This window comes from Palaemon carinicauda, chromosome 44, assembly GCF_036898095.1.
Source record: "Palaemon carinicauda isolate YSFRI2023 chromosome 44, ASM3689809v2, whole genome shotgun sequence".
NCBI classification, from domain to species: domain Eukaryota; kingdom Metazoa; phylum Arthropoda; class Malacostraca; order Decapoda; family Palaemonidae; genus Palaemon; species Palaemon carinicauda.
Window position 1 is genome coordinate 50349467 of NC_090768.1, and position 144179 is coordinate 50493645.

Consider the following 144179-nt stretch of genomic DNA (forward strand, 5'->3'; position numbering starts at 1 on the left):
GAGCTCTAACAGGGCATAAGACTCTTTCTAGTTCATTGCCTACGATCTCCGATAAGCTGGGGATATCAAAAGATTTAGGCCAAGGCCGAGAAGGCAGCTCATTTTTGGCTAGAAAACCAAGTTGTGGCGAACAAGTGGCTTTTTCTGACGAAAATCCTATGTTCTTGCTGAAGGCATGAATCTCACTGACTCTTTTAGTCGAGGCTAAGCATACCAGGAAAAGAGTCTTAAGAGTGAGATCTTTCAGGGAGGCTGATTGTAACGGCTCCAACCTGTCTGATATGAAGAATCTTAGTACCACGTCTAAATTCCATCCAGGGGTAGCCAAACGACGCTCCTTGGTGGTCTCAAAAGACTTAAGGAGGTCTTGCAGATCTTTATGTTTGGAAAGATCTAAGCCTCTATGCCGGAAGACCGATGCCAACATGCTTCTGTAGCCCTTGATAGTGGGAGCTGAAAGGGATCGTCCTTTTCTCAGGTATAAGAGAAAAACAGCTATTTGAGCTACAGAGGTACTGGTCGAGGATACAGAAACTGACTTGCACCAGTCTCGGAAGACTTCCCACTTCGATTGGTAGACTCTAATGGAAAAAGCTCTCCTTGCTCTAGCAATCGCACTGGCTGCTTCCTTCGAAAAGCCTCTATCTCTCGAGAGTCTTTCGATAGACTGAAGGCAGTCAGACGAAGAGCGTGGAGGCTTTGGAGTACCTTCTTTACGTGTGGCTGACGTAGAAGGTCTACCCTTAGAGGAAGACTATTGGGAACGTCTACTAACCATCGAAGTATCTCGGTGAACCATTCTCTCGCGGGCCAGAGGGAAGCAACTAACGTCAACCTTATGCCTTCGTGAGAGGCGAACTTCTGCAGTACCTTGTTGACAATCTTGAACGGTGGGAATGCGTAGAGATCCAGATGTGACCAATCTAGGAGGAAAGCATCTATATGTATTGCTGCTGGGTCCAGGACTGGAGAGCAATAGATTGGAAGCCTCTTGGTCAGCGAGGTTGCAAAGAGATCTATGGATGGTTTTACCCCAAGTGGCCCAAAGTCTCTTGCACACATCCTTGTGGAGGGTCCATTCGGTTGGAATTACTTGCCCTTTCCGACTGAGACAATCTGCTATGACGTTCAAGTCGCCTTGGATGAACCTCGTTACTAGGGAGATGTCTTGACCTTTTGACCAGATGAGCAGGTCCCTTGTGATCTCGTACAACGTCAGTGAGTGGGTACCTCCTTGTTTGGAGATGTACGCCAAGGCCGTGGTGATGTCCGAGTTAACTTCCACCACTTTGCCTCGAAGGAGAGACTTGAAGCTTTTCAAGGCCAGATGTACTGCCAACAGCTCCTTGCAGTTGATATGCATGCTCCTCTGACTCGAGTTCCACAGTCCTGAGCATTCCCGACCGTCTAGTGTCGCGCCCCAGCCCACGTCCGATGCGTCCGAGAAGAGAACGTGGTTGGGAGTCTGAACAGCCAGGGGAAGACCCTCTCTTAGGTTGATATTGTCCTTCCACCAAGTCAGACAAGACTTTATCTTTTCGGAAACCGGGATCGAGACCGCTTCTAGCGTCTTGTCCTTTTTCCAGTGAAAAGCTAGATGGTATTGAAGAGGACGGAGGTGTAGTCTTCCTAGTGACACAAATTGTTCCACGGATGACAGCGTCCCTACCACACTCATCCACAGCCTGACTGAGCAGCGTTCCTTCTTCAGCATCTTCTGGATGGATAGATGGATAGCAGGGCTTGATCTATTCTGGGGGCTGATCGTCTTGTTGTTCAGCAACGTCCTCATCAGAGGGTTCCTCATCCGAAAACTGATGAGGAAACGGCAACGGAGTGGGCAACGTCTGGCTCGCTGAGTCCGGTCGCACTGGTGCATGCGTGACGGAGCCGGACGCAATATCATGGAACTGCTGCACAGTCTGTGAACTGTCAACAACCATGGGTGCGCGAGGAAGCACAGCGTCAACCCGAGACTGTCTAGACCGTCTGGGTTGTGCAGTCAACACCCTACCGGGTTGCTGAGGTTGACGCACTGCGTCAAAACAAGTCACCTCTGCTGGTTGTTGAACGTCCTGAACGTCAACAACCACCTCCGAGCGTCGCTTAACGTCAACGTGCGGCTGGCAACCCACACTGGGTCGCATCGGTGGAGGAACCACCTCAACTGGCAGACGCGAGTAGGTTACCTCAGCGTCAACAGGGTGCACAACCGACCGGTTGGAAGGTTGTTGGCCAGAAGGTTCGGTAGCAACCTTCTCCGCATTAAAGTCCTCTATCAAGGACGCAAGCTTGGACTGCATGTCTTGCAGCAAAGCCCATTTAGGGTCTACGGGAGCAGGTGTGGCAACAGACGGGGTTAGCGACTGAGGCGGTACCGTTTACCATCCCTGAAAGCCTTGTTATGCGTGACATAATTGTACAGCAAAACTTCAAAGGCTCGAAAACAGCTGTGAAGTTGACCTGTAAACAACTTGGAGTGTCTCCTGTCCAGGCGCCAGGGAGAGTCTACCAGAATTGAGAAGTCTATCTGGGCAGAGGCATGAACTCCCAAGCCGAGAACTTCTCTCGTGTCATATCAGACTCTCGCTCTATGAACCAGTTTAAAAGAAGGGAAAGCAAAGGCTGTATCCCCCAAACTCCTCCTGGTGAAAAACCAGTCGCCTAGCCAACGTAAAGCTCTCTAGGAGAGCGAGAGAGCACTAGCTTAAAAACAACGGCTTCGAAGTAGCTAGGTCTAGTGTAAGCTCTGACGTTTAGGCGAACGAGGAGCAGCAGTTACAAAAGATCCGGACAAAGATCCTTAAAAAAATCATCATGATTTAATTAAAGTCCATAGGAGGCTAAGCAGCTTTAGGCTCCTCTCCATCTGACAGAGTCCTCAAGGGAATATCAGTAGGAGGGGGAACAGCAACTTCCTCATCTACAGGAACCTTGTCCGATAAAAGCTGAGTCTCAAGCAAGGGAGAGACCTACCGTGGTGGCAATGCTTTACAAGCAGAGTCCACACTCACTGGTGCATTAGTAGCGGACCAGAACGCAACGTCATGTAACTGCTTGACGGTCTGTGAACTGACAACAACTGAACTGTCAACCACAACAGGTGCGTGAGGACGCACAGCGTCCACTCGAGACTGCTTTGACTGCCTAGACTGAGCAGTCAAAACAACACTAGAATGCGGAGGTTGACGCACAGCGTCAAAACAAGTCAACTCCGATTGTTAGTGAACGTCTTGAACGTCAACAGGAGCATCAGCAAGTGGCCTAACATCCAAATGCGGCTGAAAAACCACACGAGACCGCATCGAGTGTGGTTCTAAACAACCTGACTGACGTGACTAAGCTACGCCAACGTCAACAGTAAGCACAAAGGAACGTTAGGTTGGCTGAAAGCCAGGATATCGATGAGATAAACGGCTAGACTCAACGGACTAATCTGCAGAATAGTCTTCCATAAGGGAGGCAAGCATATACTGCATGTCTTGCCAGACAACCCATTAAGGATCAACGGAAATGGTTGTGGTAAGAGACGAGGGTAACGTCTGTGACCGCAACACTTTGCCTACAAAAAAAGACTCTCGGAGTCTGTGTTACGCTTTTGTTAGGCGGCGAGCAGTTATCCGATGACTGCATAGGGTCAGAGCTGTCCTAATGGTTGTAACCAGGACGCTGGACCTGTCCTGAAAGGACTGACTTTCGCTTAAGGGCTTTGAAACCTTGTGACAGGTTTCTTATGCGAAAAGCCTTCGGATGAGGAGAAACAACGTCTCTCTCGTCTTATGGTAGGGGAGATCTTGGTAAGATACACCCGATACCATAGAGGGAAAACGTCTGTTCGTTGGTCAAGGCCTCTCGAACCCATAAGTCGTTTGACATTACTTCTCCCCTGGGCTTGGGAGCATGTAAGAGGTCCCGGACTAGGTGAACGACAGGCACGAACAGACGAACCCTCGGACGCAACACTGTAACACTTTGCGCATATCACTTTATTACTTTGATTTTCTGTTTTGCACTTATTTCACTGAAATCGAAACTTTTACTGATTTCTACCTGAAACACGCAATTCTACCCTTCATTAAAAGGTAGTAATTGCGAAATCAGTCGTATAATGCAAGCTCATTAATACCAGCAAAAAACAGAAAACATATTTTAAGATAAAAAAATCAGTGGCTGGGAAAGAGACTAAACACTAGTTCATATAACTACGTTTTCAATCTCTCACCGCACATAGCCTGGGGACGAGAATAAAAAACTAAAACGTTTTATCCTTCCTCCCCGTACAGCGACTAGGGACGAGAGTAACTCGAGAACAACGTTACCCGCTTGAACGGAACGTTTTCTCTCCTCTCTCTCCCTCCGTCTCTATCTCTCTCTCTTTCTCTCTTGATTTCGCACCTGAGAGAAGAGCCCAATTATATTTCGTCAAAAAAACATGTTATTTGACTAAAGGAAAAAACTGAAAGGTTTTTCAAATAAAAAGTTCCTTTAAAATAGAATTTAAAACATTTAAGCTAAGAAAGAATGAACAAAACGTCAGAATCGATTTACTCTTACTGCAAAAGTGAAACCGTGATACACTCTCTCTCCATCGTAACGATAGAGCGCATGTTGAACGTCCTGAACGTCAACAACTGCGTAGCATAAATAAACTAAACGTTAGTTCATCTTTGAAAACAGTACGAAGACTATCAAAGAAAATCTTTCATAAAATATTACATTTAAAAGTTTTAAATCCTTAGCTCATTACGATATAAAGGGCTCAACGTTGATTAACTTCGGTTTCCAAGTTAGGACCGCCTACTCTCAGGAAAGGTCTATATAAACAAAACATTAAAATTATTTTTATATGTTTATAATAAACGGAAAGTTAATCGAAGAGGCCTAATAAAGGCGGAGAGATATAAAATATATAGAGGAAAATCTATAACGTGATATAATTACTAAAAGCCTAAACACACTTCCGTCTAAGGGAAGGGTCGGCCATTTAAAAGTGAAAGAAAGTCCATACTCTCTTTGTCACCATAATTAAATCTATCCAAAACGAGTTAAAGATTTAAGATGAAGATAAAACACCTGCATAGCGAAAGCTCAAAACTAGAATAAAGTACTTCACCAATTAGTTGTGAAAAAAACTCCAGTTTAGCAACAGCGAGTAAGTACGTCTTGTCGATTGCTCGACAGAGAGAAAATTGAGTCTTTGTTTACATTGAGTACTGGGTATCTGTACGACAGATGGCGCTGTTGGGCACACCCGCAACCTGTGTAGCGATCGCTGGCGAGTTTTTACCGTAGATTTGTCTGTCGGGCAACAGAGTTGCAGCTATATAATCACCGGCTAAGTTAAATATTGAAAAATACAGAATACTTTGTGTGAATGACTAAGTAGAATTTAGTTTCAATATATAAGTTTCTAGACCACTGGTCATCTCTGTATTCCATAAAATTTACTATCTTGGAACATAAAACAAAAAAATTTAATTTTTGTAACACTATTCCATCACTCTACTGTAGGAAAGTACTGTATATAACTGTACATTTACTCGTAAAACCAGTTCAAAAATAGGATTTCAATAATAAAACTTATTATTTCAATACTCAACTGATCTTCATAGTGCTTCTTTCTTGAACATGTTTAAATATTTTTAAAGAAAAACAGGGTCCTTTTATATAAACTACAGTACTTAGAGATTCTAATAATCTATTCATTCATAAAAAATACTGTGGCTTGGTTATCAAAATCAAATTATAAATCTAACTCCTAATAGCTTTTGGGCAAAAAAATAATGAAATAAATAATATGCTTTGCCAGTTACCTTAAATATATAGCAATCCATAGCTTCCTGAAATTCCCTTTAGAAAACTGCTTATGTTTAATGCTGTCAAACTGATTCTCAGAGTACTTCCAAACTTCTACGAGTATTCCTCCTTTAAGATGCAGCACAACATTAAAATGACACCACCAATGTCACTGACCTAAATTCCATTTTAGTATAAATCTAAGGAATAGAAGATTTACAATAATCCTTAACGAACAGCAAAATATATTTATGAATGACTGACAGCCAAAGAGTGAAAGTATGATAATCAGATCTAAACCAAATTTCTCAAGTTAAATCAAACGAAAAATTCAACGCCTCAAAAGAAAAGGTGAAAAAATACGAAAACTTTAAAGCACAAGTCAATCCTTCGACAACAATATTCATCAATCACACACACTTGACCACATAATTACCCAGTTCTATAGAAAACTAAAGGCTACCAAACAAAGGCAGCCTTGCCAAATCAACGATGGAGTATTGAAATCTTTCACCAGTCTCTAACTACTGTACGTGATATCACGCATCACCTTGAGATTAGTTCAGCATAAATCCCTAAAGTATGCTGTAATTGGCACTAAAAGCTAAATATTATGATATGTATCTTAGGGGTATTAGCAGTAATTACCCTATGTAAAAATGAGATGCATTACTGGAGTGGTTTCCAAAGTTGAGTTTCACAAGTCTGGCATAATTAGCCAAGGCATCAAGATCAATCACCTCACCCACTAACCTTTGCTTTCAGTCAGTTGATTGCACTTTCTCTAGTGAGCTCACATACATTTGTGTCCAAAATTCCTACAGCTATTTGTACACAATATAATGTTCTTTAAAAGGAAGGTAATGTTTTGTATTTTATTTTGCAATTCATCATCGTCATCTCCTACGCCTATTGAAGCAAAGGGCCTCAGTTAGATTTTCAACACGAGAGATAAATTCACCAAACTTTCAACTGGGCTCCACAAGGCACTAGAATAGTTGGAAGACCCAGGCCTACATGGCTGAGGACTGCAAAGCATGAAGTAGATGATGAATGGCGAAGCATTGATTTAAAAGCTCCAGATAGAGATGACTGGCGAAATCTATTTTACAATTACACTGTATCTAAGTGCATTTTAATCTACTGTATTGCATACATAGGTTTGTATCTTTAAAAGTCCTTAAAATGAAGGTTCTTATGTAGGGGACTTGCATATTGATAACTAATGTACTATTTCCTATTCAGATATGATAACTGATGCTCATAGCTACAGAGTAACAGAAAATCATTCATTACCAATAATATTTCGAAAGAAATTACATAAACTTTGCATTATAGTAATCTAACATTTGTAAAGAAATTTTGTCAATAAACAAAATAACTTTGAATAAGGCAAATTGGCTGTTTATTCAATCTGACCTGTACCCCAAACATTATCTTCTTATTTGAAAGCTAATAGTAACAACTACAATGTTTTAGAATAAAACAATTGATCCCAGGAAGAACAAAGTAAGAAATTAAACCGATGAATTAAAAATAAGGGGGGGGGGGAGTTCTCTGTAGTCTTAGAATTATCATTGTCTATACAAAAGAAACAAGCCACTTCCATATAAAGGGATCATGAGTCGCAGAAAAGAGGCTAGTAATCATCCCTCAATTTATAGTTAAACAATAAGATTACAATTCAACAACACAACGGAGTCACTTCACTTTGGTAGATTGAGGTGGTTCACCAAAAATGGGTGGTCCTCAAAGAGAGAAAATTGAAACAAGAAAAAGTTAAAGATGGACAGCCGGATGCAAGCAAACCTAAAAGTCAAAACAAACTGACCACCCTGTTTATTGTTGGGGTCATCAGTCAAAGTGAGAACACGTCATCCAATCGCGGACATAAAACTGGAACAGTATACGACATGAACTAAGGTCAGTAAAGTCACTCTGTGGCAAAGGTAAAATTTATCAAGAGAAGATATAAGATATAACGATCTTATTCTTGTAAAAATATTAAAGAGAAATAAATGAGACGCCAAATACTAGGATAATGTAATGGCTGAATGTGTGAGGTGCAGAAGGAAACTTACGCCATTAACACAGACCAACTAATTTAATACATTGTCATTTGTTCCACAAGTTTTAATAAATGAACAGCAAAAAGGGTGAAATAGTTGTAAGTTCAATATCAATAAACATTTTAAAGATTAAGTATCAGAAAAGATAAACTCATATAGGAATTAAAGGCAAATTGATTATGCAATGACCATTTAAAATTAATAAAAAGCTTCCAATAATAATCTAAATTAATGTAGATAGAAATTTAGAAGTGAATTTCTAAAGGGGAGTAGTAGCCACAGAGTGAAAGTTTAACCAAACCGTCAAGTCAATTACCATGAGTACCTAAAGCAGCAATAAAACCCAATCCAAGATACAAATTTCCGCTTACACCTTAATATTCATGGCCACACTAGTGGTTTAAAGTGCTCGAGTGATTGAAGAACAAACTTAAGTTTGTATTAATTCAATGATGAATCAGAATAAAAGTACAGTATGATATTCTTAGGTGTTGAAGCTCTGCGCTTCCCTAAATACAAGTCGTACCGGAGAATATTTTCTGCATCGAGAAGAGTTGTAAACTGAACTAGTGAATTGCATGTAATATTTACAATACAAGCCTTTAAATTCATTGTGTAGAATCAAATACAGTCTCTACCTGATACAAAGCTATCTAACCATAGACAAAATGTGTCATGAAATGTAAATCTAACGTATTCTAATAGCAGTCCATTGTTACTGATTTATTAACAAAATACAGTTATCCAAAGTACAAGTTGTAAGTATTTTCTACTTTTGAAAGTACAAGTTTTTTCTTCAGTTGACATCATTAATATCTTATCAGACAAGCAATCTGAATCTCCATCATGTTCAGACTTAGGTCTCTTGTACAGTTAATGTCTTTCAATTCCAATATGACCAATAACCTCATAAGGCTGCCCGGCCAAATAACAATTTGCTGAACTAGCGTTTCGTTGGTGAAGACTCCTGTAATGGTTTTATAAAACTAAATCTGCATTAAGACAATTTTCACTCTATTTTTTTTTTTAATCATGTTATGCCCCTCCAAAACTACTCACCTTCACCTCCGTGCAGGATACTTAACCACTTCCCCATTTCCATCTGCATTATATTTCTGAATAGTTCAACCAAACCACATTGTTACGGATCCTTAACACAATTCCCTATAGAGAATAAAAGTACAGTAGCGGCCAACACAGACAAATATACTTATGAGCATACTTTCAAATTAACCTTCTTAAGCTTAGCACTAATCCACTAACTTTTCCATTTTATCATATTTTGTTTTAACTCATTTGCACTTCAAGTATTTATATACTCTTATGCAACTAAAGAATATATAATGTTCAATACCCTGACAAACATGACATTAAGTATACAAAAAAAACTCATATGTGAAAACAGATCATTACCATGGTGACTTAGGGCTAAGATGCGATTGGCGGTACAGCCATCACCTACCCATTACCCTTCTGAAGAGAAAAATATACAATGGAATGTCATAATCTCCAAAAAAATTGGAGGGGGTCCGACTGTTATACACTACTTGGCCTCTTACCAAGTAACATTAAATTCACTATTAACTCTACTTTTTGTTTTTATCATCCCACTTTCCCTAAATATTTCCGTTTGACTCAGACAATATGAGAGCAGATACAACTCTGATATGTTTATGTCAAGTTCTAAAGTATCATTACATGTTCTACAAACAAAAATAATTCTCATCAAATATGCAGTAAAATTGTGAGAAAGTTAACTAAAAGAGGCCATTATGGCAACAAAAGATTGAGATGCTAAAATAACATATGGACGGGTATAATGAAACACCCACTAAAAATAAAAATGAACAAAATAACCTAACAGCTCTAATGCAATGCAAATACAGTTCTAACCATAAAATGCACTTGACAGGAATAATGACTAGGAAGTAACTAAATGGCTGTGTGTTCACTGATTAAGTCATTTACCACACCCTTAAATTTCCACAGGAGAGCATTATCAACATATTTATACTGTATCGTACATGAGACTTGAAAACACTAATTGTAGAATGAAATACCCCAATACAGAAAACCCTGTCTAATCAAACAAAACTTTTGTAGGAGTTCATAGTCATCTATAATCTATGAAGTTTTTAGTTTTAGTAGTAAAAAAATGTGTTACATGAAGTCCTGAGCCTCGCATTTTCATTAAAATTCAAATGAAATCAGGAATAAACAAGATAAGGATATACTTAAAAGACTAATTAACACTACTTCACATTTCTAAGTTGCCTAAGTTTTCTGGCTAAATTACTATCTATTTCATTTACATATAATCAATCACTAACTTACAACTTTAGGCTTCATTCTCAAATGACAGCTGCAAAATCAAGCGTCACCCCTCCAGTTCATGAGTTCCCCATCAAGAGTCATCAAACACAGACCCTGAGATGGAGGAGGTCTTAACTTGTTATCATTAGCCGAGGCCATGATCTTCAAAAAGCCCTTGTGGGGTTTCTTCCTGCAAACATAAAATTAAAAATAAAAGCACTTCAAGATCAAATGAAATAATTAAAAACATTATGAAAAAAAACTATAAATTTAGATGGAAAATTTACTCTTAAAGCAAAAAAATCTTGGGTAATCCTCACATACACTTACTATATCATCTCCAATAAAGTATGATTATTATCGCTTATCATAAGCATACTATTATCATTATTGTTATTATCCCAGGACTCGTACATAGCCTGCATGGTGTATTAAAAAACCTTTTAACTCTTTCCCTCTCTTGAATGAACATGTGTATGCATAGAGCCATCCTTGCGTTGATTATTCAGCATTTGAGATACAGTATTCAGGTCCCCATTTGTCTTCTTCCAAGACCAAACTGATACTCATGCAGCTCACCATCTTCATTAAGTCAATGAATTCTTGAAGTGTCACACTATAATTTCATCACTGTTCTTCCTTTGGTCTGTATCATATTGCCTTTCCTGCAGCATCCTAAGCCAGCCAGGACTATACTAAATACATTGACAATACCTTGTTATCCTTCTAAACTCCAAGGATAATTTCCTTATAAATTATTCATCAAGGATAATAAGAACAAATAGATGCAATAAAGTGATTAATGCTGATAGACACAAAGGATCTTGAGAGGTGAAGAATATCCTTCCAAAAATCTATCGAGTCGATTGTGATAAAAAAGAAAATAGACTATCTTCCAAAGTCTCAGTTAGCCAATACAATTCTAAATTGTGTACCTGACACTCGCTCCCTTTCTATGGGATAAAAGAATACAATAATACCCAATGTTGAATATGACATCAGAATTGAATTATCAATGAATAAGGTCCTAAGTACTCGAGCAGCAATAAGAAATTATACATAAAAAAAAACCATATTACAAGGTAGCTGTAATTATCCACCAAATGAGCAACCAACATTTCAAAAATAAGTTTGTGCATCAGCACTAATTCAAGATTGAAAAGATACTCTCTACCTTAATTAAAGAACACAAGAAGGCTTACATTCTAAAACCATTATACAAGAATCAGAATTAACCAACAAGTCATTTGGGTTCATAAATGTAAACTTTATTACCTCTTTCAAACTAACGATTCAAAGTACAGTACAGTACATTATGGATAGCCCAAAACACTATTTATAAATTTTGAACATACTGAAAACAAGTTCCAAATAGAATCTAACCTAATATGAAATGTATACAGTAAAGAGACAGTGTTACCACACAGACCTAAAACTCATGCTTCAGCATCAATGACCATAGTTGTTGCAACACCGGTTTATATATATCTAAAACGTCGGACATCTTCAAAAACACAAAATAACACCAAGCCAAATAAAACACGTCTGACCAACGCAGGTGCTGATAAAGGAATGATGATAAGGGGTGGAGAGATGTAGGGGTAGAGGGGGGATGTTGATGAAGGAGAGGTCTAACTGGTGAGGGATCTATGGTCGTGGTTCAATCACGCCCCAGTTTTCTATACCGACACTCAAAGAGTGAGCGACCTAGGTTTATTCCTGGCATTCCATGCGTCTTTTTTTCTCTGGTATATTAAGCAATAACTATGCCTTAGAAATGGTGCTAGGGGAGCATTTCACGGAGCGACACAGGTCGAGCCCAGAAATAGTTTTTTCCTTCGTCAAAATCCCTCATTCATTCTGAAACCATAAGAAGCTTAAGATGATAATGACATTGTAACAGTAGAGAAGCTATACCTAATCTTCTAATAAATATTTGTGGCTACTGCAAATCCTCAAAACAAGGCTATGCAAAAGAAAAATAGGTTCTTACACCATAAGGACACTGTATACCAATTGCTTTTAGTGTATAAAACCACCTCATGAAGCCTGAAGTTCCTACAGTGGTGCTAATTATATACTGTACTGTACTATCCCATCAAAGTTTTTCTTTTTGAGCAAGGAACTTCTTTACATTAAACAAAGTAATTGTCACTGGAGGTGCTTTCCCAGCAGGGACTAAATATTTTGATTATTAAGAAATTGATTACATATCTTAAAAAACCAGTAAAGTTGTTTTATATTAGCGGCTCCTGAAAATACTTCAGGATTTTTTGTGGTCATGAACTTACCTCTATCAAGTTGTCAAGCTTCTCATTGATGAAAGACACTGAATGAAGAAATGTAAGACGAGCTATGATTTCCGGATACCTTTATGCCTACCACTTGCTGGGCCTTTCAGCAACCAACCACAACAGTTGTTTATTTCTATGGTGTTATGTTGACATAAACACCCTGTTCATTGAAAGTACGCACCTCTAAGCAGTTTATATCACATTTTTGGGCTCAGGCCATGTCGTCCTGATGGAAGGTTCCTTCAGTAGCTTCCTAGGGTATATTTGACTACAGGAACCTTCCATCATGACGCCATTGCAATCTCACCCAAAAATAGATTTTCCGTTTTATGTGTAGGAGCTGTTGGAATTTCTCTCTTTCAAAGCACTTATTTAGTGTGTTGGCAACATCAGCCAGCCATGAAAATTTAAATAATCCATCAGGTATAATGTTACACACATTAATGGCAGTAGAGGGGTTCATGAAAAATGTTATTTAGATAATAAAATAAATTTTTGAATATACTTACCCGGTGATTATAATAGCTGCAACTCTGTTGCTCGACAGAAAACTCTAAGGTAAAACTCGCCAGCGATCGCTACACAGGTTGCGGGTGTGCCCAACAGCGCCATCTGTCGTCCAGATACCCAGTACTCAATGTAAACAAAAGACTCAATTTTCTCCTCGTTCCACTGCGTCTCTATTGGGGAGGAAGGGAGGGTCCTTTAATTTATAATCACCGGGTAAGTATATTCAAAAATTTATTTTATTATCAAAATAACATTTTTCAATATTTAACTTAGCCGGTGTTTATAATAGCTGATTCACACCCAGGGGGGTGGGTAGAGACCAGCAATATATGTTTACATTATTATGAGCTAAGAGTTTTTATTTCATTTTAGAAGTTATCAAAATAACAAAAACAAAATAAATAGGTACCTGGTAAGGAAGTCGACTTGAACAATTACTCTGCCTTTTTAAGTACGTCTTCCTTACGGAGCCTCGCGATCCTCTCAGGATGCTGATCGACCCCTAGGATCTGAAGTATCAAGGGTTGCAACCCATACAACAGGACCTCATCAAAACCCCTAATCTAGGCGCTTCTCAAGAAATGACTTTGACCACCCGCCAAATCAACCAGGATGCGAAAGGCTTCTTAGCCTTCCGGACAACCCAAAAACAACAATAAAAACATTTCAAGAGAAAGATTAAAAAGGTTATGGAATTAGGGAATTGTTGTGGTTGAGCCCTCACCCACTACTGCACTCGCTGCTACGAATGGTCCCAGAGTGTAGCAGTCCTCGTAAAGAGACTGGACATCCTTAAGATAAAAAGACGCGAACACTGACTTGCTTCTCCAATAGGTTGCGTCCATTATACTTCGCAGAGATCTATTTTGTTTAAAGGCCACGGAAGTTGCGACAGCTCTAACTTCGTGTGTCCTTACCTTCAGCAAAGCTTGGTCTTCCTCACTCAGATGGGTATGAGCTTCTCATATTAACAGTCTGATAAAATAGGATAAAGCATTCTTTGACATAGGCAAAGATGGTTTCTTAACTGAACACCATAAAGCTTCAGACGGGCCTCGTAAAGGTTTAGTTCGTTTTAAATAGAACTTAAGAGCTCTCACAGGGCATAAGACTCTTTCTAGTTCATTTCCAGCCATATTCGATAAGCTTGGAATATCGAACGATTTTGGCCAAGGTCGAGAAGGCAGCTCGTTTTTGGCTAGAAAACCAAGTTGTAGAGAACATGTAGCCGTTTCAGATGAGAATCCGATGTTCTTGCTGAAGGCATGAATCTCACTGACTCTTTTAGCTGTGGCTAAGCATACCAGGAAAAGTGTCTTTAATGTGAGATCTTTCAGGGAGGCTGATTGTAGCGGCTCGAACCTGTCTGACATGAGGAATCTTAGTACCACGTCTAAATTCCAACCAGGTGTAACCAAACGACGCTCCTTCGTGGTCTCAAAAGACTTAAGGAGGTCCTGTAGATCTTTATTGTTGGAAAGATCTAAGCCTCTGTGACGGAAGACTGATGCCAACATGCTTCTGTAACCCTTGATAGTGGGAGCTGAAAGAGATCGTTCTTTCCTCAGATATAAGAGGAAGTCAGCTATTTGAGTTACAGAGGTACTGGTCGAGGATACAGATACTGACTTGCACCAGTTTCGGAAGACTTCCCACTTCGATTGGTAGACTCTAAGGGTGGATGTTCTCCTTGCTCTAGCAATCGCTCTGGCTGCCTCCTTCGAAAAGCCTCTAGCTCTCGAGAGTCTTTCGATAGTCTGAAGGCAGTCAGACGAAGAGTGTGGAGGCCTTGGTGTACCTTCTTTATGTGTGGCTGACGTAGAAGGTCCACCCTTAGAGGAAGAGTTCTGGGAACGTCTACTAGCCATCGAAGTACCTCGGTGAACCATTCTCTCGCGGGCCAGAGGGGAGCAACTAGCGTCAACCTTGTCCCTTCGTGAGAGGCGAACTTCTGCAGTACCTTGTTGACAATCTTGAACGGAGGGAATGCATATAGATCTAGATGTGACCAATCTAGGAGAAAGGCATCTATATGAACTGCTGCTGGGTCCGGGATTGGTGAGCAATATATTGGGAGCCTCTTGGTCATCGAGGTTGCAAAGAGATCTATGGTTGGCTGGCCCCAGGTGGCCCAAAGTCTCTTGCATACATCCTTGTGGAGGGTCCATTCTGTTGGAATTATTTGTCCCTTCCAACTGAGACAATCTGCCATGACATTCAAGTTGCCTTGGATGAACCTCGTTACTAGTGATATGTTTAGACCTTTTGACCAGGTGAGGAGGTCCCTTGCGATCTCGTACAACGTCAGTGAGTGGGTCCCTCCTTGCTTGGAGATGTACGCCAAAGCAGTGGTGTTGTCCGAGTTCACCTCCACCACTTTGCCTTGAAGGAGAGACCTGAAGCTTTTCAAGGCCAGATGTACTGCCAGTAGCTCCTTGCAGTTGATATGCATTGTCCTTTGACTCGAGTTCCATATTCCCGAGCATTTCCGACCATCTAATGTCGCACCCCAGCCTACGTCCGATGCGTCCGAGAAGAGAACGTGGTTGGGAGTCTGAACAGCCAGGGGCAGACCCTCTCTGAGGCTGATACTGTCCTTCCACCATGTCAAGCAAGACTTCATCTTCTCGGAAATGGGGATCGAGACCGCTTCTAGCGTCTTGTCCTTTTTCCAGTGAAATGCTAGGTGATATTGAAGAGGACGGAGGTGTAGTCTTCCTAATGACACGAACTGTTCCAGGGATGATAGCGTCCCTATCAGACTCATCCACTTCCTGACTGAACATCGTTCCTTCTTCAGCATGTTCTGGATGCATAACTGGGCTTGGCTTGTTCTGGGGGCCGACGGAAAAGCCCGAAAAGCTACACTGTGAATCTCCATCCCTAAATACACAATAGTTTGGGATGGGACCACTTGTGACTTTTCCATATTGACAAGGAGACCCAATTCCTTGGTCAGATCTAGGGTCCACTTTAGATCCTTCAGACAGCGACGACTGGAAGAAGCTCTGAGAAGCCAGTCGTCCAAATAGAGGGAGGCTCGGATGTCCGCTAAATGAAGGAATTTGGCTACATTCCTCATCAGCCTCGTAAACACAAGAGGAGCTGTGCTTAGGCCAAAGCACAGGGCTTGAAACTGGTAGACAACCTTTTCGAAGACAAATCTCAGAAAAGGTTGGGAGTCCGGGTGGATGGGGACGTGGAAGTAGGCGTCCCTTAGGTCTAAAGAGACCATCCAGTCTTCCCTTCTGACCGCTGCTAGAACAGACTTTGTCGTCTCCATGGAGAACGTCTGCTTTGTGACAAAGACATTCAGCGCACTGACGTCTAGCACCGGCCTCCACCCTCCTGTCTTCTTTGACACCAAGAAGAGACGGTTGTAGAATCCCGGGGTTTGATGGTCCAGGACTTTGACTACCGCTCCCTTCTCTAGTAAGAGAGACACTTCCTGTTTCAATGCTCGTCTCTTGTCTTCCTCTCTGTACCTGGGAGAGAGATCAATGGGAGACGTTGCTAGAGGGGGTTTTCGTACAAACGGGATCTTGTACCCTTCTCTGAGCAACTTCACAGATTGTGCATCTGCGCCTCTCTTTTCCCAGGTCTGCCAGAAGTTCTTGAGTCTGGCTCCCACTGCTGTCTGAAGAAGCTGGCAGTCAGACTCTGCCCTTAAAGGACTTGGTTCCTTTCTTCTTTCCACGTCTCCCTTCGGCACGAGCACCTCCTCTGCTGGAGGCTCTGCCACGAAAGGGCGGAATAAAACGGGACGCTGGAGTGTCCATCCTTGGTCTAGCTGACAGGGTAGGCAAAGGGGTGGCTTTGCGAGCAGATGACGCAACAAGATCGTGAGTATCCTTCTGTATCAAAGAAGCGGCAATTTCCTTAATCAGGTCCTCTGGAAAAAGGCACTTGGAAAGAGGAGCAAACAGAAGTTCGGATCTCTGGCATGGTGTAACTCCAGCTGAAAGGAATGAGCATAGGTTTTTGCGCTTCTTAAGGACTCCGGACACAAAAGATGCAGCATGCTCATTAGACCCATCACGTACGGCCTTGTCCATGCAGGACATAATGAGCAAGGAAGTCTCCTTCTCCATCGGAGAGATCTTTGTGCTAAGAGCTCCTAGACACCAGTCTAGGAAGTTAAAAACCTCGAAGGCTCTAAAGATACCTTTCAAAAGGTGGTCCAGGTCCGAAGATGACCAACATATTTTTGAGCGTCTCATGGCTAGGCGGCGGGGAGAGTCTACAAGACTTGAGAAGTCGCCCTGGGCAGAGGCAGGAACTCCCAAGCCGAGAACTTCTCTCGTGGCATACCAGACGCTCGATCTAGAAGAGAGTCTAGCAGGGGGAAATGTAAAAGCTGTCTTCCCTAAACTCTTTTTGGACTGTAGCCATTCTCCTATCACCCGCAAAGCTCTCTTGGACGAGCGTGCGAGGACGAGTCTAGTAAAGGCAGGAGTGGTTGACGGCATGCCTAACACAAACTCTGACGGAGGAGAACGCGGAGCCACAGACACAAACTGGTCCGGAAACATCTCTTTGAACAGGGCCAAAACTTTCCTAAAGTCCAAAGAGGGTTGCGTAGACTTAGGCTCGTCCAGTTCTGAATGCGGTTCATCTACGTGTGCAGCACCATCATCATCAGAAAGTCCCTCATCCGAGTATTGATGAGGAAGCGGCAACGGAGTGGGTAACGGCTGGTTAGCTGAGTCCGGTCGCACGGGTGCATACGTGACTGAGCCGGACTCAACGTCATGGAACTGTTGCCCAGTCTGTGAGCTGGCAACAACCATAGCAGCGCGGGGACGCACAGCGTCTACTCCAGACTGTCTAGACTGATGTGGGTGAGCAGTGGCAACCACACTGGGTTGCGGAGGTTGACGCACCGCGTCAAAACAAAACAACTCTGACGGTTGTTGAACCGCACGAACGTCAACGGATACCTCCGTGCGTCGCTGAACGTCAACATGCGGCTGGCAGATCACACTGGAACACATGGGTGGCGGAACTCTCTCAACTGGAGTGCGTGACAAGGTTACCTCAGCGTCCCCAGGACGCACAACCGATCGTGTGGGTGGTTGTAGGCAAAGAGCTGCACTAGCTGGTGCGGCAGCAACCTTCTCCGCACGAAAGTCCTGCATAAGCGACGTTAGTTGAGACTGCATGTCTTGCAGTAAAGACCAATTAGGGTCTACAGGAGCAGGTGCGGCGACAGACGGTGTAACTGTCTGAAGCGGTACCGCTTTGCCTCTCTTAGGAGGTGAGCAGTCATCGGATGACTGCAGCGAGTCCGAACTGACCCAGTGGCTACAGCTGGGCCGTTGGACTTGTGCGGAAGGGACCGACTTGCGCTTTAACGGTCGTGAGACCTTGGTCCATGGTTTCTTGCGAGAAACACCTTCCGAAGACGAGGTATAAATGGGCTCTCTCGTCTTTGTTAGGCAGGGGCGATCTTGGGTAGATACGCCCGATACCACGGAGGGAACGTCTGTTCGCTGATTAAAGCCTCTCGAACCCATTTGTCGTACGACATTGCTTCTCCCCTGGACTTGGGAGCTTGCAAGAGGTCCCGGACTAGGAGGACGACAGGCACGAACAGACGAACCCTCAAGCGCAACACTATCCACAACACTATCACTCACTTTAACACTTCCCACTGCACTTTTACACTTCAGCTCCTTCACATCCGCCATGAGCTGATTACGGTCACTAGCCAGGGACTCAACTCTCTCACCCAGAGCTTGGATGGCACGCATCATATCAGCCATCGAAGGTTCCTGAGTGCCAGGAGGGGGATTAGGAGCAACCACTACAGGGGAAGGAATAGGTTGTGGGGCATGAGGAGAGGAAATGTCAATAGAACGAGAGGAACTTCTCCTAACTCTATCTCTCTCTAGCCTACGTGTATACTTTTGGAATTCGATAAAATTGAATTCCGAAAGCCCAACGCACTTCTCACATCGATCTTCCAATTGACAGGTTTTATCCCGACAATTGGAACAAACAGTGTGAGGGTCGATAGAGGCCTTTGGAAGACGCCTTGAACAGTCCCTAGCATTGCACTTCCTAAATTTTGGGACTTGTGAAGGGTCAGCCATTTTGAATTGGTCAAAGGGGAATTCAAAAACTATCAAAAAGTCATCAACAAAGAATCCGTAATCAAAAAGACTTCAAGGATTTGTGAAGAGAAAGCCTGCACAGCGAAAGCTCAAAACTAGAATAGTGTACTTCACCAATTAGTTGTGAAAACAAATCCAGTTTAGCAACAGCGAGTAAGTACGTCTTCTCGGTAGCACGACAGAGAGAAAATTGAGTCTTTTGTTTACATTGAGTACTGGGTATCTGGACGACAGATGGCGCTGTTGGGCACACCAGCAACCTGTGTAGCGATCGCTGGCGAGTTTTACCTTAGAGTTTTCTATCGAGCAACAGAGTTGCAGCTATTATAATCACCGGCTAAGTTAAATGTTGAAAAATTAAAATTAAAACAATAAAGAAAAAGTAACAGGGACCAAATTCAAGAATACAGTTGAAGACTGTAAATATAAGTGCTTTATTGCTCCCTTTCGAGGAAAACTTCTCATATCTGTTCATACCCTTATAAATTAAAAAACATACTTACCACACACATAGTCCTCATGACAGGACTTTCCTGTACATACTGAATAAGAATCACCTTCATAGGCAGAAACTGAAATCCTCTATGCTATTCTGTAACACGTTCAAAATAAATCCTGCGGAAATGGGTAACATCATCATGTTCAAAATACAAAACTCTTCTCTTTTATAGCCTTCCAAATGACTGCAATTCACAATATGGAAACAACATTAGCATAAGAAGGGAGGGCAGAAATATATAAGCGAAATAAATATGGTGCTAATTATACTCCTAATATTAGTTTTAAAACCTCCTTAAATCAAAATTTTCAATTAGTAATCAAGCTGATAGCAGATTAAAAGTCACATTTCTAGATTTGTTGATGGTCTGATGTGCTATGAAATAAGATGAGAAGTCTTTAATCTTTAATCAAATTCAATAAAAGAAATTTTAATTTGAATATAAGGCATGCAAGTACAGTATTTCTTGTAATATTCCTATGATATAATGTTTGGAGTAATCTGATAAGTTTTAGAGAGACTTTAATGAATTTTCCTGTTATTTGAGTACTTTCATAACACACTCGATGTGCAGGCAACGTTATCTTTTACAGTAAATATGATATTTTAATTATGAAATAAATTTTTGAATATACTTACCCGGTGATTATATATAATAGCTGCAACTCTGCGGCTCGACAGACAACACACTTAAAAAACTCGCGAGCGATCGCTATGCAGGTTGCGGGTGTGCCCACCAGCGCCAACTGTCGGCCAGATACCACTCTCAGATGTAAACAAAACCTTCAATTCTTCTCGTCCCACTGCGTCTCTATTGGGGAGGAAGGGAGGGTCATTTAATTTATATATTCACCGGGTAAGTATATTCAAAAATTTATTTTATAATTAAAATATCATTTTTAAATATTTAACTTAGCCGGTGAATATATAATAGCTGATTCACACCCAAGGAGGTGGGTAGAGACCAGAGTTAAATATGTTTACAGCGTATAAGCTAAGAGTTTTTTCATTTTGACAGTTATCAATATGACAAAACCAAAATAAATAGGTACCTGGTAAGGAAGTCGACTTAGACGATTACTCTGCCTTGTAAGTCTGTCTTCCTCATGGAGCCCAGCGATCCTCTTAGGATGCTGACAGACTCCCAGGAGCTGAAGTATCAAGGGCTGCAACCCATACAACAGGACCTCATCAAACCCCTAATTTGGGCGCTCTCAAGAAATGACTTTGACCACCTGCCAAATCAACCAGGATGCGAAAGGCTTCTTAGCCTTCCGAACAACCCATAAAAACAACATTAAAAACATTTCAAGAGACAGATTAAAAGGATATGGAATTAGGGAATTGTAGTGGTTGAGCCCTCACCCACTACTGCACTCGCTGCTACGAATGGTCCCAGTGTGTAGCAGTTCTCGTAAAGAGTCTGGACATCTTTCAAGTAAAATGACACGAACACTGACTTACTTCTCCAAAAGGTCGCGTCCATGATACTTTGCAGAGATCTATTTTGCTTAAAGGCCACGGAAGTTGCTACAGCTCTAACCTCGTGCGTCTTAACCTTAAGCAAAGATCGGTCTTCCTCACTCAAGTGTGAATGAGCTTCTCGTATTAACAATCTGATAAAATATGACAAAGCATTCTTTGACATAGGTAAGGATGGTTTCTTAACCGAACACCATAACGCTTCAGATTTGCCTCGTAAAGGTTTAGTACGAGCTAAGTAGAACTTAAGAGCTCTAACAGGGCATAATACTCTTTCTAGTTCATTGCCTACGATCTCCGATAAGCTAGGAATATCGAAAGATTTAGGCCAAGGTTGAGAAGGCAGCTCATTCTTGGCTAGGAAACCAAGCTGCAGAGAACAAGTGGCTTTTTCTGACGAAAACCCGATGTTCTTGCTGAAGGCATGAAGCTCACTGACTCTTTTAGCCAAGGCCAAGCATACCAGGAAAAGAGTCTTAAGAGTGAGATCTTTCAGGGAGGCTGAATGTAAAGGCTCAAACCTGTCTGACATGAGGAATCTTAGGACCACGTCTAAATTCCACCCAGGTGTAGCCAAACAACGTTCCTTAGAGGTCTCAAAAGACTTAAGGTCTTGCAGATCTTTATTGTTGGAAAGATCTAAGCCTCTATGCCGGAAGACCGAGGCCAACATGCTTCTGTAGCCCTTGATCGTGGGAGCTGAAAGGGAGCGTCCTTTTCTCAGGTATAAGAGAAAATCATCCGATTTGGGCTACAGAGGTACTGGACGAGGATACGGAAACTGACTTGCACCAGTCTCGGAAGACTTCCCACTTCGACTGGTAAACTCTAATGGTAGAAGCTCTCCTCGCTCTAGCAATCGCACTGGCTGCCTCCTTCGAAAAGCCTCTAGCTCTCGAGAGTCTTTCGATAGTCTGAAGGCAGTCAGACGAAGAGCATGGAGGCTTTGGTGTACCTTCTTTACGTGCGGCTGACGTAGAAGGTCTACTCTTAGAGGAAGACTTCTGGGAAAGTCTACCAGCCATCGAAGTACCTCGGTGAACCATTCTCTCGCGGGCCAGAGGGGAGCAACTAACGTCAACCTTGTCCCTTCGTGAGAGGCGAATTTCTGCAGTACCTTGTTGACAATCTTGAATGGTGGGAATGCGTAAAGATCTAGGTGTGACCAATCTAGGAGAAAGGCATTTATATGTATTGCTGCTGGGTCTGGGACTGGAGAGCAATAGATTGGAAGCCTCTTGGTCAACGAGGTTGCAAAGAGATCTATGGTGGGTTGACCCCAAGTCGCCCAAAGTCTCTTGCACACATCCTTGTGGAGGGTCCATTCGGTTGGAATTACTTGACCTTTCCGACTAAGACAATCTGCTAGAACGTTCAAGTCGCCCTGGATGAACCTCGTTACTAGGGAGATGCCTCGATCTTTTGACCAGATGAACAGGTCCCTTGCGATCTCGTACAGAGTCAGTGAGTGGGTACCTCCCTGTTTGGAAATGTACGCCAAGGCCGTGGTGTTGTCCGAGTTGACCTCCACCACCTTGCCTCGAAGGAGACTCTCGAAGCTTATCAAGGCCAGGTGAACCGCCAAAAGCTCCTTGCTGTTGATATGCATGCTCCTCTGACTCGAGTTCCACAGACCTGAGCATTCCCGACCGTCCAGCGTCGCGCCCCAGCCCAAGTCCGATGCGTGTGAGAAGAGAACGTGGTTGGGTTTCTGAACTGCTAGGGGAAGACCCTCTCGTAGACTGATATTGTCTTTCCACCAAGTCAGACAAGTCTTTATCTTTTCGGAAATCGGGATCGAGACCGCCTCTAGCGTCTTGTCCTTTTTCCAGTGAAACGCTAGATGGAATTGTAGAGGTCGGAGGTGTAGCCTTCCTAGCGAGACAAATTGTTCCAGGGATGATAGCGTTCCTACCAGACTCATCCAATTCCTGACTGAGCAACGTTCTTTCTTCAACATCTTCTGGATGACGAGCAGGGCTTGATCTATTCTGGGGGCCGACGGAAAAGCCCAAAAAACTGGACTGTGAATCTCCATCCCTAAATACAGAATAGTTTGGGATGGGATCAGCTGGGACTTTTCCAAATTGACTAGGAGTCCCAATTCCTTGGTCAGATCTAGAGTCCAATTGAGATCCTTCAGACAGCGATGACTGGAAGAGGCTCTGAGAAGCCAGTCGTCCAAATAAAGGGAGGCTCGGATGTCCGATAAATGGAGGAATTTTGCCAAATTCCTCATAAGCCTCGTAAACATGAGAGGAGCTGTGCTTAGGCCAAAGCACAGGGCCCGAAACTGGTACACCACATCGTCGAAAACGAATCTCGGAAAAGGTTGGGAATCTGAGTGAATGGGGATGTGGAAGTAAGCGTCCCTTAGGTCGAGAGAGACCATCCAGTCTCCCTTTCTGACCGCTGCTAAGACTGACTTTGTGGTCTCCATGGTGAACTTCGTCTTTGTGACAAAGACATTCAGAGCACTGACGTCTAGTACCGGTCTCCAACCTCCTGTCTTCTTTGATACTAGGAAGAGACGGTTGTAAAACCCCGGTGATTGAAGGTCCGAGACTTTGACCACCGCTCCCTTCTCTAGTAAAAGAGACACTTCCAGTTTCAGGGCTTGTCTCTTTGCTTCCTCTCGGTACCTGGGAGAGAGATCGATGGGGGACGTCGCTAGAGGAGGTCTGCGTACAAAAGGGATTTTGTACCCCTCTCTGAGCAACCTCAGAGATTGTTGACCTGCGCCTCTCTTCTCCCAGGCTTGCCAGAAGTTCTTGAGTCTGGCACCTACTGCTGTCTGAAGTTGCGGGCAGTCAGACTCTGCCCCGCGAGGACTTGGATCCTTTCCTCTTTCCTCTCTTCCCTTCGGTACGAGCACCTCCCCTGCTGGGGGCTCTGCCACGAAAGGGCGGAATAAACCTGGACGCTGGAGTGTCTATCCTAGGTCTAGCAGACAAGGCAGGCAAAGGGGGAACTTTGCGAGCCGAGGACGCAACTAAATCGTGGGTGTCCTTCAGCACTAAAGACAAGGCTATTTCCTTAACTAAGACTTCAGGAAACAAGCACTTAGACAAAGGCGCAAAGAGTAGCTCAGATCTTTGACATGGCATCACTCCTGCTGACAGAAAAGAGCACAGAGACTCTCGTTTCTTTAGGACTCCTGACGTGAATGAGGCGGCAAGCTCGTTGGATCCATCGCAGACGGCCTTGTCCATGCAGGACATAATGAGTAAGGAAACATCCCTATCGGCAGATGAGATTTTCCTACTCAGGGCTCCCAAACACCAGTCCAGGAAGTTAAAAACTTCAAACGCCCTAAAGATGCCTTTAAGAAGGTGGTCCAGGTCCGAGGATGACCAACTAATCTTCGAGCGTCTCATGGCAAGGCGGCGGGGAGAGTCTACAAGACTTGAGAAGTCGCCCTGGGCAGAGGCAGGAACTCCCAAGCCGAGAACTTCTCCCGTGGCATACCAGACGCTCGATCTAGACGAGAGTTTAGATGGGGGGAAGGCAAAGGCCGTCTTCCCTAAACTCCTCTTGGTTTCCAACCAATCGCCTAACAGCCGTAAAGCTCTCTTGGATGAGCGAGAGAGAACGAGTTTCGTAAAGGCTGGCATGGCAGCAGGAACGCCTAAAACAAACTCAGACGGCGGCGAACGAGGAGCCACAGAGATAAAGTGTTCAGGGAACAACTCTTTAAAAACAAGCATGACTTTTTTAAAGTCCATAGATGGTGGAACTGCTCTAGGCTCATCTAAATCTGAAGGCTGATCCTCAGGCTGTGGTTCAGCAACGTCCTCATCTGAAAGTTCCTCATCTGATAACTGATGAGAAAACGGCAAAGGGGTAGGCAACGTTTGACCCGCAGCGTCCGGCCGCACTGGTGCATACGTGACGGAGCAGGATGCAGCGTCCTGAAACTGCTGAACAGTCTGGGAACTGTTAACAACAACAGGTGCGCGAGGACGCACAGCGTCCACCCGAGACTGTTTAGACCGTCTGGGTTGTGCAGTCAACACCATACTGGGTTGCGGAGGTTGACGCACCGCGTCAAAACAAGTCAACTTTGATGGTTGGTGAACGTCCTGAACGTCACCAGTCGCATCAGTGAGTTGCCTAACGTCAACGTGCGGCTGGAAATCCACACGGGACCGTATCGGGGGAGGTACAACCCCAACTGGTTGACGCGAGAAAGCTACATCAACGTCAACAGGACGCACAACAGAACGCTTGGATGGCTGACGGCCAGTATCTCCATGAGAAAAACGGCTAGGTTCAACGGAAACCTTCTCTGCGTTGTAGTCTTCCATAAGGGACGCAAGCTTAGACTGCATGTCTTGCAGTATAACCCATTTAGGGTCTACGGAAGCGGGTGCGGTAACAGACGGGGTTAGCGACTGAGACGGCACAACTTTGCCTTTCTTAGGCGGCGAGCAGTCATCAGATGACGGCAACGGGTCCGAACTGTCCCAGTGACTACATCCGGGACATTGGACTTGTCCTGAAGGGACCGACTTGCGTTTCAAAGGTCTAGAGACCTTGCTCCATGGTTTCTTACGTGAAATGCCTTCGGACGACGAGGTAAAAATGGGCTCTCTCGTCTTATGGTAGGGGCGATCTTGACGAGATACGCCTGAAACCAAAGAGGGAACGTCTGTTCGCTGATCAAGGCCTCTCGAACCCATAAGTCGTACGACATTGCTTCTCCCCTGGGCTTGGGAGCTTGAAAGAGGTCCCGGACTAGGTGAACGACAGGCACGAACAGACGAACCCTCGGTCGCAACACTGTTCACAACACTTTGCGTGACACTAAGCACTTTCCCACTATCCGCCGTGGCACTTTGGCACTTGAGTTCCTTCACGTCTGCCATGAGTTGATTACGGTCACTTGCTAAAGCCTCAACTCTCTCCCCCAAGGCATGAATAGCACGCAACATGTCTTGCATAGACGGTTCCTGAGTGCTAGGAGGGGGGTTAGGAACAACCACTACAGGGGAAGGATTAGGTTCAGGGGCATGTGGAGAGGAAAAATCTACGGACCTAGATGAACTTCTCCTTACCCTATCTCTCTCTAGTCTGCGTGTATATTTATCAAATTCGATCCAATCGAATTCCGAAAGGCCCACGCATTCCTCACACCGATCTCCCAATTGACAGGTTTTACCCCGACAATTGGAACAAACAGTGTGAGGGTCGAGAGAAGCCTTTGGAAGACGCCTATTACAGTCCCTAGCATTACACTTTCGAAACTTAGGAACTTGAGAAGGGTCAGCCATTTTGAATTAGTCAAAGAAAATTCCAAAAACGATCTAAGTCATCAACAAATAATCCGATTCAAAAAAGAGTTCAAGAGTTTATGTTGAAGAAAAACACCTGTACTGCGAAGGCTCAAACCAAATTAAAGTACTTCACCAAATATGATGGGAAAACTCCAGGTTCTACAGCGAGTAAAAGTACGTCTTGTCGTCAACGTCGACAGAGAATTATTGAAGGTTTTGTTTTCATCCGAGAGTGGTATCTGGCCGACAGTTGGCACTGGTGGGCACACCCGCAACCTGCATAGCGATCGCTCGCGAGTTTTTTAAGTATGTTGTCTGTCGAGCCGCAGAGTTGCAGCTATTATATATTCACAGGCTAAGTTAAATATTTAAAAATATTTTACTAAGTTCATATGAATGTTTATTTTCCATTTATTTGCTGAAATGCAGCAAGCATTCTGCATTTTACACGGAATGTAATTTCTTAGTTTCTATTTAGCTAAAAGAATTATTTGTATTTGATCCAAACATAACATGAATTATTAATCACTTTTGTAGCTTACTTAGAAGTACTGTATTTTATTTTTCAAGTACATATAATATGTTGTTACACCTTGTTACTAAATACAGTACTACATTTCTATTACCATCCCTTCTACCTGTCTGAGCATCATGAGTGAGCTTTTTAATAGAAGTAAATCTATACACATTAATCATGCACCGTTTATTCATTATATATTGTGCTCGATCATAGTACCTACTCTCACTGTACTTTTGCCTTACTCAGACAGGGCAATTATGATTACATGTAACCAGTAATTTGACTGTAGTACTCATTAAAAGTACTAAGTCAACAACCTTATCTATGTCTAGGTTTATATGCACTCCAATTTTCTTTTAATAACTATACTTTCTAATACGACAAATTCGTAGATAATTTGTATTTTTCCTAACGATACAAACCTTAGCTATTTATTTAGGGATATCAGCTTCGCAGAAAGTAATACCCCTAAATAAATAGCGTAGGTTTGTATTCCAGTTACGGAACAAATGTATAATACAGTAATGAACTTATTGCAATACAGTACAGAAATCTGTCACATCTTTAATTAATTATGTTAGTAGGTGATATTTTCACCATTTTTTTTGGTTACTGTATTCCTTGTTATATTACAATATACAAAACATGCATGTACATATCTATATACATACTAATAATTTATGCATTCATGTGTATATCCATATACTGTATAAGGTATAAAAAAATTATAAAAACCTATCAATTGAAGACATGTAAGCCATTCACATTACCATACTTTATGTAAAGATTTAATACAGATATCAATTTAAAACATATAATACTACAAAAGATGGTAAGAAAATCACTATAGATACACTAGCTTTACTCTTACGAAGTGATTCTTATAATCCTGTCTAAAATTGGGAAATATTAAAAATTTACTTTATGTACAGAAAAGGGATTTTGACGAAGGAAAAATCTATTTCTGGGCTCAACCTGTGTCACTCCCTTAAAGCACCATTTCACAGGTATAAATACTGCTAAATATACCAGAGAAAAAAGTAGCATGGAATGCCAGGGATATACCCAGCTTGCTTACCCCTAAAGGGTGTCGGTATTAAGACTGGGGCGAGTGATACCACTACCAGAGGTCCCTTTCCAATTAGACTTCTCTCTCCTCAAAATCCCCCCTTACTACCAGGTGTCGTTCACTACAGCTACTGCCCCCCCCCCCCCCCACCCCACCCCACCCACCTCACCCCCCACCACCACCACTGCCTATCCTTCTCCCCTCATTCCTTGTTAGCACCCGCGAACATTCGGAGGTGTTTTTCGTAGCTCTGTGTTATTTTGTGTTTTTGTAGATGTCAGGCATTTTGGGGATCCCTGCTCCCAAGTTGAGTAAAATAGGTTCCAATAAATCAAGCAAGCAAAACATAAATACATCAAATTTCATTATAATTATCCATGCACAATTTCCTCACCGTAAGATGACTCTAACTCAATCATACAAATAAAACAGATTTTGACAAAACTGTACATATGAACTTACACAAAGCCTTATTCCTTTATTCTTAGTGATTATAAATATATAATATACTATGTATTAGAGGTACAGTTACTGTTTTAATAGCAATAAACTTGATTATTTTAATGTAACAATTTTATACCATTCTTTTTATTATTACACTATACCATTCTTTTTATTATTACATCTTTTAAATAGTGATTTCAAACAGCTTTATACAACATGGACAGCTCACACTCCTACAACTGATAGGTTTTGGATCAAATGCACTCATCACAGCTCGTCATTTACAAGATATGAGAACTAATTATTTGCAAATAACAGTTTAAGAATAAACTCATTACTTATAGCGCCCATTTTTCTTGTCGTGAAACATTCTAGGCAAAAGTTCACCATAGGGTGAGGATACTTCCAAACGATAAGTATAGTACAGTACTCCACATATATGGTCAATCAGTTTTGGACTAAATCTTAATTTTGTTTTGCGATTGATATTTCTTTCCTCAATAACTTTTTCTTTTTACATTTTTAGCTTTTCATATCACTATCATCTCTTCAGTTTATTCTTAGCCCTTTTATCCCCAAAGGACGTACTGGTACGTTTCACAAAAATCATCCCTTTACCCGCATGGACGTACCGGTACGTCCTTGCAAAAAGCTGCTATTTACATTTTTTTTTGCATATTTTTGATAATTTTTTGAAAAACTTCAGGCATTTTCCAAAAGAATGAGACCAACCTGACCTCTCTATGACAAAAATTAAGACTGTTAGAGCAATTTAAAAAAAAATATATACTGCAAAATGTGCTTGAAAAAAAAAATAATCCCTAGGGGTTAAGGGTTGGAAAGTTCCAAATAGCCTAGGGGTAAAAGGGTTAATATCAACAATTAATTTCATTTAACCATGTAATTAGTGCACTTCTGAAGTCGATGAACTCAGATTGTTGCTCTGTAATCTTTGACATTTAAAAAAAAAATGAGTAATTGCAAGTTACTTTTTTAGTCCCAAGAACTTTTGGTTATATTAGAATTAGATCTAGTTAAGATCAGTTTAACAGATTTTCATGATCTTGGGTGATGCTGACATAACAGCGGTTAGGATAGTTAGCTTTGTTGTACACTTTTTAGCACCAATTAAATTTTTGCTAACTTATGCTTTTCCTTTTGTAGATTTAGAATAAGTTGCATGAAATGTTAGTTAGTTCATTATCTTTTTTTTTTTCTGAGGGTTTAATGGTATTATCTTCACATTCTTATTGATTGAAGTTATTACTGTTCTATACTCGATTATTCAACTTATCATTATAGTGTATTGTGTTTGTTAATTGCAATCCCTTATTCATAAGAAGGCTCACCTGTCATGAATTGTCTACCATATCACGCCAACTAATTATAAAACTGAAAGCTTCATGCCAAAACTCCAACTGTATTCATATTTTCCTTGTTTGATATCTTAGCGTAAGTGTAAATTAAAGGGATCTTGATGTAGGAAAAATCTATTTTTGGGCTCGAGCCATGTCGTCCTGATGGAAGTTCCTTCTGGCAACATCTACAGTATAATATTTCTGCGATTGATATTACAAGAGAATTACCGTCAGGTATCACGGGGTTCCAACCCCCGGAAACGACTATCCGAAGATATCGTGTATAATCAGGGACGTATCCTAAGATAACCATAGATATCTGCACCCAAAACATACCTTACCCAGTCTAATCCACAAAGGGGAAGGGTAAGTAAGGAGCCGTTACACATCCTATCGCCTTCGAGTGCCTCTCTACGTTCCTGCTTCTCATTCCTTCGAACGCAGCTGATGGCTACAGTTCGGTTGATTTATGGGGGCGCTCTTTTCGCAAACTTTGTGTAAATTAAACATAACAAAATGGGTAGCAGGTATCCCTTTACTTTAATTACATTAATGTCTTTGTTAACAAATGCAGGTAGTCTGCCTTGGACCCATTACAGAGTTATGGCAGTGAAAATTGAGCATTCCTCATTATTTCTCACTTTAGTTTATTTCTAACTTGAATTACTGCTTTGCTTAAATTTCCATTTACTCTCTGATTTTCTTCCACTTCATTCTTGAGTGTTTTAGAGGTAAAGAAGCCTGGGTCAATGGGGTTAATATTTTTTTTGTTATATCCAATGGCCAGTTTTGAAATGATTTAATGCACCTGTGAGGGTTTATTGGGCAAGTCATGTAGAAAATTTAACATCCTCCATCGACAAGGACAATAGCTCTTTTCCCTCTATTTTTCATTACTGTACTTATGAGTGGCAGATGCTAGGGACAGGACAGCCATATGTTATATGATCAGCACACAAGGCCTAATCTACACTGAAGCTATGGCGATGACGAGGAAAGGCCTAGCAATAGCTGCAGATTGTCCTGCAGGTAGGCCTATAAACAAACAAACTCTCCATCCCTACAGCACAGGGATGATAATTGGATTGGATTATAACTTTTAGGCCAAAGGCTAAAAAGTGAGTTCAATGCCTGCTCACTGCCCCAAAAAATTACTTGTATGAATGAGCAAGAACCAGGAAATATGAGCAGAGATTGTGACATTTGGAGTGAAATGAAACACTATAGTATAAATTTGCACACAATAGGTTGTACAATTACAGAATCTCATAGGTGATGACCAAGATTTTCTCTAAATTTTCGATAGTCGGAATCTTTGCAATACTCCTTTTTTATCCCCACCCATAGATGAACACTGCTTATTATACAGCTCTACCAAACTGGAAATTCCTATGCACCTTGTCTCAAGTAGCGGGTGATGAGGACTCAAGGCAATATGGGTTGCTCTCCTTCCCACTTTTCTCTCTTTCACCTCTAAGTCCAAAGAAAACCGACTTAGGATTTACCATTCAACCCAGGATGGGACATCCCTTACTTGAGCATCACAAGTGAATATTTCTAGCATTAGGAAATGCTGGACCTACAATACGGTGGTGTATGGACGACAGAGGAGATACCAGACACATCAATAACTTAAGGAGCTCCAGACACTTTCACCATATCTCTAAGCACTTGAGAGCTCAGTGGAAGATAGAAAAACTGGGGCCATAATGGTCATCATCACCACTGTGGTGTATCTTAAGCACCAAGGAGGCCTCTTATCAGAGGACTTGGGTTGCATGTTGGTAGATATCTTTACATTGGGAATAAGGGCACAGATTAAAATTCAATCCGATGTTCGTCTCAAGGTTTAAAGGTTACTCACGAGTGGCAAAGGCCAGGAACTGACCAATCATTTCCACATATGATCAGCATCTAAAGCCTATCTCTACCTAAACTAAGGCTAGAGAGGACCAGGCAATGGCTGTTGAAAGAGGAATCTTTCTCCCCCGAAGGGGAGGTGCAGTCCGTAATTAAATACCTGGCTTCGGTATTTATTCCACCATTTAACTACTCGTTAAATGACGATGGCAGAGAACTACTACTTATAGATATAGTCTAATAGGAATGGTGCACAGAAATGCAGCTTATCAGCATCAATGTCAGCTCCAGCATGTAACGGTACAACTGCTTCATTCCCAAAGGAAGGGAAGGAAAGAAGCATAAGAACTAGTCACTCTACCTTTAATTCCAGACTTTTATCAAACACGTTACTTTAAACAATATGCTTTCCGTCTCGTGTGGGAATTGGCTAGTTACCTCGTTAACAAATTCAACAGGCATTCCGGATCCACTGAAGACACTTCCTATTTTAAGGGACAAAATGTTTGTATATGAGTGGGAATATAAAATATTAGGCACCAAAGACAAAATCTGTTAGATAATGTAGTAGCAAATACCACACTGTAAGGAACATACTTCAAAGTACCGATAAATTTGGGTACCAAAGCATAGGCAAAGCATGAGCTGGTATTAGTGAGCAGTATAAGAATTTCCATGATCATTTAAGAATGTAAACAAAAATCCTGGTGTAGGTACATGAATACAAGATAAAAATAAGTCCCTGGCATTCCTATGCACTTTTTTCTCTGGTAATACATAGCAGTTATATACCTTAGAAATGATGCTAAAGGAGCATTTCACGGGGCGGCACAGGGTGAGCCCAGAAAATTCATATAAATATGCTCCAAACTTGATTTGATAAGAATTTGCTCCACAACAATTCATATTCTACTGACTATAGTCCATTTCTTTTAGCGAGTCATATTTGCACCGACTCGCAGCAGTGCCCTTTTAGCTCGGAAAAGTTTCCTGATCGCTGATTGGTTGGACAAGATAATTCTAACCAATCAACGTTCAGGAAACTTTTCCGAGCTAAAAGGGCACCGTTGCGATTCGGTGCAAATATGACTCCCAGAGAATGTGAAAGATCTCTGAATTCCTGCTTTATATTTCTAAGCAGTTCTGTTTCCTTCTCTCCTCGTTGTTCTCAGCCATAACTTCCTTAAGTCTACGCCTCTCATTTCTTCCTCAGAAATCCACTCTGGTACATCCAACCCCTACACTTCACAGTTGGCTGTGTTAGTAAACAAGAGTCCATAATATCTATATCTACCCATACAAAAACATTTTAAACTATCATACTCATAGTATACAATCCAGAACATGTTAGTCTACTACGTAATAACCTTCCCCTTTCAATTCCCTAAGACTCCAATAACAGGCTTGTTACAAATAAGTACACACTACAGTACCCTGGAATTAAAATAATGTACTGTAACTAAAATTATGTATTCTATAAGGGACAGCAGATATGAACAGAAAATATGTACAAAGATTTTCTTGAGAGAATAAATTTACAACATTCTTTTTTTACAAAACTGATCTATTGAATTACAATGAAGTATACCTACCATGGCCAATACTACAGCATTGTAGATCGCATTAAAAAGCAATCTATATGCTTCGTATAAACTACTTAGCATAATCAAACTTACAAAACTACTATTTACATATAGTATTTACAACTAAAGGATTAAGAAAACATGCAAAGTTATGAATGCATGATACGAGAATATCATTTTGCTGGCAATTACTCAGAACTCCAATACACTGGTGTACCTTTAGCCTACAGGATAATAAAAACCAGCTAAAATGTAACAAGGATATTTATTCAAGGCATTACCAAACGAATGAAGTACCACAGATATTTTGGAATGTTAATTTAAGTGTGACTTTATTGTCATTGTTATGTAAGAGTATCTAAAGCATCAGGAAGTTTACTGCCTCTGTAATTTCCATATACAGTACATACTACCACTACTTTTTGTACTGTAATCTATGAGATCAGTAAAACAAAATACAGTACAGTACTATACGAAAAATCACTGTGCTTTCACTACAAATATTTTCACTAAATAGAATACAAATCTCAATAGCATTAATAAAACTACCATTGAAAAACTAATTTTGGGGTAATATTTAGATAGTATGTTAAAAATAAATTCTTACGGCCTTCTAAAGGTAACGACTATTATCGACGGACAGGGAAAGGCAATAATATGTACATGGATTTGTGTACAGCGTAGTACTAAATATATATTTCTTAGAACTAATCAATAATCTATAGTCCATTTCTTTTAGCGAGTCATATTTGCACCGACTTGCAACGGTGCCCTTTTAGCTCGGGAAAGTTTCCTGGTCGCTGATTGGTTAGAATTATCTTGTCCAACCAATCAGCGATCAGGAAACTTTTCCGAGCTAAAAGGGCACCGCTGTGAGTCGGTGCAAATATGACTCGCTAAAAGAAATGGACTATAGTTAGGGGTATTTATTATGGGTGGAATTTCGTTGGCCTTTTCTTGCATGAAGAGGGTACATTACCCGTGAAATTCTAATAATAGATCACAAATAATTTCTATGATAGCAATTTTCCCTAGTTAAAAATACCACTGTTCACGTTTGACATTACTCATTTCTATTTTTCATCAAAAGATATCCTCAGCTAAATCTAAGTTGAAAAGGTATGGCACTAGAATATGCAAAAAAATACAGTGATACTTTAAAAGGAATTACCGGTAGTCAGTTACTGTACTTCGTTCAAACTATATTTATATTAAAAATAGTTTTAAAAAGCCATGTTGAATATTTCATTCTTATCTTGCTCAGTAAGGCACTCACACTTGTCTAAAGTTGACCTAACATGTTTCACTGTCACTTATACAAACGGAAACAAAATGGAAATCCAGCTCAATTCAAAGGTATTCAACAAAAACAAAACATAAAGGGTTAAATACACAGGGCGAGTTTTGTTAGTATGCCAAATATTAGTTAAAAACAAACTCTATTAACCAATATCAGTTGGAGCTTTGGTGCAACACCATTATAAACTCAGGTGTTGTTAAACTAGAAATAAAAATCTGTATCAATACTCAGCTAATATCATACGTCTTTTAAATAATATCAAACCTGAATAAATATAAACATCTCAAGATAGTAATAAACGATCTCCAGAAAATTATCTGAGAACTTTAATTTACATAAAAGTTATAGAGAAATGCACTAGTATATTCCTTATGTTCCCTTGCCATAGGAGGTGAATGATATGTCGTTGAAATGCCAATGGACTTTGGCCCTAAATTCCTAATGTCACATTATCACATATAATATAAAGAAAATATTGCTAACATTAATTCCAACATGCTCTGTAACCAAACCTATTTACGATGAAATTAACTAGATATTCAAAACTTACCCATGAACATACTATTACCTAAGACGATTTGGAAAATTTGTGCAATTAAATCATTGTGACTGTTACAGAGCTACTGTACTGTACTGTACTTGTACTGTACTACTGCCCTCAAATAAGTCCCATGTCCCTAAGTGCCATTTCCACGATTTCGTCCTAGAAAAGGGAGGAAGGGAAACGAGCATTAATACAATTCTGGCGAGAACACGAGAGTAGCATTTAATAAAGCATTCACTGTCTACATAAAAAAACTGGAAGTTGGCTAAAGCACTACGCCAACCATTAAAAATCTCTTTTTACAAATACCGTATCAACTAATATATAGAAGCATCTATGTTACCTTTTTCATTAAAAGTACAGCTACTAATAGTCAATACTAGCTTTCTCAATGCAAACAAGAACACATGAACGGTATCATTTCCACTACAAAAGCAAATATGTCTTTCACAAAAGTTTATAGATCATTGTTGTACACACCAGTTGGAATGAGACAATAACAAGTATATATTTCAGTGTCTAGCCTTCCCATTATAAGCATGCAAATGCAAGAAATGTGTAGAGTTGATGAGCGTCACGCCAGAGACCCAATGCAAAAAAGTTACACTAAGCATATGTGTCATACTAAAGCTTCCAACTAACCTAAATTGAAATGAAAAATGTTTCTTTACAACTGAAGGTAATGTGATGGATGCCAGAGAAGCAACTGGTGCTTTCAGGTAACAGTTCTTATTAATAATGAACTATATTTCTATCACCAAAGAATGTGAGTGATTCCCCACTCTGATAGTCTCCTTGGAAGGGGAACATTCCTCAAACTGTTCTTATTGGTTTGCCCTATATCTTGCAAACTCTATTTCTAAAGCCCTGTCCACACGATAGAGCATGCCCGACGGGCAAACAGTAATACCACACCACAATAGTTGGAAGGAATGAGGGCTAATGACGTCAGAAGCGGGAAAACCACAGACAGGGATCTAGCATCATACAGTGTTGCCAGATCCCTGCCTTTAGTTTTCCTGCTTCTGACATCATCAACCCTCATTTTCACTAACTATTGTGGTCTGGTATCACTGTTTGCCCGTCGGGCATGCTCGATCGTGTGGAGAGGGCTTAATACATTTCACCACTAACATGATAGTCAAGAACACAATAAAACGGGACAAGCGAGTTAATAATTTTTTGTACGGTTCATCAACATGAAATAATATAAATAATGCAGTGATTTCCTATGCTTCTCAACAAAGAACAGGCACTCTATGAACAGAAATTCAAGTAGCACTCTTCCATAGGCTGCTGGATGGGGAAATAATTTTCAGTACTGTACAGCTTTATTTACCCGGTTCTCTTTCCAGCCAGGGAAAAGGGTTTTGCATATGTCACGGCAAAAATCTTTATTCTTGTTCTAATTCTAATTGAAGGTTTTCATTAAAAATAATCTAGAGTAATGTAAATAACTTAGTTTAAAAATTAGTTTCATCCTTTGTACAGTATTCATATTATTTTTTCAGAATACAGTATACTGTCTACCACATACTACTGGACATGCAGTTAATTCTAACAATCTTGTCTTAACTTTCAATAGACTCGGTTCTGCCAGTATTATTGGAGTTTCCTTACAAGTGGGATCCAATTGTGGATAATCTTCCAGGAACTTTATTAGTTCAAAATTTGGTGCAATTGCTCTTTCGATAAGCATGTTGACTAAAGATTTATTTCAGTGTAGTTTGCATAGTTATTTGGCATTTTGATCTACGCTTCCAATTTTTTATCCTTCTTCACAAATTGCTATTTACTGCTCCATTTCTTTATGGCACTGGGCTACTTTCCCTATTGAGGCCTTTAGGCATGTAGCATTCTGCTTTTACAACTAGTCACAAGCTCGACTTTCAATCATGATAAATAATAACCAACCATCCACAACCACCATCAATATAAACTGCTGTTTATATTTAACGATGGTCAACTTATCTCTAATTGGATTTAATGTCAATTGACAATGTTTGCACCATCTCTTGAGTGTCTTAATTGTAATTCTCTGTCTCTAAATAACCTTTAGTTGAATTTTGTCGACTTATCATACATTCACTGCTTTGTTTACGTTTTAAAGACTCCATTCTATTTCATTACTGTTCCTTTTTGCATGTTCATTTGCTATCATTTAAACACTAGGCTGTCTCAAATGATTCACATTATGATCTCAAAACTCAGCCAAGAAGCAAAATGTTCTTAATCATTTCACCCAATTTTAGGTCTCTATATCCACACAGGTAACTTTCATGTTTAATTTTAGGTCTATATAAACCCCTAATAGTGTATGTGGGCCTGATACTAAGATATTACGTACCATTCCAAAGCCTAAACCAAGGTAAATTATCTTCGTTATGAATACTTCAAAGAAAATAGGTCAGCCAAATAATGCTCAACAGAAGTATAGCCATATACTTCAGAAATCACATCTAAAAGAAGAATTCTTTAATCTATTCCAAGAAAAATTTGTTAACCAAATTTCTATCAATCTTAAATCTTTGCATAACAGGCGTCATAAATATTTGCTACCATTTTTCAAAGGCATTTATTTTTCTCACATATTTCTCTCTCCCGCTTTTTATTAACTTCCTTAACTTTTCCTTTTATTTTCTTAAATTCCCTTAATCTTTCTTCTAACTTCTATTTACATTTAACATAATAATTCAGGAGATGAACAGTATATTGGGAAAGTGATGGAAATGGAGGTACTGTACAGGGAACGAGAAGGAGAGGGAGACCAAAGCGAAGGTGGGTGGACTGTATCAAGGATGACCTTCAATCAAAGGGATTAAACGGTGATGAAGTGCGGGACAGAGGTAGATGGAGAAAACTGACCAGAAACATCGACCCCACATAGAAGTGGGAAAAGATGTAGACAAAGAAGAAGAAGATGATGATAATTCAATTACTTAAAACCATCGTTTCAATTTCCTATTATCTATTTCATTTGTTTTTTCTCCTTATAAGTTTACATTAAACAACATCGGCTCCCAAAATGACCCCTCCCTTAAGCCTTTCATAATTTCCTTCTGGTTCTTACCCAAGAATTTCCTTCTAGTTCTTACATAATCTATCTTTAATCTATGACAATTTCCTAAATCAAATTCATAGATCCTTATAAATATCCACACTCCAAACTCTGAGCTTCTCACTGTATTTTCTGATTTTTTATTCCATTTAACTTATGATTAGATATATCATACTGTACTTCATCACATTCCATGTGTTTTCATGAAGTCTCAACTAGGTACGCAAAGTGTTCTGTCCTTTATTTATACACCTACAACTAGATCACCCAATTCAGAGGTTATTTACATAAAATGTGTTCCAAAGAACAGAAGAGATTGATCAAAATAAAAACTTAACATGAGCTTACTGAATGTCTTATAATTAGTTGTGGACAACTCTGTAGACAGCAAACAAATTTAAAACACTAAGTATATTCTAATGGAGATCAAGGGATCATCCCAACAATGGCAACAAATTAATTTTTAAGCTAAATTTCATTATTTTAATACTCTAATGGAGTTCCTGTGCCATTCATTCTTCAATGGATAGTTCCAACTACAATAAAAAATGAAAATATTTTTGGCATGACATAAGTAAAACCCTTTGTTCCAGTTGAGACAAAATGCTGGGAAATATGGCAACTTTGATTCTCATACCTCTTTTAGTTGCAGCCTTGAATTGATTTATACTTCTCGATCAGCAGCTTCATATACCAGAACCTTTGCTATCTGAAATTGAGCTTTCGAGGCTTCAAATACTTTCTAAGGTTATTTTTTCTTCAGTAGATCAGAATACTATACCGTAAGTGAAAACTGAAAAAAGGAATAAGAAATAATCCTGTCCAAATGTTTCATTCAACTGAGAAAACCACTAATATTAAGTGGCAAAGCTGAACATCATGAAAAAATATACAGGAAACCAAGACCGAGCTAAACCAACCAAACTCGTCCTCTTTCCTCACCGGCTGATGCTTACAAGCAATTTTATATCACCACTTGTATCTGGTATTCTAAAGGAACGCTAACTCTCTCATGTCTCATCCCAACCAGTGCCAATAAAGGCATATACGTACTAGGCCTTTTACCTGTGTTTAAATATGAAAACTTATTTCTTTAAATAAACAAAAGGCAAAACTAGTAATATTATTCTTTATAAGTACTTGATATTTAATTTGTAGTACTCTAGTATATTCTATGATGACATATAGTAAGGCAGTCAAGTATTCTTATATACTTATATTTAGAATTGACAGCTTTCTAAGTACTATACCGAAAGTAAAAGCACTTAGCTGAAACAATGACATATAGGATTTATGTATTTGCTAACAAAAAAAATCTAAAAATTAGATAAAAGCTAACATTGAAAGCACTGAGGATAAATATTGTTAGTTCACTGACAAACACAAGGTAATTGCTTCATGACAAAACATGGTTTAAGTATACGTACATGAAAAACTTAACCTTAGACGACATTTCATTTCTTGTTATTGTATCAATTATTTACATTATAATAAGTTCTAAACTAAATCTATATATACTGCATTCCTTTTCTTAATCTTATGCTGTTTACTTAAGAAATATCTTCTAGAATTTTATTCTAATTATTGACACACTTCCATAAACCTAAATAAAAAAAAAAACATACCTATAATATTTCAGGACTGACAAAATATACATTTGAAGGGACATTTTTCTCGAGGACCCTTTTGTGAAAATTAAAAACTTCAGGAAACACAACTTGAGTTTCCTAATGCAATAGCGAAAGTGAGACGAAGTCGCAATGAAAATCATTCTTAGAACCAAACAGTATTCGTCAGGATGAAAAAAGTAAGCTAAGCAATGCAGACTGACATAGGCATGCTTGAGTAAGTTACTGGATGCCCATATACCATGAGCTTTATCCCGAGTTAAATGTATCTTAGTAGATTTGTTGCATTTAGCTGTATATTGAATGAAAACTAAGACTTAATTTTATAGTAGACAAACAAGTAAAGATGGGTAATCAATAAAATAGTTTCCCAGTGAAAGAAATATTGCTATTAGGGGCTGGAACAAGGAGAGACTAAAGAAAATGCATAGAATGATAGTTTTGTTAAAAGACAAGCACCAACTAGACACATAAGAATGGTTTGTTAGTTGATGAACAACTATGTGAATAGATATTGGAATATCTAGCCACAACAAAATGAGCAGAATGAAAAGGTTAAGGAGTTACCGGATCCTCCCATAAATCTGCGTAGGTATATTCTAGATGTAGTAAACTCTTTTACCCCCAAAGGACGTACTGGTATGTTTCACAAAACTCATCCCTTTACCCCCATGGACGTACCGGTACGTCCTTGCAAAAAACTGCTATTTACATTTTTTTTTGCATATTTTTGATAATTTTTTGAGAAACTTCAGGCATTTTCCAAGAGAATGAGACCAACCCGACCTCTGTATGAGAAAAATTAAGGCTGTTAGAGCAATTTAAAAAAAAATATACTGCAAAATGTACTTGAAAAAAATGAGCCTGGGGTTAAAAGGGTTAATATGTTGTGGATTAAAGTGTAATGAGAGGTATGAAGTGTAGCCATAGAATAAGAGATTATTTGAATTGGAAGGAAAATGGAAATGTGACCTTACTGTGTCGTGTATGGTAGTTCTATGTTGATGTCAAAGCCAAGTATCCATTAACCCGAGGGTGTGCTCAACTTGCATCAATACAGCCTAAGAGGAGATGATTGGTTCCTTAGTTGTTAATTTTAATGGTAGAAATATATGACTGTTGAGGGAACAAGAACCAACAAATGAAATACAGACCTTTGATTTGGCTGCATTTTGACACATTCAATCAGATATCAAATCTTAATAAAATGAATAATTTCTAGACTCTGCTAAGGTTCATAAGGCATACGACTTGAAGCTAGCTAAATATCAATGCCTATCTTAAAATTCTGTATTTCCCAGTTCTTTTACTTCAATAGCCTTTCTTCTCCAGTATTGTATTGCACCTATTGTAGGGTAATGCAACGATAATAGCTTGGACACGTCAATTTCAGTTTCAATATACAAAGTTTGAACGTATTCACCAACCTGTTGACATCACTAATCAGTGAGGTAGCAGGAGGAGATGTATACATCCTACTGGAATCCAAAATGGAACCCAAAGAGAAGCAATCGGTGAGTGCTTCTGTAGCAGGCAGTAGTCGTATGTAGAACGGCACCTCGTAGTATCAGGGAATATTGAGGAAGGAGAAGACTAATTGGTAAGGAACCTCTGGCAGTGGTTCTAACACGGCCCAGTTACTATACCGACACCCTATAAGGGTGAGCGAGCTGGGTATATTCCTGGCATTCCATGCAACTTTTTTCTCTGGTATATTCAGCAGTATTTATACCTTAGAAATGGTGCTATAAGGAGCATTTCACGGAGCGACACAGGTTGAGCCCAGAAAAGCCATATTTAATGACCGCCTCTTGTTGGCAGTCATTAGGGACTCCAGTAAATTAGCCTGATCTGGAGAAAAAGTAGATTATGTAACTGACCTATTTTATTTTAAAAATGCTTACAGGAGAGCCAAGGCTTCATAAGCATATGTAAATTAACATTAGTAGACTTCCCTTTTACGTGAGACATCAATTTATCCACTTTGTCTGCAAAGATACTCGAATAACTGCAGCATTACACGACACTGAAGAATAAGCATTGTTAGAACTTAACAGAAGCAATTTCTTTGAGAATATTTCTGAAATAATTTTCCGTAAAGCCTGATGCAGATTCATAATCCGTGTCGGTTTGATACAAATCAGCAACTACCTTACCTTTAGGATCCTATCATCGTGAAGCATTCACTATTGAAAACTCAGGATTTCCCTTTTGCTTATAATAAGGGTAACTGCAGAACCAGTGCCAGCCATAGAAATTCCATGACTCATTTCTCATTTAAATGCTAGCCCAAATATTAATACAATTAGCGACGAAGCCTATATAAGGCAGCATTAGGCTACTTCCATCCAAATCGTGCTACAACTAAGCCTAAGCTCAGGCTGTTACATTACTTAAAATTGATGTTCCTGGCATCATTATTAATAATGGCACTAAGAGGTCGCTCACGCACGCTTGCTTCAGTGGGAGGAGGGATATGTGGATTCACACTCCTGACCCGGTCTCCTATCTAGGAATCAAGTGGTTGTGAAGAGCTGATCTGACTGTGTAAAGCAATTTGAGAAAGCAAAGCACATAGAGGGGCTATCGATTCTATAATGTGCTGCGTATCATCAGAACCCTTATTGAATAGTACACTAGAAACACTAGGCAAAATATAAGTAGTTAGCCTAAGGTTCGGATAAGGGCAGCCTGGGCCAGGACAACTGCCATCTCCCAAAGGCATGTTAAGCCTTCTTAGATTGCATCAAAATTGCAAACATTTCCATAAAAAACAGAAAATTGCTTATTAAGCATGAAGATGAGTAGAATCCACCCAACCACCACCTAAATCCACTTGCCTAGTTTTATTATGATACTCCCCTAAATTAAAATAAGCTTTTCTTTTAACGCTTAGAGACCTTTTCACAAACCCATTCAGACATTAGTTTAACATGTTCTTCCATAAAAGGGACTGTTAAGCTATCACATTCAGAACATTATCAACCTAAAGCCCAGTATTGCCCAACTTGTAACACAAGGATACGAGGATCCTTATAATCGAGTAACAAATCCCTTGAACAATTAGCACATGAATGCATATCAAAGCCAGAGAAAGATATCCCTAATGAAGCTAAAGCTAAATAATACTTCATAACAAACTTTAAATCTGTATATGTTGACCAACAAGAAACGAGTGCGACCATGACACTGATGACAAGTAGATTGAAATTGGTGTGCCCAAGCCATTATTATTACCATACAACCCCATATAGATGCAATATGGTGCTAAAGGGGTAAGGTTATTAAAGTGAGATATAACAGGATATTTTTAATTTTAGGATAGGCTTCAACATTTACCTTAGTTTTGAGCAGGAAGCTTCATGAACCTCAGGTGAGATTCATAAAAATATAACAGAATTTACAAGGAGAGCAAAGTCAAAGGCTGAAAAAAAAAGAGGCTACTTGCATGAAATTGAAAGTCGACTTTAAATCAAGTTGTATCTGTCTAGGTATAGCCCATGGTAAAAGCGCATTAACAGTACTTCTCTGGCAGTGTTCTGGCCATGCTGTATGACCAAATTAACACTGATACAGTGTCTATGTTTGGGCTTCATGTCCCTTTTATTACAAGTTCAGTATAGGCTAATCTCTTAAGGAGATGATGAAGGTCGTCTCAGGGGAGACCTAAAACCTGCAACTTTAACTTTTAACTTTTTAAGGAATTGCATTTAGACAAAATGTTATTGGAATGCCTCTTACCAACCAGATAACTTGAAACAAACACAGCAAATGTGATGCTTTATATTGTTTCCTAAACTATCAATGAATAAACTATATATTCCTAGAGAAGAATTTGAAAAATATATAGCAGTCTAATTTAAAGATAGCTAAAACATTCCAAAGAAGTTACTGTATATAGAAAAAGATAAGAAGAAAGAAGTCACAAATATAAATAAAATTATCTTTAAAACAGTTCTGCAGATCACAGAACATGAGAACTTAAAAATTATTCTTAATTTTTTTAAGGACTTTTTTTTTTTTTTTTTTTGCAATTTCCCAAGAACAATGTGAAGGGCCAATGTCAAAATACTTAGCACATGGCTGACTCGTATTACGAGATATATAATGAAGAAAGAGCAAGTCAGATACTATAATCAAGAATTGTACTCTTTTAGTATAAAAATATCCCCTAGTAAAATGCCAAGTAGGATAAACAAAAGCAAAATAATTGTAACAAAGGAAAAAAAAATAAAAACAAGAATGCCCAAGCAAACTACAAAAAAAAAAAACTTTGACTATTCCACATATAAAGCTTACATTACAGGCATTTTTTTGTTATTCAAATACCAACTAAAACAAATTAGTTATGTGGTATGTACATGTACGCACAGTTTCAAAAACGGAAGAATGAAAAATCTTTAAAAAATGTAATTATTATGAGACTTGCGTACTAACAGCGTGTGAATTCACATTACAAGTTCAATTGTCTTCAGTAAAAATAGTGTATATGTAATTAAAATTAATGAATCCGAACAATGGGGACAATAAATTCTCAAGGTGTTTAAATTTTGAATTTGAAAACATGAAGAACAGGAATGCACTGTTCTATAAAAAGACTAAATTCCAAATTGAATTGAATTAACTATATGTTTAATTTGCATATACTTTTATTGTTTCAAAGCCACATATAATTCTAAAGCACCCTTTTTTTGAAAATATGTCAAATACTGATATTAATATGCAACATTCAATAACTAACTACAAGACAACACATTTAGTGCAACAAAGCGTGTCAACTTACCAAAAGTGTATGATTACCTTTGAAAAAAGTGGTGTGCCTCATTTTACAGTACCAATTTAGCATACTAAGAGCCTATTTATGAAAAGACAATCCATAAATTAACTACACAAGACACCTTTGATAAAAAAAAATATCCCTGTACATATAGATATAAGATTAATCCACACTGAAGTGCTAAGATCATAAAACATGTAAGTAAATGATTCAACTTTACATTATTTCATTACAAAACACTACTGAAGCTAGAAAATCAGTATCTTAGAATCAAATAACATAATTGCTAGGCTGCCTTAAAAGTCAAAACTGTTTCCACATTCTTGTATTCATTATAATCAACAACCAAGGTTGGTCTTACTTTTAGTAGACGGCTCTTATGAAACTACTTAAACAATAAGTGACAAACATACTCACTTTGTTTCTTTCTTATAAGTGACCAAAGTATGCCCAAACATTTACAGTATTTCTTAACCCATGACAGCCTTTATCAGTAATCAGAAAGTGAAAACATTAACAGTGAACTAGAAAAAGCAAGCACAGTAAGCTTCCACACAAAAATGTCCATATGTGAAAGAAAGAAATATAAAACAAATGTCATCATACATAAACCACTGAAGTCAGACCTTACCATTCCTGGGTCTTTTGGTAACAGATACCAATATCATCCTGAAAACTGAAATAATTGCAGCACCTTTTATGATACTACCAGATTACCTATTTCCTTATATAACTAGGGTCTTTTATTTTAGCCTTGAAATAAAAGACAAATGTAACAGTATTCATGGTTAAATAACAAGAAACACTTTTAAAATATTCAGTTATATAGCAACAAATAAAAAGGACAAAACTCCATTTTTGCCAAAAGGCTTGGAAATTCCTTTATATATTAGCATGTCTCAACTTTCTCTCCCCTATTATATAACCGAGTATCCAGTGCTGTATTTAGTCTTACTGTATATAACTCGACGCTTGTTTGTATTTTCAGTTGAGATGCATTCACAATTAGACGAGCGTGAATTCACTTTGACTGGAAGGACAAAAGCATCAAGATACTAAGTCCAATTAAAATACACATACTCGGGTAAAATATGAGAAAGTAGGTTGCGACTGATACTGTTATACTGTGTGAGTGAATTGTCATGTCCTTGTGTAATACTCTACGGGATTTTTATCTTATCTATTAAAGCCTATACTGTATTTGGAGTTATACATTTGTGAAAAAATACATACTTATGTAAAACAAGACCCTAGCTATGAATAATCAAATTCTGAATAGGTAACCCAATAATGGTAAGGTATGACTAAAAGAAATAAAGGAAATAAGTGGTGCATGGAAATTTTAAAAGGTCGTATGTGATTATTTCCTTCTCCATGAACTGAACTTTCTATACCTCCCTTTCTCAGTCTTGCCTTTGATTTCCTTTTTTTTATTCGTCACTAAGGTTTTACCAAAACTTTTCAATTCCTTGACAAGGATACAAATATCTTTTTATTTATTTCTAATCAAAATTACAAATATCTCATACTAATAACACTTTCTATTGTACAATATACTGTATTGCATATCAATTTCTTGCAATTTCATAAAGCCAGTAACTGTACAGTATTGTAATGAGAATACCCGAGAGTCAATTATATCCAGCCTAGAATCTCTTCGTTTTAATCATCAAATTAAATTTACAAAATTATGTATTATGAAATTTTCATATGTACCCAGTACATATGAAAACATACATAGTACCTCACAGGCTAGTATAAGTATAAATGAGGGTGTCATATATAATACTGAGAAAATTTTAAGAAACTTTTCCTTGTAAGAGATGGCTCATTGCTGCACTACACTAGATTACATTTTTTCTACAATATGTTAAATTTTTCTACATGATATAGTGTAGACCTACAAGGTTTGGATGGAGTAAAGAAATATTCAACCAACAAGACCAAATGATATATCAAACATTGGATGGAGTAAAGAAATATTCAACCAACAAGACCAAATGATATATCAAACATACTAAGTGTTTTCAAACTCAAAGAAACAAGAATATAAAATTTTGTGAACCTAAAATCACCAGAATAGACCGGAATTAATCATGCATAAGAATGAAAAAATAAATAGTCCTGATCACTTTAAAGTGATAATTGATGTAAGGTTCACTTCATTGACATTTTATCAATGCCACAATCATTTATAAGAATCTCTACAGTATGTTGACTTGGAAGGGTCAGTTAACCCTTTTACCCCCAGGCTATTTGGAACTTTCCAACCCTTAACACCCAGGGGTTATTTTTTTTCAAGCACATTTTGCAGTATATTTTTTTTAAATTGCTCTAGTAACAGCCTTAACTTTTGTCATAGAGAGGTCAGGTTGGTCTCATTCTCTTGGAAAATGCCTGTAGTTTCTCAAAAAATTATCAAAAATATGCAAAAAATGTAAATAGCAGTTTTTTGCAAGGACGTACTGGTACGTCCATGGGGGTAAAGGGATGAGTTTTGTGAAACGTACCAGTACGTCCTTTGGGGGTAAAAGGATTAATGAGAACTTCTAGGACAAACATTCTAAAGGCTTCAGTAGCAATTTTAAAAGCCTTCAATGAAAAGCATTTGTGGAATTATAATTTCTTAATAATCCCAAACAACAGATAAAATTACAAAATGCTCAGGTGCACGGACATAGTGAAAGTTAGGGATCCAAATCTCAGTTTAATATTGAAACCAAGTTTCGGGTAAATACTATTGCAATTTCTTGTCAGTTCTGTGTAATTTTCCACTAAATAGAATAAAAAATCTATTCAATTCTACTAACTACTGTGTACCATATAGTCCTGACAACTAATTAAATGATTAACAATGGTAAAATAGTATAAAAGTGATCAACCATATAAAGTTATGTAAATCTTATTAGCAAATGTAAACAGCTTGCATATTCAGTGTAAAAGACCCGAGAGAGAGAGAGAGGCATTCTCCGAGATATCTATCTAAAAGCCAAACTATGGTAGCAACACAGCAAGCATCAAATCCTAACATACTAATGGGTATGAAACAATTAAGTAAATAATGTTACTCAACAAATAAGTAACCCTGACATAACCAGGCAAAAAACATAGGAATTTCTATCGATTGTAATTTATTTTAAAGTTATGACTTCGATATAATATTTTTGACATAAAACTAAAACAGTGAAAGTGTTAAACAAAAAACAATGAAAATTCTCACTCAAAAAAGAAAACACTAATAATAAATACATTGTACGATTTAGTACTGTACTATGTGACAGTCTCCCACTGAAACTTGAAACCCAACTGACCAAAACTGGTGAAATAAAGTAAGCAATAACCACCTATAGTTGGTTACTATATAGTTTTCCTGTTAGTTTAGAAAACATTTGACAATTTGACAGAGCAAAATACAGTACAGATAGCCAACATACGCATGCTTTGATCTCCTCATGATGCAAAATCTAAAATAATTTTTCTGTTCCATAAGTACAAATCTCTCTTACACATTATTTGTACATACTACTTGCTTTTGTGAAGGATAGCAGACACGGAATTGTGCTATGCCTTCTCCCATAAGTACAAATCTCTCTTACACATTATTTGTACATACTACTTGCTTTTGTGAAGGATAGCAGACATGGAATTGTGTTATGCCTTCTCCCAGTAGAGAAGTCAGCTGCTAGAGGAGAGCCCCAACTCAAATGCTTACAAGCCTCCCTGGTAAGACCTCGTAAGCATTATTACCGATTGCCTTCAAGCATCCCTGGTAAGACCTCGTAAGCATTATTACCGATTGCCTTCAAGCATCCCTGGTAAGACCTCGTAAGCATTATTACCGATTGCCTTCAAGCATCCCTGGTAAGACCTCGTAAGCATTATTACCGATTGCCTAAGTGAGCACACAGCAACAGACTAGCATTTTGCAATTCCTAGTAACGGATAATTTTCATTCATCTCAAAGCAATTCAAATAAAAAATAAAAAGTTCTGCAAATAGCATCATAACTAGTGGATATTTAATTGATTTTTCAAATAGTATATACAGCATTAATCTAACTTTTTCACTAAAAGGTATTTCTAAAATCAACAATATCTTACTTTTGAAATAAGGTGCTTACTGACGACCGAGACCTAGCCCCATGCTCTCGCACGCTGACCCGGGTCGCCTCAGGGCGAGTATCCATCCGCCACAGAGGGACCAACTAGAGAAAACGGAGATAGGGGAAACTACACAAAATTCTGGTTGGTTGGGAGGAGAATCCCAGATACTCCTAAGAAAGTAGTTCGAGGTAAGTACTCCGTGTTGGAACAAATCTTACTTTTGAAATAAGGTTTACCAAGATTTTTTGGCAGATATCATGTACTGTACTAACACTTCCATGCAAACATATAGAGAAAGTACGGCCAAAGGAAATTACCTGATCATTAATTTTCTGGCAAGATATTGCAACTTGGAGATAAAAATTATCTTTATATAATAGAACTATTCCTCCAAATGTTGCACAAGACATAGGTTAGTAGCAACCTGCGACGGTGATATAGGGATGAAAAAAACCCTAATAATTTCAGATGCTAGCATAGTTCTTAAATGTGTAAATTAATCTTCTAGATTGTATTTCTGGGCTCAACCTGTGTCGCTTCGTGAAATGCTCCTTAAAGCACCATTTCAAAGGTATAAATACTGCTAAATTCACGGGTGCTAACAAGGAATGATGGGAGAAGGTTAGGTAGCAGTAGCTTAGCTGTAGTGAACGACACCTCATAGTAACGGGGAATTTTGAGGAGGGAGAAGTCTAATTGGAAAGGGATCTCTGGTAGTGGTCTCACTTGCCCCAGTTTTAATACCGACACCCTTTAGGGGTGAGCGAGCTGGATATATTCCTAGCATTCTATGCAACTTTTTTCTCTGGTACATTTATTAGTATTTATACCTTTGAAATGATGCTTTAAAGAGCATTTCACGGAGCGACACAGGTTGAGCCCAGAAATAGATTTTTCCTTCGTCAAAATCCCTTTTCTTATTAAAGCCTCATACACAACTGTCACACCCTTCTTGGTCAATATGTTTGATATTAAAAGTTCCTTCCTCTCACTACTCACATGGAATGAGCCAGGCACAGAATAACACTGCTACCAACAAAAAATATGGATGATGGATGAAAGTACCATGTATAGCACAACAATTGATCTACTGTATATAACCGAGGCTGTAAAAAAACATTGTTCACCAAATTTAAGATGCTATAACTTTATTACTGCTAGAGCAATAGTGTCTATATTTGCATCCATACCTGGTTACCTCAGACCAAGAAGAGCATTAAAGCCATTCAATCACTTGTATAAACCATAGAAATCCAATTGGACGCAAAATGTTGCTACACATCACCTTTAGTGACATTATCTCCATGCCATGAGAGGTATTCATATATGGTACAACCATGGGTGTTATACCTACTCCGTTCCACGTATCTGTACTTACCCCACTGAATACGACGGATATTTGCAGCGGACCACTGCTCCTTGTGCCTAACATCTTTTGCCTAAATAATATCAGTATAGAACACTGAAATACAATATTCTTTATCTGTTCTACCCAAATCTCATGGATAAATGAAAGTGTTTTCTACTCCATAGAGCATGGTAACGAAGTAATTAGAATAATATGAGTTTATACATACATATACCAAGGCAGTTTACCCAATTTTGGGGGGTAGCCGACATCAACAAATGAAACAAAAACAAAAAAGGGGACCTTTCCTCTCTACGTTCCTCCCAGCCTAACAAGGGACTCAACCGAGTTCAGCTGGTACTGCTAGGGTGCCACAGCCCACCCTCCCCCCGTTATCCACCACAGATGAAGCTTCATAATGCATAATGCTGAATCCCCTACTGCTGCAGCATTATGAGCATTATTAGTTTATAAAAGACTAATTTGTGCTTCTGCAAGATCCAAGGCTAGTAATGATATCTGCACATGAGGTTTCTTCTATGTGGTTGAATTTTAACCTGGACATTTAATGCAACATTAAATAAAAATAAGAGGTTTGTTTGTTGTATGAACACATTGCATAAATCTTAACATCGAGTGGAGTATCGATAAAAATCCCAAAATTCATTAATGGGTCTCTAGTTTCCCACTTCCCTAAGTATAAAATATAAATTTCTTCACTCAAATGTGTACATAATTTCCAAAAGGAATTTTTTTATTAGTCTTTAATATGTTTTTTTGCAAATAAGGAAGTAATATATTCAGTTTGGGTGAACATACTGTAATGCTAAACACTGATAACATAAGTGTAATTGTTGATACACTGTATATGAAGCCTCATCACCATCTTCTCCTCCTATGCCTATTGATGCAAAGGGCCTCAGAACCATTAAAATACTCTTTAATGTTAGTGATCAATTTGCTATAAACAATACATGCAGAATTCGTATTGGGTCAATAAATACGTGTACTCTAAATATTCTCACTCCTCCTTTTCATCTAGTGTTCCAATCTTTGGTTCTCCGGCCCACTGATCTCTGGCATTTGTCCTTTTTTATTTTTGCAACTTTCTTATTATAGTATTGTATAGCATATCAATAATACTGATGACATGAAAGGAAATATTAAAACAGTAACCCCTCGCTTACTCACATTTTCTGTATCCACATTTTTCTCTTTAACTTACTCATTTTCTGAGCAAGAACATATAAGCATTTTTTCTAATTATCATAATAATAAATGCTGTGCATATAAACTAACACCAAGTGCAATCAAACAGGTAAAATCCCTTGAAATATACATAAAGGTATTAACTGTGTATATAATGGAACAACAATTGCAAAGGGAAATGCAAAAACCACATCAAGTGCAGATTTACAATAGTCATTCAAACACTGCTCAGCCAAATGAAGTTACTAAATACTTTGCATTTTCTGACAGATTCAATGAAAACGTTAAATAATGATTGGCGTAATGGTTTTCATAAGATTTGGGAGAGGTTAAATGCTAAGCCACTGGTTCTCATAACCTGAAGTGTGCCATTTGTGAAGTACTACTATTCTATCGTTTGATATGCAATTCACTGTTGCTTTTGTCAGTGTGCCTTTTGCACTATAGGGGTTAATATTTTTGCAATACCCCCACCCTTATGCTGACGGCACTGATGCCTAGTAAGAGAAAACAAAAACTAGCAGATGCCTTCACACAAATAGTGAAAATGGATATCATGAACGGATTGGGTACCCTTATATATGTACGGCAAATATGAAGTATCCAAGACAATGCTGAAAATATTGTTAAATCTAAGGGCAAGTGGAAATTTTTTATTAAGTGAACGCTACGGTCTTATCATTATTATTATTATCAATTTCCAAGCTACAACCATGGTTGGAAAAGCAGGATGCTATAAGCCCAGGGGCCCCAACAGGGAAAATAGCCCAGGGAAAATAAAACATCTTAAGGACAGTATATGATTTCGGACAAATGATTTTGTCGCTAAGGGAAATAAATGGCCTGAATGTATCTAAATTGTAAACTGCAGTGTCAGCAGATCTTTTTTTCCTTTTTTAAACTTGTTTCTATTCTTTTAGCTACCGAGTCATCCAGGGGTGCTGCTGTATAGCATTTTGCCGTGAGTCTCTCCACATACAGTATATGAATCAGGAAAATATGTTCTTTGCATTCTTTTCATCAACTGCATACTATTATAAAAACAAACTGAAGTCTTAACCTCTTTCAGTATTCATCATTGGATATGTCTTTTATGTAATTTTACTTATTGTAATAATAATGAGAATAACAATAATGATAAATACTAAATAACCTAACATAATTTTATCTTATCGGATTAAGACGAATCTGAGCTTGCAACCTATACATTGTTTTGCCTGAACATCTAAATGTCCATTACTTATATACATATATATAGGTAGTAGGTTGGTCAGGGCACCAGCCGCTCGTTGAGATACTACCGCTAGAGTGTTATGGGGTCCTTTGACTAGCCAGACAGTACTACATTGGATACTACTCTTTAGTTATGGCTCTTTCCCTTTGCTTACACATACACAGAATAGTCCGGCCTATTCTTTACAGACTCTCCTCTGTCCTCATACACCTGACAACACTGAGATTACCAAACCATTCTTCTTCTTAACTACGGCAAAGTAATTGTTCAGTGGCCACTTTGCTCTTGGTAAGGGTAGAAGAGACTCTTTAGCTATGGTAAACAGCTCTTCTAGGAGAAGGACACTCCAAAATCAAACCGTTGTTCTCTAATCTTGGTTAGTGCCATAGCCTCTGTACCATGGTCTTCCACTGTCTTGGGTTAGAGTTCTCTTACTTGAGGGTACACTTGGATACACTTTTCTATATAATTTCTCTTCCTCTTTTTTTGTTAAAGTATTTATAGTTTATAAAGGAAATATTTATTTTAATGTTACTGTTCTTAAAATATTTTATTTTTCCTTGTTTCCTTTCCTCACTGGGCTAATTTCCCTGTTGGGGCCCCTGGGCTTATAGCATTCTGCTTCTCCAACTAGGGTTGTAGCTTAGCAATTAATAATAATAATAATAATAATGATAATAATAATAATAATGTAGATGTGTACTATAGAATCTTTTTACTTTTGACTTTGGTGATCAGCTACTTACAGCGTTCCACGAAAACTAGAAAACTTTTTTTTTTCTGCAATATTCTGTCCATTCAATCTTTATACAGTACCAGCTGGGACACTCTACAGTGCTGTCTTCCACCTTAATCATACCAACATAAAACATATTTTTCACAAAAAAAAAAACCATCAATCACATTCAAAGTGTCCACTTCTCCTCCCTTTATTCTTTGTGAGTCGCACCTTTTTCACAAAACAACAAGTACAGTTATTACCTACACATAGGTCACAGGAAGGGATGTGTGAACAGGAGCTCCTTCAAAAACAGAAAACATGACTGGGGCCATTCTGACAAGAAATGCAGGCTCTATATAATTGATGAGTTTGTTTGAAAATATAAACCCTGTGTGAACTTTACCCATTACCGTGGAACAAGAAGTTCTGATACAGAATGTACGGTTACCGTGCATTTTGATTCCTTAATATTTCTACTAAAACATGTAAGTGAATAACTATCAAACCTCTTCAATCCAATGAATTTTGAGGAGTCATTTGCTTTTATCGCTTCAAAACTTCAACCTGTACTGATCACTTGATTTAAAAAGGTCAAACTTATATTCAGGAACTGAATTCAGTATCTACAGGGAAGAGATGGTTTTGATCTGTGTATCTAAGTTCAAAAACTTATAACGTACATGGAATGCAGAACTCTATTCTAGGAATAAAAGTCATATGACTGGCAAACCAAATAAAAACCAAATAAAGGAAGTTCTGTACTATAAAACCTCCAGATTCCCTTCTCCCAAAACCATTGTAAGACGAGAAAGGACAATCGTCAATCAGAGACTGAAAACCTCTACTGTATGATCAGTATAGTTACCAGATAAGTCTATATCATTGACATGTCTCACAAACACTACGATGTGGTAGGCCAGGTTAGTTAAATGTTGTGTCACTTACTGTACGCTGCTTTTGCAAACTCCCGAAAGTTATGAAACTTGTTAAATACACATCAGTGACATTAACACAAAACAAAAAACCCAAATCCAGACTTAGACCTACAAAAACAACTTTAATAGACCTTATTTTTCGCAGAGATTTTGCTAAAATGTGTTCATTAATTCTGGCAAAGACTTTACACATAATCAGAAAGAACCAAAAACTTCCTCGGTGGATGTATGCAATCGTGATAAAAAAGCCACACTATGTAATAAGAATTAACTGGGTACTCTTCTTACTTAGGTGAAAACTTATGGTGTTTTGTATGTATGAGTGACCCCCAAACAATCAAACAAAATTCATATTGAAAAAGATGTCATTGTACCTAGTGCTATATTAAGTAATCTGAATTGAGAACTTCATAAAACCTGTGGCCAATTAGACTCCCATACATAATATATGAAATACTGAGAGAATCTTTATCTTTGAATTAATGAAAAGAGACCTGCCTCCATAATCAGACTTACTTCATTACAAAAAATTGTTTACAGACTTTTAAACAAAATTATTATTCTCATGTTTGACAAAAGGATTCGCCAATGACGAGTAGTGAAAATTGGAGCGAGGTAAAGAAATTAAAAGTGCAATGTAAGAGGCACCAAAGGGAATGTAATAAGAGTAAGAAAAGCGAAACCCATCGCAGCTGAGGCCAAAGCAACACTGCTGAAGACTTATTAAATCACTTAAAGTGTGCTACATAAGGCAGACTGTAAGTGTTACTCAATATGAGGTTGGAGTAAGTACAAAGAACATCTTATTGTAGTTATAAAATATATTTACTCCATTACTAAACATGTGAACCCAGTTCACTAAAGATGGGGGAAAGTATATTACCATAGAACAATATAAATAAGTGATGAAAGCCATCATGATATGCTTTATTTTTAACATGATAGCTTCCAGAATTTACTGAATTATTTTTATATTGTATAAGTAAAGTCGTTCTGTTCTTAAAATCCTAATGATCACTACTACTCCCCAACTGATAATTTCAAGTTTCAAATGTTATGATGTTTTGATTCATCTTCAGTTCAAGACCTATCATCATATATTATTGCACCAATATCAAACACCCAGGAAGGTTGATATTGGCCTCTCTCAGGTATTGATCTAAGCAATGAGGGTCCCTTGGGCATGCTCGCAGGATTTACTCCATTGCTTGTGTTGTTGCCCCACATGGCCATCCAGGCTGGTGGCTAATCCCCAGTTGTGGTGGTTATCTCCAGTTTTGCCCACTTTTACCCTTCCTCTGGTTAGTTACCCAGTCCTTCCTGGTGAGGGGTGTTCTGCTAAGCAGGCCTTTGTTTGGCCTGGGCAGCACCTCATCGGATGGCCATTGGACACTTTTGCGCCACTCCTCTAGCGTGTGAGGAATTTCCCGGATTGACTCTAGTCAATCCACTATCGCAAAGCTTTTGTAGGATTTCAGTCTTCGTCTTGCTTCCTGATTACGAAGCGGATGCCTAGGGTCATTAATTTGTTTATTCATTTCAGTTTTTGCTAGTGTTTCTCATTGGATATGGGGTGGTAGGATACCGGCTATTTTATATAAAGATAGTAGAGGTACTGATTTCAGGATACCAGTAATAATCTAACAGGACTTATTTAGCTCTCAGCCTACCCTATGTGCACGGCATTATCTTGCACAGTACTCTGCAATAGAGTAATCAATTGCTAGGGCTGTTTGCCTCAGAGTTTGAGGATCTGTTTCCCAGCTGGTGCTAGTAAGTTTGCTGAGGAGGTTGTTCCTAGTTGCTACTTCGTTTGCTTTTATTTGTGTGCTCTTTTAAGGAGAGCATTCTGTCAAGAGTGGCACCTAAGTAGACTGAGTAGGGGTGATTTTCCAGTTCTTTGTCAACCCATTTGATCTTTAGCTTTCTGTTTGCCTGGGGATTGTTCAGGTGGAAGGTGCACATACCTGTGTTTTACTTGGATTGGCAATGAGGTGCCACTTTCTTCAATGTTGGTGAAGGAGTGCACTTTCAACTGACTCAATCTAGAGGCAGGGCATATAAAATAAATAGCTGTACCCATGAGTTCATGCCTTATGCATCTCCTAGTATCATACAGCAAAACCTCTGAATCAGCAGCATGTGAGATATTACATTCTCTAATAATCAACATCATCTGTAATAATGTTTAAACATATTTTATTCTTATTTATGGAGTTTGGCATACAGCGAGCTTGCTCCAATTAATACATTTAGGTTGTGCACAGTGATTTCCTTTCCTCCATAAGGGAGTGACATCTCCTTAGTCTTTGATTTTCATAAGGAGTGTCAATTAACCCTTTTACCCCAGGGGTATTTGGAAATTTCCAACCCTTATTTTTTTCCCAGCACATTTTGCAGTATATATTTTTTAAATTGCTCTAACAGCCTTAATTTTTGTCATAGAGAGGTCAGGTTGGTCTCATTCTCTTGGAAAATGCCTGAATTTTCTCAAAAAAATTATCAAAAAATATGAAAAACTAATTTTTATAGCATTTTTTTGCAAGGACGTACCGGTACGTCCATGGGGGTAAAGGGATGGCTTTTGTGAAACGTACCAGTACGTCCTTTGGGGGTAAAAGGGTTAAGGAGATGGGCCTTTAGCAACTTGAAGATGAAAAGGATACCTTTTTTTTTCCCGCTTTTTCCGGGAAGCACAGCTGTCAAAATTGATATCATTTAGAATTTTAAGATGGTTCTGACTAGTCAGTGATCTGGCCATGACTCGATCCATTTTATAGAAAGCAATATCCTATTATTATTAGATAATCTACAAACCTAGATGGAAATGCAGAATGCTAAGAGCCCAAGGGTTCCAATAGGGAAAATAGCCCAGTGAGGAAAGAAAATAAGGAAGCAGATAGATTTGTGTGCCTAAGTGAACCCTCAAGCAAGAGAACTCTAACCCAAGATAGTGGAAGACCATGGTGCAGAGGCTAAGGCACTACCAAAGACTATAGAACAATGGTTTGATTTTGGAGTGTTCTCCTTCAAGAAGAGCTGCTTACTAAAGCTAAAGAGTTTCTTCTCTCCTTACCAAGTGGAAGGTAGCTACTGAAAAATTACAGTGCAGTAGTTAACCCCTTAAAGAAAGAACAATTTTTTAAACATCCTAGTTTTGTTAATTGTGAGGAATGAGGACAATGTGTAAAGAATAGGCCAGACTATTCAGCGTATGTGTAGGCAAAGGAAAAATGAGCCGTACCTTTTGATGGATCCAATGTAGTACTATCTGGCCTGTCAAAGGACTTAATAACTCTCTAGCAGTAGTAAAACTGGGAAAAGATGCAGATAAAGAAGAAAAAGAACACATACCACATCCATAAATTTCTTCCACATGATTAATCTAAAGACTAGATGTTACTCTGCTTTCTTTCTTGTACCTTATTTCAATTTTCACAACCAATTCTTTCTTTCCCATTTCACTTTTTCCTCTAAAATATATTTCAGATCTCTTCAATCAATTTTAGAGTTATCAGATTATCTGCTTACAGTAGGTACCAAGGTTTAACCTTTCTGTATTCCTTTGTAACATCCTACTACTATAGTACACATTACAAAAATCAGTGTTTATTGTCGGAAATCAATATTTATTTTAAATCTTTAGAGAAACTTATTAACTTCACTTTGGACACTGCATTATAATACAGAATCATTACCTGGTCAATGAGCTTTTCCAGTGCGAGAATGGGATTGAATTGTGCCCCGTGTTAGTAGTATACAGAGACCGGTAAAACTCTACTGTGATTCACCAGGAAAATAGATCCAAATGGGGCTAAATTCAATTTCAATGTGTGCAATGGCTGATCTGTGGTTGTTTGCACTGAGGGGGAGAGTTCTAAACATAAAAAGCAGTGTAACTAAAGTTGAAATGCAAGAAATGTTCGTTGGCTTATGCAAGAGTGAGGAGAAAGTTACGACCCTACATCTGGAATTGTAATATAGTTGTAAGATATAGTGTATCATAAATTCAAAAGAATATATGATAGATTCCATTGTGCTCGTATCTATGCTGGAGTGCTATGTAATTTCAGGATAAAGTCTGACAGTGCACAGAATATAAAGTGAAGTTTCCACTCTCTTGGTGACACTATTGGCATTCTTTATTGTTTTGAGAATGGGAATTCATAACAGTAAGTATACATCATTGGTTGGTATATCAAAAAACATCCATAATGCATGCCTACAGTACATCATTAATATCTCTGATGGAAACATTAGAAGCATCCTCATCGATAATTTCCAAGTTTCTTGACATTGCATCCCTCAGAACTGTCAGTCATCATCATCCATGTTTAATTTCAAAGCTTCAAGTTGAGTGTCAACTGAAACCTTCGAAGACGACAATTCTAAATTACTGTATTTAAAGTCCACAAATCTAACTAGTCTCCTTTTTTTCCATTCAGGGATATTGGTAAAAGGTCACTCTCCTATTCTTCTTCAAATTGTAAATTTTTGCTTCCCCAATATCTTCATCTTTTAAAATACATTTCTGTGCCAAATCCACCATTAATAGGATATTAGAAGATAAAGGCTCTTATACCCTCTACACCACTTGTAGGGGTCAACAATGTGCGAAATACCCCAATTGGTAGCTCAGATGTGATGGGGATAGAAAGCATCAGAAAAAAAGGGAATACAGTAGTTTGTAAGGGGAAAATTCAGATAAAGCTATTGGTCCTGCGTTGTCTTCACTAGCACTGCAGAGGTCCGTAGGAAGGTAGACGTGATTGTTAAAGTAAAGTGAGAACTTGGATTGAAGGTAGGAAATTTTCTATTCAATAAAAAGGGATTTTGACGAAGGAAAAATCTATTTCTGGGGAGAGACCTGTGACGCCCGGTGAAAAGTCCTTCTATCTACCTTTTCTGATATAAATCTTCCAAATATACCAGAGAAAAATAAAAGCATGGAATGCAGAGGTTACTACCCTCGCGTGAGCACCTCGTGAGTGTCATGTCTACATCGGGGGCGTGTGAAAACCACTATTCACAGGCTGTCTTCCAATTAAATAACTCCTTCATCAAAGGGAAGGGCCATAACAAAGACCCCAGAAACCACACTTGCACCACGCCACCGCCACCATTTTGGGGTTTCAGGTCTTTTTCATTTTGGGCTTTCAGGTAACTTTTAAACCTGTCTTGGGAAGATATCCAGGTTTAAATTGCTAAGCCTTTTTTTTTTAGTGTGTTTTCTTTATATTTTCAATTATGTATTAAACCATTTGTCAGTTTTATTAACTTCTGCTATAGAAATTAAAATTCATATCAAGATCAAGATAAGAGACATTCAAAGACTTCTTGCCTACAGTCCAAATGTGTTTCTTATTATTATTATTATTATTACTATTACTTGCTAAGCAACAACCCTAGTTGGAAAAGCAGGATGCTATAAGCTCAGGGACCCCAACAGGGAAAATAGCCTAGTGAGGAAATGAAACGAGGAAACAAAATATTCTATGAACAGTAACAACATTGAAATAAATATTTCCTATATAAACTATAAAAACTTCAACAAAACAAGAGGAAGATAAATTAGATAGAATAGTGTGCCCGAGTGTAACCTCAGCCAAGAGAACTCTAACCCTAAACAGTGGAAGACCATGGTAAAGAGGCTATGGCACTACCTAAGACCAGAGAACAATGGTTTGATTTTGGAGTGCCCTTCTCCTAGAAGAGCTACTTACCATAGCTAAAGAGTCTCTTCTACCCTTATCAAGAGGAAAGTGGCCACTGAACAATTAAAGTGCAGTAACCCCTTGGGTGAAGAATAATTGTTTGGTAATATCAGTGTAGTCAGGTGTATGAGGACAGAGAATATATAAGGAATAGTCCAGACTATTCGGTGTATGTGTAGGCAAAGGAAAGTGAACCGTAATCAGAGAAAGGGATCCAATGTAGTACTGTCTGGCCAGTTAAAAAATCCCTATAACTTCTTTTATGTTAAAAGAATATAAATTTTTCTGATGCCTTAGGCAGAGAATACTTCAGGTAGCTGCTTTTGAAACTACCTGTGTTTCACAATATTGCCAATATTCTGAAATCCACCTTGAATAAAGTATTTCTCAGATTGCAATCAATGGCAAATTATGATAAAAAAAAACAAAAGCTTGAAAATTGAACTATACTGCGTAGATCTTGCTGCACAACTCATAATTCTTTTTATATAAAATAGTGTCCCATATATCTATATGATAAAGTTATTTTGTGAGAGATGTATATTTTCAGGGTTGCTCAATAGATTTCCTGATAACTTTCTATAAAAAAAATTTACTCGGACACTACTACGAGTTGGTATGACTTTGAGAGATTTCTTACTGTTGGACTACAGTTTAAAAAGGAATAAACTTTTTAAATATCTTTGCAATACTGTTTTTAGTTAAAGATTTACATACAGATGGGCAAGGACTTTTGCATATCTTTTCTTCAGTTTTCAAAACCTTCAAAAGTTGTCTTGGCGAGAGAGAGAGAGAAAGAGAGAGAGAGAGAGAGAGAGAGAGAGAGAGAGAGAGAGAGAGACTCTCAGTTGGCACAGAATATGCACAAACATGTTTTCCCATAAGAGATGTTAGTATATACTGTGTACTGTACCATATCAACTTCAACAGAATAAAAGAAATGATGAAAACGGCAAATCAATAAGTGAATTATAACAGGCAATACCAAGAAACAAAAACAGAACTACACCCAAGCTAACCCTTTAATGTCATTATGATTTCCAGTAAGCTACATTATTGCTTACAACAGACACGAGATGTTACGCATTCTATGTTCAATGTAACCCTGATAAAATATACCACTAACAATTAAATGAAATTCATGTAACCAAGAGATGTGAAGTCACTCACGAGTGTTGTGATACACGACATACATGCAAATACTATATACAAAAACCTTCAAAAAATTCAGGAGATAATGAAAAGTCAACAGATACTTTCAATACGAAAGTTATAATAAAGGATTGCAGCCACACCACCCAACACTTATTGTTCAGTGCTATCTCATGCTTGTCTGGTGATGGAAATAAAAAAAAAACCTTCAGAGCGTTATAAAAACTGACCTTATCTATACATGGACAAGTGGCGAATTCTTCAACTAACCTAAAGACCGAAAAAAAAATGAATCACATTATATATATATATCCAGATACCAAGTTCACCATCCTCAAAACTGCTATAGATTTTTCACAAACAAAAACCTACATTTTATTCCTCTGAGCTGCAACTAGAAGGGGGAAGACAAATTCACTATCTAAAATATCAATTAAAAAAAGATAAAAGTTGGCTACTCCGGCTGCTTATCAAGAAGCCTTTTATGCTCACTAGATATAAAGATCCTTAGGAGTCACTAGACTGATTGGATTTATAAATTTAGGACTATGTGGCCTTACAAAGAGGACATGGAGATTATTCAATTCCTAGGTGCATCTACTGGGAAAACCCCACAGGTGAATCAAATCCTAGGTGTATCTGGGGAAAAACCCCACAGGTGAACTTCAAAAAGTAAAGTGAACCTTAACAGCAAGATAGAAACAAACACAGGAGATTATGCAAAAGCTGAAAAGTGAGTGCAACTATAGTCCATTTCTTTTAGCGAGACATATTTGCACCGACTCGCAGTGGTGCCCTTTTAGCTCGGAAAAGTTTCCAGATCGTTGATTGGTTGGACTAGATCATTCTAACCAATCAGCGATCAGGAAACTTTTCCGAGCTAAAAGGGGACCGTTGCGAGTCGGTGCAAATCTGCCTCGCTAAAAGAAATGGACTGTAAAGACGGAAAGGACAGTGCAAACAACCTAAGTAATGTTTACAGTACACTAGCACTACCAGTCTGAGGGGAAGAGGTCAACGAAACAGCGTACAAATCACAACTCTACTGTGGATTTGGTAATGCATTTCTTCAGAATCCAGTGATTAACTACGAATGATAGTAAAAGAAAGTCAGCATAAACTGCAAGATAGGATGAATGAAAAACTAACCCTCCACCAAAACAGAGTTAGCTTAATAAATCACTATTTCCATCTTAAGATAAAATACTAGGCAAATTAATTCTGTCTTTACAAATTTCTGAAAAAACAGTAATGCATAATTATCAATTTTACTTAATAATAATATGTATAAAAAGCAAATACTGTATGCACAAAACCACTGGCTGTATTTCAAGGCTTTTTATTACAATTTAGTTCCCAAGCACTATGATCAAAGCAGTGTCTAATGTACAACTACTTGTGTACAGTTACTTCACTAATGTTAATGAGGTAAAGAATAATAAAGAATCCCATTTTCAAGTAGACTCATTTAATTCAAGCTTACGTAGTAAACAATGAAAATGTATACACTAAACAGTATAGAGTATATATACAAAATCCAAACTCACACACACACATAGGCACATTTTCTCTTCGCGCACTCCAATCACTTGTGAAGCGATACCAAAAACAATTTCTAGCTTCAATCAGAAAATATATTACCTTACATTAGCTTTGAAGTCACAACAATAATGGCATCGTAATACTGTACTACATTTAAGCAAGGAAGCACAAAGACATTCACTATGCACCCATCGCTAACATAAACACAATTTTCTTGTCAGTAATCATATACTGTACATATATAGAAAGAAAAGGAATCTGAAGATGAGACAGACAGCTAACAAGAAGCACAGATGTTCTTGTGTTATGGAAGTGTTGACAAAATTCTTCTGAAATTTATTTTAATGAATGAAACTAAGAATTGCTCGGAGTGAATGATATACTGAAATACTATTAACAAGGTAATCAGCTTTTCAACCTGTGAAATAAATGCAAAGACACACTACTGTACTCTAAATAAATTGACACTACATTCACCTCAAATCTGAATATGGCCATAAAGAGATCTCTTCCGTGATAATTTTTAATCACATATAGTAACCTTTTTCATCATATGACCTATGAAATTTTATTAATAGCAAAATTCTAAAGATGCATAATCAAAAATAAGAATTTTGATGTCAATTGGCCTCAGTCATAAGAAATTTTACCTTTTAAAGTCTCATTAGATTTGCGACTAAAGATGGAAGCCTAAAAATCGTCCTGGAATATGGAAAATCTGTACCATTGGATTCTCAAAGTTTTAAAAATGTGCCAAAGCAAAATCAATTGAAATATAGATACCTATGAGTCTTTCATCATTTTAGTAATAAAAACTTTTAAGATATTAAAAAAGAAAAAGATATCCTTTCATATAGATAAGCTGTAAACATTTTAATAACATACAAAATATATATATATATGAGAGAGAGAGAGAGAGAGAGAGAGAGAGAGAGAGAGAGAGAGAGAGATATTACTACCTTGAACCTTTATTTTTTTTTTTTTTTTGAAGAACTAAAATGGTGAACATATACATCCTAAATTTTATAAGTATACTCTATCCAGGATTCCATTTACAATTTTGATCATATGACTGACTAATTTTTCTCGTTCTGGAGGACATTTCAAGACAGTGGTCTCCCTACGGTTCTAAGTGCACAAAGTAATTCTAAAAGTTGCAATACATACTTGTGACACACCAGTGACTGGTGATAAAACATATATCTAAGGAGTAAATTATTATAATAATCTATGATTAAGAACAGTTTCTTTCAAGATAAACTGTTTTCTATTCAAAATAATATTGCAAGATCAGATGAAAATGTCAAATCTATAGTCGACCTTGTAATATACTATACTGTGATTATGATTGTACTTAAAGAAATAATTATAACTAATTTACCTAAACCAAAGTTTGCTAAAAAAAAACTAAATTTTCAGTTTAAAGACTTTACTAAATAAAAATACCTACAAACTGTTTTCAAATCCATACGCAACACTTGTGACTATCCTTTATAGGCAAATGAAAACCATCCTATAAAAAATGCTTGCATCTCTATGAACATGCTCAACTATTATAGCTTTTATCATTACTTCTAAAATGTGAAGTTTGCCTCAACCAAAACTCAGACGATTTAATAAACTCAAGATGTAAAAACTACTTCCAAAATACTTGATAACCTGTGAGAGATGAATCATTGGTATACAGCCTTTACAGATGGGAGGTAACAAAAGCTTTAAATAACACTAGACTGGAGTTAAAACTGTTGCTTTAAATAGAAGGATCTTCCGTTTCCCATACTACCCTAGGATATAATAGGATACTCATGTTGTTTAGTGTTAATCCTAACCTTAAACATTTTTAATCTTGATACTCTTTAGTGTTTATCCTACCCTTAACATTTTAATTGTGGCAATTCAGTATCAAAAATATAAAAATAAGTCATGAAAAATACAAAATGAGTATCTTAAGTTCAAATAAAGGAATACTTATACTGTCATGGCTGAAATTGTTAAATCACTGCCTCAATTTCCACAATTCCTGGAATCTCTTCGCCACAGTCTCTAGAAACACATTAGCCACCCAATTTCCTTTGCACCTTTTCAAACAACCAGCCTTGGGAGAAATGATAACACAGCCTAAAATCACTTTCATCATCTCATTCATAACCATCACACCACCACTGGGGGTTACACTCTCAAAATTTACAGGCTAATCTTTAATCCTCCAAGAAAAAATATAATAAAAAATCTATGTAGACATCAAAAAGGGAAGAAATTGGGCAAGACTTGGAACATAGGGTGGGAGGAGATTGTACGGGCTAAGTCGTAGGCGTTTTCCAGCTGCATAAGCTAGTACAGCCCAATCTCGCGCAGGGCCCCTTCCACTGCCTCATCCTTAAAAGAAAATGGGACATTAGCTCTAAGGCCAACCCTGCCTTCTCTACAAACCTTTAGGTTTTAAATCTAATTCACTTGAAACCTTTTGAAGGGTTTAAGTTCTGGAAAGTTTTTGTAATTCTAATTACAAATGGTGAAAACCACTATATATCATTATACCATATTAATGGATATCAGTTCCATTAGATTTTTAAGTGATTCCAATTAACGTTGATTTCAAAATCTTTAATCAACCTATTGCTTTACTTCAAAGCAAAACAAAAAAGCTTGCATTATCATCGTGCAATAGGACTTTATGTCAGGCAGTAAGGTTTAAAAGGAAAGTTTCTGAGCACACAAAGAGAAAGAAACAATCGAACATCCATGCTTCTCAACATTCAATATGGCTAACCATAAAATCAGAGGAAGAATATATAGGCATCTTTCGTAACTACCGTTAATAACAAATATACTGCTACTGTACTTGGCAAAATCTATACACCAGCTAAAGAAAGTGATGTAGATTTATGCGGATCACTTTAATCTTAATTACAAACACCAAAATAAAACTAACAAAGGAAGAAGAAAATTCCAGCTTCCGTTTACAACACAAATTCAATGCTGAAGTCAGTCGTTTTCTTTGGCCACCCATCATACATTTGACCTCAACCTGATGGACATCGGGTGACATCAAATTCTTTATTATCCGACATCATCTAATTCAGTGGCAACAAGTTTGTTCCAACAAAAAATCCCTCCACCGACTAATAACTTCAAAATAACATACTACAAAAAATAATCTTCCACTGTCACATGATAGCCTCGATTCACGACGTGGAAATCGCGGGGGAAAATGGAGCATGCAGTTAGGCTACAACAGACAGCATTAATAATGTTATTCAGAACAATCACAAAAAATTAGGAATACTGAAATGAGAAGAGTCAGTTTTGGATTCATGCATGTATTTCGCCTGTTACATTTGTGACATCTTGAAGATTTACAGAGTACACTAAAGTTTAGTTAGGAATTGGATCATTTGCTCAGTCTCTCTCTCTTTCTCTCTCTCATCTCTTCCACCGCCTACAAGTAAGCTCTTCTCATTTTGCAATACAATGAATAGCTTTCCATAACAACATTAGTTTAAAATACAGTCCAGTACTAAAATCTACATTATTTGCAAATTAACAGTACTGCATGACATTATCATTAGTGCATACTGTAGCTAGGGTTTAAGTCTCCTTAGTTATGAGCTAATTAAAACATTTGACTAGCCAATATAATTAAATACTTTTCAGGTAACAGATGGAAATGAAAATTAGACCAAAAAATAAATAGAAGATTTAATACTAAGCTTAAACAATCTTCCAAGGCTGCAGTGTCATGCAACTACAGTACCAGAGTAAAGTTTCCCGTATAGGTTAAGTGAACTAATGAATTTGAAAACTACGTATTCTCTCTGACAAGGTAACTTTGCCATCAATATACGTGCAAAAGACAGTTACGTGCTCAATCGGTACTTTACGCTTGCTTTAGTTTATTTTGTTTCCCATATCAGTTATAACTTGTTAACTATTATGAGCTAAAGATATTTAGTTACATTTCACTTGGGTCTCCCGTAAATATCTATAGATCCTATATATTTTCATCTCTATATGCCTAGATATATTTCTAATTTTGACTAACAAAATTATCAAAGATAAGTAATCACTTCCAATCTCAAAATAATATGATAAAACTTAACAACTCTTCATAATAATTATTTCTTTATCATCTATAATAACAACAGCTCAGAACTTATTAAAAGAAGAAACACACGTTCCTGCTTTCTAATGATTGAATTTCCTTAACTAAATTATTAATTCTGTTAATATACCAAATATTGCATAAGTTGTTTCTTTCCTACCAATACAAACCCAAGTCCTTTAAAATATGAACAGGTCTTAAGCGAAGCATTTGAATCGTTAACAAGATAGTAGGTTAACGAAAAGTGGCACGAGGGAGAAATCCCCCCTACCAGCACGTCACAGAATAGCCACTTCTATCATTAGGCCTAGCAAAGAGGTGGTTCTAGTGGGAAATTCAAAGGGCTAGAGTAAGAACGCTCCTCTTATTCACGGCGAGAACGGGTGAAGATGTGTGAAATGTTTGGCCTTCACCTGGCTAATAGAATGAATGTTGGATCACGGCCAAGACTGTTAACCCTTTTACCCCCAAAGGACGTACTGGTACGGAAATATTCAAAGAGCCTGGGGGTAAAAGGGTTGACCTGCGTTCAATCCATGGAGAAGACCTCCACATCGGGCTCACAACTGAACTGGTCGAAGGAGGAAGGTCAACACCCCAAAAAAGCAGCTTCCTGATGTCCAGGCATTCCTCTTAGGTCATGACAGAAATGAAGAAGATGGAAAAAAGGCTTCCCCTCAACTGACCTATGGATCCACCAAACCAAAATCTAAGGAATGCTCAGAGGGTAAAATGTCAATCCCTTGCACACTAGAATTTCCAAAGAAACTTTGCCAGAGGCTCGAAGGAAGAAAAAAAAGAGAATGAGTTGGTAAAGAAAGAAGAGAGCAAATTCACTCTTCTCCCCTTGCAAACATTAATTCCTTGATACCTTGAGTGGTTCAATGGTTCTTAATGATAGGGAAAAGGTGTGCTACTGTACCTCTAAAATTTGCCGATTTGAGTACAGTACAAGGAAAAATTCTCCGTTAAATATCAATCCCACGTATTTGTCCTTTGCTCAGGCATAAGATCATTCTTGATATTGTCCTAAAAATACTCAGAAGAGGTCATTCAAAGCAGCCCAAGCATAAACACTCAGGTGGGCAACTGTGTGAACGCCTAAGGAATGAAAGGGGTGCTTTCGGAACGACCAAGTGAGATTAGTTACGCTCCAAGTTTATCGTCTTCCTGGTCAGAAGACCAAAAGCACCACTCCAAAAAGGGAGGGGTTGCTTACTATTACTCACTTCACAAAGGTACATAGCAGGTAGGGTTTCAAAGGTTTATATTCTTACAGAAACAAAATTCACTTCATTGTGTGATTACCATTCAACGAGGTTCCACTTACAAATGAGAGCACTGACAATATTTAAAATAACACTTATCACAAAGGATTGTGAGAAAAGATCGGACAGTCTAGAGAGCATGATGATACGACTGTGTTTGTTAAGTCTAAAGACAAAAACTGGCAACTATGTGACAGGCAGATGGGCAGAGCATCTCCTCGCACCACCTGTCATCAACCAACTACCTTGTTAATGATTCAATGGTCGTTCAAGCTTCGCTGAAGACATATCCCTTTTTAAAGGATAAAAGATCCGTATACACAGAGGAACAAATGCTAGGTATTGTTTAAAAACAGTAAAAACTTCCTATACCTACAACTGGGATACTATCAGAACAAAATACCCCGAGATCTTAAGGCCTATCGCAATTAAAAAGTCGTTACCCTGTTTGGATATCTGCAATCCCCTAGAATTTTCATCATCTAAAACTATTCTTAATTATATTTTTATTTTCCAATTAATGTTAATTAAGGCTCAGGCTTTTACCATATTTTAATTTTTGCTCACATCCGAGTTTTATTTCAATATACAGTAATCCCTCGGTTATCGCAGGTGTTCCATTCCTAAACCCCCAACCCCCGTAAAACCCGCAAACCACCCAACACCTGTAAAAGCTGCAAAGCAGATGCAGGAATCTACAATACATTTTTAAATTTTTTTAATTTTTCATATTTAGATTACCTTTTAAAATCTAAGCTTTGATAAGTACAAAATTTATTATAATTAACCCTTCTACCCCCAATGGACGTACTGGTACGTTTCACAAAACTCATCCCTTAACCTCCATGGACGTACCGGTATGTCTTTGAAAAAAAACTGCTATTTGCATTTTTTTTTTATATTTTTGATAAATTTAGGAGAAACTTCAGGCATTTTCCAAAATAATGAGACCAACCTGACCTCTCTATGATGAAAATTAAGGCTGTCAGCACAATCTAAAAAAAAAAAATATTGCAAAACGTGCTTGAAAAAGAAAACCGCCTGGGGGTTAAGGGTTGCAAAGTTCCAAGAAGCTTGGGGGTAAAAGGGTTAAAATATGAAAAACATAAAACTTTTGTGCCCTCAGAAACCTACGATATAGAAAGGAGTTCATATAGATTTACTGTAAATATAAAATATTTACAAATTTGCGATGTACTGACGGAGCGAAATGTGAACTGCAATGTGGTGAGGGATTACTGTATAGCTTTCCCTTGCAGTGCAACTCTAGTTAGTGGAAGCTAATCATTCTGCAATGTCAGCTTTTACTGTAAAGCTAGTTTTAGTGCAATACTCCCCTACCTTTAAGCATTTCATTCAAGTAACATACTTCTAAATTGTTGTTTATTTACAACTTCAATTGCTTGTTTAAGTAAAATGTGTATTTTGCTTCTTTTCTCTTTTCTTGTATAAGATGGAAAGAAAAAGAGTAGGATGTGGGAGACATGGATTCAATCTTGATAAAGCAGTGAATAATGTTTGGAAAGGCTAAGTGGACAAGAAAATGTAGAAATGTGAAAAAGGAAACGGAAATAGAACTTAACCCTTTTACCCCCGGGGTATTTGGAAATTTCCAACCCTTAACCCCCAAGGGGTTATTTTTTTCCCGGGTTATTTTTTTCCCAGCACATTTTGCAGTATATTTTTTTTAAATTGCTCTAACAGCCTTAATTTTTGTCATAGAGAGGTCAGGTTGGTCTCATTCTCTTGGAAAATGCCTGAATTTTCTCACAAAATTATCAAAAAATATGAAAAACCAATTTTTATAGCATTTTTTTTGCAAGGACGTACCGGTACGTCCATGGGGGTAAAGGGATGGCTTTTGTGAAATGTACCAGTACGTCCTTTGGGGGTAAAAGGGTTAAGAGATTGAAAAATTGATACGGTATTAAAAAGGAAATATTATGAAATGGTTGAAACGCACTTAAAGAACTTTTTAAAAAGTAATATCTGAAGGTTATAAGATTCCTAAAAATGCAGTAATTATTATCTGGGATGAATAACGCGCACTTAATTTTATCTGACAAATAACTCATTTGTGAGTTGACCAGAACATATCACACCTCCACACTGAAGGAGAATGGGTCAGAGTGTAATAAATACTGGAAAAAATATAAAACTATCTAATGTATAATGGGAAAACCCATAGCTAAAGATGTCACGAGACCTCTAGGGAGCGTGCTTACAAGCAGGATGGCGAGAAGTCCTGATGTGTCATAACTACACCAGGACCTACCAAATATGAGTTTTCATTTACAAACATTCTCTTCCATTGAAGTTTGCTTCGCAATCTAGCAATTTATCTTCTTTTCCAAATGAATGTGTGTAAATACAGTAGAGATATTATGTGAGTGCAAAAAAACACAAGTGCATTATAAACCATACATTCACTCTTATATTCCATAAAATTCCCTCCTTCAAATATCTATAACACTGTAGTTTGAAAATAAAAATCAATCAAAACATTAGTCGTATGCTGGCATAAAAGTTATGAGTGACACAAGTGGGGTACTATAACAATACTATGATAAAATAAAATCCATCCATAGTTTAACTTACAAGGAGACAAGTGATAAAACCTTAAAATGGGACTGTAACATAACGTAGTAACGTAACCGAAGTGACAAAAAAACTTTCTCGATAAGATACAAAAAAGGATACAAAAAGACTTTTTCGATATGAACACAGAGTAACTAAACATTGCTTCTCTTCAAACAATCACTACACCTTGTGACAACACATTCTTACTAAACATGAAATTGATGTCATTCAATAGGTAGTGGTATCACCCGCCCCAGTTTTAATACCGACACCCTTTAGGGGTGAGCGAGCTGGATATATTCCTGGCATTCCATGCAACTTTTTTCTCTGGTATATTTAGCAGTATTTATACCTTTGAAATGGTGCTTTAAGGAGCATTTCACTGGGCGACACAGGTCCCTCACTCAGAAATAGATTTTTCCTTCGTCAAAATCCCTTTTGGGGTGTGACAAAGCCATAAGACCTCATCCAGTGATGGAAGATTGAAAGTAATTTTAGCAATTTCACCAAACTAAGTTGAATGAATATTCACAAAGAAACCAAAAAAATTTACATAGTTATATTTAACTTTGAATACGAGTATACAAATAAGACTGGGCTACGAGTACTGCATCACCCTGCGAGCAAAGAGTTTGTGCCGTATGGGTGTTTGTTGTGGATAATGTACCAACCGTGTGTCACAAGATTGTACATAGTAACGACATTTCATTTTTTAAGTACAAATGAGTATCACATGATGCACAGAAAGCAGTTATGCAGTGCCGATCCACTACCAATGCAGTGTTCATACTGTGTTCACCTAAATAATGCCTCGGCACACCAAGCAGCGAATATATTTCACGATATAAAAATTCATATACAATGATCATTTCCCTTAAATAGACAGGTTTTGGTGGCAGCAGTGCTAGGATGGATTTCACTGTACCTAGGAATTTTCTGTTTTCAAACTAAATAGTTTTGAAGCAACTAAAAAAGGCAGTAAAATAGCCTATTCATTAATTATATTGAGATAATGTGTACAAAGTAATACCTCATATTTGCACTGACAGCTACAAAAGGGGAATCGGAGAAGGTCAAAGTGTACATATAGCTGAGTAACCTTGGTTAGTTTAGGTTACCTCAGGTTAGGTTACCCACAAAAACCAGTGCTTAACAATGCTAGCCTAGGTAAACATACAATTTCACCAAGCAAAACTGAAAATCCGATCGGCATATGGCACTACTGTCGGTCCATTCATGTTCCCACTTTTCCCATTCAATCACGGTACTGACAATTACCGGCTCTCTCAAAAGTGTTCAGTCAAGAGCGCATGTAAATAACATAATTATAGATATGCTAGGGACTACTGTACAACATTTACATCATGCCTCACCTTATGTCATTGATTTGTTCCAAGAATTGCAACAAGAAAAATTACTCAACATAAATTAGCCCTTAAAAATACCATTTCTCAATTAAAAAAATCTTCTGGAGGAGAAGCAATACGAACATCGGGGGAGATTCATAGAAATGACACTCGGACACTAAACAACCCTTGTATGCAACAGCATTTCATTACTGATGCAGTACTGTATAGCAAGTCTTTCAACTGTACAGCAAGTTATTCGAAAATTAAGCTTTCTTACGAACATCATAGACATAATGTTCTTTGTATCTTCCCTTTGGGGCTAGTTGCATTGACAGTTACCATTTACTAAAGACTTCTATTCCTTATCATCGTCTTGTCCTAACTAGCTGTTTAATTACATCAACTTTACTTTCTTCCCATAACCATTTACCATTCAAGATACAGCAATTATGTAATTCTTCAGACAAATTCCAATTAGTCTAAATCCCAAGGAATGAGATGATGACTTACTACCAAAATTATTATAAGCCAAGCTATGACCCTAATTTGGAAAGCAGAAAGCTCCAACAAAAAAGCAGCCTAGCCCAGAAATGAATTTTTATGGATTTTGTGTTGGATGACAGTTCTCTTAAAAATTTCAAACCAGCCACGGCTTGCCTTGAATGTTTCTTTTTCTTTGTCTGCTGATGTATCTGGCTCCTTTTTAACAAGGTCACCATACAATACACTGGCTTTATCACAAATAATGTTCTTAGTAATTGTATCTGCTGCTAACTGCTTCTCAATGATCCAGAGGAGCAGCGTCATTTATATGTTATCAAAAATACATAGCCATTGTTTTGTTAATGTCAGCACCCATTTCACATCAATTAATTTTATTTCTCTTTCCTTGAGCATTGTACAAATCGTGGATGTAGTACGACTGTACATTTTTGCTAAGTCTCCCTCACTTGTACCTTGTGCATGCTACCTTATCAATTTCTTTTTTTCAGCTCAAAAGTAATTATCTCCTTACTGTCTTTCTTACTCATCTTAGTGGCTATTGTTTAGATAACGTACTGTACTACTAACTTGACAGTGAGCAACTGTGATCACAGTTCGATAATGAACGCATGGTAACTACTCTACAAAGAACAGCAGTCCACAGATGCTCGCACAATTGCTATACACTATGTAGATGAAGCTGGTACGACTGCTATTCAGAGTGATTGATTGATTTAAAGTTTTCAGGCATCCTGGCATCTATTCAGAGAGTGAACGAATCAGGGTCTGAGCAAAGGGGGATGTGAGCAATGGCAGAACAAAATGCCGTAAAAATCACGCAAACACTGCGTGGTTGGTGTATAGGCACCGCGCAATTATTTTCTGCTTATCGTGTGTAAGTTTTATTAATATTTGTCCATAAAAATTTAACATATTGAGGGTGACCAATACTCTACAATACTCATTAATCAATTTGAATTTTGATGCTCATATAATGATTTGCTCATACTGTATTCAATTTCACTCATAAACCAAGGTACTACTGCAGATTGGTCATATACTGTATAAACCATGAAATGAAAAGTGTGTCAATCTGTTCAATATTTTCAACAAGTTTGAATTCCTGAAGTTCCATCAATTTAACTAAAAGATGATTATACTTCCACAATCTAGTCAATGCTAGAACAAAACTTCTTGAATACTCTGTAGTATTAAGCCTTATGGATGAAGAGGCAAGACAGTTAGAATGAACTGCATATCTATTACTATGTACACGATGGCACAGTCTGGGAAGGTCTGAATACAAAAGACTAAAAATATATGCAATATCGACAGAGTAAAATAGGCTTGAATAAGGAAACAAATATTCTAAAATTCCTACAATGTACAAACCTCCTAGTATACTTAGATCTCGTTCATGTCTACAGTAGGTGGAAAATAACATACAGTTCCCTTTTATACTCTGATTGGGATAAAAAAAAGGTGAATCTAAGAAATATTATCATTATTAGATTTTCAGTAGCCTCCTGATGAACGTAGATTTAATCTAGACGTCTTGAACAGAAAAGGCAGTGTTGCTACCAGTAGATAGGATACCCACCCAATTCATTGTAACTGGTAAGGCTGGTATTAGTGTTATTACTATTAGAGTATTATTTATTGCAACCCTAGTTGGAAAAGAAAAATGTTATAAGCCCCTGGGCCTCATTAGCAAAAGCAAAAGAGGAAACAAAAAGTAAAGAATAAACTATAAAAGAGAAATAACTAAAAACACATGATAAATAATGTCAAATGGATAAGTAACAGATAAACTATAAAATGAAACTTGTGTCCACGTGCTTCACAGAATAGCCTTTGCACCAAGTTCAAACTTCTCAAGTTCCAAAGAAAGGAATCATCAGCATATATTAATCTTTAGTATAACATATAAATCTTCAAACCAGACCAAAATCTGATACTGACCACTCAGCAATGAAACATAGCAACAGATATATGTACAGTACTTTTTATGATTACTACTCTGATAAAATTGAACTCGTCAAGAAGGATAATGTCTTGATCCAATCATAAAGAGAAAAATATCCTCAATAAATATCAAATATTTGTGTAGCATTAAACATATTTTGTCAAAATGAGCATCATAATTCCTGGCTCATAACCTTGTTACCTTTCATTTTTTTTATTACAATCAAGTTTCCCTATCTGTCATAAAACTGTCTCCAGCCATATTAAAAATAGGGAAAAAGTGCATATTCTAATAGACCTGACAAATTAAGAGCTCTGCTTCTAACCCCATATTATTGTGAAATTCCTGTATCAAATATATTCTTCAGATTACCTCCAAATCAATGTTTATAACCAACATCTAACAATAAGTTAATGCTATATTTTTCTTTTGTGTCTTGAGGTAACATTAAGGAGTTTTATTTTCTGTTACAAACCTGATGCTAAGGTTTCTTTTTTTCTTGAATAATATTGGTGCTCAATAAATCCTGTTGTTAGCCTAAAGGGGGCTTTGTTATTGTGTTCAGTGAAGGTAATTTGCTAATGTCAATTCTTACAGCTGTTGCATAGCAACCGTAGTATTGCCAAGGGTACTGGAAACAGTGGCCTCCCAAGGTGACAGGATGGACATTCGTGTCCATCGGTACCTGGACCACTGGTTAACCCTGGCATCCACATAAGGATCAGGGTGTCAGATCGCTAACTCATACTCCTGAAGATTAACGGGGGAAAGTCAGACTTGTTTCCTACCACCCAAGCCAGAGTATGAGATGTGGTCAGACATCTGTTACCTAATTCCCGGCAACCAGATAATCCTGTTGTTAACAGGAACTTCTAAAGAGGGGGCACATCACACTTATGGATGAAGAGGAATTATGAACTGTGTAGTTATTACTCCAAGCATTCAAGACATCACTGGAAGGTTGAAAAATAGGGGGTAAAAGACAATCCATTAATATGGTTTAACCAGGGAAGCACCCCTCAGAGGACCTGTGCCGAGTGGCGGTGCAGATTTTCCTCAGGGCAGAAGAGCAAAGGGTGACTATGAAACAAAGGTAAGAGATAGGAACTAGATACGTTAACTGCTTACATCACACATTGGCCAGAAAGACAAAATCTCAAAACATCTTAAATGACAAGAACATAAAATCTATAATCATGAAATTAACTTATGATTGACTTGATTTCCCCAATTGGCAATTAAAGTTAAGGCACTTACAAAAATGGCATTAGGCCATGATGAACAAAAATAGATGTTACACCATGTCTTTGACCCATTAAATTATAATAAGCATATCTGGGATCACAGACACTTTACCACCCGATCTTGATCACACGAATACTACAAGTTTATTCAGTAAGACATAAGCGGTGACACAGACACTTCCACATCAGAAAGAACCATGCCAATTATAGAAGGACTCCTTAATCGCAAAGACTAGTAAAGGGCCCATCTAGTTAAAAGGTTAAAGGTGTTTGGTTTTAGTCCTAGTTTCATCAGAATAGATGCCCATCAGAACGTCAGTTGGGTAAGCCTAAACCCCCTACTGTGGTGCCCGACCACAGCAGTGGCCTCCCCAGTAAACAGCTTAAACTCACAGTCCCGGGCAGGGATAGATCTGCTGCCACGCGAATGCGAGGCAAACACGTTATCGCTGTACTAACCAGGAGGATCGTTAGATTGACATGAAACCGATTTCGATGGCCAATAAAAGATTTTCCATTCCCAGATACTGTTAAGTGATGGTGCAAAAAAAAAAAAAAAAAAAAAAAAAAAAAAAAAAAAAAAAAAAAAAAGAGAGAGAGAGAGAGAGAGAGAGAGAGAGAGAGAGACTTCACTAGTTTTCCACATTGCTGTATTCACTTCTTTGTTGTGAAAATCCTTGCCTTCCGCAGTGATTCAAGAATCATCTAACCAGGCCTATTAGGACTTAAAAATAGAGACTGTCTCTGCATACACTTATATCACTGTCAAAGACCATTATCATTACTATTAATTTCTTTAACTAGACTGCAGAGTTCATATTCCTGACTCTCACAGGGTGAAAAGACCCAGTCTCTTAAGCAGTTTAAAAACTATAAATATACACATATGGCAGAGATTAAAAAAGCTTAAATAGACCATAAAACCAAAATCCTCACCTCTTATGGAGCTGGCAATTAAAATTCAGAACTTCTTACAGATGAAAAACACATGAATACAGTATTTGTGCATTTTTTCTCTCAGAAAATGAACAAACACTACAGAATTACATAAAAAACTGTAAACACTGCCTAAAGGTACATGGCGAAAATGAACGAAAACATTACAAAAAATACATTAGAATCCTCTATTACATAGCAGAAGAGTAAAAGGAAAACAGCTATAGACTGCATATGAGAGTTATGGTTTAAAGTAAAATAAAAATTCAATTTTAAAATTCTATACGTAATGTAAATTACAGATTAGGAACCGTAGGGTAATCAATACCAAATCCAATAATTTCTAAGGACAATAAGCAATAATATTTTCATAACCACATAAACAAAACACCGCAAAGTGAAAAACAGGCTCAAGCTGCCTATTACCAGCCTATAACTAAAGATGTCACGAGACCTCTAGGGAGCATGATTAAAAGCAGGATGGCGGGACGTCACGATGTGTCGTAACCACACCGAGACCTATCTACTACGAGAGTTCTGTGTGTCATTCTAAACTTAAGAAATGACTTCTGCTATACTTATATGCAGTTACATAACATACAAACCCCAACCTTAATGAAGCGATATCCAAATGAAATGTGGCACTGTACTAAATAATGAAATAACGTTATTGCTACAGTGAGGTACTACCCAGAAAAGAATACTATATTCTACTCTTCAGATTCAAAGACGTAAAGAAATGAGGATTGAGCAAGATCTGTGAGACAACTTTACTCCAATACTTCTTACTTAATACATAACCTCAAATTCTAAATACTGTAATAGCAAAATATACAAACAGAAATAAATACAGAAATGCTATGAGATTACAAAAAAATTCTTTACATCTATCACATTAGCATTTACCTAAAATAAAACTAGATATTGGGCCTTAAGATTAGGTACAGTAGCATCAGACAATAGATGTTCAGCAAATCACACGCAAACACACACACACACACTAAAGCATGCAATCAATACCAAATTAGATTTTAAGCAGAGAAAACTAAGCAAAGTGGAGCTTCTCAACTTTGCCATATACGAATGAACATCATGAGCAACAAAATGGGACTATAATTTCTAAAGAGGATGATTAAAGATTAAGAAACAAACATGCAATGGTGTGTGTGTAACTGTCTGTGTCCCCTATGACAACTCACTGGCCAGGTAGAAGCTCTTGCCTTTAGGGATGACACATTATATGAATGACCAACGACAACAACGGTCTGATTAACAGGGTCTTAAGTATCCCATCCTAGGCAATGCAAAAATGTACATAAAATACAGGAACAAAATACAATATGGCTTACAAATACATAATGCTAGTTTAATACTTCATCCCATAAATGCAAAAACTTTAGAACAATTTTATAAAGGCAAAAATAAGGATAAATTTCAATAAAGCTAAAAGCCAAAGATGAAGGACAATGCAACATTACTTTGCAAACAACATGCAAACTACGGGTAATGATTCTCTGACGGAGCAAGTAAGACCCTCAATTGATGTTTTGATCAGCCTGCTATTGGAAATGGTCAGGAAGTTAATTGAACACGAATGAAAACTACCACTACTGAATCTGCCATCATTACAATCCATAACTTCAATGTTACTGGCTGCTACAGTGGTTTCATCCTCTTAAAAATGAAGTGCTTTAAACACCATAACTGATAATGCAATACTAGGATATATTAAAAATCTGATTTCTTCCAATTATTCAGTAATAACGTACAGCATTAACTTATGTAAATACTGTAGTTTAGCTACTAAGCACTCAAATTAAACCTATGGAAGTGTAAAAAATTAAAACTAATAAACACTTGCTGCTAATCATTTTGAGATATCTACCCTGTTAGTACCTATACATTTATGCTAATGAATTTCCCTCAAGAGATCATGAACGTATGAAAATAACGAGATTACAAGTGACACAGACACCCAACATCTATCCAACAATAACTATACCTAAAAGGCATAAAAATACTAAACTTGTTTACATTTACCTAACACGATGTCTAGGAATAATCTTATAAATACTCATATCGTCACCCTCATAAACTAACTGCCTAAGTCATTTTCTCCACTTGTTGGGAAATAAAAAAAACCTTCTCATTTCCTAATTCTTTATATCATGGTGTTGAGCTTCAATTAACAAATTCTAATTCACAAATTCTTCTGTTAAGAATTTGTGAATTGAAGCTCAAGACAATGATATAAAGAATTAGGAAATGAGAAGGTTTTTTCTTTTGATTTCCAAACAAGTGGAGAAAATGCTAGTTTATGAAGGTGACGATATATAGTACGGAGCTTTCTAAATGATAAAAGCACCAGTACTGGCACAGTGGATAAAAATTAATCTGAATTCATACCCCTATGCAAAAAAAAAGGAACTCATCCTGACATTAAAACTTAATTCCTCGTGTGAATGAAATGAAACTTGGATGCTTCAACACTGAGATCAGGCTTACATTTCATATGAATTTAAAAAAAAACACTTTAAATAAATACCGTAACCTATTATAATAGCTACACTGCTTATGACATTACATATTACTTTGCAATGCATTCTGCATTTGCAGTTGATAATGTCTTGCAAAGCACTCTTACCTGACGTATAAAGGATGGTTTTACATGTTCAGTTAATGAGCTGCACATGAATATTGAATAAATTAAAACCAGTATAAAAAAAATACTATGGTATAAATACTAAACTCTAAAAATTTCTTCATAACAATATATAAAATTACGATCAAAATTAACAATGAATCAGGATATACATACAGTATTGTATTGTGCCGCTTCATAAAAGCAGACTTACTTAGATTTTCTTCTAAAATCAAGTTACAATCTTGCAAAAGATCACACAATAACACTGCCCTTTGGTAGCCTTTGGGATGAATAAAATCAACATATGCAGGAAAAGGGCTATAATCCAAATCTGGTTGAAATAATTGGCATAATATTTTACGAGAAATACTACACAAACACATACAAAAAACAAAAAATGAATTACAAGGTACAAGCCAGTTCAGAAGTTACGAGTAATTGCCGGCATGCAGGCTACCTCAATCGAATACATACCCAGGATACCCTCCCGCCCGACCCTAATTAAAAATTCCACCAAGAAAGCAATGGCCTCTATGAAAGGGGAAAATAAAATCCTGATAAAAGAAAGCACTAATCAAGATGCTTTCTGTTGCACGTTCTCCCTGGTAAGTTTTTCTTCTCAAGTACAACGACAAAATTCTTCTGAGACTAATGCCTTCTTGATAAATAATTTAATAAACACTAAGATGAGAATAATTTGGAATAAAGAAAGGAAAAACAAAAACAAACAGCCTTACACACAGGCTTTATAAGATTACTACTAAGCTTTTCCACTACCAAGCATCATGTTTCATATTTCCGAGGGCTGGTTTCTTATCTAATGAATTACCCGATGTGAAGCTGCTGAAGTCAATGAAAATCTATTTCAGGATGCAAGCTATAAAACTTGAAGGAATAATAACCAGCTGAAATCATACTACTACAGACTTGAATCATTTAATAAACACAACTTTGAATTCAATGTCTTTCAGTAAAGTTATATACAGGGTGTCTCAAAAAAATGTACTCACTCTTTGAATGACGAGAAAACCTTTATTTATGAACATAGAGCGAAATGAAATAGCATCGAATACATGAGACAAATGTTCAAATTGATGACTATTATAAATGTACTCAGTCTTTTTTTGTGTTGCAGATATCCTGAATTACTGAAGCTATGGCAGGAAATCAACTTAGTTTCGAAGATGATTTCCTGCCATAGCTTCAGTAATTCAGGATATCTGCAACACAAAAAAAGACTGAGTACATTTATAATAGTCATCAATTTGAACATTTGTCTCATGTATTCGATGCTACTTCATTTCGCTCTATGTTCATAAATAAAGGTTTTCTCGTCATTCAAAGAGTGAGTACATTTTTTGAGACACCCTGTAGTATACCTACAACCATAACCAGCCCCTCAGAATGCAAACACTGACGTTGGTCTTGGAAGCTTCAGGATTACAACTCGTAAGCTGTCTCGCCGTAACTAACCTCCTGCAGAAGGTCCTGAGCTGCTATGGCCTTGAGTACATTTTTCTTACTTGTTTCGCAAACTTCACCGCCAACCATCAGTTCGTCTAACATGAAGTAAGCCTTCTCAAAATTGAAAATAATATCCAATTCACATACCTGTTGATAATATAAAAATAGGAAAGTTAACATATTATCTATTATAAATCATGGCTAAATATCTACAAGCGGCATATTACCAAATTCTACATCAAAATCATCACCATTAACATCTAAATGTTGGATTTTGCCTCTACAAGTAGAAGGCACATAGTTTCCCTTCAAAGTTTTCTGTCAAAGATACAAGTGGAAGGCACATAGTTCCCCCTTCAAAGTTTTCTGTCAAAGATACAAGTGGAAGGCACATAGTTCCCCCTTCAAAGTTTTCTGTCAAAGATACAAGTGGAAGGCACATAGTTCCCCCTTCAAAGTTTTCTGTCAAAGATACAAGTGGAAGGCACATAGTTCCCCCTTCAAAGTTTTCTGTCAAAGATATTTTCTGTCTAAATTTCTTTATTTTCAAGTCCTTTATTCACAGCTCTTTGCTCTATTACTTCACTGATCTGGCCAACATTTCTATATACTGTATTGCACATTCCCATCACAAGAACGTATCAACTAAAAAATTTGAGATCCAGTTCTAGTTTTCCAGTTAATCTACATTAAAATATATCTCGTAGAAACTCATTTACTTGAAAAGTAATTTTCCAGATGACTCCAGCCATTACAGCTTTTAATACTCTGTAGTCACAATCCTTTATAATGCCTATCATTTCTTTTGACACATATATCAATGCCTAATACAATTTATTTCATTTTAGTTTAGTACTTATGATAAATTCTAATATACCAGAAACTCTCCAAAATGTTGATATTAAACATATAGAAAACATCAACCTTTAAATAATCCCTTATATCAGAAATACCTGCTGCTTCCTCCGATGCCTTAGATGACCGCGGAGGTAGCAGCAGTAGGGGATTCAGTGTTATGAAGCTTCCTCTGTGGTGGATAATGTGGGAGGGTGGGCTGTGCCCCCCTAGCAGTACCAGCTGAACTCAGTTGAGTCCCTTGTTAGGCTGAGAGGAACGTAGAGAGTAGAGGTCCCCTTTTTTGTTTTGTTTCATTTGTTGATGTCGGCTACCCCCCCAAAATTGCGGGAAGTGCCTTGGTATATGTATGTATGTATGTATCAGAAATACAAATAACTACTTTCATCTCCTGATTAATAAGGTTAGCTTACTAAAATATTATAGGTTGTGATAATGGGCACCAACACCATCACGCTAAGATCCCCTTAAACTGTTTGTTAATCCAATGTTTTTCTCAACCCACTTTCATCAGTCTAAATCTTTCTGGTCAACTGAATTTTAGTTGAACATCTTTTGTCTAACAAATATAAATGATGAGAATTAATTCTGGCAATTTGGCCTCTAATTTATGGTAGTTTTAATTATTTCTCAATTAGCCAATTCTATAAAGTACTGTACCGAGACTAAAATATGAAAGATTTTTAATATCAATTACTGTACTGAACAGTAAATGCCCAAATTCATCTTCAATATACAAGATATAAACTACATAAAAAAAAGTCCATAAACTTGTATTCAACCAGCAGATAACCTGCTACATACATACATACATATACCAAGGCACTTCCCCCAATTTTAGGGGTAGCCGACATCAACAAAATGAAACAAAAACAAAAAAGGGGACCTCTACTCTCTATGTTCCTCCCAGCCTGACAAGGGACTCAACCGAGTTCAGCTGGTACTGCTAGGGTGCCACAGCCCACCCTCCCCCGTTATCTACCACAGATAAAGCTTCATAACACTGAATCCCCTACTGCTGCTACCTCTGCGGTCATCTAAGGCACTGAAGGAAGCAGCAGGGCCTACTACATGACCCTACACAAAAATGAAAGAAACTCTGTCAAAGTTTGCTATGGGATTCATTTGACCCTGTTTGGAATGGGCTACTGCTCTCATATTTATATCGCTTTTACTTCCTTTGCCATTAATACCCAGACCTTTCTACTTTTCAGACTTGTTTTCTTTGCAATTGGGTTAACAAAAGGGATTTGGGCTCTCCCCCCATTAGCCTTTGCTATTCAGAAAAAAAATACATACACAAAATTCAACACCATTATTAACTTCTTTAAAATAGAGTTAGAGGAACAGACAAACACATAAGTTTTTCATCTATTGACACTACTCTTCTCATAAATATTTTTGCAATGATGATAACTCATTCAATTTTCTGGAAAAGTGTCAATTCCTTCAAGAGACTTCAAATAGTTAAGCAAGAAAAATTTTAAACATGTTCCAAACTTATACCACACAATAATTTAAATCACAAAATACGTCAAGGTAATCCCCAAACTGTTAAATCAAGAATATGAGCATATAGAAGAACTTCTAGCTACTTACATCTTTTATTGTTCTATCATGTTGTATGCTACAAAATCTGAATGATTCTCATTGAAGTCTTTTAAACATTTGAAAAGACAAGCTGAGTTGTAGAGTTCTCCGAGCAACCTTTCCCTATCTATTCAATGAAACCCTTCTTCCTTAAACTGATCTTACATAGGGTCAACATATTTTAAAGCAAAGCATAAGGTTGCCATAAGTAATGGTACTTTTGAAGCCTGTAATACTTGAATGAAGCAAAGAACTATGTTACCAAAATTAGTTACTTTATTTTCCTTAATGAACTACAGTATATACTCTGAAAAAAAAAAAGGTATTTTGACGAAGGATAAATCTATTTCTGGGCGAGGAACCTGTGTCGCCCAGTGAAATGCTCCTTAAAGCACCATTTCAAAGGTATAAATACTGCTAAATAAACCAGAGAAAAAAGTTGCATGGAATGCTAGTAATATATCCAGCTCGCTCACCCCTAAAGGGTGTCAGTATTAAAACTGGGGCGAGTGATACCACTACCAGAGATCCCTTTCCAATTAGACTTCTCCCTCCTCAAAATCCCCCGTTACTACGAGGTGTCGTTCACTGCAGCTACTGCCCCCCCACCCCCCCCACCACCACTACCTAACCTTCTCCCATCATTCCTATTAGCACCCCAAGCTTGGGCCCGCCTAGGGTGAGGAAAAAGGAGGGAAGGTTCACTGGGCGACACAAGTTCCTCACCCAGAAATAGATTTTTCCTTCGTCAAAATCCCTTTTCTGGGCTCAACCTGTGTCGCTCCGTGAAATAGTAAAAGAGAATTGGTCCCATAAGCTTAGAAACACACAAAAAGTTAATGAACTGAATTAAAATTAGAGAAATTCAATAGCGTGATTTACTAAAATCCTTAATACTGTATACCAATCTAAATAACTATATACTGTATAGGGGAAAAATATGATTCTGATAAAATGTTTCTAAACTCACCTAGCATTCATATTGCTTCTTTCGCAACGCTAATTTCTAAAAGTTTCCCACTTTCTTTCACTGTAACAACATTGCCGCTCTAGTATAGTAATGAGATTATTTGACAGTGTAGAGCAATAAAAAGAGCTCGAGTATTCTATAACCTTATCAGTTTTGAAGTCAAAACATTCATAAGCCTTTCAACTTCGCCGGTCAGTGGGGAGGCATAATATGAAGACCAGGCGAGTATGAAAGTAATAAATCTTATCATCCAAACTCTATTTCTATGAACCCCAAACGGAGATAATATTATTGAATCGCACGAAAGTTTTACAGTATCAACAGTAACCTAGTTAGTTCCACTTAATAACTTTTAAATCTAAATAGAGAAAAAAATTCAATAAATACCAATGAGGGTCAAAATTCATTATCAATACAGTACAAATTAATGTAATAACTAAGAATTCCAACCCTTACTTTGTAATAAATAAGAATTCCTACCCTATATCATTTCTGTACTTAACGCTAGAACTATTTGCTATCTACTATATAACCCAAGACCACAAATTTCTCATCGAAAAAACTATATTTTAACCCTTTTACCTCCAAGGGTTATTTTTTTTCAACCACATTTTGCAGTATATTTTATTTAAATTGCTCTAACAGCCTTAATTTTCATCATAGAGAGGTCAGGTTTGTCTCATTCCCTTGGAAAATGCCTGAAGTTTCTCAAAAAATTATCCAAAAATATGCAAAAAAAAATGTAAATAGCCGTTTTTTGCAAGGACGTACCGGTAGGTCCATGGGGGTAAAGGGATGAGTTTTGTGAAACGTACCAGTACGTCCTTTGGAAGTAAAAGGGTTAACTTAAAACAAACCTAAGATATTCCATTAAAATAATAAATTCTATTTATACAGTACTACTTCCCTGTAGCTCCCACTGCACACAATGCACAGAAAACCTGTAAGAAAACCAAGCTTCCTTTATGTAATTCCTGGCAAAAACAGGCTTAGTATGGTTATTAATTGCTGCCAAAACTCTTTCCAAAGAGAGATTCCAACAAAATTTAATTGAAGTACAGTTCTAATATGAACCAAACCTTTCAAGTCCTTCTTGCCGAAAACCAATACTTGATAACCTTCTGTCACTAAAACCTTAATAAGGAACAACTTAGCATTCTAGGAGAAATAGCAGTCTTAGAATCCTAACCCCGCAAACCATTTAGAAACCTTTACCATAATTTTTCCCTCGTTTAAATAAAACTTTACGGCACCGTGGTGACACAAAGGGAAAGCACAGGCATACCGCGTGAAGACCACGTGGGACACAAAGGGTCGCACTGAGATAAGGAGAGCGCCGAGATGATATCGCGACGCGACCAGAGAACTTACTGAGGGTCGAGACCCAAGCTAGCACGCTTCCTGACCCGGGGTTAGCCTCAGGGCACATATCCATCCGCCTGAGGTTAGCCCTCACAGAAAACGGAAGTAGGATTAAACTACACAAAACTCTGGTCGGATGGGAGGAGATCCCAGGTACTCCTAAGAAAGTAGTTCGAGGTAAGTACTCCGTGTCAGAACAAACCTAATTTATGAATTGCTACTGATCTTTTTCTACAATAAGAGAATATTGAACAATAGAGGAAGAACTTTTAAACCAGCCTCAACTTGGTGCCGGTCCCAAGCCCGGGTAAATGGGGAGGGTTGGCGGCAGGAAAGGCATCCGGCCATGAAAAATTTGCCAAAACGAATATGAACAGTGATTATCAGAATAAAAATAATGCTAGATGGAGAAAGCTGGCCATAAACATCAACCCCACACAGAAGTGGGAAAAGATGTAGACAAAGAAGAATGAGAAGAGGAAGAACTTTTACCTTTAGATAATTTTTAGCCAGGAAAAAACAAGAAAAAGAAATGAACACAAGAGCAAACAACTTCAAAGGCCAGAGTTAGAATGCCTTACCCAGTCTACCACATCCACTGGTGGAGGGAGGATGCCATATTGGCTGCCCGAACCTAGATGATCCATTGGCCATTTCCGCTCGCGTAAGAGTATATCTCTTTTAACCCTTTTACCCCCAGGCTCTTTGGAAATTTGCAACCTTTAACCCCCAAGGGGTTATTTTTTCCCCAGCACATTTTGCAGTATATATTTTTTAAATTGCTCTAACAGCCTTAATTTTTGTCATAGAGAGGTCAGGTTGGTCTCATTCTCTTAGAAAATGCCTGAATTTTCTCAAAAAATTATCAAAAATATGAAAAAAAAAATTTTATAGCATTTTTTTGCAAGGACGTACCGGTACGTCTACGTCCATGGGGGTAAAGGGATGAGTTTTGTGAAACGTACCAGTACGTCCTTTGGGGGTAAAAGGGTTAAATAACAAAGGTTTGTTTCGTGTAGGAACATCTAATTTTTAGCCCGGAAGGGAGGTAGAAAAGAGAAAATGTTCTCAATCACATTACATTATTGTTGAGATACATAAACAATTATCACTCTCCAGCTTAATATCATTTCATGACCAAGCAAAACTATCAAGATTTGGGGGAGAACTTAACCCTTTAACCCCCAGGCTATTTGGAAATTTCCAACCCTTAACCCCCAGGGGATTATTTTTTTCCCAGCACATTTTGCAGTAATTTTTTTTTAAATTGATCTAACTGCCTTAATTTTTGACATAGAGAGGTCAGGTTGGTCTTATTCTCTTGGAAAATGCCTGAATTTTTTCAAAAAATTATCAAAAATATAAAGAAAAAAAATTTTATAGCATTTTTTTGCAAGGACGTACCGGTACGTCCATGGGGGTAAAAGGGTTAAACGTTTGTTAAACAGAGAAACGACACAAAGAATTTAAAGGCAATGCATTGATAGGACACCCAAGTGCTCTTCCTGTTATAACAGCCATATAATCTCAATTCCTCGACAGACGCCGCAATGCTATCGAGAGAGAGAGAAATTTTCCAACTTTAGGGAAGACTTTACCATTCAACCAGCTTCAAGAGGGCAGCAATATGAACACCAGGGTAGAGTTCTCTTTCTTGGTGGTACACTAGGGCACATTATTCTATTTATTTTTATTCTTTTTATTTTAAAGTTTTTATAGTTTATATATGAAAGACTTATATTAATGTTATTCTTAAACTTCTCTTGTATTTTATTTTTTATCCCTAATAAGCTATTTTCCCTTGTTTGACCCTTGGGCTTATAACATCCTGCTTTTCCAACTATAGTCCATTTCTTTTAGCGAGTCATATTTGCACCGACTCGCAGCGGTGCCCTTTTAGCTCGGAAAAGTTTCCTGATCGCCGACTGGTTGGCCAAGATAATTCTAACCAATCAGCGACCAGGAAACTTTTCCGAGCTAAAAGGACACCGTTGCGAGTCGGTGCAAATATGACTCGCTAAAAGAAATGGACTATAGGGTTGTAGCTTAGCAAGTAATAATAATAATAATAATAATAATAATAATAATAATAACAATACTAATAATGATAATAATAATATTACAAAGTGAATACTTACACTACCAAAGTACTTGTCCAGAAGTTCTACATAACGATGAATAATCTCTAACGTCAACAGTTCATTGTCCTCTTGTTCAATTGCACAACAAAAATACAGTGATGCATATCTGGAAAAGATAAAATAGCAACATGCATAAAACACATTGGAAAAATATTAGGCTACTTTCATTAACTTTTACCTAGATTACCTTCTTTAATCTTTTTCAAACTGAATTTGAAAAAAATTCAAAAAAATAGGTGAATCAGAATGTACTTCTATGCATTCTAAAGATGCTATATAGTCCAAATGAAAGAGAGACTGAATCAGAATGTACTTCTATGCATTCTAAAGATGCATGACAGTCCAGATTAAAGAGAAATAATTCCAAAATTTTCTTCACCTGCAAAAGAATTAGATATCATACAAAACCAACCTTTTTATTTCAATATCTATGATCCTATGGTAGTTTTAGGAAAGACATCATCATCTTATGGAGACATTTAAAAACCACAATTGTTGCAGATGTAAGTGACGGGGTGGAGATGTAAAAAAAAGGGATTTTGACGAAAAACACAAAGCAAAACAAAACATGTCTGACCAACAGGAATGAGGATAAAGGGTGAGGAGATGTAGGGGTAGAGAGGGGGAGATGTTGATGAAGGAGAGGTCTAATTGGTGAGGGATCTATGGTCGTGGCTCAATCACGCCATAGAAAACCGACACTCAATGAGTGAGCGAGCTAGGTTTATTCCTGGCATTGCATGCATCTCTTTTTTTTTTCTCTAGCATATTCAGCAATATCTATGCCTTAGAAATGGTGCTAGAGGAGCATTTCACGGAGCGACAATGGTCGAGCCCAGAAAAACGCACTATAACGATCTTATTTGTTATCACAGCATATTCATTTTCCGCAGGACTTAGCAAGTTTCAAATTCGCATAATTTTGTTCTCTAGTCCTATTTCACAATTTGTATGGACGTAAAACTGTGACTACCAGCCGTATAATGTAACTAATTAAAAATTTTCATCAATTAACTTGTCTAAGATAGAACCATTCAAATTAAATTCATTGTGGTAGATAAAGATAGCTCAAGCTTAACGAATTTGTAATCTAAAGCCATATCTTCTATCACGGAAACCTTGCATTCTTTCCGTTTCTTATCCGGCAAAAGATAATATACTACAGAAGGTCAACTTAAAAACATTCGGAGATATAAATACAAAAACAGCGAAAAATAACAAAGATAAGGAAATGGTAGTGGTGGTGGGGGGGGGGAGGGGTGGCAGCAGCTGTAGTGAACGACACCTCGTAGTAACGGGGGATTTTGAGGAGGGAGAAGTCTAATTGGAAAGGGACCTCTGGTAGTGGTATCACTCGCCCCAGTTTTAATACCGACACCCTTTAGGGGTGAGCGAGCTGGATATATTCCTAGCATTCCATGCAACTTTTTTCTCTGGTATATTTAGCAGTATTTACACCTTTGAAATGGTGCTTTAAGGAGCATTTCACTGGGCGACACAGGTTGAGCCCAGAAATAGATTTTTCCTTCGTCAAAATCCCTTTTCTAATAACTTGATAGCTATTTCATATAAAACCTGACTACAGGGGGTATCTGTTGACTTTCTTAGATGGAAATCATAGGCATGGAATTCAGGTTAGCCCTACCCTAAGCCTAAATTTAACAAAACTGAACATACTAACAGCTTCTGGAACCAATTAACCCTTTTACCCCCAGGCTATTTGGAAATTTCCCACCCTTAACCCCCAGGGGGTTATTTTTTTCCCAGCACATTTTGCAGTATATTTTTTTTTTAAATTGTTCTAACAGCCTTAATTTTTGTCATAGAGAGGTCAGGTTGGTCTCATTCTCTTGGAAAATGCCTGTATTTTCTCAAAAAAATTATCAAAAATATGAAGAAAAAAATTTTTATAGCATTTTTTTGCAAGGAAGTACCGGTACGTCCATGGGGGTAAAGGGATGGCTTTTTTGAAACGTACCAGTACGTCCTTTGGGGGTAAAAGGGTTAATAATAATAATAACAATAATAATAATACACTGTACAATAGTACTGTATATCACAAAAACATCATAACCTGTGATCTCTTTTACACGCATTAAAAGCAGAATTACCCATTACTGTACATTACTCCTACATTCAAAGATATGAAGAAAATCCAATTTAAAAATTTCTTTCCCTCAAATTCTTACCTTTTATATACAATCTTGAGATCTTTCCATTCTAAAAATGAAGACATTTTTGGTTTTCTTGCCAGGATGGTTGATATCAGCTCTCGAGTAATTTTTTTCTTAACTTTGTCTGGATGGGCTTCATACCACTTTTGAAGTCGTAGCTTGCCTTGACGGCTGAATAGCAGCATAAATTGCATCTGTAAACATACAAATTTAATCATTGTAAAATATGCAAGTTACTATAGACAACAGTGACATCATTTGTTAGGTAAGAAAGTACTGTACTACAGTATAACAATGTCATTGTATATTTGTGAGGAAAATCAAAGTTATCTAACTAGAGGGGCATTCAGTAGAGCGTAGACCTCCGCCGCGGCAGCTTATTTCTCGACCTTGACCTTAACAAGTATTAATTGGCGTGGATTTTCATATAGTCAAAATGAACCAAGCTTGAAGTCTCTGTGACAACGGTGTCAAAACTTATAGTTGATTAGGTGAATTGGACATTTTGCTTGACCGTGACCTTGACCTTACAAAATTTAATAATTTCCAGCTTTTTACATAAAAATTAATCCCTACAAGTTTCATTACTCTACAATCAAAATTGTGGCCAAGAAGCTGTACACAAACAAACATAAAAACACACAAACAGGGGGTAAAACATAACCTCCTTCCAACCTCGTTGGCGGAAGTAACAAGGAATACTGTACAGTACACAGTTTGTCACATTTCATTAATTACGTCTTCTAAACTCCCAGACCAAAACCAGCCTAGGACACTGTTAAATTCTTATTCACTGTACAACAAACAACATAAAGTCGGCTTCAGTGATTCCAGTACACTCCACTGAAACCTCGGAGACGTTTAACAGCTTTACCTCGGAGTCGTTTGACAGCTATACATTGTAACAGGTAACTCTGTGCTTAGCAAAGGAAACTTTTACCATCGCTACCTGTAAAAAATAGTCACAAGCTTCTATGCGATCAGAAGCATTTTTATTAATACTACAAAGCGCTGTTTTGAAAATACTTTTTTATACAGCACTTTAACATTAACCCTTTCGCCCCCAAAAGGACGTACCGGTACGTTCTTGCAAAACACTGTTATTTACATGTTTTTGCATATTTTTGATAACTTTATGAGAAACTTCAGGCATTTTCCAAAAGAATGAGACCAATCTGACCTCTCTTTGACAAAAATTAAGGCTGTTAGAGCAATTTAAAAAAAATATATAGTAAAATGTGCTCGAAATTTAACCTTACCTTGGGGGTAATAGGGTTAATAAAAATGCTTTTGCTTGTGTTTAAATGCTCCGTAACCTTGTTTTACGGCCAGTGTTGAAACTGGTTTCTCTTTTGCTAAACACAGCATTACCTGCCGTCAGACATCTCTCCATCTTCCCATTAAGTATACAGGAATTGATGAAGCCAACTATACCGAGGTAAAAAAAAATTGTAAATATATTCAGAAGTTTTGAGGGGACGGGGTGTACATATGATAGCGTCCACCTCTATGTATTATTAAGTCTAATTTAGAATACGGCAGTGTAAGGGGGGTCGCAGGGGGGCGTTAGCCCCCCCATAGGTATGTAGGTAAGGACACAGCTTGTAGGTTAGGTTAGGGGGGAAACTTTAGGTCCATTTTTAATCAACGCATGAGGAACTGGCCGCTGATATACAAAGGCTACAGGGGGACAAATTTGGGCAAATTTCTACCTGTATGAGTGTTATAATATTGTTTTGTCCTTTTGCTCTTTCATACCTCACTCTGAACCGTTTGTCTGGTCATTTTGCAAGCACGACACGCTTTCCCTTTGTGTGGGCTGGTCTTAAATGTTAATAAATATTTTTATAAATCCTGTAAATATCAATTGTAAAACATTCAAAAGTCTATTTACATTAGAATTATTTTTAAACACCAACAATCGATATATCTCTATTGAGATTCTTTAGTATTAGACACCCCCATCCTAAGTTGCCGTATTCTCACTCATCCAGCAGGGGGAACCCCTTACCTAAATTGACCTAGTACACTACGTTCTTACTTATCGTACATCAGCCTCACCCCGTAATGCACGGGTGAAGTTATACCCAATTCGTTCTTTGGAACCAATTATTCAAGATTGGGATCGACATGACAGTACGGAGCCTTTGTAAGTCAGCGGACAGTTCCACACGCGTTTTTAAACTTTCCCCCCTAACCTAACCTACAAGCCGTGTCCTTACCTACTTACCTAACGGGTTAGCCGACCTACGAACCCCCTTACACTGCCGTATTCCAAGTTAGACATAATAATACATAAAGGTGGCCGCTATCATGCATACACCCCGACGGTACTATAAGGTGTTTGTAGACCGGCGGACTCAAGTTAGTTTAGGCAAAGAAAGATTGATATTTGACAAAATATAAGATATGACCTAAATTAACCCATCTTAAACTAGGTCAATGTCCTTACGATCCCACCCTAATTACCCGTTTATTAATATTATAGAAACGGGAAATATTAAAAGAAATTGTATGTAAGCTCGCCCACTATGTTGAGTATATGATATTCCCAAATAAATACGGTAGGTAAAGAGAAAAAACCAAGAAAATCAAAAAGAGAAATATACGTATCAAATATATGAGAAATTAATTGGTACCATCCAGTTAACAATCGTATGATACCCTAGTCGGGAAGTCTTGTCGGTTTAGCTACGAATTAAGGAATTTTAAATAAATTTGACATAAACAGTAGTTTTAAAATGTGACATTGCGAAGTATAATGTGGATATTCATACGTTACCTTGGAATAATTACACTATTTTTCACTAAGAGGACATAACACTTGTTAACACTTATGTTACCAGACTTCAACTCTGGGCCGTGTTCATTGAGATGTTGATGGTAGCAGTGAAATAAATTGACAAACTTGATAGGATGATAGTTTATTAATAAAGGTCTAATTAAGATTTGTAGTTTCACTGAATAGTATTTATAATTCAATTATACTTAAGATAAGGTAAATTACTGATTAATATAATTATAAACAATCCTATAATATTTTAAACTGTAAAACTGTTTTCGATTCCCGTTTCATGGAAATGAACGAAGCCGTATTGTTGTCACGTCATATCCGCCGAAAACATTACTGAAGACTGAAATAAATGGATTTCACTAAATAATATATTAATTTTATGTTATTTTAATATCTAACTATTACTAAAGTGGTCTAGACGTGAAGAAAATTAAATAGAAAAAGGTTTATGGCCAATTTTATACAGAAAATATTTGCCATAGAAGATATGCATGTTTGGTGTACGATAATGAACAAAACATGCGAGATCTCTTGAAACTTCCTTTGAAAATGGTGCTTTGTTAAGATGGTCTTATTTTCATCCCTGTTGCTATAGTTATGTTAGTTCCCTCCATCCCTTCGATGAACAAACGTACATTCAATGGGTATATATGTATATTAATTTGCCTTACCACACGTCTTTACCAATTGAAGGGAGTGGCACTAAGGGTAGGCCTACTAAGCACTCTTAATGAAGAGGTAGATCCATTATACTCTGGTGTGTCCTTATTTTAGTAGCCTCAGAGAATTGTATATAAAAAGATATTGTTACACTAGACCAAATAGTATAAAGTTTAGTCAATTGTTTAGAATAGGAAATAAGAGAGAATTGTGCAATCTAGCAAAATTTAAAAAAAAATAATAATGGAACAGTTTTAGTTATATAGTTTTTTATCTAGTCCATATGGCCTCATGTCCCCATTATACATGGCGTATATGGGTATACAGATATTTACGGGCTGCCCAAAGGCAAGAGCCCGTGTCTTACACAGGGTAAGGCAATCTACACACACACACACACACACACACACACACAGTATACTGATATATGTATAGATATGTGAATAGAAGTATTTTTGTTAATTTTTGCTGCCATCTTGCACTATTATAGTAAGACAAATTATAATTTTGTATATTTTGAAATGTACTCTCATACCCTGAGAGGGGTCGCTAGAGTTAATAAAATCCTTAAATCCTTAAAAGTTGGCCTGATGCTTGGTAGGGAGGGAACGATCCACTGATCACCTAAATGTGAACTGAGTACTGTATCATTTAGCTACATCCCACTAATGGGCATATAATAATATTAATAATAATAATAATTATTATTATTATTATTATTATTATTATTATTATTATTATTATTATTATTATTATTATTATTATTATTATTATTATTACTTGCTAAGCCACAAATCTAGTTGGAAAAGCAAGATGCTATAAGCCCGGTGGCTCCAACAGGGAAAATAGTTCAGTGAAGAAAGGAAACGAGGAAAAATAAAATATTTCAAGAAGCGCAATAATATGAGAATAAATATCACTCGATAAACTATAAAAACTTTAACAAAACAAGAGGAAGATAAATAAGATATAAGATAGAACAGTGTGCCTGAGTGTACCCTAAAGCAAGAGAACTCTAACCCTAGACAGTGGAAGACAATGGTACAGAGGCTATGATTAGAGATCAATGGTTTGATTTTGGAGTGTCCTTCTCCTAGATGAGGTGCTTACCATAGCTAAAGAGTTCCTTCTAGCCTTAGCAAGAGGAAAGTGGCTACTGAATAATTACAGTGCAGTAAGAATTATTGTTTGGTAATCTTAGTGTTGTCAGGTGTATGAGGACAGAGGAGAATATGTAAAGAGTAGGCCAGACTATTCAGTGTGTAGGCAAAGGGAAAACGAACCGTAACAAGAGTGAAGGATCCAATGTAGTACTGTCTGGCCAGCGAAAAGACCCCATAACTCTCTTGTGGTAGTATCTCAACGGGTGGCTGGTGACCTGGCCAACCTACTACCTATAGATATACATACATATACCAAGGCACTTCCCCCAATTTTGGGGGGTTGCCGACATCAACAAATGAAACAAAACAAAAAGGGGACCTCTACGCTCTATGTTCCTCCCAGCCTGACAAGGGACTCAACCGAGTTCAGCTTGTACTGCTAGGGTGCCACAGCTCACCCTCCCTGTCTGTCTGTCTGTATAGATTGCCTTACCCTGTGTAAGACCCGGGTTCTTGCCTTTGGGCAGCCCAGAAACACCCTCCCCCGTTATCCACCACAGATGAAGCTTCATAATGCGGAATCCCCTACTGCTGCTACCTATAAATATATAAGTTCTAAAATATCGATCTATTCTTTGATTATCACAGTTTAAGCTATCTGTAGTTATACTCACTCAGACTCGTTCTATACTTATTCAATTTTTATTCTAGTTTCTTGATTATTCATATTTATAGACAGATGGATTGTTCCTGGCAAGAGAATGTTTTTTGGCTGAACAGGTTAACAATAAGACTCTCTTCATAGTTTATATATTATGACAGACCTATTTATCTGTATCCATTACTTTTTATATATATCTTATTTATTTTTCCATATTTCATTTCCTCATATTTTTGCCGTTTTGGAGTCCTAGGCTTATATCATACTGCTTTTCCAACTAGAGTAGCTTAGCTAATAATAATAATAATAATAATAATAATAATAATAATAATAGTAATAATAATAATAATAACAATAATATTAATAACAACAACAACATACTCGTCAAAAGCAATAGAATATTTATGTATAAATTTTAGACATTAAGAACAAGAACGACAACTCTTTAACTTCCAGACGATGTCCGTAACTTGAATCCTAGCAGCTGATTCGTCCGTTCGAGAAGTTTAAATGGTGGTTGTTTACGTCTGGTTGTGCTATTTCTTATTTTGTGATTTAATAGGTGAGAAACAGTGATGTGACACTTAATTTTGATGTAATTGAAACGTTTGATTAAGGAGCCAACATTGATAGTGATTAATGTGCCGTAATCTTAATTAAATTTAATAAAATCGTCAATCTAAAGTGCACGCTGAAATAGTGGTTAGAATTTAACATGCAATTAGTTGTCAATTTTTATTTTACCTTTTTGATTTGACATTCAACGTCCGTTAATGTATCGTTGCCTCATATTTGTTCATATTTTAGCAAGTTTTATTTCAACAAGCCCTTTAAAAGAGCTTGATTAGGCTATATTAATTTGTACCCACCCTCCATACAGCCATCTTTGTGTAGTGTAATTATTTATTTTACCAATTGTTTTTTTTTTCTTTTTGTAGACACAAACAACTACAAACAACACAAATATCGTATCTTAACCATATATTATATTTAAAGTAGGGTTTGTGGTAGATCGCCAAGGGCAAACCAAATTTCCTGTTAGGATACCAAAGTCTGAATCAAAGGTTAGCGTAAGGTTCAATACCTCGTACGGTATATTAGGCTCTTTTGTAGTTGTTTTTCTTTAAAGCCGTTGTAGTTTATGGGGACACGCCGAGAAAAAGGGACTATAACTAACCTAATCTTCCCCCCTAACCTGACCAAGCCTTGTCCTTCCCTTCGTAATGACCTAATGGGGGCGTTACCAACCACTGTCGCTATCATACAAACCCAACCTAACCAAACCTAGTAGTTCCCAGGTCACAACCCCTAGCTTGGGGCAAGCCCCCGGACCCCTTTCTTGCGCTGAACTTAGAAAATATGAAATAACTTCATATTATGGTATATCGGATCATAGTAAAGCACATCTTAAGGAAAAATGATTGGGCTACTAATAAGAAAGATATCGGCCTGTCCCATTAAACTACATTCACCCCATTTTTTTTTTCATTTTTTGTAGGCTAAATCTCCACTGCAGAAATGTATTATAATCTCAACTGAGACCTCTGTATTAAGCACACCATTGCCTTAATGCACCTTAAACTATTGGTAAAGTTTTACAAGTCTACAGGGTATCATTTCGAACAGAAAATGTTTTCCTGTAGCAAATAACGGGATTTAACCGAATTTGACCTTCATTTCAACCGCAGTTCGACTAAGTTCAAGTAGCCGAACTGGTTGTTGTTTTTGCACTTGAAATGAAGGTGAAAACCAGTTAAATCACATTATTTACTTGAGGAAAACATGTTTTCTTTTAAACTTTTTAAATATAATGGCTCTTGTTCCGTCGCGGGCTCTCTTCGCTCGCCAGAAAACAGAAACATCAAGCTCGTATGTACTGGCAAGCTGTAATGTTGAGCTGCGCATGCTAACATTAGCAGCGCCAAATATAATCGTTCTTGTTCCGACTACAACCGACCCGTATTTTTTCAACAAATAAATAAAAAATATACCATTAGTATAGGATATGAATAGTGTATTTTTTCATCGATTTATTATACATCTAAGAAGATAATGTATAGAGAAGAAAAGGCTTGTTTTACCATTATATTCCGTTTCCTCTATGTTTTCCCCACCCAAAACCCCGAGTTCCCATTGGGGGTCCCCCATTATTGGTGGATATAGATTTATATACATTTCTGAAAATTCATTTCTGACAGGAACAAGTAATAATTTTCTAAGAGAACGGACGTTTTTCTATAGAAAAAAGTAGTTTTTTTTTCCATAGAATACATTACTCTGTAATACATTACAATAATACCACCTCAACTGAGATCTCGGTATTAAGCACTCCATTGCCTTGATGCACCTTCAACTATTTATAACAAAACGGAACTATAATAATACCAAGCATCTTCTATACATTGTCGCCTTGATGAAAACTAAATTATTTTCAAATTCGGGTAAAATTATAGATTCGAATATAACATTTTGAACAGAAAACAAAGTTTATCCTGTAAAATTATAGATACGGTTAAGTAATATTTTTGAAGAAGACGGACATTTTTATATAGGAAATACCTGTTTTTTCAGTAGAAAATATCGTCCCGTCTGTAACTGTAATAGAACCTTTATTTTTAAAGTAAATTACACAATAGGTAAATTGCATTTCTCTTAGATGTACAAATCTGTCATTTTTTCCCCTTATAATCTTACCTCTAACCAACCTTGGATTTGTTCCTATAGCTGACAGATAAAAGCGAGAGCATGCAGACAGCAGCTCTCAGTTTTATTATAGTTACGGACGGGAAAAGCTTTTATACTATAAAACGGGTATATTTCCTATAGAGAATTGCCCCGTTTAGTGTGGGGCGAATGAACTGGGGAAACAGACCTTCCAATTGCTTCTTCCTGTTAATGAGCTTCAGCAGCCAGACCAGCTTCTGTCAAAGAATACAACGGTTTTCTGTATTTCTTTACAAAAGTCTATATTATCTTGGAAAATGCAATTTATTCATTATGTACAGTATTTGAATTTGTGTACTAATAGCCTATAAATGTCTTTCTTACTTTTCTAAAACACATTTTTGATTACATCCTTAAAATATTTTTGCCTTTATACATAAATGTTAAAACCACCTTAATCATTTCATCAAAGTGTTTGTAATATTTTCTGTAATTGGTTATTACTTCATGGAAGACATACTGTAGATATATATAATTGAAAATATTTTTCCAACAGGATCCTATACAATTTTTTTATTTTTCAGAAAATGAAAATAGTGAGCAATGGATAATTCCATAGATCGATTGAGTTACTTACATGCTCCTGATTATCAGTAAGTACTGTATTATATATTTTATATTTTGTACAATTATATGATTTTGTATCATACAAATTATAAGCTGGAGAGGTATTGAATTAAAAGCTCGAGATAGAGACGACTGGCGAAATCTAACCGAGGCCCTTTGTGTCAATAGGTGTTGGAGGTGATGATGATGATTTTGACTTTACGTGTTAATATTTTGAAATCGGTTCAGTTATTGTCTGAGCTGTGCTACATGCCCTCTCTGAGGCCCTTTGTGTCAATAGGTGTTGGAGGTGACGATGATGATTTTGACTTTACGTGTTAACCCTTTTACCCCCAGGCTCTTTGGAAATTTCCAACCCTTAACCCCCAAGGGGTTATTTTTTCACCAGCACATATTGCAGTGTATTTTTTTTTTAATTGCTCTAACAGCCTTAATTTTTGTCATAGAGAGGTGAGGTTGATCTCATTCTCTTGGAAAATGCCTGAATTTAAAAAAAAGAATTATCAAAAAAATGAAAAAAAAAATTTCATAACATTTTTTTGCAAGGACGTACCGGTAAGTCCATGGGGGTAAAGGGATGAGTTTTGTGAAACGTACCAGTACGTCCTTTGGGGGGTAAAAAGGGTTAATATTTTGAAATCAGTTCAGTTTTTGTCTGAGCTGTGCTACATCCTTACTCAATGGACTGCTCAGTTGACACCCAACTTTTTACCCATGAAATTATCTTTGTTCCATAACTGGAATACAAACCACGCTATCTATTAGGGGTATTACTTTCGGCGAAGCTGAAATGACGAGCCATTAAAATTTAGCGAGGGTTAACTATCCACCCCGCTAGTTAGCGGGGGTGATGGGGGTTAGCTTGCTACCACTCCCACTCCCACTAGCACACCGGTGATTTAGCTCTCTTTACTTTTGGCTCGGATGGAGAGCGGTTGTTTCCGCTCTTCCTCCTCGCCTATTCTGGACTGCCATTGATTTTTGTCTTTTAAGTTACTTTTTCCTATGTGTAAATATATATATGAAAACATTCTTAACCCTTTTACCCCCAATGCTATTTGGAAGTTTCCAACCCTTAACCCCCAGGCGTTTTTCTTTTTCAAGCACGTTTTGCAATAATTTTTTTTTAGATTCAGCTGACAGCCTTAATTTTTGTCATAGAGAGGTCAGGTTGGTCTCATTATTTTGGAAAATGACTGAAGTTTCTCATAAAGTTATCAGAAATATGCCAAAAAAAATGCAAATAGCAGCTTTTTGCAACAACGTATTGGTACGTCCCTGGTGGTTAAGGGATGAGTTTTGTGAAACGTACCAGTACATCCATTGGGGGTAGAAGGGTAAATGATTATGTATATATATATATATATATATATATATATATATATATATATATATATATATATATAGAAATGTAAGTTTCCTTTTCAGTGTTTGTGCTGTGCGTGTGATACATATACGACAGGTTCTTATGTCACTAGCGCAAGGCCAGGATACCTCCTTCGTGGGGAACGACCTCTCCTCCCCTGGTCCATCGGTCTTCCCGTCGGCATATAGCCATTACCTGGCCCTCCTTGGTCCTAGCTTGTGTGGAGGGGGGCATGGGTACTGATCATATGTATATAGGGTCAGTCTCAGGGCATTATCCTGCTTGCTAGGGCAATGTCTCTGTCCCTTGCCTCTGCCATTCATGAGCAGCCTTTAAACCTTTAAACTACTATTCTGACCTAACAATTCCTCCCTTCTTTTTATTCACATGTCCAAACCATCTTGTTTTTTGTGGTCTCAATGTAATTTTCAGTTACTTGACATAATTTGATATCTTAATATTTTATGTCATCTTTTCTCTCATAGTAATACAGGTTTTGTGCATCATCCATCATATTTCATCATTTTAATTTAAGAAAAATTTCTTGTAGGGTATCTACGCCTTCAGGTAAGGTTGTTCGCTAATTACTGAGCTTGTGATTTGAGGAATTATTCATTTACTTATGAAATCACCAGCAACAGATCTGTATAATACATTAGAATAGTTCTGTATGTCATTTCATAATCTTTCAATTTTTTTTTATAATACCTAGATGCAAAATCATAATTGCAGGAGTCCATTGTTTTATGTGAGTACAGTGAACCCTCGCTACTTCGCGGTTCGACCATCGCGGATTCACCACTTCGCGGATTTTTTTCATAACCCATGTCTATACATATATTGCGGATTTTCCGGAAATATCGAAAATACCGCGATGTGACCGATGGTGCGAGATTGGAGAAAGTAAGGAAAATTGAATCATGATTGATTTTCAATATAAATGAAACTTTGAGGAGCAACAAAGATATCATTTGTTAGAGAGATAGAGAGAGGTAAGGAATGGGAGGTAGTGAAAAGTAGCCCACACAGAGAGAGAGAGAGAGAGAGAGAGAGAGAGAGAGAGAGAGAGAGAGAGAGAGATAGGTAGAGAGAGAGAGAGAGAGAGAGAGATAGAGGGGGGTTTAAATGTAATAAACAAAAAAATTTGATAGGTTATAACACATTGGTGCTTATGTAATATCAACTGTATACTGTAGACGGTTTGAATAAGTTAAGAAATGGTATAAATGATACTTTGTTAGTGTATTCGTACACACTCAAGAGCGGCAGCTAGATGACAGCTGATCTAATCACAGCCAAAAGTAAAAAAAAAAAAAAGTCAACAATACTCGATTTTTAAAACACACCCGAAATTTAAAAACAAAAGTACACGCTTTCTTAATGTGCAATTAACTATTTAAAGAGTGGCAATTTTCTAGAATAAAATGATGTTTCCCAAAAAATAGTGGTTTGCTGATGAAATCGGATGCCCTATTTTTGGCTATGATTGAAATGGATGTAGACTCGGCCTAATTATTTCATTTCGTATTTAATTGACACTAAGAAAACTAATTTTAGTTTCTTCATCTAAATGTAAGTATTGTATAACACGAAGAGAGAGAGAGAGAGAGAGAGAGAGAGAGAGAGAGAGAGAATGAATCAGCTGTTGTAATCAAATGGCGTGTTTTTGTTTCGTGAGAATTTCATCACCACGACTTTAACAACAACATACTGTACTGAACTTTACAGTATTATACAGACTACTGTAATATGATAAAGTAAAATATTTGTAATCTATTTTATATGAAATGGGGCTATTTTTGTTTTGTTTAAAATTTACATTTACGTATGTAAAACAACTCTCTCTCTCTCTCTCTCTCTCTCTCTCTCTCTCTCTCTCGTAGATTGTTTTCCTGCTTTGCTACGTATGTATGATTTTATATAGATACGGTAAATAATATTTGTAATAACATATTTTATAAAAGCTTTTACTGTAATATCATTATTTATCACTTTCATCATGCGGGTTAAATTCCTTAGTTTGTTTACTGAGCGTACTTTATGACGCTGTCGTTTCAGGCGGCGTCATAAAGAAAAAAATTTCATTTGGAAGTCCTAAGAAAAATTAAGTAAAACATTAGTAATAACCAAATCAACATACTGTACTGAATAATCAATATAATTGATGCAAAAACTAACCTATAAACAGATGTGTAAATGCGTTTGTTTCTTCATTAGGATCAGAGATAAACGTAAACAAAACATTGGTTGCCATTTTTATCGTGCTTTTTGGCGTGTTTAGGAAACGCATGATATAAATTCGCCTTTAATATTTGTGCCTGTTTTAGTTTAGGGTACTGTATTACATGCATTAAGTGTTCTGTACATTAAAGGGTAGTTTGTTAACAGTACTACGTACAAGGGAAGGTTTTAAAAGTCTGAATATACATGTTAAATAAATAGGTAAATATGGTGTTACTACTTCGCGGATTTTCACCTATCGCGGCCGCGTCTGGAACCTATCTACCGCGATAAACGAGGGTTCACTGTACCTTAATTATAGATATCAGTAACAGTAATTTGTGTTGTAAAACCTTCCAATAGCTTTTGTGCTTTTTCAGATACACAGCAATTGACAGTACATTCAACCCGGTTAAGAATCTAAATGAACTCTTTCAATCAATTGATGTCGTCGAAGGTGAAAATTTGAAAGTTTACCTCCGCGTACGCCCCAGCCTCCCTGATGAAAATATTGAGAGTAAGGTATGTCATAGATGTAAATTTCTGTTTTATTTGCGAATTATTGTTTCAGGCCGTTGTAATAAAGATTGAAGGGGCGTTTGAGTGCTGAAGCCCCATAAGGGGTTTAGTACTTTAGGGTCTCTGCAGTTTTTTTCGGCCCCAAGCTGCACTCACATTTTAGACTACTTCTCTACCTGCTTAATTCAGGGGAAGCCATTCGGTGCCCAGATGCAGCTTGAGGAAAACCTTTTAATTATAGCATGAAGTAACGTTAAGTGGCTGAACTCCATTGATTTTTTAACTCTAGGTCATCATATAGTAGCTCCCAGGGGCATCCCTAATTGCATGCCTTTTTGTTTGTGAACAACCTTACGCAAAAATTATTGAACCAATTTCAATGAGAAACTTGGCGGATGTGTGTTGTATGACCCAATGACAAATCCATTAGATTTTGAAGAAATCACGTACCTCTGAAGTACAAGTATGCTGTGGATTTAAGAGCGGAATAATACTGCTTGATGTGTAGAAGGCAAGCTCTCTACTGAGTGCTCCTATAGTTAAACTTTGTGTTTTTCAATATTAAACTTACCCGATAATCATGTAGCTGTCAACTCCGTTGCCCGACAGAAATCTAAGGAGGGATACGCCAGCTATCACAATACTAGAAGGGGGTGTACTAACAGCGCCACCTGTGGCCAGGTACTCAAGTACTTCTTGTTGACACCTCCTCAATTATTCCTCTGTCGTGCCTCCGGCTAGACGTTCTGGGATACGCTCATGGTCTTCGAGTTTATTCTCGCTTATTTGGTGATGTATTCTCTTTGATTTACGGCTGTCGCATTACTGGAAACCTTCTGATATTAGCTAGATAGCTTTTATTTAATTCAGTTTAACGGTTAACGAATTTTTGCTTGTTTTTTGGATCTCCCTTTGACTTCTCTTGAAAACAAAATGTCTGACATTTCGCAAGCCCCCTCCCATAGACGTTGTAGGTCTTGCAATAGACGTATTCCGAAGGTCTCGGTAGATCCTCACACCGCTTGTTCTGACTGTAGGGACAGACCCTGTCAGTTAGAAAATCGATGTGAGGAATGCGCCGGTCTTTCGGAATTGGATTTTGTCCGACTTTTAAAGTATTCTTCTAAGTTAGAGAGAATTAGAGCTAGGAGGAGTTCTTCTCACTCTTCTTTATTTTCCTCATCTCATGATCCTCTTCCTGATCCTACCCCTGTAGTGGCTACCCCCGATCCTACTGTGTGCCCTCCGCCTGATATGTCAGTGGTTTTACGTGCTATTCAGGCTTTAGGCGATAAGGTAGAGTCAGTGGTAAGTGACCATAAGTCTCTGATGGCCGAAGTGAAAGAGTTGAAGGCCAAGAGTGCAGTGGGTGAAGTTAGTGCCAGTGCTGTGACGAGTGCTAGTGTCGGTGCAGTGCCTTGTACTAGTGTTAGTGCCAGTGTGGTGCGTGGGGATTTTTCTGTGCGAGCCAGTCGTTCTCCCAGTCCGGGACCTCTTGCAAGCTCCCAAGCCCAGGGGAGAAGCAATGTCGAAGGGCATAAGGGTTCGGCAGGCCTTGTTAGGCGCACAGAATCATCCTCAGTGGTTGCGGGCGTGTCTACCATAGACCGTCACTCCCACTTGCAGACGATTGAGCCCGTCTTCCGCTCGTCCGCTGATCTTCTCTCGGGGAAGAAACGTTGGTCTCAGGTCTCTAGACCTCTTAAACGCAGAGTCCAACCCGCGAGTGCTCAGCCAGGTTGCAGTCGTTGGCTCAGCTCTGACTCGCCTCAGTCTTCTAGCGATTGTACTCCGCCCAAGAGGAGTAAGGTACAACAGAGCTGCACCGGTGGTGCAACCACTGTTATGGCTTTACCTCAGTCTGCTACTGTCTCTGCTGATCCCAAGTGGTCTATGCTTCAGTCCATGCAAGCTCAGCTTTCGGACCTGATGCGTGAGTGTCGTGCTGAGAGTGCTGCACCTCCTGCACCTGTGGTGCACCTATCTCCTGCACCGGTTCAACCTGTGCTGCACCCGCCTGCACCGGTGGTGCACCAACCTCCTGCACCCGTTCAGCCTGTGCTGCACCCGCCTGCACCGGTGGTGCACCAACCTCCTGCACCCGTTCAGCCTGTGCTGCACCCGCCTGCACCGGTGGTGCACCAACCTCCTGCACCCGTTCAGCCTTTGCTGCACCCGCCTGCACCGGTGGTGCACCAACCTCCTGCACCGGTTCAGCCTGTGCTGCACCCGCCTGCACTCGCTGCACCCAGTCGCAGCTCCATCTGCCAGGCGTACGATGTTGAACCTATTCCACCTGTGAGTCAGTCTGCTCAGCTGCTGCACCGAGCTCTACCCGTGCACCCTGATCCTGCTACTCAGACATCTCTGCTTGCGGGAACTTTACCTTGTTCTGCACAGCCTCGATCTATTCACGCTCCACTCATACCACAGGAACAGGAACTTGCTGCACCTCCTCCTTCCACCTCTGTTGTTGTTCCTGCTCGTTCTGACTCTGCGGTTCAGCATTCGTATCCGATCCCGTCGCCTCATTCTGGGGTTGAGATTTCGGATGATGAGGAAGCACACCTTGATCCCTCTTCGGACCTGGACGACTCCAGACCCTCTCCACAGTCTCTTGATTTTCGCAAGGTCTTGGCTCTTCTCAGGGAGGTTTATCCAGACCATTTTGTCTCAGCTATACCCCGCTCTCCACCATCTGAGTTTTCGCTGGGAGTGCAACAAGCTCAGTCTTCCTATACCAAGCTTGTCCTAGCTAGATCCTCCAAGAGGGCTTTTAGGATCCTAGGGGAATGGCTGCAGTCTAAGCAACTTCTTGGCAAGACTTCCTTCATGTTCCCTCCAACGAAGCTCACTTCGAAAGCGAGCGTTTGGTATGCCACAGGGGAAGCACCAGGCTTGGGAATACCTGCCTCTGCCCAGGCTGACTTCTCAAGTCTGGTAGACTCGCCTCGAAGATCTGCTATGAGACGCTCAAAAGTGTGTTGGACCTTCTCGGACTTGGATCACTTGCTTAAAGGAGTGTTTAGAGCGTTTGAAATGTTTAATTTTCTCGACTGGTGCCTGGGGGCCCTCAGCAAGAAAACCTCCCATACGGACAAAGATTCGGCCATGCTGTTAATGTCCTGTATGGATAAGGCCATCAGAGACGGATCGGGCGAGCTAGCGTCCTTGTTCGTGTCAGGGGTTTTGAAGAAAAGAGAACAGCTGTGTTCTTTCCTTTCCGCCAGCATTACCCCTTGCCAACGCTCACAACTTCTGTTTGCTCCTCTTTCGAAGTTTATTTTTCCCGAAGAGCTCATTAAAGATTTGTCGGCTGCTTTGATTCAGAAAGACACGCACGATCTTGTAGCTTCTTCGGCTCGTAAGTCTAAGGCTTCCACCTCAGCCCCTAAGACTTACCGCTCCCCAGTGACTGATACTCCTGCGACTAGATTCATACCGCCCTTTCGTGGCAGAGCCCCCAGCCGAGGAAGCTCCCGTCCAGACTCTTACAGAGGCAAGTCCAGGAAAGGATCCAAGCCATCCAAAGGAAAACACTGACTCTCCGATTCTCCAGACGACAGTAGGAGCCAGACTCAAGACCTTCTGGCGAGCTTGGGAGATGAGAGGTGCAGACGCACAGTCTGTCAGTTGGCTGAGGTTCGGTTACAGGATTCCATTCTTCCTTCAACCACCTCTGACCACTTCGCCCATCAACCTCTCTCCCAACTACAAAGAGGAGGACAAGAGGCTAGCTTTGCACCAGGAGGTGTCGCTTCTTGTGCAGAAGAAGGCTGTGGTTGTAGTTCGGGACCATCAATCCCCGGGCTTCTACAACCGCCTCTTTCTTGTGGCCAAGAAGACAGGAGGTTGGAGACCTGTCCTGGACGTCAGCGCTCTCAACGAGTATGTCACCAAGCTGACGTTCACGATGGAGACGACCAAGTCGGTCTTAGCAGCGGTCAGACAGGAGGACTGGATGGTCTCATTGGACTTGAAAGATGCTTATTTTCACGTTCCGATTCATCCAGACTCCCAACCTTTCCTAAGATTCGTTTTCGGAAAGGTCGTCTACCAATTCCAAGCCCTGTGTTTTGGCCTAAGCACAGCTCCTATGGTCTTTACCCTTCTGATGAGGAATGTAGCCAAATTCCTTCACTTGTCAAACATCAGAGCCTCCCTCTACCTAGACGACTGGCTGTTGAGAGCCTCCTCGAGTCGTCGTTGTCTGGAGAATCTTCATTGGACTTTAGACCTTATCAGAGACCTGGGTCTATTAGTCAATTTGGAAAAATCTCAACTCATTCCCTCACAATCCATCGTGTATCTGGGAATGGAAATTCAGAGTCAGAGTTTTCGGGCTTTTCCATCGGCCCCCAGGATAAGCCAAGCCCTAGAGTGCATCATGAACATGCTGAAGAGGAACAGTTGCTCAGTGAGACAGTGGATGAGTCTCACAGGGACTCTCTCGTCCCTAGCCCTGTTTGTCGAGCTGGGCAGACTCCACCTCCGCCCTCTTCAATTCCACCTTGCAGCTCATTGGGACAAGAGTTCTACCCTGGAAGCAATCTCTATCCCTATCAACCAAGAGATGAAGACCACTCTCCTGTGGTGGAAGCACAACCTTCTTCTCAGAGAGGGTCTATCCTTGGCCATTCAGACCCCCAATCTTCATCTCTTCTCAGATGCATCGGACTCGGGCTGGGGTGCAACCTTGGACGGAAAGGAATGCTCCGGAATGTGGAACGAGGAACAACGATCTCTCCACATCAACTGCAAGGAACTGCTGGCAGTTCATCTAGCCCTGTTGAACTTCAAGTCCCTCCTGCTAGGCAAAGAGGTGGAGGTGAACTCGGACAACACCACAGCCTTGGCTTACATCTCCAAGCAAGGGGGGACCCATTCGAGGAGCCTTTACGAGATCGCAAGGGACCTCCTCATTTGGTCAAGAAGTCTAAACCTCTCTCTAGTCACGAGGTTCATCCAGGGCAATATGAACGTGTCAGCAGATCGTCTGAGCAGAAGGAATCAGGTCATTCCCACGGAATGGACCCTCCACAAGAGTGTGTGCAACAGACTTTGGACCTTGTGGGGTCAACCTACCATAGATCTGTTTGCCACCTCCATGACCAAGAGACTTCCTCTGTTTTGTTCTCCTGTTCCAGACCCTGCAGCAGTTCATGTGGATGCCTTTCTACTGAACTGGTCCCATCTCGACCTGTACGCATTCCCTCCGTTCAAGATAATCAACAAGGTTCTGCAGAAATTCGTCTCGCACGAAGGGACACGGCTGACGCTAGTTGCTCCCCTTTGGCCTGCAAGAGAATGGTTCACAGAGGTACTACAATGGCTAGTAGACTTCCCCAGGACTCTACCTCTAAGAGTGGACCTTCTACGTCAACCTCACGTAGACAGGTTACATCCAAACCTCCACGCTCTTCAACTGACTGCCTTCAGACTGTCGAAAGATTCGCTAGAGCTCGAGGCTTTTCGAAGGAGGCAGCCAGGGCTATTGCCAGAGCAAGAAGGGTTTCCACTCGTAGGGTCTACCAGTCTAAGTGGGAGGTCTTCCGAAGCTGGTGTAGAGCCAATTCAATATCCTCTACCAATACCTCTGTGACCCAAATAGCTGACTTCCTGCTTCATCTTAGGAATGAGAGATCCCTTTCAGCTCCTACGATTAAGGGATATAGGAGTATGTTGGCCTCAGTTCTCCGCCATAGAGGTTTGGACCTGTCTTCCAACAAGGACCTTCAAGACATTCTTAAGTCTTTTGAGACGTCTAAAGATCGTCGTCTTTCCACTCCAGGCTGGAATTTAGACGTAGTCTTAAGGTTCCTTATGACATCTAGGTTCGAACCTCTCCAGTCAGCGTCATTCAAGGACCTTACCCTCAAGACTCTTTTTCTCGTTTGCCTGGCAACAGCTAAAAGAGTCAGTGAGGTTCATGCCTTCAGCAAGAACATTGGTTTCACGACCGAGTCTGCTACATGTTCTTTCCAGCTTGGATTCCTAGCAAAGAACGAACTTCCTTCACGTCCTTGGCCTAGATCGTTCGAGATACCTAGCCTTTCCAACATGGTAGGTAACGAACTTGAGAGAGTTCTTTGCCCTGTCAGAGCTCTCAAATATTATCTCAAGAGGTCTAAACCTCTCCGAGGACAGTCAGAAGCCTTATGGTGTGCCATCAGGAAACCCTCGAGACCCATGTCCAAGAATGGGCTTTCGTATTATATAAGGCTTCTGATCAGAGAAGCACATTCTCACTTAAAGGAGGAAGATCTTGCATTGCTGAAGGTAAGGACCCACGAAGTAAGAGCCGTAGCTACTTCGATGGCCTTTAATAAAAACCGTTCTCTGCAGAGTGTAATGGATGCAACCTATTGGAGGAGCAAGTCAGTGTTTGCATCATTTTATCTGAAAGATGTCCAGTCTCTTTACGAGAACTGCTACACCCTGGGACCATTCGTAGCAGCGAGTGCAGTAGTAGGTGAGGGCTCAACCACTACATTCCCTTAATCCCATAACCTTTTTAACTTTTCTCTTGAATTCTTTTGTTGTTTTTATGGTTGTTACGGTAGGCTAAGAAGCCTTCCGCATCCTTTTGATTTGGCGGGTGGTCAATTCATTCTTGAGAAGCGCCTGGGTTAAAGGTTGTGTAGAGGTCCTTTAGTAGGGGTTGCAACCCTATATACTTTAGCACCTTGGGTTGATTCAGCCTCCAAGAGGAACGCTGCGCTCAGTAAGGAAGACGATCTTAAAAAAGAGGCAGAGTAACGGTTCGATTCGACTTCCTTACCAGGTACTTATTATTTCATTTGTTATTAGAGATAACTGTTATATGAAATTTGGGGATACTTGGCTATCCTTTAATCTTGTTCACTGGTTTTCACCCACCCCCCTGGGTGCGAATCAGCTACATGATTATCGGGTAAGTTTAATATTGAAAAATGTTATTTTCATTAGTAAAATAAATTTTTGAATATACTTACCCGATAATCATGATTTAATTGACCCTCCCTTCCTCCCCATAAAGAACCAGTGGGATCGAGGAATAATTGAGGAGGTGTCAACAAGAAGTACTTGAGTACCTGGCCACAGGTGGCGCTGTTAGTACACCCCCTTCTAGTATTGTGATAGCTGGCGTATCCCTCCTTAGATTTCTGTCGGGCAACGGAGTTGACAGCTACATGATTATCGGGTAAGTATATTCAAAAATTTATTTTACTAATGAAAATAACATAATTATAGAAATTTTGACTATAAATCTATTTATTCAATATTTGTTCAAAAGTCTGTCATTGTTTTGATGCTTCATATGTGGATTTGTGAAATATCCAATTTGTATCTTTTGTTTTGAAGTATAGCTATTGATTGTGGTAGTTTGGGACTTATTGTTCATATAATATTTTCTGCAGAGGTGTGGTAGTTTTAAACAAGTATTTACACTACAGTATATGAAATATAAAGTTAATTTGATTTTGATTGCTATTAGATAATCTTGTTTTTATTTGTTTCAGGATTTTCAAGTTGACATCATTGACAAGAACAGTATTATACTGACAGCACCAGCCTCGTCTAACACTTTCAAAAATGCCTCTCACGACAGTGCAAAGCTAAGCCAAAAGTAAGTGGTCCGTACCTGAATCATTTACCCATCTCGGTCCAGACCTGAATCGTTTACCCATCTCGGTCCAGACCTGAATCATTTACTCATCTTGGCCCAGACCTGAATCATTTACCCATCTCGGTCCAGACCTGGATCATTTACCCATCTCGGTCCAGACCTGAATCATTTACCCATCTCGGTCCGTACCTGAATCGTTTACCCATCTCGGTCCAGACCTGAATCATTTACCCATCTCGGTCCAGACCTGAATCATTTACCCATCTCGGTCCAGACCTGGATCATTTACCCATCTCGGTCGGTCCAGGCCTCAATCATTTACCCATCTCAGTCCAGACCTGAATCGTTTACCCATCTCGGTCCAGACCTGAATCGTTTACCCATCTCGGTCCAGACCTGAATCATTTACCCATCTCGGTCCAGACCTGAATCATTTACCCATCTCGGTCCAGACCTGGATCGTTGACCCATCTCGGTCCAGACCTGGATCATTTACCCATCTCGGTCCAGACCTGGATCGTTGACCCATCTCGGTCCAGACCTGGATCGTTGACCCATCTCGGTCCAGACCTGGATCGTTGACCCATCTCGGTCCAGACCTGAATCATTTGCCCATCTCGGTCCAGACCTTAATCATTTACCCATCTCGGTCCAGACCTGGATCATTTACCCATCTCGGTCCAGACCTGGATCATTTACCCATCTCGGTCCAGACCTGGATCGTTGACCCATCTCGGTCCAGACCTGGATCGTTGACCCATCTCGGTCCAGACCTGGATCATTTACCCATCTCGGTCCAGACCTGGATCGTTGACCCATCTCGGTCCAGACCTGAATCATTTGCCCATCTCGGTCCAGACCTGAATCATTTGCCCATCTCGGTCCAGACCTGAATCATTTGCCCATCTCGGTCCAGACCTGAATCATTTACCCATCTCGGTCCAGACCTGGATCATTTACCCATCTCGGTCCAGACCTGGATCATTTACCCATCTCGGTCCAGACCTGGATCGTTGACCCATCTCGGTCCAGACCTGCATCGTTGACCCATCTCGGTCCAGACCTGAATCATTTGCCCATCTCGGTCCAGACCTGAATCATTTGCCCATCTCGGTCCAGACCGGGATCGTTGACCCATCTCGCTCCAGACCGGGATCGTTGACCCATCTCGGTCCAGACCTGGATCATTTACCCATCTCGGTCCAGACCTGGATCGTTGACCCATCTCGGTCCAGACCTGGATCGTTGACCCATCTCGGTCCAGACCTGAATCATTTGCCCATCTCGGTCCAGACCTGAATCATTTACCCATCTCGGTCTAGACCTGAATCATTTACCCATCTCGGTCCAGACCTGGATCATTTACCCATCTCGGTCCAGACCTGAATCATTTGCCCATCTCGGTCCAGACCTGAATCATTTACCCATCTCGGTCCAGACCTGAATCATTTACCCATCTCGGTCCAGACCTGGATCATTTACCCATCTCGGTCCAGACCTGGATCGTTGACCCATCTCGGTCCAGACCTGAATCATTTACCCATCTCGGTCCAGACCTGAATCATTTGCCCATCTCGGTCCAGACCTGGATCATTTACCCATCTCGGTCCAGACCTGGATCGTTGACCCATCTCGGTCCAGACCTGGATCGTTGACCCATCTCGGTCCAGACCTGAATCATTTACCCATCTCGGTCCAGACCTGGATCATTTACCCATCTCGGTCCAGACCTGGATCATTTGCCCATCTCGGTCCAGACCTGAATCATTTACCCATCTCGGTCCAGACCTGAATCATTTACCCATCTCGGTCCAGACCTTAATCATTTACCCATCTCGGTCCAGACCTGAATCATTTACCCATCTCGGTCCAGACCTGGATCATTTACCCATCTCGGTCCAGACCTGGATCGTTGACCCATCTCGGTCCAGACCTGAATCATTTACCCATCTCGGTCCAGACCTGAATCATTTACCCATCTCGGTCCAGACCTGGATCATTTACCCATCTCGGTCCAGACCTGGATCGTTGACCCATCTCGGTCCAGACCTGAATCGTTGACCCATCTCGGTCCAGACCTGAATCATTTACCCATCTCGGTCCAGACCTGAATCATTTACCCATCTCGGTCCAGACCTGAATCGTTTACCCATCTCGGTCCAGACCTGAATCATTTACCCATCTCGGTCCAGACCTGGATCGTTGACCCATCTTGGTCCAGACCTGGATCGATGACCCATCTCGGTCCAGACCTGAATAATTTGCCCATCTCGGTCCAGACCTGAATCATTTGCCCATCTCGGTCCAGACCTGAATCGTTGACCCATCTCGGTCCAGACCTGAATCATTTACCCATCTCGGTCCAGACCTGGATCGTTGACCCATCTCGGTCCAGACCTGAATCATTTACCCATATCGGTCCAGACCTGGATCGTTGACCCATCTCGGTCCAGACCTGAATCATTTACCCATCTCGGTCCAGACCTGAATCATTTGCCCATCTCGGTCCAGACCTGAATCATTTACCCATCTCGGTCCAGACCTGGATCATTTACCCATCTCGGTCCAGACCTGGATCGTTGACCCATCTCAGTCCAGACCTGAATCATTTACCCATCTCGGTCCAGACCTGAATCATTTACCCATCTCGGTCCAGACCTGAATCATTTACCCATCTCGGTCCAGACCTGAATCATTTACCCATCTCGGTCCAGACCTGAATCATTTACCCATCTCGGTCCAGACCTGAATCATTTACCCATCTCGGTCCAGACCTGGATCGTTGACCCATCTCGGTCCAGACCTGGATCGTTGACCCATCTCGGTCCAGACCTGGATCATTTACCCATCTCGGTCCAGACCTGGATCGTTGACCCATCTCGGTCCAGACCTGAATCATTTACCCATCTCGGTCCAGACCTGGATCATTTACCCATCTCGGTCCAGACCTGGATCATTTACCCATCTCGGTCCAGACCTGAATCATTTACCCATCTCGGTCCAGACCTGGATCATTTACCCATCTCGGTCCAGACCTGGATCATTTACCCATCTCGGTCCAGACCTGAATCATTTACCCATCTCGGTCCAGACCTGGATCATTTACCCATCTCGGTCCAGACCTGAATCATTTACCCATCTCGGTCCAGACCTGAATCATTTACCCATCTCGGTCCAGACCTGAATCATTTACCCATCTCGGTCCAGACCTGGATCATTTACCCATCTCGGTCCAGACCTGGATCGTTGACCCATCTCGGTCCAGACCTGAATCATTTACCCATCTCGGTCCAGACCTGAATCATTTGCCCATCTCGGTCCAGACCTGGATCATTTACCCATCTCGGTCCAGACCTGGATCGTTGACCCATCTCGGTCCAGACCTGAATCATTTACCCATCTCGGTCCAGACCTGAATCATTTGCCCATCTCGGTCCAGACCTGAATCATTTACCCATCTCGGTCCAGACCTGGATCGTTGACCCATCTCGGTCCAGACCTGAATCGTTGACCCATCTCGGTCCAGACCTGAATCATTTACCCATCTCGGTCCAGACCTGGATCATTTACCCATCTCGGTCCAGACCTGGATCATTTACCCATCTCGGTCCAGACCTGGATCGTTGACCCATCTCGGTCCAGACCTGAATCATTTACCCATCTCGGTCCAGACCTGGATCATTTACCCATCTCGGTCCAGACCTGGATCGTTGACCCATCTCGGTCCAGACCTGAATCATTTACCCATCTCGGTCCAGACCTGAATCATTTGCCCATCTCGGTCCAGACCTGGATCATTTACCCATCTCGGTCCAGACCTGGATCGTTGACCCATCTCGGTCCAGACCTGGATCGTTGACCCATCTCGGTCCAGACCTGAATCATTTACCCATCTCGGTCCAGACCTGGATCATTTACCCATCTCGGTCCAGACCTGGATCATTTGCCCATCTCGGTCCAGACCTGAATCATTTACCCATCTCGGTCCAGACCTGAATCATTTACCCATCTCGGTCCAGACCTTAATCATTTACCCATCTCGGTCCAGACCTGAATCATTTACCCATCTCGGTCCAGACCTGGATCATTTACCCATCTCGGTCCAGACCTGGATCGTTGACCCATCTCGGTCCAGACCTGAATCATTTACCCATCTCGGTCCAGACCTGAATCATTTACCCATCTCGGTCCAGACCTGGATCATTTACCCATCTCGGTCCAGACCTGGATCGTTGACCCATCTCGGTCCAGACCTGAATCGTTGACCCATCTCGGTCCAGACCTGAATCATTTACCCATCTCGGTCCAGACCTGAATCATTTACCCATCTCGGTCCAGACCTGAATCGTTTACCCATCTCGGTCCAGACCTGAATCATTTACCCATCTCGGTCCAGACCTGGATCGTTGACCCATCTTGGTCCAGACCTGGATCGATGACCCATCTCGGTCCAGACCTGAATAATTTGCCCATCTCGGTCCAGACCTGAATCATTTGCCCATCTCGGTCCAGACCTGAATCATTTACCCATCTCGGTCCAGACCTGAATCATTTGCCCATCTCGGTCCAGACCTGAATCATTTACCCATCTCGGTCCAGACCTGAATCATTTACCCATCTCGGTCCAGACCTGGATCGTTGACCCATCTCGGTCCAGACCTGAATCATTTACCCATCTCGGTCCAGACCTGAATCATTTGCCCATCTCGGTCCAGACCTGAATCATTTACCCATCTCGGTCCAGACCTGGATCATTTACCCATCTCGGTCCAGACCTGGATCGTTGACCCATCTCAGTCCAGACCTGAATCATTTACCCATCTCGGTCCAGACCTGAATCATTTACCCATCTCGGTCCAGACCTGAATCATTTACCCATCTCGGTCCAGACCTGGATCGTTGACCCATCTCGGTCCAGACCTGGATCGTTGACCCATCTCGGTCCAGACCTGGATCGTTGACCCATCTCGGTCCAGACCTGGATCATTTACCCATCTCGGTCCAGACCTGGATCGTTGACCCATCTCGGTCCAGACCTGAATCATTTGCCCATCTCGGTCCAGACCTGAATCATTTGCCCATCTCGGTCCAGACCTGAATCATTTACCCATCTCGGTCCAGACCTGAATCATTTGCCCATCTCGGTCCAGACCTGGATCATTTACCCATCTCGGTCCAGACCTGGATCGTTGACCCATCTCGGTCCAGACCTGGATCGTTGACCCATCTCGGTCCAGACCTGAATCATTTACCCATCTCGGTCCAGACCTGGATCATTTACCCATCTCGGTCCAGACCTGGATCATTTGCCCATCTCGGTCCAGACCTGAATCATTTACCCATCTCGGTCCAGACCTGAATCATTTACCCATCTCGGTCCAGACCTTAATCATTTACCCATCTCGGTCCAGACCTGAATCATTTACCCATCTCGGTCCAGACCTGGATCATTTACCCATCTCGGTCCAGACCTGGATCGTTGACCCATCTCGGTCCAGACCTGAATCATTTACCCATCTCGGTCCAGACCTGAATCATTTACCCATCTCGGTCCAGACCTGGATCATTTACCCATCTCGGTCCAGACCTGGATCGTTGACCCATCTCGGTCCAGACCTGAATCGTTGACCCATCTCGGTCCAGACCTGAATCATTTACCCATCTCGGTCCAGACCTGAATCATTTACCCATCTCGGTCCAGACCTGAATCGTTTACCCATCTCGGTCCAGACCTGAATCATTTACCCATCTCGGTCCAGACCTGGATCGTTGACCCATCTTGGTCCAGACCTGGATCGATGACCCATCTCGGTCCAGACCTGAATAATTTGCCCATCTCGGTCCAGACCTGAATCATTTGCCCATCTCGGTCCAGACCTGAATCGTTGACCCATCTCGGTCCAGACCTGAATCATTTACCCATCTCGGTCCAGACCTGGATCGTTGACCCATCTCGGTCCAGACCTGAATCATTTACCCATATCGGTCCAGACCTGGATCGTTGACCCATCTCGGTCCAGACCTGAATCATTTACCCATCTCGGTCCAGACCTGAATCATTTGCCCATCTCGGTCCAGACCTGAATCATTTACCCATCTCGGTCCAGACCTGGATCATTTACCCATCTCGGTCCAGACCTGGATCGTTGACCCATCTCAGTCCAGACCTGAATCATTTACCCATCTCGGTCCAGACCTGAATCATTTACCCATCTCGGTCCAGACCTGAATCATTTACCCATCTCGGTCCAGACCTGAATCATTTACCCATCTCGGTCCAGACCTGAATCATTTACCCATCTCGGTCCAGACCTGAATCATTTACCCATCTCGGTCCAGACCTGGATCGTTGACCCATCTCGGTCCAGACCTGGATCGTTGACCCATCTCGGTCCAGACCTGGATCATTTACCCATCTCGGTCCAGACCTGGATCGTTGACCCATCTCGGTCCAGACCTGAATCATTTACCCATCTCGGTCCAGACCTGGATCATTTACCCATCTCGGTCCAGACCTGGATCATTTACCCATCTCGGTCCAGACCTGAATCATTTACCCATCTCGGTCCAGACCTGGATCATTTACCCATCTCGGTCCAGACCTGGATCATTTACCCATCTCGGTCCAGACCTGAATCATTTACCCATCTCGGTCCAGACCTGGATCATTTACCCATCTCGGTCCAGACCTGAATCATTTACCCATCTCGGTCCAGACCTGAATCATTTACCCATCTCGGTCCAGACCTGAATCATTTACCCATCTCGGTCCAGACCTGGATCATTTACCCATCTCGGTCCAGACCTGGATCGTTGACCCATCTCGGTCCAGACCTGAATCATTTACCCATCTCGGTCCAGACCTGAATCATTTGCCCATCTCGGTCCAGACCTGGATCATTTACCCATCTCGGTCCAGACCTGGATCGTTGACCCATCTCGGTCCAGACCTGAATCATTTACCCATCTCGGTCCAGACCTGAATCATTTGCCCATCTCGGTCCAGACCTGAATCATTTACCCATCTCGGTCCAGACCTGGATCGTTGACCCATCTCGGTCCAGACCTGAATCGTTGACCCATCTCGGTCCAGACCTGAATCATTTACCCATCTCGGTCCAGACCTGGATCATTTACCCATCTCGGTCCAGACCTGGATCATTTACCCATCTCGGTCCAGACCTGGATCGTTGACCCATCTCGGTCCAGACCTGAATCATTTACCCATCTCGGTCCAGACCTGGATCATTTACCCATCTCGGTCCAGACCTGGATCGTTGACCCATCTCGGTCCAGACCTGAATCATTTACCCATCTCGGTCCAGACCTGAATCATTTGCCCATCTCGGTCCAGACCTGGATCATTTACCCATCTCGGTCCAGACCTGGATCGTTGACCCATCTCGGTCCAGACCTGGATCGTTGACCCATCTCGGTCCAGACCTGAATCATTTACCCATCTCGGTCCAGACCTGGATCATTTACCCATCTCGGTCCAGACCTGGATCATTTGCCCATCTCGGTCCAGACCTGAATCATTTACCCATCTCGGTCCAGACCTGAATCATTTACCCATCTCGGTCCAGACCTTAATCATTTACCCATCTCGGTCCAGACCTGAATCATTTACCCATCTCGGTCCAGACCTGGATCATTTACCCATCTCGGTCCAGACCTGGATCGTTGACCCATCTCGGTCCAGACCTGAATCATTTACCCATCTCGGTCCAGACCTGAATCATTTACCCATCTCGGTCCAGACCTGGATCATTTACCCATCTCGGTCCAGACCTGGATCGTTGACCCATCTCGGTCCAGACCTGAATCGTTGACCCATCTCGGTCCAGACCTGAATCATTTACCCATCTCGGTCCAGACCTGAATCATTTACCCATCTCGGTCCAGACCTGAATCGTTTACCCATCTCGGTCCAGACCTGAATCATTTACCCATCTCGGTCCAGACCTGGATCGTTGACCCATCTTGGTCCAGACCTGGATCGATGACCCATCTCGGTCCAGACCTGAATAATTTGCCCATCTCGGTCCAGACCTGAATCATTTGCCCATCTCGGTCCAGACCTGAATCATTTACCCATCTCGGTCCAGACCTGAATCATTTGCCCATCTCGGTCCAGACCTGAATCATTTACCCATCTCGGTCCAGACCTGAATCATTTACCCATCTCGGTCCAGACCTGGATCGTTGACCCATCTCGGTCCAGACCTGAATCATTTACCCATCTCGGTCCAGACCTGAATCATTTGCCCATCTCGGTCCAGACCTGAATCATTTACCCATCTCGGTCCAGACCTGGATCATTTACCCATCTCGGTCCAGACCTGGATCGTTGACCCATCTCAGTCCAGACCTGAATCATTTACCCATCTCGGTCCAGACCTGAATCATTTACCCATCTCGGTCCAGACCTGAATCATTTACCCATCTCGGTCCAGACCTGGATCGTTGACCCATCTCGGTCCAGACCTGGATCGTTGACCCATCTCGGTCCAGACCTGGATCGTTGACCCATCTCGGTCCAGACCTGGATCATTTACCCATCTCGGTCCAGACCTGGATCGTTGACCCATCTCGGTCCAGACCTGAATCATTTGCCCATCTCGGTCCAGACCTGAATCATTTGCCCATCTCGGTCCAGACCTGAATCATTTACCCATCTCGGTCCAGACCTGAATCATTTGCCCATCTCGGTCCAGACCTGGATCATTTACCCATCTCGGTCCAGACCTGGATCGTTGACCCATCTCGGTCCAGACCTGGATCGTTGACCCATCTCGGTCCAGACCTGAATCATTTACCCATCTCGGTCCAGACCTGGATCATTTACCCATCTCGGTCCAGACCTGGATCATTTGCCCATCTCGGTCCAGACCTGAATCATTTACCCATCTCGGTCCAGACCTGAATCATTTACCCATCTCGGTCCAGACCTTAATCATTTACCCATCTCGGTCCAGACCTGAATCATTTACCCATCTCGGTCCAGACCTGGATCATTTACCCATCTCGGTCCAGACCTGGATCGTTGACCCATCTCGGTCCAGACCTGAATCATTTACCCATCTCGGTCCAGACCTGAATCATTTACCCATCTCGGTCCAGACCTGGATCATTTACCCATCTCGGTCCAGACCTGGATCGTTGACCCATCTCGGTCCAGACCTGAATCGTTGACCCATCTCGGTCCAGACCTGAATCATTTACCCATCTCGGTCCAGACCTGAATCATTTACCCATCTCGGTCCAGACCTGAATCGTTTACCCATCTCGGTCCAGACCTGAATCATTTACCCATCTCGGTCCAGACCTGGATCGTTGACCCATCTTGGTCCAGACCTGGATCGATGACCCATCTCGGTCCAGACCTGAATAATTTGCCCATCTCGGTCCAGACCTGAATCATTTGCCCATCTCGGTCCAGACCTGAATCGTTGACCCATCTCGGTCCAGACCTGAATCATTTACCCATCTCGGTCCAGACCTGGATCGTTGACCCATCTCGGTCCAGACCTGAATCATTTACCCATATCGGTCCAGACCTGGATCGTTGACCCATCTCGGTCCAGACCTGAATCATTTACCCATCTCGGTCCAGACCTGAATCATTTGCCCATCTCGGTCCAGACCTGAATCATTTACCCATCTCGGTCCAGACCTGGATCATTTACCCATCTCGGTCCAGACCTGGATCGTTGACCCATCTCAGTCCAGACCTGAATCATTTACCCATCTCGGTCCAGACCTGAATCATTTACCCATCTCGGTCCAGACCTGAATCATTTACCCATCTCGGTCCAGACCTGAATCATTTACCCATCTCGGTCCAGACCTGAATCATTTACCCATCTCGGTCCAGACCTGAATCATTTACCCATCTCGGTCCAGACCTGGATCGTTGACCCATCTCGGTCCAGACCTGGATCGTTGACCCATCTCGGTCCAGACCTGGATCATTTACCCATCTCGGTCCAGACCTGGATCGTTGACCCATCTCGGTCCAGACCTGAATCATTTACCCATCTCGGTCCAGACCTGGATCATTTACCCATCTCGGTCCAGACCTGGATCATTTACCCATCTCGGTCCAGACCTGAATCATTTACCCATCTCGGTCCAGACCTGGATCATTTACCCATCTCGGTCCAGACCTGGATCATTTACCCATCTCGGTCCAGACCTGAATCATTTACCCATCTCGGTCCAGACCTGGATCATTTACCCATCTCGGTCCAGACCTGAATCATTTACCCATCTCGGTCCAGACCTGAATCATTTACCCATCTCGGTCCAGACCTGAATCATTTACCCATCTCGGTCCAGACCTGGATCATTTACCCATCTCGGTCCAGACCTGGATCGTTGACCCATCTCGGTCCAGACCTGAATCATTTACCCATCTCGGTCCAGACCTGAATCATTTGCCCATCTCGGTCCAGACCTGGATCATTTACCCATCTCGGTCCAGACCTGGATCGTTGACCCATCTCGGTCCAGACCTGAATCATTTACCCATCTCGGTCCAGACCTGAATCATTTGCCCATCTCGGTCCAGACCTGAATCATTTACCCATCTCGGTCCAGACCTGGATCGTTGACCCATCTCGGTCCAGACCTGAATCGTTGACCCATCTCGGTCCAGACCTGAATCATTTACCCATCTCGGTCCAGACCTGGATCATTTACCCATCTCGGTCCAGACCTGGATCATTTACCCATCTCGGTCCAGACCTGGATCGTTGACCCATCTCGGTCCAGACCTGAATCATTTACCCATCTCGGTCCAGACCTGGATCATTTACCCATCTCGGTCCAGACCTGGATCGTTGACCCATCTCGGTCCAGACCTGAATCATTTACCCATCTCGGTCCAGACCTGAATCATTTGCCCATCTCGGTCCAGACCTGAATCATTTACCCATCTCGGTCCAGACCTGGATCATTTACCCATCTCGGTCCAGACCTGGATTGTTGACCCATCTCGGTCCAGACCTGAATCATTTACCCATCTCGGTCCAGACCTGAATCATTTACCCATCTCGGTCCAGACCTGGATCGTTGACCCATCTCGGTCCAGACCTGAATCATTTACCCATCTCGGTCCAGACCTGAATCATTTACCCATCTCGGTCCAGACCTGGATCATTTACCCATCTCGGTCCAGACCTGGATCGTTGACCCATCTCGGTCCAGACCTGAATCATTTACCCATCTCGGTTCAGACCTGAATCATTTGCCCATCTCGGTCCAGACCTGAATCATTTGCCCATCTCGGTCCAGACCTGGATCATTTGCCCATCTCGGTCCAGACCTGGATCATTTACCCATCTCGGTCCAGACCTGGATCGTTGACCCATCTCGGTCCAGACCTGGATCATTTACCCATCTCGGTCCAGACCTGGATCGTTGACCCATCTCGGTCCAGACCTGAATCATTTGCCCATCTCGGTCCAGACCTGAATCATTTACCCATCTCGGTCCAGACCTGAATCATTTACCCATCTCGGTCCAGACCTGGATCATTTACCCATATCGGTCCAGACCTGGATCGTTGACCCATCTCGGTCCAGACCTGAATCATTTACCCATCCCATCTCGGTCCAGACCTGAATCATTTGCCCATCTCGGTCCAGACCTGAATCATTTACCCATCTCGGTCCAGACCTGAATCATTTACCCATCTCGGTCCAGACCTGGATCATTTACCCATCTCGGTCCAGACCTGGATCGTTGACCCATCTCGGTCCAGACCTGGATCGTTGACCCATCTCGGTCCAGACCTGGATTGTTGACCCATCTCGGTCCAGACCTGAATCATTTGCCCATCTCGGTCCAGACCTGAATCATTTACCCATCTCGGTCCAGACCTGAATCATTTACCCATCTCGGTCCAGACCTGGATCATTTACCCATCTCGGTCCAGACCTGGATCGTTGACCCCTCTCGGTCCAGACCTGAATCATTTACCTATCTCGGTCCAGACCTGAATCATTTACCCATCTCGGTCCAGACCTGAATCATTTGCCCATCTCGGTCCAGACCTGAATCATTTACCCATCTCGGTCCAGACCTGGATCATTTACCCATCTCGGTCCAGACCTGGATCGTTGACCCATCTCGGTCCAGACCTGGATCATTTACCCATCTCGGTCCAGACCTGGATCGTTGACCCATCTCGGTCCAGACCTGGATCATTTACCCATCTCGGTCCAGACCTGAATCATTTGCCCATCTCGGTCCAGACCTGAATCATTTGCCCATCTCGGTCCAGACCTGAATCATTTGCCCATCTCGGTCCAGACCTGAATCATTTACCCATCTCGGTCCAGACCTGAATCATTTACCCATCTCGGTCCAGACCTGGATCATTTACCCATCTCGGTCCAGACCTGGATCGTTGACCCATCTCGGTCCAGACCTGAATCATTTACCCATCTCGGTCCAGACCTGAATCATTTACCCATCTCGGTCCAGACCTGGATCATTTACCCATCTCGGTCCAGACCTGGATCGTTGACCCATCTCGGTCCAGACCTGAATCATTTACCCATCTCGGTCCAGACCTGAATCATTTACCCATCTCGGTCCAGACCTGAATCATTTACCCATCTCGGTCCAGACCTGGATCATTTACCCATCTCGGTCCAGACCTGGATCATTTACCCATCTCGGTCCAGACCTGAATCATTTGCCCATCTCGGTCCAGACCTGAATCATTTGCCCATCTCGGTCCAGACCTGAATCATTTACCCATCTCGGTCCAGACCTGAATCATTTACCCATCTCGGTCCAGACCTGAATCATTTACCCATCTCGGTCCAGACCTGGATCATTTACCCATATCGGTCCAGACCTGGATCGTTGACCCATCTCGGTCCAGACCTGAATCATTTACCCATATCGGTCCAGACCTGAATCGTTGACCCATCTCGGTCCAGACCTGAATCATTTACCCATCTCGGTCCAGACCTGAATCATTTGCCCATCTCGGTCCAGACCGGAATCATTTACCCATCTCGGTCCAGACCTGGATCATTTGCCCATCTCGGTCCAGACCTGGATCGTTGACCCATCTCGGTCCAGACCTGGATCATTTACCCATCTCGGTCCAGACCTGAATCATTTACCCATCTCGGTCCAGACCTGAATCATTTACCCATCTCGGTCCAGACCTGAATCATTTACCCATCTCGGTCCAGACCTGAATCATTTACCCATCTCGGTCCAGACCTGAATCATTTACCCATCTCGGTCCAGACCTGGATCGTTGACCCATCTCGGTCCAGACCTTGATCGTTGACCCATCTCGGTCCAGACCTGGATCATTTACCCATCTCGGTCCAGACCTGGATCGTTGACCCATCTCGGTCCAGACCTGAATCATTTACCCATCTCGGTCCAGACCTGGATCGTTGACCCATCTCGGTCCAGACCTGAATCATTTACCCATCTCGGTCCAGACCTGAATCATTTACCCATCTCGGTCCAGACCTGAATCATTTACCCATCTCGGTCCAGACCTGGATCATTTACCCATCTCGGTCCAGACCTGAATCATTTACCCATCTCGGTCCAGACCTGGATCATTTACCCATCTCGGTCCAGACCTGGATCATTTACCCATCTCGGTCCAGACCTGGATCATTTACCCATCTCGGTCCAGACCTGAATCATTTACCCATCTCGGTCCAGACCTGAATCATTTACCCATCTCGGTCCAGACCTGGATCATTTACCCATCTCGGTCCAGACCTGGATCGTTGACCCATCTCGGTCCAGGCCTGAATCATTTACCCATCTCGGTCCAGACCTGAATCATTTACCCATCTCGGTCCAGACCTGAATCATTTACCCATCTCGGTCCAGACCTGGATCGTTGACCCATCTCGGTCCAGACCTGAATCATTTGCCCATCTCGGTCCAGACCTGAATCATTTGCCCATCTCTGTCCAGACCTGAATCATTTACCCATCTCGGTCCAGACCTGGATCATTTACCCATCTCGGTCCAGACCTGGATCGTTGACCCATCTCGGTACAGACCTGAATCATTTACCCATCTCGGTACAGACCTGAATCATTTACCCATCTCGGTCCAGACCTGAATCATTTACCCATCTCGGTCCAGACCTGAATCATTTACCCATCTCGGTCCAGACCTGGATCGTTGACCCATCTCGGTCCAGACCTGAATCATTCACCCATCTCGGTCCAGACCTGGATCATTTACCCATCTCGGTCCAGACCTGGATCGTTGACCCATCTCGGTCCAGACCTGAATCATTTACCCATCTCGGTCCAGACCTGAATCATTTGCCCATCTCGGTCCAGACCTGAATCATTTACCCATCTCGGTCCAGACCTGGATCATTTACCCATCTCGATCCAGACCTGGATCGTTGACCCATCTCGGTCCAGACCTGAATCCTTTACCCATCTCGGTCCAGACCTGAATCATTTACCCATCTCGGTCCAGACCTGGATCGTTGACCCATCTCGGTCCAGACCTGAATTATTTACCCATCTCGGTCCAGACCTGAATCATTTACCCATCTCGGTCCAGACCTGGATCATTCACCCATCTCGGTCCAGACCTGGATCGTTGACCCATCTCGGTCCAGACCTGAATCATTTACCCATCTCGGTCCAGACCTGAATCATTTGCCCATCTCGGTCCAGACCTGAATCATTTGCCCATCTCGGTCCAGACCTGGATCATTTGCCCATCTCTGTCCAGACCTGGATCATTTACCCATCTCGGTCCAGACCTGGATCGTTGACCCATCTCGGTCCAGACCTGGATCATTTACCCATCTCGGTCCAGACCTGGATCGTTGACCCATCTCGGTCCAGACCTGAATCATTTGCCCATCTCGGTCCAGACCTGAATCATTTACCCATCTCGGTCCAGACCTGAATCATTTACCCATCTCGGTCCAGACCTGGATCATTTACCCATATCGGTCCAGACCTGGATCGTTGACCCATCTCGGTCCAGACCTGAATCATTTACCCATCCCATCTCGGTCCAGACCTGAATCATTTGCCCATCTCGGTCCAGACCTGAATCATTTACCCATCTCGGTCCAGACCTGAATCATTTACCCATCTCGGTCCAGACCTGAATCATTTACCCATCTCGGTCCAGACCTGGATCATTTACCCATCTCGGTCCAGACCTGGATCGTTGACCCATCTCGGTCCAGACCTGGATCGTTGACCCATCTCGGTCCAGACCTGGATTGTTGACCCATCTCGGTCCAGACCTGAATCATTTGCCCATCTCGGTCCAGACCTGAATCATTTACCCATCTCGGTCCAGACCTGGATCGTTGACCCATCTCGGTCCAGACCTGGATCGTTGACCCCTCTCGGTCCAGACCTGAATCATTTACCTATCTCGGTCCAGACCTGAATCATTTGCCCATCTCGGTCCAGACCTGGATCGTTGACCCATCTCGGTCCAGACCTGGATCGTTGACCCATCTCGGTCCAGACCTGGATCGTTGACCCATCTCGGTCCAGACCTGGATCGTTGACCCATCTCGGTCCAGACCTGGATCGTTGACCCATCTCGGTCCGTACCTGATTCATTTACCCATCTCGGAGGAGAGCTATTGTGAAGATTGAATAAGTCAGAATATTTTATGATGGATGGGTTGAATCTTAGTTCAGAAAGGTTAGGAAGGAAGAGGAGAGAATGACCTTGAAAGAGTTGAGTTGGTGACAAAGGTGCAAGATTTTCTTGCTAGTTGGTGATTTGAATAAGGAATTCGACACGCTAATAAGTTCTGTATACATTCATGAATCCGGTTATGTTTAGGTAGTTTTCCGCGTAGTTTTCACCCACAGTTCAACTGTTAAGATTATGAATGTAGTATTGTTTGATTAGTGTTTTATTTTTGGAGACCTTTAGAACTTCTCAAGGGTGTTTATTGTGTTCCTTTGGCACCTATCAATACAGTTAAAGAAGAATCATGTTTTTTTCTCAATACACCCTAAAAACAATATAGGTAAATAATTTATCAAATCTTTATAGATATTGTAGTGGTTGTAACCTGTTTTTTTTTTAAATTTTGACAATCTTTTCAGGTTTTCGTTCACTCACATATATGGTCCATCAACAACTCAGAGGGAATTATTTGAGGAGTCTACTTTGGGTTTGGTTAATGATTTTATAAAAGGCCAAAATCTATTGCTTTTTACGTATGGTGCTACAAACTCGGGGAAGACTTTTACTGTGCAAGGTAATGCTTTTTAAATTGAAATATTATTTTACATGTTAACCCTTTAACCCCCTGCCTATTTGGAAATTTCCAACCCTTAACCCCTAGGGGGTTATTTTTTTCCCAGCACATTTTGCAGTTTATTTTTTTTAATTGCTCTAACAGCCTTAATTTTTTGTCATAGAGAGGTCAGGTTGGTCTCATTCTCTTGGAAAATGCCTGAATTTTTTCAAAAAATCTAAAATATGAAAAAAATAATTTTTATAGCATTTTTTTGCAAGGACGTACCGGTACGTCCATGGGGGTAAAGGGATGGCTTTTGTGAAACGTACCAGTACGTCCTTTGGGGGTAAAAGGGTTAATCAAATTTTGATGATATGGTTTGAATTTAATTAAAATGAAAATGACTTAAAGTTAATGTACCGTACTTTGATAAATCCTAATCTTTATATCACTCTCTCTCTGTAGGAACACCGTCCGACCCTGGTGTCTTACCTCGAACATTAGATGTTCTTTTTAGATCCATTGGAGATAAACACTACCCAAGGAACGACCTTAAACCCCGATATTTTTGTGGCGTTAGCCGCTTAGAAGAGAGAGATGTCAAGAAGGAAGAAGAAAAGAAGCAGAATATTTTCAGAACTAGTCCAGAAAATCTATCAAGGTTCTCGGTATCTTTGTCGGTAAGTATTGGAAGTGGTGTTCTATCTGGTTTTTTTGGGGGGGAACAATATTCTTAGATAATTGTATGAACGGATTGCTTTCGTTATTTTTTCATCGTTTTATTTTTAGGGGAAACAATATTCTTAGATAATTGTATGAACGGATTGCTTTCGTTATTTTTTTATCGTTTTATTTTTAGGGGGAACAATATTCTTAGATAATTGTATGAACGGATTGCTTTCGTTATTTTTTTATCGTTTTATTTTTAGGGGGAACAATATTCTTAGATAATTGTATGAATGGATTGCTTTTTTTATTTTTTCATGGTTTAATTTTTTTTGGGGGGAACAATATTCTTAGATAATTGTATGAATGAATTGCTTTTTTTATTTTTTCATGGTTTAATTTTTTTGGGGGGGAACAATATTCTTAGATAATTGTATGAATGGATTGCTTTTTTTATTTTTTCATGGTTTAATCTTTTTTGGAGGGGAACAATATTCTTAGATAATTGTATGAACGGATTGATTTCGTTATTTTATACATCTAGAGATCCTGTTTCACAGTTTTATATATATAGGAGATTTTTTTTTAATGAATGTGCGCTTTTTCAGAATCTGTCCAAGTTTTCCAGTGATGCCAGTTTGAACGAAAGTCAGCCATCAACCACAAATACTAGTGCAGGTGAGGTTCTGACAGGCCAATAAAATTGACCATACTTTTATTTTCGATAAAAATAATTGTATGACTTGAAAAGGGCATACAGTATTATTATCGGAAGGATTCAGTTATGCTTTTGAATGAAACATCATCGCTTTTTGAAGAATATTGATAGGGAATTCTTTCAAGAGTTTGATTAGAATTTTTTTTTTTTATGGTTTATGCCCTTTATATTGCTCTTTAATAAAACATCGGGAATATTTTGGTGTTGTGCATGTTATTTAAATATAGTATTATTATTTTTAGAAATGATATACAGTACTGTATTGAATTATCTGATTGTCTCACACTTACAGTTTCATCTGTGATTGAGGTTCCTTGCCAAGAAGATCTAAGTATTGATATTGGTGACTCCGAAAGCACTGTGTATGCCGTGTTCATATCATTTGCGGAAATTTACAATGAATATATTTATGACCTATTGGAGAAGATACCACTGTCTAAGAAAAATAAGCGCAGTCCACTGATGTTGGGGGAAGATCGTAATGCCTCTATTTACATTAAAGGTTTGTGTTCGGCGAGTTATTATGTTTTACTTATCATAACAGACTTTGGGTTGTTTACTACGTTTGAATCAGTGCTTTAATGTTCTAATTTACATAGAAAATTCATTACATTATTTCTAATTTTTCTTTCCACTTGTTTGATTCACAATTAGAAGGAAAGCTTTACTTTTCTCTCATTTGATTCACATTTAGAAGGAAAGCTTTACTTTACTCTCATTTGATTCACAATTAGAAGGGAAGCTATCCTGTACTCTCATTTGATTCACAGTTAGAAGGAAAGCTTTACTGTACTCTCATTTGATTCACAGGTAGAAGGGAAGCTATTCTGTACTCTCATTTGATTCACAATTAGAAGGAAAGCTATTCTGTACTCTCATTTGATTCACAGGTAGAAGGGAAGCTATTCTGTACTCTCATTTGATTCACAATTAGAAGGGAAGCTATTCTGTACTCTCATTTGATTCACAGGTAGAAGGGAAGCTATTCTGTACTCTCATTTGATTCACAATTAGAAGGAAAGCTATCCTGTACTCTCATTTGATTCACGGTTAGAAGGGAAGCTTTACTTTTCTCTCATTTGATTCACAGTTAGAAGGAAAGCTATCCTGTACTCTCATTTGATTCACAGTTAGAAGGAAAGCTATCCTGTACTCTCATTTGATTCACAGTTAGAAGGGAAGCTTTACTGTACTTTCATTTCATTCACATTTAGAAGGGAAGCTATTCTGTACTCTCATTTGATTCACAGTTAAAAGGAAAGCTTTACTTTACTCTCATTTGATTCACAGTTAAAAGGAAAGCTTTACTGTACTTTCATTTGATTCACAGTTAGAAGGAAAGCTATCTTGTACTCTCATTTGATTCATAGTTGGAAGGAAAACTGTTGTACTCTTGTGATTACCAGCCTTATGATTTAAATGTTCTAGCACTTTTGGTTAATGTGAAATTATTCAACCAGCCACTATATCATATACGACTTCAATGGCAGATTTTAAAGTCTTGAATCAACAGGACAGGCAAAAATGTTACTATGATAAGGAAATGTTAATGCTATACCAATGAGGTTTGCAGGAATCAATGTACGAGGAGGGTATAAGAAAACAGCGTTGCAGCTTTTCACTAATGAAATTCTGCTATGAACTTATTTGTTTTTATTGTAAACAAGATCTGTGTTGCCTTTCTAAACTCATAAAGGGCTGACTGAACTACATATATTATTCTTCAGAATTGAAAATACTAGGTAAAGATCTTAAAGTTGAACAGCTGACAGTATCCTTTGGAAATTGATAAACATTACAATGCAGAAACCCAGACACTAGAGATAAAGGATTACTACAAGGAACCTTTAATACCTTCTACAATGTGCATCACAAAATACATTGTAAGCCATATATGTCTTAGGTTACCTATGACTACTAACATGTTTTTCCTCCTCCACATCCTTAATATTATTTTTAGTACCATACCAAGTTTTTATTCCTATTTTAGTATCATTTTGCAGATTTGTAATATACATGCATCACATACATATACCAAGGCACTTCCCCCAATTTTGGGGAGTAGCCGACATCAAGCAAACGAAACAAAAAAATATTAACAAAAATATGAAAAAAAAAAAAATGAAAATAGTTTTTTGCAAGGACGTACCGGTACATCCATGGGGGTAAAGGGATGAGTTTTGTGAAACGTACCAGTACGTCCTTTTTGGGGGTAAAAGGGTTAATTGAACCATCTTTGATTCGTATTTCTCATTTCCACAGGTCTACAAGAAGTACGTGTAAATAACGCAGAAGAAGCTTTGCAGCTCTTGCAAATAGGTCGTCAGAATTTGCACTTCGCTGCCACCCGTTTGAACCACAATTCATCAAGATCTCATTGCATTTTCACGATCAAATTAGTACGACTTGCTGATGCGAACAATCCACATGTTGCCAGAGTGTCAATGTAAGTATTCTTAATGGAAGCAAATCATAGTAACCTTTGCAACATCTGGGGAACATTTTGAATGGTGTCATAATTCTTACTCATTTTATTGCAACTCTTTATCACACGTTACAATTACCGTTCAACAAAATCCTAGTTGCTAATTTGTAATGTCCAAGATTGCAGGGCTCTTGAGGTGCATTTTTTCCACCTATTTTATGATGCTTTGTTTCTCTTATTCTTGGATGCTAATGTTAAAATTGCTCTTCCAAGGACTGCGTTTAGTGTTGCATGACCATTTTGACGTTATTTAATGTTCTTGTTATTTTCTGCACGAATTTTTTATTGTTGATTGTTCTGTAGTCACATAATTTTTCATATTATATCTGTGACCCTCATCCCTGGCTCATCAGTCAAGGAGTGAGTATCTTTAGAGATCTCCCAAACCCTCGCTCTGCGTTCTGTCAGTGCAAAGCCATGGAGCTGATGAGACGAGTAAGAAGAACGAATGCTCTTCTCATTCTGTTGCTATTTCTGCTTCTGAAGTGTCTCATTATCATGTTTGGGCACTTGATGATCGCTCCATACAGATGTCATTTCTGGGAGGGTATGTTCAAGCAGCCAACTTTGCTGTATTTGCCTCGGCCGGTGCCGGCGATTGCCACATCGGTTTTAATCACTGGAATTGGGAGAGAAGTTTCACACATCAATTTTCATCATGCCGGTAGCATTTGTTATGGTTGGCGTTTAAATTTTTCTGCCCTTACACTTCCTGCTGTTATTTGCTCTCTCCTTTCATCCTGCTGTCGTGGATGTTCTTCTGTTGCATCCGTGTGAAGTTTCAACCTCAGCTGCGCCCTGTCCCGAAAATATTCCTCTTCTTTATTTTCATCAAGACATGTATAGAAACTCGTCATGTGATATTATCATCATTAAATACAGATGGTAAGGTATGGGAAGATGAGGGGCTAAAATTTATAACAGCTGATCAACATAAACAAAGACAGAGTTCTGTCAATATAGGCTGAATTAAGTATGTTTATAGATACTGTACAGTACATGTGTTGAGGGGAAACAGGAGGACATTAGTATCAGATAAATCTCCAATCACCCCTTGCACAGCAATTCCAAGGGGAAAGTTTCCAGACATGTCTTTGTGAGCCTGGTATGTTCTACATGCTAAGTAATCAGCAATCACTTCTAGTCCCCCTAATTTTCGCTTGCATGGAGGGGTTGCCTTGGACACTAATCATGCTTATGTATGTCCAGTTCTTTGGAGATTGTTCACCAGTAATATAATCTATCCCGTGCCTCTGTTGCTTATGAGTTTTTAAACTTTTGATTTTGGGATTTATATTTTTCTGTAAAAATTGTGCTTTGGCTTTTTTGAGGTCTTATGTAATATAAGAAAATAGTTGAATTTGTTTTATTTCAGCATTCATGACAATTGCTATATCTTAAAGCTTTAATGTGAAAAATGTAATGGAATGTTTTAATATGATTGGCAGGATGGCAATCTGTGACCTGGCTGGGGCTGAACGTGCAGCAAAAACCAAGAGCACTCATGATAGACTGAAAGAGGCAGGAAACATTAATAGCTCACTTTTAGTGCTGAGTCGATGCCTAGATGCTCTCAGGTAAGTTCATAGAGCTGATGTAGAAAGGTTGTGATAATTTTCTAATATAAGGATGAATTTTATTTTGCCAAGATAGGTTGTGTTAGTTTTCATTGCAGTGTGTATTCACGAATCATTTAGTTCAATTATCATAATGATTTTATAAGGTCGTATACAATTTTTGATTATTATTTTCCATTGAGAAAATTGAAATAATGTAATCCTCATTAACCCTTTACCCCCATGGACGTACCGGTACGTCCTTGCAAAAAAATGCTATAAAAAGTTTTTTTCATATTTTTTATAATTTTTTGAAAAAATTCAGGCATTTTCCAAGAGAATGAGACCAACCTGACCTCTCTATGACAAAAATTAAGGCTGTTAGGGCAATTTAAAAAAAATATACTGCAAAATGTGCTGGGAAAAAAATAACCCCCCGGGGGTTAAGGGTTGGAAATTTCCAAATAGCCTGGGGGTTAAAGGGTTAAGGCTTCTTTAAAACTATTTCTTACATCGGTAAAAACTAATAGTAATTCATTATCACTGTTTTTTTATAGCCCCAGTCTGTAAATGATGACAGATTCTGCTGCCTATTTGCTGCTATACATACTTTTCATTACAAAAATGTAATCATTGTAAAATCCTGCTTGATTTTTAGTAATTCTATGGCTTCATGAGAGGTACTAGTACACTGATTTTCCTTAAGATGAAAAGTTTTACAGTTTCAATTACTTAATGAGAACAACTTGACAGTTTTCTTTAAGGTGCGACGTAGCATCCGTGAATTTTCTGTCTCGTGTCTTTATCCCAGAGGGGTTTGCTTTACTGTAGGGACACAACACAACCATGGGTCATCTCTCTCTTTTTTAGCTGCGGCTTTGCTTTTTTTTCACTTTTTTTCTATTTTCTCCCACATTAATGTGCAAAATCCATCTTTTTCTCATCAAGCTATAAGCCTTGAAGTAAAAACATTATTCTTGGACTAACCTGTGGTTTCTTAATGTTTTAATTGATGGTCTAGTTGAATATTATACTGAAAATCCTAGTAAAATTTTTCATGTGGTATCATGAGGACGAGGATTAAAACTGGTAGACGAGAATGACCATGAATGGGAGGTAAATTAGTTGTTTGCGGATGATACTGTACTGGTTGCAGACACAGAAGAGAAGATTGACCGACTAGTGACAGAATTTGGAAGGGTGTGTGAGAGAAGGAAGTTGAGAGTTAATGTGGGTAAGAGTAAGGTTATGAGATGTACGAGAAGGGAAGGTGATGTGAGGTTGAATGTCATGTTGAATAGAGAGTTACTTGAGGAGGTGGATCAGTTTAAGTACTTGGGGTCTGTTGTTGCAGCAAATGGTGGAGTGGAAGCAGATGTACGTAAGAGAGTGTATGAAGGTTCCAAAGTGTTGGGGTCAGTTAAGGGAGTAGTAAAAAATAGAGGTTTGGGCATGAATGTAAAGAGAGTTCTATATGAGGAAGAGATTGTACCTACTGTGATGTCTGGATCGGAGTTGTGGGGAATGAAAGTGATGGAGAGACAGAAATTGAATGTGTTTGAGATGAAGTGTCTAAGGAGTATGGCTGGTGTATCTCGAGTAGATAGGATTAGGAACTAAGTAGTGAGGGTGAGAACGGGTGTAAGAAATGACTTATCAGCTAGAGTGGATATGAGTGTGTTAAGAGAATGGAAAATGGCTGTCTGCTAAAGAAGGCGATGAATGCAAGAGTTGATGGGAGAAGTACAAGAGGAAGGCCAGGGTTTGGGTGGATGGATGGAGTGAAGAAAGCTCTGGGTGATAGGAGGATAGATGTGAGTGGGGCAAGAGAGCGTGCTAGAAATAGGAATGAATGGCGAGCAATTGTGACGCAGTTCCGGAAGGCCCTGCTGCTTCCTCCGGTGCCTTAGATGACCGCGGAGGTAGCAGCAGTAGGGGATTCAGCATTATGAAGCTTCATCTGTGGTGGATAATGGGGGAGGGTGGGCTGTGGCACCCTAGCAGTACCAGCTGAACTCGGTCCCTTGTCAGGCTGGGTGGAACGTAGAGTAGAGGTCCCCGTTTTGTTTTGTTTCATTTGTTGATGTCGGCTACCCCCAAAATTGGGGGAAGTGCCGTGGTATATGTATGTATGATGATGAGGCATACTGGGTACTAGTGTTCTTTCAATTGTGTACTAACATTTATAAATGAAATGATCCTAGAAGCCTGTTTGAATCACTTGATTAAAATTTTTGTCATCTGATGTAGGGAGATGTGTTAAGAAGCTTCATATTTGTGTTTCTTCCCCTTTTTTTCTCGCAAATCTCTCGGTAGCATGCTTTTTCACCACAACTGCATTGCTTCCTGCATTTAAATTTTCTTGAATTTTTAATTTTTTATCTATTCCTTGCTTCAATTTTCATCTCGCATGCAAGTATAGATCCTTTGGGAGAGAGTAATGAGCTGAGAAATGTGGGAGTGTTTTCTTATACGTTATTTTATAACAACACTTATGATAGTATTAATTATGCTGTCATTTTACTGTAGTTTTGTTTACTGAGGTACTTGGCTTAATTTTTTATGTAAACAATTGTTATTAGGTGTTAACCCTTTTACTCCCAAGCTATTTGGAACTTTTCAACCCTTAACCCCCAGGCATTTTTTTTTTTCAAGCGCATTTAGCAGTATATTTTTTTTAAATTGCTCTAACGGCCTTAATTTTTGTCATAGAGAGGTCAGGTTGGTCTCTTTCTCTTGAAAAATGCCTGAAATTCTTTAATAAATTATCAAAAACATGCAAAAAAAATTATAAATAGCAGTTTTTTTTTTGCAAGGATGTACCGGTACGTCCATGGGGGTAAAGGGATGAGTTTTGTGAAACGTACCAGTACGTCCTTTTTGGGGGTAAAACGGTTAATATACTGGAAAATATGAAGAATGAATAGCTTTATGGTTTATTTCAAGCTTCAATTTTTCGAGTTACTAAATAGTAGTTTTTGAAACGTTAAATAATGACCACTCCAATTATTTTGTTTGTCCTTATTTTTGTTTACCTCTTAATCTGTACATTAGCATAACTTTCTCTCTAACAGACAAAACCAAGGGCATAAGATAAGCAAGAAAAAGGAAGCTCCTGTTCCTTATCGAGACAGTAAACTAACCAGGATATTCCAGAGCTTTTTCTTGGGTCGAGGCAAAGCTGCAATGATTGTCAACATTTGCAGATCCCCTCTATTATTTGATGAAACCATGCAGGTCCTCAAATTTTCTGCAATTGCCAAACAGGTATGTACTATAGTCCATTTCTTTTAGCGATGCATATTTGCACCGACTCGCAGCGGTGCCCTTTTAACTCGGAAAAGTTTCCTGATCGCTGATTGGTTGGACAAGATAATTCTAACCAATCGGCGATCAGGAAACTTTTCCGAGCTAAAAGGGCACCGCTGCGAGTCGGTGCAAATATGCATCGCTAAAAGAAATGGACTTTAGCGCTGCGGAATGTATAGAGCATAAGATGTTTTTTATTTTTTAATATTTTATTGAAACGCTAAATATTTACATTCTACTTTCAGTATTGTTTAGGTATTTGAAAATTTTAAATATTTCTGATAAACTTCGCTTTAAAGCATTGTAGTTTTATCCTTATTTTATAAAGTATAGCATTTTAACAAAACTGTCGAATCAGATTTAAAGTTTTACTATAGTTCATTTCTTTTAGCGAGGCATATTTGCACAGACTCGCAGCGGTGCCCTTTTAGCTTGGAAAAGTTTCCTGTTCGCTGATTGGTTGGACAAGATAATTCTAACCAATCAGATAGCCGGAAAATTTTCCGAGCTAAAAGGGCACCGCTGCGAGTTGGTGCAAATATGCCTCGCTAAAAGAAATGGACTATATATAGAACAAGACCAGAGGGAATGCATGAGAAGAGAGTAAGTTAATTTATGTTTGTAATTAATAATTTGTAGAAGTTATGGGAAAGATATCCAAGTCGATTAGTCATATACGAGATGCTTATTTGTGTCTCGTATTCCAAATACTCAACAATAACTGTGCAAAAAAGTGTTATCGTTATCCATAAGCTGTTTCAATCAGCAACCATGGCCTGTGCAGTTATTAAGAGCTTTGCATCATATTTACCAGAGATGCAGACTTAACTGACGTATGCTTTTGAATATACATACATACATATACCATGGCACTTCCCCCAATTTTGGGGGTAGCCGACATCAACAAAGAAACAAAAACAAAAAGGGGACCTCTACTCTCTACGTTCCTCCAGCCTAACAAGGGACTCAACCTAGTTCAGCTGGTACTGCTAGGGCGTCACAGCCCACCCTCCCACATTATCCACCACAGATGAATATGATGATGTTAATTGCACATTCATTCTAAGTTTCAAAAGATCGTAAGTGATGCAAGTGTCGTGTTTTACATAGGTTTTTTATTATAATTTTTAAACCTAAAGCTATAGGAGAATTGGATCCTGACTCGTTTCTGTCCCTATTTTTCGTTTTTACTTTTGTCTTTCCCTACCTAGCGGACTAACTTTATATTTGCTAAAATTTTTGCAATAATCATAAAGATAACATTTTAGTTACCCCAATGAGTCAAGAAATGTGACAGTGGTCTTTTTAAACTATTACATTAGTAATAATGCTGAAAAGTGCAAATTGCATTTCTTAGTTTAATGGTCTGAGGCCATAAAAAGTCGGTGTCCTGTGTAAAACTGTGTCACAGAAATGGTCGTCCTAAGAATAGAATTTTGCTCTATTTCCTATTTTCTGACTATTTTATCACCCTCTCGTTGTTTAGGAAAATATCGACTTTGATCTAAGCGAGATCTTTCATAACTGATTGCAAAACAAAATGTACTTTTTTGAGAAAGATGCAGAATAATGCAACATTTGATGTAATGTATGAAAGCATTTATAACCATGTTCCTTACATGAACTTTCTAGGCTTTGTTGCTTTGGGTTTCTTGTTAAGCACTATTAATCTGCTTGGGGACTGAGGAACCAATTTTCATCTCGAAAACAGTCGTATCAAAATTGTATTTTCCAATTATAGTATGGAAACATATTTTGTTCAGTACAAAACTTACGAATAGAGGTTAAATTTTTCTGTAAAAGATTATTTGTTCCAACACAGGGACTTACCTGGAACTACTTTCTTAGGAGTTACCTGGAACCTCCTCTCAACCGACTAGAGTTTTGTGTAGTTTACCCTACTTCCGTTTTCTGTGATGGTAGGCCTAGGCGGAAGGATACGTGCCCTGAGGGCAATCTTGAGGCAGGCCTCATGTTAGCTTGGGTCTCGACCTTTAGTAAGTTCTCTGGTCACGTCGTGATATCATCTCGACGCTCTCCGTATCTCAGTGCGACCCTTTGTGTCCCCGACTCTTCTGTTCCACGTGTGTTTCCTCGTGGTCCGTTGTGCTTTCGCGCTTATAACTTAATTCCCTCGTGTTTTCCCTTGTGTTTATTAGTATTCTCTTATCATTTTCCGCTACGTTCCTGTGTCTGTTCTCGGTAAGTATGTTAGGAAAAAGACAAATTACTAAAAATTTGTGATATTCATATTGCTAAATACAATTTTCAAGACAGATAGCCCCCTAAATGATTACAATTTTTTCTTTTAATGCAGGTAGCCATAAGTCACTCGAAGGAACCCGAGCGTCAAGTCGCTGTCGTCCCGAAACGATCAAGCCAGTTTTCAAAATTTGTGAGGCAGTCGTTAAACTCATCAGGTCGACTGTCTGTCCCATGGATTAAAGGTCCATGTAATATGAGCTTTGGGGCAAGGTATTTATATGTTTATTCATTATCTTTTCATTGGATACTGTTTCTGAAGAATTTTTTACCGTGATAATTCTTGCATTCAATGTTTAATGAATTTATTAAAGTTTTACGTACCACGTACTGGTAACTATATAATTATGCAATACTAAATGATGTTTATCAAAATACTTCTATTAGGAAGAATATTCCTATTCCTATAAGAGAATTCTAATAGTTCACATTATTTTAGCAGTGAAAAGAATGAAGATTCAATGGTCATTCACGAAGAACCACAGGAAGCCATTGAAGAGGAGGAAGACCATGAAGATGAAAGATGTGAGGTGAGTAATAATTTTCTTTTCAGACCCCCTGCCCAATCCTTTTCATTCTAATCATACCTCCTACCATATCTGATTTTAACATATTGTTTATCCCTTTTTCTCCGATCTTTCTTTTTATGACTACTACTAATCTTAGAAGTACAGGGTGGTTTTAGAAGAGGTAGGGGTTGTATGAATCAGATTTTTACAGTTAGGCAGATATGCAAGAAATATTTAGCAAAAGGTAAGGGGGTGTATGTTGCATTTATGGTTCTGGAGAAAGCGTATGATAGAGTTGATAGGGAAGCAATGTGGAATGTTATGAGTTTATATGGAGTTGGTGCAAGGTTGTTGCAAGCAGTGAAAAGTTTCTACAAAGGTAGTAAAGCATGTGTTAGGATAGGAAATGAAGTGAGCGATTGGTTTCCAGTGAGGGTGGGGCTGAGACAGGGATGTGTGATGTCGCCGTGGTTGTTTAACTTGTATGTTGATGGAATGGTGAGAGAGGTGAATGCTTGAGTGCTTGGACGAGGATTGAAACTGGTAGACGAGAATGACCACGAATGGGAAGTAAATCAGTTGTTGTTTGCGGATGATACTGTACTGGTTGCAGACGAGGAAGAGAAGCTTGGCCGATTAGTGACAGAATTTGGAAGGGTGTGTGAGAGAAGGAAGTTGAGAGTTAATGTGGGTAAGAGTAAGGTTACGAGATGTACGGGAAGGGAAGGTGGTGCGAGGTTGATTGTCATGTTGAATGGAGAGTTACTTGAGGAGGTGGATCCGTTCAAGTACTTGGGATCTGTTGTTGCAGCAAATGGTGGAGTGGAAGCAGATGCACGTCAGAGAGTGAATGAAGGATGCAAAGTGTTGGGGGCAGTTAAGGGTATAGTAAAAAATAGAGGGTTGGGCATGAATGTAAAGAGAGTTCTGTATGAGAAAATAATTGTACCAACTGTGATGTCTGGATCGGAGTTGTGGGGAATGAAAGTGACGGAGAGACAAATTGAATGTGTTTGAGATGAAGTGTCTCAGGAGTATGGCTGGTGTATCTCGAGTATATGGGGTTAGGAACGAAGTGGTGAGGGTGAGAACGGGTGTAAGAAATGAGTTAGCAGCTAAAGTGGATATGAATGTGTTGAGGTGGTTTGGCCATGTTGAGAGAATGAAAAATGGCTGTCTGTTAAAGAAGGTGATGAATGCAAGAGTTGATGGGAGAAGTACAAGAGGAAGGCCAAGGTTTGGGTGGATGGATGGAGTGAAGGAAGCTCTGGGTGATAGGAGGATAGATGTGAGAGAGGCAAGAGAGCGTGCTAGAAATAGGAATGAATGGTGAGCGATTGTGACGCAGTTCCGGTAGGCCCTGTTGCTTCCTCCGGTACTTTGGAAGACCGCGGAGGTAGCAGCAGTAGGGGATTCAGCGTTATGAAGCTTCATCTGTGGTGGACAACGGGGGAGGGTGGGCTATGGCACCCCTAGCAGTACCAGCCGAACTCGGTCGAGTCCCTTGTCAGGCTGGGAGGAGGGTAGAGAGGAGAGGTCCCCTTTTTTGTTTCATTTGTTTGATGTCGGCCAACCCCCAAAATTGGGGGAAGTGCCTTGGTATATGTATGTATGTATAATGTTCAGAGTATTAGTAATAATGATTTGTCTTATCAACATAATTGTTTGCTGGTGTTAAGTAGTCTGCATATAGTTTCCCTTCCAAGTAACCAATTTCACTGAAAAAGCATCTTAATGTTGTGTATGAGCTTAATTATGTAGTGTGTGATTGCTAATGCTGATTGTTTAGATTTAAATTTCTTGTCATACAAAGGAAGGGAAGTAAAATTTTGAAAAATAGCTCTCACCTTATAATGACACTTGGCATAAGTTCTGTGGGGTTTCCAACACCGTACTCTGACCTCGTACATGTACTTGACCCTTTTTATGTTCTGATGTTGTATTTATAGAACATGTCTTGGCATCTTGAACTTATCCTTTTTATCTCTTAATTTTGATGTTCATTTTTCAATGCTAAGTCCTGTATCTAATAAGCTTTGCGCTTAACCCTTTTACCCCTAAAGGACGTACTGGTACGTTTCACAAAACTCATCCCTTTACCCCCATGGATGTACCGGTACGTCCTTGCAAAAAAATGCTATAAATTTTTTTTTTTTCATATATTTGATAATTTTTTGAAAAAATTCAGGCATTTTCCAAGAGAATGAGACCAATCTGACCTCTCTATGACAAAAATTAAGGCTGTTAGAGCAATTTAAAAAAAATATACTGCAAAATGTGCTGGGGAAAAAATAACCCCTTGGGGGTTAAGGGTTGGAAATTTCCAAAGAGCCTGGGGGTAAAAGGTTAAGACCTTTCAAAAGGAGAAATTGTGTACAATAGATAAAAAGTGTTTGATTTAGTGCAAAGCAGAATACAAAATGATAAAATTCTTCAAAAGTATTCAACCATTTAGAAATATCAGTAGGAATTCATGATATATTTGTAGGCTAACTCACTAGTATCAGCAAGATCAGCTGTTTGAAATAATCTAGAGTAACTGGATTGGTTGTAATGAGCTGGATGCTTAAGTTAATCATCTTAGACTTGAGAACTTTTCAACTTGGTAAATCACTCTTGTAATAAAATATTTCAAGAACAGTACATACATACATATACCAAGGCACTTCCCCCAATTTTGGGGGGTAGCCGACATCAACAAAGAAACAAAAACAAAAAGGGGGACCTCTACTCTCTACGTTCCTCCCAGCCTAACAAGGGACTCAACCGAGTTCAGCTGGTACTGCTAGGGTGTCACAGCCCACCCTCCCACATTATCCACCACAGATGAAGCTTCATAATGCTGAATCCCCTACTGCTGCTACCTCCGCGGTCATCTAAGGCATCGGAGGCAGCAGCAGGGCCTACCGGAACTGCATCACAATCGCTCGCCATTCATTCCTATTTCTAGCACGCTCTCTTGCCTCGCTCACACCTATCCTCCTATCACCCAGAGCTTCCTTCACTCCATCCATCCACCCAAAGAACAGTAAAAAAATTAAATAAGATTTATCAGATATAAACTATAAAAACTTCAAAAAACTAAAAGGAAGAGAATTAAGATAGAACAGCATGCCCAAGTGTACCCCAAGCAAGAAAACTTTAATCCAAGACAGTGGAAAGCCATGGTACAGGGGCTATGGCACTACCCAAGACCAGAGAACAGTGGTTTGATTTTGGAGTGTCCTCCTAGAAGAGCTGCATACCATAGCTAAAGAGTCTTCTACTCTTACCAAGAGGAAAGCAGCTACTAAACAATTACATTGCTGTAGTTAACCCTTTGAGCGAAGAAGAATTGTTACATAGTTCACGTTTTGTGTACGGTGTAAGGTGAATTCTGTCTAACAAGGAGGATTGTGATACACGCCTACTTATTTATCTATCGAGCAGTATTTTATTATCGTAATTATGGAAGAAAGATGGTTCTTCATGTTAGTTCAAAGAGGTTATTTGCTTAAATAATGTAAAGAATCACAAATTGTTTGTGGTTCAATTGAAATCAGAGTTTGTTCCAACACAGAGACTTACCTCGAACTACTTTCTTAGGAGTTACCTGGAATCTCCTCTCAACCGACCAGAGTTTTGTGTAGTCTACCCTACTTCCGTTTTCTGTGGGGACTAACCCAGGCGTAAGGAGAACGTGCCCTGCGGGTAGTCCTGAGCTAGGTCGGCGTTAGCTTGGGTCTCGCTCGTCAGTAAGTTCTTCGGATGGTACAAAAAGTTATTCAAGGGCAGAAAGGATAGGAGCGCTCCACACGACTTCCCGGCTCTAGGCCCAGGACAACGGCGGGTCTGCTCCATCACAACACAACCACAAGACACAGGCACGAAGGGAAGGGATAAGGAAAACACTTGGGAAGCACAAGGGAAATACGCGAACACGCGAGAACACAAGGGAGAGCAGAGAGACACCATGCGGTAACCACGTGGGACACACGAGTCGGGGACACAAAGGGTCGCAAGAGAATGGAGAGCGGCGTGATGGTATCACGACGCGACCAGAGAACTTACTGACGAGCGAGACCCAAGCTAACGCCGACCTAGCTCAGGACTACCCTCAGGGCACGTTCTCCTTACGCCTGGGTTGGTCCCCACAGAAAACGGAAGTAGGGTAGACTACAGTGAACCCTCGTTTATCGCGGTAGATAGGTTCCAGACCCGGCCGCGATAGGTGTAAATCCGCGAAGTAGTGACACCATATTTACCTATTTATTTAACATGTATATTCAGACTTTTAAAACCTTCCCTTGTACGTAGTACTGTTAACAAACTACCCTTTAATGTACAGAACACTTAATGCATGTACTAACGTACCCTAAACTAAAACAGGCACAAATATTAAGGGCGACTTTATATCATGCGTTTCCTAAACACGCCAAAAAGCACGATAAAAAATGGCAACCAATGTTTTGTTTACGTTTATCTCTGATTATAATGAAGAAACAAACGCATTTACACATCTGTGTATAGGTTAGTTTCTGCATCGATTATATTGATTATTCAGTACAGTATGTTGATTTGGTTATTACTAATGTTTTACTCAATTTTTCTTAGGACTTCCAAATGAAATGTTTTTCTTTATGACGCCGCCTGAAACGACAGCGTCATAAAGTACGCTCAGTAAACAAACTAAGGAATTTAACGCGCATGATGAAAGTGATAAATAATGATATTACAGTAAAAGCTTTAATAAAATATGTTATTACAAATATTATTTACCGTATCTATATAAAATCATACATACGTAGCAAAGCAGGAAAACAATCTACGAGAGAGAGAGAGAGAGAGAGAGAGAGAGAGAGAGAGAGAGAGAGAGAGAGAGAGAGAGATTGTTGTTTTACATACGTAAATGTAAATTTAAAAAAAAAAAATAGCCCCATTTCATATAAAATAGATTACAAATATTTTACTTTATCATATTACAGTAGTCTGTATAACACTGTAAAGTTCAGTACAGTATGTTGTTGTTAAAGTCGTGGCGATGAAATTCTCACAAAACAAAAACACGCCATTTGAGTACAACAGCTGATTCTCTCTCTCTCTCTCTCTCTCTCTCTCTCTCTCTCTCTCTCTCTCTCTCTCTCTCTCTCTCTCTCTTCGTGTTATACAATACTTACATTTAGATGAAGAAACTAAAATTAGTTTTCTTAGTGTCAATTAAATACGAAACGAAATAATTAGGCCGAGTCTACATCAATTTCAATCATAGCTAAAAATACGGCATCCGATTTCATCAGCAAACCCCTATTTTTTGGGAAATATCATTTTATTCTAGAAAATTGCCACTCTTTAAATAGTTAATTGCACATTAAGAAAGCGTGTACTTTTGTTTTTAAATTTCGGGTTTGTTTTAAAAATCGAGTATTGTTGACTTCTTTTTTTTTTACTTTTGGCTGTGATTAGATCAGCTGTCATCTAGCTGCCGCTCTTGAGTGTGTACGAATACACTAACAAAGTATCATTTATACCATTTCTTAACTTATTCAAACCGTCTACAGTATACAGTTGATATTACATAAGCACCAATGTGTTATAACCTATCAGATTTTTTTGTTTATTACATTTAAACCCCCCCCCCTCTCTCTCTCTCTCTCTCTCTCTCTCTCTCTCTCTCTCTCTCTCTCTCTCTCTCTCTCTCTCTCTCTCTCTGTGGGCTACTTTTCACTACCTCCCATTCCTTACCTCTCTCTATCTCTCTAACAAATGATATCTTTGTTGCTCCTCAAAGTTTCATTTATATTGAAAATCAATCACGATTCAATTTTCCTTACTTTCTCCAATCTCGCACCATCGGTTACATCCCGGTATTTTCGATATTACTGGAAAATCCGCGATATATGTATATACATGGGTTATGAAAAAAATCCGCGAAGTGGTGAATCCGCAATGGTCGAACCGCGAAGTAGCGAGAGTTCACTGTACACAAAACTCTGGTCGGTTGAGAGGAGATTCCAGGTCATTCCTAAGAAAGTAGTTCTCAGTAAGTATGTTAGGAAAAATACAAATTACTTAAAATTTGTGATTTTAGTTGTAATTCTTTTTCTGCTTTTCAGATATTGCCACTTGAAATACCAGCTGAATGTAGTGAAGCTTTTAACTTTTAGCGATTAAGCAAATACAAACCATGCTATTTACATAGGGTTTCCTTTCGGCGTAGCTGAAATGACGAGCCATTAAAGTTTTAACGAGGGTTTTGATTTTTACAGGCTATGCGGAAAATGATTCAGCAACTTCGGGACAGACTTTTCCAGGAACACAAGGATAAATTGGAGTTGGAAGAACGTCTGAGAGAGGAGATTTGCAAAGAGTATTCTCAACAAATAGTTGAAATAGAAAACTCCTGGAGGTGAGAATTACTTGGGATGTTTGTCCTGATGGAAATTAGTTTCTTGGCAACCTCATCAATTAAAGTCTATATGACCTTGTTTTTTTTTGTTCCAGCAGCATTCTTAGTTTCACCTGACTTCATTAGTTAAGATGCAAGTCTGTGAAAGATATTTATAATTTTACATGTACATATTGGTGTATAATCTGCATAGTGTTTATATATTAGTATATACTAGTTCCCATTTAGACACCTTTTC

General features: G+C 39.5%; 2 protein-coding genes across 8 annotated transcripts in view; one reads left to right on the forward strand and one right to left on the reverse strand.

The window, feature by feature from the left end:
* Positions 1 to 8446: 8446 nt before the first annotated feature.
* On the reverse strand, positions 8447 to 92509 carry AP-1sigma (AP-1 complex subunit sigma-2). 4 transcript variants are annotated; one of them, XM_068366432.1, is made up of 6 exons: positions 92365 to 92509; positions 89598 to 89776; positions 87406 to 87514; positions 80500 to 80637; positions 40697 to 40780; positions 33438 to 35192 (listed from the first exon to the last, which is right to left on the reverse strand). In XM_068366432.1, the coding sequence occupies exons 2-5, from the start codon at positions 89774 to 89776 to the stop codon at positions 40727 to 40729; spliced, it is 480 nt and encodes a 159-aa protein (XP_068222533.1). In that variant the 5' UTR covers positions 92365 to 92509; the 3' UTR covers positions 33438 to 35192; positions 40697 to 40726. The 4 variants fall into 4 exon arrangements, with proteins under 4 accessions (XP_068222536.1, XP_068222533.1, XP_068222535.1 ...); XM_068366435.1 differs by lacking the exons at positions 33438 to 35192; positions 40697 to 40780 and adding an exon at positions 8447 to 10368; XM_068366434.1 differs by lacking the exon at positions 40697 to 40780.
* A 2773-nt stretch (positions 92510 to 95282) lies between these two features.
* Positions 95283 to 144179, forward strand: part of LOC137634505 (kinesin-like protein KIF20B) — an 85108-nt gene continuing 36211 nt past the window's right edge. For 2 of the 4 annotated variants that reach the window (XM_068366942.1, XM_068366943.1), the window contains exons 1-14: positions 95283 to 95362; positions 98049 to 98117; positions 102058 to 102199; positions 109699 to 109805; positions 125915 to 126069; positions 126517 to 126731; positions 127326 to 127395; positions 127728 to 127937; positions 129698 to 129881; positions 131369 to 131497; positions 134551 to 134743; positions 137103 to 137260; positions 137487 to 137577; positions 143802 to 143941. In XM_068366942.1, the coding sequence (XP_068223043.1) occupies positions 98068 to 98117; positions 102058 to 102199; positions 109699 to 109805; positions 125915 to 126069; positions 126517 to 126731; positions 127326 to 127395; positions 127728 to 127937; positions 129698 to 129881; positions 131369 to 131497; positions 134551 to 134743; positions 137103 to 137260; positions 137487 to 137577; positions 143802 to 143941 (1844 nt within the window). In that variant the 5' untranslated portion in view covers positions 95283 to 95362; positions 98049 to 98067. The remainder of the gene's footprint in view (positions 95363 to 98048; positions 98118 to 102057; positions 102200 to 109698; positions 109806 to 125914; positions 126070 to 126516; positions 126732 to 127325; positions 127396 to 127727; positions 127938 to 129697; positions 129882 to 131368; positions 131498 to 134550; positions 134744 to 137102; positions 137261 to 137486; positions 137578 to 143801; positions 143942 to 144179) is intronic. The other 2 variants (XM_068366944.1, XM_068366945.1) reach the window with 1 other exon arrangement.

Excerpts from the sequence above, each read along its gene's own strand:
- AP-1sigma (XM_068366432.1), bottom strand. The coding sequence starts at position 89,776 with ATGCAATTTATGCTGCTATTCAGCCGTCAAGGCAAGCTACGACTTCAA. Across the intron at positions 87,515-89,597 it reads CTCAAGATTGTATATAAAAG|ATATGCATCACTGTATTTTT; the intron begins GTAAGAATTTGA and ends TATCTTTTCCAG. Across the intron at positions 80,638-87,405 it reads TGGACAAGTACTTTGGTAGT|GTATGTGAATTGGATATTAT; the intron begins GTAAGTATTCAC and ends TATTATCAACAG.